This window comes from Lonchura striata, chromosome 20 (assembly GCF_050655825.1).
Source record: "Lonchura striata isolate lonStrDom1 chromosome 20, ASM5065582v1, whole genome shotgun sequence".
Lineage (NCBI taxonomy): Eukaryota > Metazoa > Chordata > Aves > Passeriformes > Estrildidae > Lonchura > Lonchura striata.
The window spans coordinates 1,430,261-1,538,875 of record NC_140722.1 but is presented as its reverse complement, the minus strand read 5'-3'; the positions used below and the strand labels follow the sequence as shown (position 1 = coordinate 1,538,875).

Sequence of the window (108,615 nt, the reverse complement as noted above, 5' to 3'; positions counted from 1 at the left end):
GTCAATATCTGCTGAAACGTAAGGTTTGGTAATGGGGAGGGGGGAAAAATCCCCTCCATCTCCTCAGCCTGTGCTATCCCCTCTCCTGTGTGTTCTTGTCTTCAAAGGGGATGTTTTTCTGTTATTTGTCTCTTAAACCATTGATTTTTTTTAAAAGCATTTCTAAAAAACCAAAGCATTTTGCAGACAGATTTACTTTCAGGCTTTAGAGGAATACACATAAAACAGATTTTAAATATATATTTTTTTATTTCCTGTGATTTTTCTTTATATTAGATTTTTTTTTTCAGTCAAGAGACAGCATTACAACCTAACAACCAAAACCAGGTTACACACACACAGGCGCACTACACAATGTGTCCCAGGCAGTCGACACACGGCAAATGTTTACACAATGTCCTACGAGGAGGAGACACCCCTTCCCTACGAACCCTGCTTACACCAACTGAACACAGAACACACAAGGAGGACGGATTTCGTTTGCTTCGAGTTCCAGACGAGCTCTCAGTCCTACAGCACAGGTGATGTAGAAAACGGGCTGGTTTCTCCCTCTTCTCCCGCTCCCCCGTGGTGGCCGTGCCACGGGTAAGGCAGAGCCCGGGGCAGGAGCTGCTCTGCCCGGGCTGCCCTGGCACAGGCAGAGGGCACGGGAACATTCTCCAGGGCATTTAGAGAAGGCTTAAGGCAACCTTTTCCAACCGTGGAACAGCCATCTGTCCTGGCACTCCTGCGTCCGTTGTGCTGCTCCTGCTCACTCTCCAAACGCAGCCCGGTGAGCAACCCCGGGGTTTAGAGCTTTTCCAAGCTGCCTAAGAGATTTAGTATATCCAAAATGCTAAATGCTTTTTAGCCAAAAAAAAAAAAAAAAAAAAAAAAAAAGCTTTTTGTGGCTATTCGTTCTGTTGGGGTTCTCTTAAAAACCCCAGAGTGACTTTGAAAACAACACAGAAACACAGAAATACCGAAAACTGACTCCCTGGTCACCTCTTGCATAGGACTTGTAACTGCAGTTCAGTGATTTATTCAAGTTCTGCAATTGTGTTAAAAAAAGATGCCAAACCATGAAAAAGGGTGAAGGCACATGTACAGTCAGTCCCGCTCAGGGGTGGGTAATGCGTGGGCAAGTTTCACAAGCAGGTGCCAGGGCTGGATAGATACAGATAGAATATTGCAGTGCTCGGGGGCTCTGTACAAGGACAGTTCTGACACAAGAGAACATTTCACTGGTTTACTGCTACACCTTGCGCTGCTCCCTCATCCCCAAACTTCCAGAAGCACAAAACTGAGGATAAGAATTCAGTGAGACTTGGGCACAGCTGCTCACAGCTCCCCAGTAAGGGTACATGAGGTGAATGTGAAAGAGCAGAGGAGCTTTGAGCTCCCCTGTGCAACCCATTTTTAAGCTACACTTAGAATTTACTGTGCTGTTTTCCCTTCCATTTGCAGAGAATAAAATCTTCCCCCCACCATGCAATGAAATAGGGTCAGAGTGGAAGGCAGAAGGATTTTCAGGAAACAACAACATAGGTTTAGCTGCAACATAGTCAAAGCTTGGCAGCTCATTTCATGCTCTGGAGCATGGGGAAGCATCCCTGTAAGAAATATGGGGTTGGAAAAGCAACACCTTTGCCAACCATGAGCTCAGAATGAGTGACAGGGGACACACTTGGGTGTCACCACTGTGCACAAAACTGAAAAGATGATCACACATAAACGCCACCTTTGCTATTAAATAAAGCTGCTCATCCTCATCATCCTCATTCCTCCAAGGAAAGGCTTATGGGTGTAGTTAATGACAAATGTTTTCAAGAAGCAAAAGAAAGGTTGATAGAACAGGGAGACCTCCGGGCCAAGCGTGTCCAGCTGTCCAGAGCCCATGGCTGGGGAGTGCTCTGGGATCCTGGAGGTGAGGGAGGAGAAGGTGGAATCTCCAGTGGGGCTGAGGACACCTCTCAGCTAAGAAGGAATTCTTCGGGCAGGCAGAGCCCTTCCCACTGCTGCATCCAGCTCCTACAGCCACGTTCAGGCAACTTGTGGCAGCTGCTCCAGTGATGGGACTGGGATGGGGATGGGAGCCCATGAGGACAAGAGGAGGTTACTGACTTTGTATGGAGCAGATCTGAGAGGTGGAGAGCTTCACCGTGAAGAACACAAGCCCTGAGGGGATCAGCCCCTTTTAAGGCCCATTCCTGTCCCCGGGAGGTCTGCTGTGGCAGTCCCCTGGGAAGGGGGGCTGCCAGTGCCATGGATGTCCCTCCTCGAGCTCTGGTCCCTGCCTGCAGCTGTGCTGAGGAGGTCACCACAGTCCAGTGGTGGAGAAGGGCTTGGGGGGGAAGCTCTGAGAAGCTGGGGGGATGCTGGGGTGCTGATGCTTCCCTCCTGCCACCGGCAGCTATTGCAGCAGCAGCGGAGCAGCAGAGGAGGAGCAGCAAACTGGAGGCTGGGAGTGGTGGCAGCTGACAATCCCTGGTGGCTGGAGATCCCAGCTGTGGCACCAGCTGGACATGGATGGCCTCCTGACCCAGAGACTCAGGGAAGACTCAAGGACTGCCAGCAGCCATTCCCGGGGCACTGGGGCTTGCTGCTGCCTTCGGAGATATGCCGAGAACCATTTCTCTCGACTTGAGGCGACTTATGTCTTCTTAGTGTTTCCTAATTATTGTTTCTCAATAAATTCACATTAACTTTAATTTCCACTTTATGCAGGGCAATATAATTGATACTGATCCAGAGGGGCAACTGCAAAGCTATGGGATTCAAGCCTAGAACCTCACTGGAGTATCTATTTTTTTTTTTTCTTACTGGTGTGGTAAGACATCTGAGTGGGTATTTTGCTTCCCATTAAGGCTGAATAGAAGAGGAAGAACTAGTATGATGTAAATATAAAATTATTGATTAGAAACATGCCTAAAGAGAGAAGATTCCCACAGCAGTGATCTTTGGGATGAGCCACACGTTTATGTTCTGCACAATGAGAAGGAAATATGGACTCCCACGGAAAGAATCGTTTTCCAAGCTTTTGCAGCAGAGTTTCTTAGAGCATTGGTGAGTGCAAGTTTCAGAGCAACAGGTGAGAAGGACTTTGCCCCTACTCCCTTGGCATCGCTCCTGCCCTGCAGCGCCAAGCAAGAGTCAGAATTCAGCGTGAGAACTTTGTTGTGGCTGCTGGTGAGGGCTCCTGAGAGTGCCACAGCTTGGCCAGTGCAGCAAGCACAGCCTTGGAGGCTGAGGCCACTGGGGGCCCTGGTGCAGCCCAAGAGGTGGCACTTCTCCAGCAGGGCTGTCCCTCCTGATCCCACCACGCTTTGAGGATTTATCCCTCACGCTGGGATGTGGCAGCCAGAGCAGAACCAGGCAAGCAGGGGCAAATCTTACTTGAAGAAGATCCCTGCACCACGGGCCCTTCAGTGGTGGGAAGATTCTTGCCTCTATAAGGGTCTCACAAGCTCCAGCACTGCTGAGAGCACTGTCCCAGCCTGCCTCAGTGCCCTGCTGCCCCCGAGCCTGCACGGGGCTGGGAAGCTGAGCTGGGGCTGGAGCCCACTCAGGTGTCTGAGCCCAGCACTGACACACTGCCCAGCAAAGCTGGCATTTACTGAACACAGATTTGCCCAGGCCTCTCCACTGGGAATTCTTCCCTTTTTTATGCTTTCATTGCAAGAAATACAAAAATTTCTCTCAGTTGCCTGCATCACCATTTCCCCAGGTGATCACTTCAATGGCTTCCCCATCCTGGTTGTCCCCTGATCCCAGTGCTGTGGTGGATCAGGCCATAACACACAGTCCTGCTGCACTTCCCAAACCCTAGGAGGCTCAGTGCTGAAAATCCATACCTGGTTGTTCACAAGCCAGTCTAAAAAGGGACCAGCCACATTCGGCTGTAAAGGTGAATTTTCAGGTTATGAACAAACGAAGAGGGGCTGCAGCCCAGGAATGATCCCACCACAAATGGCCACAATTTCTTTTTCACACAGGAGTGCCAGAGCACCCTGCAGCTCCTGTCACCGCCACATGATGCCACAGGCCTCATCCCTGCAGCATCCCCAAACCAAACCCCACATTCTAACAGAGAAGCCTGTGGAAAAGACATTTTAAAGACCCTAACAAATAGATTTGTCCCTGAGTCCATGCTGTAGTTTCCCCCTAGACAAGTACAGAAAAGAAAGCAAAATTCACCCCACCTGTCCCAGCAGGACCAGCTCAAGAGCTCCCTGCAAACCAGAATCTTCCCATTGGAAGCACCACACAGTGCATCGCAAATACTGGGTGAAAAAAAAACCCCAACAAACCCCTAGAAAATTCAATCAAAACAAGCTACTGAACACCCACACTGGGCTGTGAAATATCTACACATGCAAATGGATGCAGACACAGGAAGTTCTCAGTTTTTAAGCACCTTTCATTTGTTTTAAATTCGAGGAGACAAAAATCCTCAGTGAAATGGGGTTTTCTTGCTCTGGCAGCACTGGGCAGGAGGCCTGGGACCAGGCCAGGCCCTGTGCTTGCTGCTGGGCAGGAGCAGAACACTGCAGGTATTCTGCACGGGTTGACCAGAGCACAGGGAGGTTGGGTCACACTGGGAGTGACAGGTGCCTTGCAAGGTTTGGCAGGTGAGTGTTAGGTGTTAATACATGGCAAGAGTGCAAACAACAGAGAGGACTTGCAGGAGCTCATTTGCTGTGGTTTGTGCACTCTGCTGACCCTGCAGAGGCTCAGGGTCTGGATTAACTTCTTCATGAAAACATTATTAATAATTTATTAATCCTTTATAAACATACTCTGGATATAAAGTGTAGTAATAGTCCTGCTTCATCTCCTGTGCTGGCTGGGCACAGAGTGATGAAAGACATCTCAGACTGGCACAGAAAGAGTTTGAATTTGCTTCTGAAAACCAGGACAGAGGAAGAAGATCACCTGTTTGAAATGGGCGCTGGGGGCTGGGCGCTGGTGGCAATGCCAGGCTGAGACAAGTCCCCCAGGAACACGGCCAAGGGCTGCTGGCTCACAGCAGATGACAAGGGTGCACGGGAGGATTTCCATAAAGATTTCTCTTGGGGTGCCATCTCCAGCATTTGGGCAGGCACAGGAGAGCCTGGCAGGTGAGACGTGGCGGGATCTGCCTCAGGGCCACTGCTCCCCCAGCCTGTTCCTCTGGGAGCTGCTGAGGCAGCAGTGGGGGTCGCAGCCAGCCTCTGATTCCTGGAGTGCTCCGGAGGGACTGGCAGCAGGACAATTTGTAGTGGAGACCAAGCTGGGGGCCGGACGGTGCTCGGCTTCTCCCCTTCTTGATGTGTACTGGGGCCAGAGAGAAAAGGCTTCCTCCAATCTGCTGCCACAGAGAGGTGCATCCAGCAGGGATGGGAGGGCAGCACCCATCAGACACCCGGCTCAGCCCCTGCCTGCTGCCACAGCACCTGTGCCACTGTCCCTGCACGCGCCCTGCTCCCAGTCCATCCCAGGCATCACTGCAGGGGCAAAAAAGGCATTGAGGGTGAAGCCCGGGAAGCCAAAGGATGGAAACGCTCCCCTGGAGTCAGGAGATGGCAGCCTGTTCACCACCAGGGTGCTCTCGGAGCGGCCGCAGGCCGGCCGAGGGCCAGAGGCGGTGGGGAGGCCCCAGGAGGGCGCAGCCGTGCGAGGGCGCGGAGTTCCACCTCGGGATGCGCCGCAGCTCCTGCTCCTGCTCCAGGGAAGGCCGAGGCAGGGGAGGGAACGGAAATGCTGCAGGTGGGCAGCAGCAGCTGCTACTACAGTCCAGGCTCCCCGGCCCAGAGCTAGGGGCTATTGCAACTAAGAAAGTTCATTTTGGCTTTAATCTTATTAAAAGAATTCATAACTATCAGCTGTTTGGGCTCACCACAATTCCTGCAGCTGATATTAAGAGATGCAACACGGTGAGTGGAAGAACCTCTGGCGAAATCAGAATTTTCTGGAGTGTTGTGGGGGTATTTCTTGTCTCAGAGGGTGGGAATCCAGGCTGTGAGCTGGTCATGAGCAGGATGCTTTCCCAGGGCAGAGGGTGCAAAACCAGTTCCTAAAAGGAGCAAACTGGGGACAGATCAGCAAATTTCTGCTGGATTTGAAGCTGCCTCAGCTGGTGCTGGAGCCAGGGAAAAGCCTGGACCATGTTCTTCCAAAGACAGAAGGAGTCCATCATGGAGACAGGAGGGATTTGCATTAAAAATTAGCATTGCCTAGCAGTGGAATTTGGCCCTTCACAGGAAAGGATGTAATTTTTAGTGGGGAAAGAAGATGCCTCTGTCACAGCTGCTGTTACAGCAATCCTCTCACTCAGGCCCGCCCCATCCCGACCCATTGCAGTGGTTCCCAGATCCATCTTTGTCCTTACTTCAGCCTCTTCACTCCAGCCTCCTCTTCAGCATCTCTTCACCATCACCACGGACGTGCTTTGGCCACCTTGGGGAAGCTGTGCAGATCCTTGCCTCGTCTCCCTTCCTGAGGACTAACACCAGGCAGACAACGACCCTCAGCTTTACAGTGCCTCTTCTGAGTGTACAGGTACAGAGAGGAATATAGAAATATATACACACACGCATACAGGCGCACCCTGTACATGTCCCCTGTATGGGGATACAGTGTGGCTGGCAGCTGACTGACCAAAGAGCTTGCTCAGGTGGGACCACCAGCCACGGTGATGCCACACCAGGCTGGCCACCCCTCCCGGCAAGGGCTCCGGCGCAGCGCTGGGACGGTGCTTTGATTCCTGAGATTCCTTTTAAGGTTGATTTAAAAAAAAAAAACACCGTGAGGCACCAGGAGCTGCCTGGCTGACCCAGCCACGGAGATTCCACCAGCGCTTTTAACCACAAGCCCCTTCAGGACTGGCAGTGGGGCATTATCTTATCATGGTAAAATGTAGCTTAAAAATCAAGGAGGGAGAGGAGCGTTTGCTGGTTTTGCAGGGCAGAAGCATTATTTAGTGTCATTGATGACATTTTCCTAAAAATCCCAAATCTTGTGGCTTCATTGCTCTTGTCACTCCCACTCAATGTCTCTGTGACATCCCAGCCAGGCTGTACATGGAGCGGTGATGTGAGGAAAGGCACTGATGTCACAGGTTTATCAGGACAAACAGGTTTCACCAGGAACGGGTGGATTTCAGGAAGAGGTGATTTCACTGGGAATTCTGATTTCCCACGTGAAGGCTGCCGAGGCGGCCGGGGAGGGGTAGCGTGGTCCTCCACGCCGGCGGCTCCGGGAGCGGTGACCCAGACGGCGTCGAGGGCGAGGGGCACGGTGAGGGTGCAGGAGGGAGATGAGGAGTGCGGGCCAGGCGTGCGGGCGCGGGGCGTGGAGCGAAGCCGCCGCCGCGTCCCCGGTGTCCGTGGGGGCCGCTCCCGGGGCCGGGGCCGGCCGGGGGCAGCCCCTGGGCGGCGGAGCGAGGTCAGTAGTTGCAGTGGCGCTGGCAGGGCTGGTGGACGAAGGCTCCCGGGAGCTGCTTGGCGCGGCGGGGCGGGCGCTGCCGGGCCCTGTTCTGCCGCTGCAGCGCCTTCTGGGCCAGGCGCTGCCGCTCCGCCAGCTGCTTGGCCCGCTGCGCCCGCGGCGCCGGCCCCGCGCGGTCCAGCGCCGCCGCCTTCCCCGCCAGCGCCCGGCCGCGCTGCGCCGCGGGCGGCTCCGGCCGCGCCTCCGGAACGGCCCTGCGGAGACAGCGGCGTCAGCGCCGCCCGGCAGGCGGGGACGGCGGCCACCGGCCTCCGGCACGGCCCTCCCGCCCCGGCAGCCTGCCGAGCGGAGCGATGCTCCAGCGAGGCGGGCTCTGGGACTCCCGAAAAAATCAAGACACCTCCAAGAACTCCACTGTGCCTGCGTCCCTTGAGCCTGGTCTGTCTCCATCCCACTGTGACCCCTTTGGAGCCTTGCTAGTCTCAGGTTCCCTTTAGCCCTTTCTGCCCCCTCCAGCACTGAGGTGCTCCAGAAGCTCTGGACATCAAGCTCTGGCCCTCAGGGAGACTTTGGAAAGAGAGAAGTCCTGAAGGAATGGTGTCACCTAGACAGGAATGGTGTCCACTAGCCAGGACCGGTGTCATCTAACCAGGAATGGTGTTCCGGCCAAGAATAGCAACCCCCAACTAGGAATGCTGTCCTCTAACTAGGAATGCTGTCCCCTAACCAGGAACAGTTCTCCTGGCCTGAAGCAAAGCTCACCCCAAATGTTTGCTCCTCCCCTGCCCCACCAAGGGCTTCAGGGGAGGTGTTGGAGGGCTGGGACTGAGGGGAGAGCAGGGACCCCATGGCACGGTGGCAGCCACGGCAGCAGTCGGGCTGAGCATGGGCATGCTCCGGGTTTTCCTCGGGGGTTGCTGGGCAGGGGACAGCAGCCCTGGGGGGAGGGCAGAGCTCCAGGATGGGGGCCCAGGAATAGGTGTGGAGGGCTCCAGCACACAGGCCTGGGGGGACAAAGGGGCTATTGGGGCATTTCTGTTTAATTTCCCCACTGCTAAGCTGGGGTTTGGGGCAGGGAGAAGTGTCCCACTCCCCACAGCTGTGGGATATCCACCCCCCTGCTGGGCCAGTCTGGGGACAGGCGGGGGGTTGAGGGGGCCTGCAGCACCCTCTTGCCTGAGGGGCACCACTGTGCCCAAAGGCCACCCTGTCCCATGGGCTTGCTTTGCTCAGGCCATGCCTATGCAAAGCCCTGGTGTAAGCCCTGCCTGGCAACACCACCCCGGGGTGGGTGGCATGGTGACAGGTGGCACTGGCACTGGCAGGTGTGGCCTTGACAGAGGTGGCCGTGCCAGGAGACCCTGCTAAGGGCAGGGGAGATGAAGATAGCCCTCTCCCAGGAGAGCCCAGTGCCAAGCTCGTGTCCTGCAGCCCTGGCCATCCGAATTTGCTAATGAGACCCCTTAGCAGAGGATTTTGGGACTTGGGGGCTGCCAGCCATGTGTGGTGCCAGCTGGGGCACCCTGCCAGATATGCAGAGTGTTCCCTGAGGTAGGCATGGTGACACTGATGTCCCCCACTGCCACACTATGCCCATGGGTGAAACATTTCTGGGTGTAGGCAGGGGTTTGGGATGGCAAGACTGACCATGCACCCCTGGTCCCTCAGAGGGTGCTGGGGCTGCTGGCCCCCCAACACCCTCACAGTGCACTCACTCTGCAGCATCGTCCTCGGGACCCTCCCCATCCACCTCGAGGGTGCTGGTGACATAGACGGACATGCTGGGGTGCTCGATGAGCAGGTCCTCCATGGGGCTGCTCCCCACGCCGTCGGGGCCGGGCTCCTCTGCAGTAAAACAGGGGGGAGGGGTGACAAACCAACTCTCGTCCATCAAGCAGGGACCGGCCGGAACCGGGGAAGCAGCCAGCGGCGGCGGCGGGCCGGGGGGCGTCGGGCGGGGTCGCGCCGAGCGCCCGGTGCCGCCAGCAGCCGGGCGGCGGGCGGGGCCGGGGCGGGCACGGCTGCCTGGGGCGGGGGTGCAGAGCCATGCGGGGCGCAGCGGGGACACACACATACCATGTACAGTGGGGAGGGAGGGAGGGGGAGAGAAAGGGGCATCGTTAGTGCGAGACACCCACCGCCAGCACGCCGCTACACGCGGGCCGCGCCGCGCCCCGGCCAGAACCCCCCGCTCCGCTCCGGCATGGAAACGGCTCTGCCCGGACGGGCTGGCCCACAGAGGTGGGACCCCAGCACGGTTTACTGCAGCAATGGGTTCTTTCCTTCTCAAAAGGAGAGAAGGAGTCCAGGCAGTGAAAAACGCTGCTTTCCCTGTTCTGATGGCACCTGAGCCGGGCCGGGCCGAGCCGGGGGAACGCCGACGCGCCGGTGCTCACAAACACCGGCAGCACTCCGCAAACACGGAAACCAAGCACACACAGCAGAAAAACAGTCCACACCTTTTCTCTGGAAGAAATCATGGGAATTAATTCTTCAGCAAAGGTTTTCGCTGTGCCTTCAACTCCAGCCTGTCAGAGGCCAAATTTTGAGTGGCTGATATAGAAGTGACACCCCCCAAGCCTCCCATGCCTTCCCTTCCTCACCTCTACCTGGCAGCAGCACTTGGGCCAGTGCTTTTCTAGGCCGCCAGTGCTTGGAATTTCTGGTGCTGTAATGCGCAGGGAGCATGCACCGAATGTGGGGACGCCCACACCCATTCCCAAGTCATCAGGGGGATTGGAGAGAACTGCTGAGGGGGGAGGCTGTGCAGTATCTACATGGACCCTGCAGCTGGATGAGGGAGCACGAGGAAGCACAGATGAAACAGAGCATGGGGCTGGGTATTCCTGGCTCGGTGCATCCCCAGCTCCTCCTGCAGCTGATGCTCCAGCCCAGGACTCAGGACAGGCCACAGCTGACCTTTTACAAACACAAGAATGTCTTTTGCCAGCTCAAAGGATATCAGCCTATTAATAGCTGTTAACATGCCGGGCTGGAGAGTGTTTGTCAGCCTGGGGACAGCCACCGAGCTCAGCTGGAGCAGCACTCCCACAACAGGGCATAAAAATCATCCTGGGCATCTTGGCCAGGTGGGGTTTAATGTCACAAAGCAGTATTTTGGGATCCTCAAGTACCTCAGTCATACAGCCACATCCTGAGAAATGCTCTTTGCTCTCTCCCTGGGAGCAGGGCCAGGCTAAGCAAGGGGGCAGGAGCAGCATCAGAAACATTCCAGGAAGGCCTGAGTAATTTGGGTGCATTTTGCAACACAGGGGGCAATGACCAGGCTGACAGAGGCTGAATCCAGAGGCTCCTTAGGCTGCCTCTCTGCTGCTGGAGCCAGGCTGGGAGCTGCTGCTGGCCACCACAACTCCAAGGGAAAGGATGGGGCTCTAGGCTTGGTTCTTGGAGTGTTTGCTATACGCAAGCCCCAGAAATAGGGCTGAGAGAAACTGGTCCCTCAGTGCTCAGGGACTGCTGTGGGAACAGACTGCAGCTGAATCAGCAGCGGGGTGCCATTCATAGGCAGACACTGCTGGAAGCCAGCGTGGCACCGAGAGCCGAGGCACTTCACTGGGAAAACATGGGAGCGTTTGGTGCCAGAGTCAAGCTCTGGTCCCCTCTGAGCCATCTGCAGCCTTCACCCAGGGATCAGGGCACAGCATAGCGTTTCTCTGGCTGGGAAGCTCCTGGCTCCTCCTGGCATGCCTTAGGCACGCTGCAGCTGCTGCCAGCTGGCCCTGATATGTGGCAGCTGTGTGCCCACTGCTCCAGGGACCTCCTTGCAACCCCCTGCCATGGCACTGCTGTGACCCGCCCTGGACAGTCACCTGAATGCCCAGAGGACAGGGAAGCCTCCACAACTGCCCTTGCCCACACCACCCATCACCTCCAGCAGCTCTCCAGTTCTCCTACCAGGCATGGGGCTGGCCCTGTCCCCTATCTCAGTCTTGTCCCTGCTCTGGTCCCCTCTCCAGGTCACTGCATATGAGGAAAAAAGCCTAATGAACAATCTGAATAACAAAAACAAGTATGGGGAACAGGCAGGGAACATCTGCTCAGAGACCTGCTGCCTGCAAGAGGGAGGACAAACCCCTCCTCCTAAACCTGCAGGACACATCTGTGGTCCCCTAAGCTGGAGCCTCACAACCAACCAGGGGCTACCAAAGCAGAGCACAGCCATCAGGAGCTCCTGCACAGGCAGGAGGGTTTGTCTCTGACTGCTGCTGGATTTGCAAGGAAAAGGTCATAAAAACATCATTGCAATTGGCTGAGTCATCAATCTACAACAGCAACTCCCAAGGTCTGAACAGAGCTGGAGAATATCTGCACAGGAGGAATTCAGCCTGTCTGGTTGGTGTTACACAGGGCTCGGGATGGCTCTGGGAATGGGGAGCCCTGTGGGCTCTCTAGGTACAGGCACCTGGTGCCAAACATCCCTTGTGCTTGGCATGGACAGTGGGAATAATTTGGGAAGATAATGCCCATGGAGCTGAGATTTACTCTTCTCATGGGACCCAAACATGGCCAGATCTCTGGTGCACATCCCCAGCTGGAACAGGCAGGCAGCACTGCCACCTGCCCTCCCATGGGGACATGCCCCCACCCCGCCAGGACTGGGGCCTCCCAGGGGAACAGGCTCCTGGTTTGCTTTCAGCAGGGGCAGGGCAGGGAGCAGCTAGCAGCTGAGCTTGTCTCCTCCTGGAAAAGTGCTGCTGTCCAGGGCACAGCCCAGGCCATGGCAGTGCCCAGCCTGCCAGGGCTGGACCCCCCACCCCACTGAGCCCCATGGGCAGGATCACCCCAAAACCCTGGGTGAACTCCCTGCCTTACCAAGCTCCCCTCCTGGCATGGAGGCACCTGGAGCCTTCTGGGCAGCAGCAACCCCAGCTGCAGATGCTGATGCTGCTCCCACACTAGCAGAAAGTTGAGAACCACCACTGGGAGAGGAAAGAGGAAAAGGAGCAGCAAGTCAGGGGGCTGCAGTGACCACAGAGCTGGGCACCACGGGCAGAGCATGGAGACCAGGGGAGAAAAAATGAAGGGCAGAGCTGTTCCCTTGTGGTATAAGCTCATCTGCTGATATAAGGGTTTGCCCAGCTCTGGAGAGACAAGGTGCCCCAGAGGCTGTGGGAAGAAGTTCTGTTGCTTTGCTCACCTGCAAGATCAATTATGAGCCAGCCATCCTCCTCCTCCTCTTCCTCAACAAAGGGTTTGGGCTCCTCCAGGCCCTCTGGTGTATTGCTGTCACTGAAGAAGAGGCTGGTGAGACGCTGAAACATGGTGGGGAGCAGTCCAGCAGGATGGACAGGGAGACAGAGCTACTGCTGGGCACCAGCTTCCAGGCACAGACGCAGGAGAGATGGGCAGGGAGGGGAGAAATAGCCCTTGAGGTGTCAGTGACAGAGATGTTTGGCTGCCGGGGAAATCAGAGCTGAGTGGTTTACAGTGCAATTGTGAGGTGCTTCACTTGGCTTCAGTGCAAAGGCCTGGAAAAGGGAGAGAAAAAAGAACAGCACATTAAAACAGGGTGGCAGTGTGGCCCTCCTGCATCCCAGGGGCTCAGATGGGCTCAAGGGGACAGCAAAAAGGTGCCTCTGGCACTGATCTGTGCCATGGGCTGTCCCAGCTGGTGCTGTATCCAAAGCAGCACTGGGTGCCTGTGCCCTGCAGCCCCCACCTGCATCAAGCCCCATTGTGGCCCCATCTTGGTGGGTGGGGTGTCCCAGGAGACCCATCCCCAGGAGCTGGCAGGGATAGAGGAGACACTGTGCCCAAGTCAGACAAACATGCCAAGCTCCTGGCAGCAGGCAGGACGAGGATAGCATTGTTACAGAATCCTAGATTGGTTTGGACAGGGAGGGACCTTGAAGGCCCATCTCATTCCATGCCCTGCCATGGCAGGGACACCTTTCACTATCCCAGGCTGCTCCAAGCCCCATCTAGCATGGCCTTGGACACTTCCAGGTATCCAGGAGCTGCCACAGCTTCTCTGTGCCAGGGCCTCCCCACCCTCACAGTCAAGAATTCCTTCCCAATATCCCATCTAACCCTGCCCTATGCCTGTGGGAAGCCATTCCTTCCTGTCCTGTCACTCCAGTCCCTTTCCAGATCTTTTGGAGCCCCTTTAGGTACTGAAAGAGTGTCCCTGGGTCCTCCTCTCCAGGTGAACACCTCCAGCTCTCCCAGTCTGTCCCAGAGCAGAGGGACTCCAGCCCTTGGAGCATCTTTGTGGCCTCTCTGGACTCACTCCAGCAGCTCCACATCCTTTTGGTGCTGGGTCCCCAGGGCTGGAGGCAGCTCTGCAGGTGGGGTTCACCTGGGTGGGCAGAGGGGCAGAATCTCCCCTCACCTTTGCCCACCCTGTGAGGACAAGCCCAGGATGCTGTTGGCTCTCTGGGCTGCCAACACACACTGTTGTTCACATCCAGCCTCCCATCCCAGCCCTTTGTGGGTCTCTGCTTCACCTCTGCTCAGCTCATCACTGTTTTATCCCTGGGAAAGCAGATTCCCTCCAGTGTGGGGGGAGGTCAGCACTCATTCATTTCATTAATGTCTGCCAAGCTCATGGCAAGGCACAGGAGTGGCAGCCAAAAGGTACATTTGTGTGTTCTTTTGTGTCTCCTGGTCCAGAGACATTAAAAGAGGATGAAAATGCCACAAAATGCCACCAGGATCTCAGTGCAGTTGAGAAGGGACAGCTGGGCGCTGCCGTGCTTGGCACACTGATGTGAGTGCATTGAAAGGGCAAATCCCCATTTCATGGCAACGCCCCAGTTCAGGACCCTGTCAACAATGGGTCCATGGAGCTTGAGTGATGCTCCACCCAGGGAAACTCCACCTGCCCCAGGCAGCAGGGAAGGGTACAGGGGGCACCGTGTGTCCACCCCAGTCCTCCTGCAGGACAAGCTCTAGCTCAGCCCTGCTGCCCCGTGGCTTCCCCAGTCCCAGCATCCTGGGAAGGTGGCTGGCCTGGGCATTGCAGTTCTGGCGCTCAGGCACTCTTTTATTCATCCCTGTGGGATGGAAATGCCTTTTGCAGTCTCTCGGGTGCCTTGGGAGGAACCACATCTGCTCTACAATGCAGAAAATGAGAAACCAAAGGAGCCTTCCCTCAGGATGGGATCCCCTGGAGCTCAGGGGTTCTGATCTCGGACACTTCCAGATGCAGAAGGGAGTGATGGAGCAGGAAGCAGCCCTGCAACAGCCAGCTCTCCCTCCCTGGCACGGCCAGGGCAGCAGTGTGACACCACCTGGCCCCTAGGGCAGGCCCTTGGTGACTTCAGTTGCCACAGAGGCACAAGGCAGACCATGAGCCACAGCCATGCCCTGCTGCAGACAGCAGTGTTCAGGGCTCCAGCCCAGCTTCCCAGCTCTGGGATGGCTCAGCTGAGAGTCTCTCTCTCAGCTGAGTCTCTTGTGGAGACTCTCACCAGGAAGAACAGGAGCTCAGGGAGGACTCTGCTCTGTGTCCTGAGAGGGTCCCTGGCTTCCCCTGGAGACACCGAGCAGGGAAGGGCACTGAGACGAGACAGAGTTGTTTCTCTGACCCCACAACAACCACAGCCATGCTGTTACCCTCCAGTGCTATCAATTAAATCAGCCAGACACCCCCCTCACCTGGATCATTAGAACGTATGAATATAATCCAGGGAAACAACAGGCAGAGGGGCTGGTGGCCAGCTGGGCTCTGAATGCACTCCGGTGTGCTCCACTCCAAGCTCCCTCCCACAGGATGTCCACGTGCCTCCATTCCCACCGAGCAGGGCTGGCAAAGGCCACCCTGGCCAGCCCTGAGGGCTGTGGCACACAGCCACAGTCTCAGCACGCCAGCTCAGCCTGGAAACCTGGCACCTGCCTGAGCACTCGCCTAGGCAGTAAATGCCTTTTAATATGACATGAATATTACTTATTTAAGAAGTTGATTAAATATCTAATTGTGGCAGAAACTCCACAGCTCCCAGGTTCCTGCTGGTGATGTTCCAGAGTCTCCCACTGTTTGCTGCTCTCCAGGTGCTGGGCAGGAGAGCCTGGGGCAGCTCATGGAAGGCACAGGGGACACAGGGGCCAGACCCTTGAGACCACCATGGCCCTGGCTCAGTGTGAGGCCAGGAGTGGGTTCATGTGCTTATTGAGCTGGGGCATTGCCAGGCTGGCAGAAGTGCTGAGCCAAAGCTGACCCCAGTGTCACCAGGCAGGTCCTCAGGATGACACAGTGGGCATGGGGACAGCAGGGTCTCCTGTGCTGTGCCCCAAGCCCAGGACTAGTAGGACACTGCCAATGCTCTTGACCTACCTCGTGCAAATGTCACTTTGTCTGCTGCCCAGATGTCACCCAACAGCAGAACTGGGGACAAGATCTGTCACACTGGGACAGGAGAAGACAGTGGACCCAGTTTGGCTGCCAGGGCAAGGTAACCCAGAAAAGCACCCAAGCAGGCAGAGATTTTTGCTGTTGCCTAAGACAAGTCAGCCTGGAATGTCTTGCTGCAGTGAGTGCTTCCCATGCTCTGCAGCCTTGGCTTTGGGAGCCCCCTGCCAGGGGCTCATCCTCCAGCAAGTTCAAAGCCAAATGACCCCTGACATGGTCAAAACCTTTTCATTTTCCTTTGTTAAATCATGACAAAAGCTTTCACAGGACAGCAGGAAAGCTGTTCCCCCAGGAACAGCTCAGAGCACCTCCCTGCTTAGGGACCAGTCCCCAGAAAATCACAGGAAGGGGAGTAAGGTACCTGGATTCCTCAGGTGTCCACCCCAACCCAGAGGTAATTTGTCTTTTCTGAGGACACAACAGACACTGTTATTTTTGATTGTCCCCTCTCCCAAATGTAACTTCTTAAGTTAAGGCACAGGGGCCCACAGGCAGCTGCCACAGCTCTGGAGAAAGTGGGAGAGAATTAGAAGTTCCCCCAAGAGCAAAACTTGAAATGGATAATTTTAAAGGCTCATTCCCCGAAGAATTTCAAGTAAGTCTCTAGCTGTCACCCTCCCCAAGGAAGGGAACATGGTGTGGCCCTGACCCCTTTCCTGGTGCAAGAGAGACTGTGCCATGGGTGGCAGGACCAGCCCCATGGTGGTGCCCAGGGAGCTGCAGGAGGATCCTGGCAAAGCCTTCAGGATCAAACCAGGAGGGTGAAGGCAGGAGCGAGGCCAAAATGCAGGCAAGGGCCAAAATGAGCATTAATCCTGCCCCTCACTTTGCCCTGTCTCTGAAATACTCAGGTTAAAGCACCAGGATGGAGCTCTGATCTCCAGAACTCTCAGCAGGTTTGTGGATGACACTGAGCTGTGTGGAGCAGCCAGTTCAGCAGATGGAAGGGATGGGTCACCCAGAGGGTCCTGGGCAGCCTGGAGGAGCTCACGTGAACCTCATGGAGTTCAACCAGGCCAAGTGCAAGTTCCTGCACCTGGGTCAGGGCAGCCCGAGCACCAGCACAGGCTGGGGCTGGCTGGGTAGGGAGCAGTCCTGGGAGAAGGACTTGGGGGTGCTGGTGGTGACAAATTGGATGTGACCTTGCCATGGGCACTGACAGCCCAGAAACCAATCCTGCCCTGGGCTGATCGCACAGTGTGGGCAGAGGTGAGGAGGAGATTCTGCCCCTCTGCCCACCCAGGTGAACCCCACCTGCAGAGCTGCCTCCAGCCCTGGGGACCCAACATCAGAAGGATGTGGAGCTGCTGGAGTGAGTCCAGAGAGGCCACAAAGATGCTCCAAGGGCTGGAGCCCCTCTGCTCTGGGACAGGCTGGGAGAGCTGGAGGTGTTCACCTGGAGAAGAGAAGGCTCCAGGGAGACCTTGGAGCCCCTTCCAGTGCCTAAAGAGCTGGAGAACAACTTTGGACAAGGGGTGGAGTGCCAGGACAAGGAGGAATGGCATTGCACTCTCAGAGGGCAGGGTTAGATGGGATATTGGGAAGGAATTCTTGACAGTGAGGGTGGGGAGGCCCTGGCACAGGTGCCCAGAGCAGCTGTGGCTGCCCCATCCCTGGAAGTGTCCAAGGCCATGCTAGATGGGGCTTGGAGCAGCCTGGGATAGTGAAAGGTGTCCCTGCCATGGCAGGGGTGTGGGATGAGATGCTCTGTAAAGGTCCCTTCCAACCCCAGGCAGTCCATGAGTCTGCAATCTCCCACCTCACTAGAAGGGAGCAGCTCCTGGCCTAGGAGACCCTCCAGACCCTCCCCGGCAGCCACCAAGCTCCTCCATCAGTTCATCGTAGTGGGCTTGGGTGACCTGCTCAGCCCTGCACAAGGCAAGAGACTCCTTGGCCAGCTCCTGCCCAGTCAAATGGCCACAGGCCACCTCCATCCCTGCAAGCTCCACCACACACTTCTCTGGCTGGAGCAGCCACTAGCAGATCAAGCTCTGAAGTTTATCCAGGTATTTGAAAAGCCTCTGCTTTCCCTGCAGCAAACATTCTCCCCATTTACACCAGGGCATGGAGGGCTGGCAGCCTCAATGGGAACTGCAGAGCAGGAGGGACCCAAATGTGTCCCTGACAGGGGACTGAGGTCAACCTGTGCCTTGTCACCAGGCAGAGGTGGTGCCCACAGAACCAGTTTGGACCACGAGACATCTTCTCTTCCTCTCAGGTCCCTTCTTCCAGCTTTCTTGCATCTGCAGGTGCCCCACATCCGTGGGGGAGCTGTGTCCCTGCTCAGGACACAAGGGGCTTGCCTATATACCACACCCTGGGGCTGAGCTGCCCCAGAAACCACACACTGACCCCCTGTCCCCTGCCAGAGCTGGGGCCACCACCACAGGACAGCTGCCATCCTTCCCAGGCTTCCACAAACCCCCTGACTCAGCATGTCAACCAGGCACTGCCAGCACAAGGGAACAGCCCACCAGGGACACTCACCTGGGGACAGACAAGTTTCTAAATGAATTACGTCCATCAGATTCCTTCCAGAAAGTCCAACAGCCTTTTACAACAAGCCAAAAGTTATTAAAAATATTAAATTTAAAGTGGAAGTAAGGAAACCACAATGCATCAGAAACCTTGACACAATAATTAGTTTTCTGAGTCACCGTGGCTGCAAATAACCCCAGGAGCTAAGAATAGGGAGCAGGCTGGGCAGAAAAGCCCCGGGATGCACCAGGAACTCATCGGGGCAGAAGCTGCAGCGCCCCAGGACTGGTGGCTCTCACAAGTCACAGTGTGCAAGAAAACAGCAACTCCCCTTGGAAATGGCAACAGGCTCCCTGAAACTTTCCATAAATACTCGGCAGCAGGAGGGATGCTGCCGGCAGGCAGCGGGAGCAGCCCTTCCTCGGCACAGCTAAGAACACCCGCGCAGTCAGCCCAGCAGGAGGCCGAGGTACAAACCAGGTGCCTTCCTCCAACCCACTTGGGAAATGGGATTTTCAACTCGTTCTACCTAAATTAGACGAGCGTTTCAAATGCTCGCTGTGCTGGATGCAGGAAAATCCTAAACCCAGCACAGAAACACAAAACACGGAAGGGGATCCAGCGGCTGGACAGCTCAGGGGAGTTGTGTTCATCACCCCAGAAATGACCAGTGAATCATCCCTGGGCTGTCCCTTACCCCTCCCCATCAAGGAAAGGACCAGAGGTGGCAGGAACCTGCCTGGGACAGTTTGGTGGGGCTGAATTAACGTTGAATTTGGTCCCATGACTGTGCTACAGGTCCAGCTGATCCCGTTGCTCTGCCAGCAGGCCCATGGATGGGATTCCCTTGGGGGAGCCCTGGGAACAGGGGCAGAGCTGCACCCTGAGGTGCTGCCAGCACAGACAGACTGATTCCAGCAAAACAGAGGCTGAAGCTGAGCCAGAGCCTCTTCCATGGCAGATCAGGGGAGTAGAGGGGGGGAAGGCAGAGAGCAGTTTGGAAAATCAAAAAAACTCTTCATCATGAGACTCTTCTTAAAGGCAGACCAAGACAGAAGATGGAAGAGCTTTCCTCAGCCAGTCCAGGGTCTCAGCAGGGACTAGAGTTCCCACATGCTCCTCCAGATCCTGCCTGAAGGAGAGGGACCCTGCAGAATGAGGAGATGTTTTTCCCAGAGTTGGTCTCTGCATGCCCAGCAGCTCTTCTGTTCACTGCTGCACAAAGGTCCTTACCCCAAGGGCAAATGTGACCTCGTGCTGCTTGATATCATCACACACAGTCCTGGCAAATCTGCCAGGGGCTGGCAGAATCTTGGAAATTTTAGATTTGCCATGAGTCATGCTATGAAATTTTAGAACTTTCCTCTCTGGGATGCACTGGGTGAAGCATCCCAAGCAGTGAAGCATCCTGAGGAGCTGCACACTGGGAGGGAGGGGAGCAGCCCAGCCTTACAGCCTCCACAAATCACAGAGGCTGAACAGCAGCTGGTACACTGGACTTGGACACCACAAGGACCCTGAGCTCCCCAGCAGCTCCCTCCAAGCCCACTCAGGGCCCCCCTCACTGGAGAGGATTCGCTGTGCAGTCAGCATTAAAAACCCCTTAGATACACGTTTGTGTCACAGGGTTGTCCAGTCTAATTACAAGCAGGTAATTACCATTACACAAGCAGGTGTTACCATTTTATTACCTGAGGAAAAAAAAACTTTTATATTTTTCCTTTTTTGTTCACCCAGATAAGCAGCAGCTCAACGCAACAGGTTCCCAACAGTGAGCTACAGCAGACAGCTTTTGTCTTTTTTAGTTGTAGGTTTGTTGTTTGAGGGGGGAGAAGGGGAGTATTTAGTGGGGATGAAATATAAAAGGAGAGAAAATATTTATTTTAGAGCAAAACAACACATTTCTTGGCACTCTGTAGATTAAGCCTGGTGGGAAAGGAGGTCCAGCACAGTCCTGTACCAGAGCCCAACACCTGTTTCTGGGAGGGTTTCTGGGATTGTTTCCTTCCACAGCAAAACCTTGGCTGAACAAGCTACAGTACTTGGCACCTGCTCAGCTCTCTTTGGTGCTGCTTCAGCACTGGCCCCAAGGAAGTTTAATCCACTATTTTGGGATGCCGGTCTCTTTGCTCAGGTGCTCTAAACAGGGCTGTAGCTCCCCTATACAAGTATGTGCATAAAATAATTATAAGAGCAAAAATGTCCTTTTAAACCCGTTTCTACACTCCACAAAGTCCGAGTTTTTCCACAATGAGTCCCCCAGATGGGAGAAGCATTAGTTTCCAGGGCTTGACAGGCTCAGCCAAGCTGAGGTGAGAGAAATGAAATCCAGAGGAAAGTTGCCCTTTTAGGACATGACTTATTTGAGCTGTCCCAAAGGAGGCGCCCTTAGAGCAGCAATAGCAGAGGGAGATGCTATGTTTGGTACCTGAGGGACTCCTGGGACGCAGTGGAGTTGCCCCACGGCACAAACCTCAGCTGAGCACTGCCAGAGTCCTCCCCCTCCACGCATGGCCCCTGCCCGGCCAGCACACTAAACTCAACGAAAATATCAAAGCATACATCTGAATTTTATAAAAACAGGTGGAATTTACAAAGGCAATCGAGATCTAAAGACATAAGGATTTAAATCCAAAGCACCAAGGAATTGCTGGAAATAAGTCAAATAGCTAATGCTTTGTGTTAGAGATTTACATCTATTTGTATTCTCTACAAAAATTTATTTGATATAATATACTGTATATGCTGTATTTTATACAGTATATAACATACAGTATAAGAAGGTGTCCCTAGCAGGACACCCCCTGCAGGGGGTCGGAACGAGATGATTTTTAAGGTCACAGCCAAACCGACTCATTCTGTGATTTCTATGACATATTTCATATATTGACACATACTTATATATTTACATTCCTTTTCCAGAACGCCACGTTTCGCACCCACAGCGTCTAAACATCACGGGGGGAGCCACATCCACGTTTCCTGCTGAGAAAAGCCACAGCAGCGACAGGCGCGGGAGGGCCACGGGGGCCACCCACGCGTGCCCAGGGCGGGCGAGTCCCACGTGCCACGATCGCCGCCGCCCCGGGCCGGGGTCATGGCGGGACACGGGGGGAGCGCTGTGACGTCTCAATGTCAAATGCAAATGAGGCGACGTCACCGCAGCGCAGCCAATGGGAGCGGGGAACGAGCGCCAATCTTAATCCGGTGAAGAAGAAACAAACAACAGGCGCGGGGGGGCCGAAACCGAGGGGTCCCGGGCCGCCCCCGCCGGGCGCCCCCCGCCCGGGCTGTGCGGGCCCCAACCCCCGGGCCTGGCCTCGGCGCGGCCCCGACCGCGTCCCGCGGACACTCACCGGCCCTGCGTGTCCCGGGCGGCGGAAGACGCTGAGGTAGTGCCGGTCCCGCTGCGGTGCGGTCCCGGTCCCGGTGCGGACCCCGCGGTTCTGCCGAGCGCGCGCCGCTCCCCCGCACAAATCGGCACCTTCCGACAGCTGATCGTGACGTCACAAAGCGGCCCCGCCCGCCGCCGCCGCAGCCAATGGGAGCGGGCGAGGGCGGGGCCGGGGGCGGGGCCGGGGGCCCGGGAGGGGAGCGGGGCCGGGGCCGGGGGTACGGGGCACGGGAGGGGAGCGGGGCCGGGGCCGGGGGTACGGGGCACGGGAGGGGAGCGGGGCACGGGAGGGGAGCGGGGTACGGGGGCATGGGAGGGGAGCGGGGCACGGGAGGGGAGCGGGGCACGGGGGCATGGGAGGGGAGCGGGGCACGGGAGGGGAGCGGGGCACGGGGCACGGGGGCATGGGAGGGGAGCGGGGCACGGGAGGGGAGCGGGGTACGGGGCACGGGGCACGCCGGAATCCTCCGGGCCGCGGGGCGAGGAGGCGGCAGAGCCCCGGGCAGGCGGCGGCGAGGAGCTGGGGACTCCCGGGGCCGCGGGGGGAAGGGAAAGGCTGGAGCCCCCCCCGAGTGTTGGGGTAGAGGGGAAGGGCTGAGACCCCGGAGGTGCAGGGAAAGAGAGGAGCTCCGGCACCGAGATACAACGGGAACGGGAGGAGGGAGATGGATGGAAATTAAGAGCTGAAGCCACTGAAAAAAAAAAGCGATAAGACGCGGGGGGGACAGGAAGGGTGCGGGGAAATTGGCTGGCGCCTGCCGAAGGGAAGGGACAGAGGCTTGAGGCTTCCCAGACACCCACTCCCTCCTCGCTGCTGCGCTGCAGAGGCCTCATCTAAAGAGAAATTTTGGACAAGAATGAGGGGCGGGAGCCGAAACCCCTGGATGTGCCCCCGACCATTATCCACCTGCGAGGAGGCTCAGGGGCTTCGTGAAGAACGACACCAGGAACGTCCCTGGAGTGTCACAGCCCCTCGGGAGGCTTGGCATCACCAGGTTTGTCTTCATCCTCAGCATGGGCTGACCGTGGCACCAAGGTTTGGTTTGACATGGTGCCAGACATGGCAGGATATTGTCTGTATAAAGATAGAACGTTTATTAAAACAGTCATTAATGGAGCCATTTGGGTGTCTGAGTCATGCATGGAACAGTTAGGACTCATCTGACATCACAGGTGAGAATTCCCCAATGTAAATTCACAAGAGGTAGAATTTAATTGTGTCTTATTCAACACGAGGTCACAAATTAAATAACATTTAGTCTTCTGTAATTGAAGGATCTTGCAGAAGAGTGTAAACCATTTTGTGAAGAGAGCTGCCACCCCACTTTGCCAGGAGGGGAGCAGAAGCCTCTAAAGCTTGAAACAGTCCTAAGCAGAAAATCCACTTGTGGGATGTCCATGGAGGGAATTGTGAGCTGGCCATGGCAGTTTCAGTGAATGCCCAAGGAGCTGAAGTTGCTGAGTGTAGAGGGGGATGATCTTCAGAAGGCATTTACAAGTTACAGCATCACCACACTTGACCCCCAACCTGGTCCATGCCTGAAGCCAAGAGCTCCTGCTGCCCATGGAGGTTTATTTTACTGCTTCTGCTTGGCCTGGTTTCACATGGAGCGATTACAGGATGGCTCCTGCTGGCTGCAGCAGGAGTGCAGAAATTAACCTCTAATCCTGCTGCCACAGAGGAGGGCATAAATAAATGCAGCAAAATGATTCTCATTAGGGTGAAACGTTCCAGGGTAAACTGCCCCATTTGTGCTGGCATACGCCCTAAAGCACAGGTTTAAATGGGATGCCCCTCTCTCCAGTCCTACAGGGATGGGAAATGCTTCAGTCTCTGCTGGACCCTGCCCTGGTCTCTTATTGCCAAGAGAGGGTGGCAGTCCCCTCCCAAGGCAGTGTGTAGCCCCAGTGATTAGTACTGGAAAAGCACAGAGGTGAAGCAGAGGAAGGAGCTTTTCACCAGCCTGAGGCCATCAGCAATGGCTGCCAAGCCCTGCTGTGCCTGGCCAGGGCCTGTGACCAGGGGCTCTAGGGTGGGTGACAGCCGTGCTCGGTGACAGTGGGAAGTGATTTTAATCTTGCTGGCACCAGGAACAGTGGGCAGGAGGCCGTGGTGGCCCAGCCCTTGTATGCCTACAATCCAGCAGTGCTGAGCTGGGATCCACGTCTCTGTGTCTTCTGTCTGTGCATAGCAAGGAGAGACTGGAGGGAGCCCTGCTCTGTCCCCAGGGACAGCAGTGTCTGCTGACACCGAGTTAGGGAATGGAAACCAGAGTGCCTTCCCTGTGGCACCCTGAGGTAGGATGGAGGGACAGAGGGCATGACCTGGTTTTGACTCCTGCATGGCCCTGGCCTTCAGGTCACTGGGAAAGTCACGCTGAGTTGAGCTGCAAGGCCTGAGGTGGCTGTGGCTGGAGAGGATGAGCAAGCAGCTGACTGCACCTCACCTGCCGGCAGGTAATGGGGAGTTAAGTGGGGCCTTGTGTGTCACAGCATGAGCCCACCCCAGCACCTGCCTCAGGCTCTGCTGCTCAGGAGCCTAACTGGAGGCACTCTGTGAATTTGGGTGACTGCTGAAAATAGGAAGGTGATCACACTGTCTTCTGCTTCATCCAGGAGGTTTTGGAAGCATTCACTGAGAGCCTCTGGCAAGGTGCAGGGCCAGCGTGTAATGCATGTGCTTCATTTCACCCAGCAAATGGCATGCAAAGCAGGCAAGGTACTCATCATAGAATGTTTGAGTTGCAAGGGCCCTTAAAGATTGCCTAGCTCCAAGCCCTATTTACCTGTCCTTTATAAAAAAAAAAAAATACGCTTTGTTCAGCTACCCAAAACAACAATAAGAGATCACAGAAATAATAGGATGTTTGGATCTTTGCAAACCTCTCCAGGAACACATCTCCAGCATTTGGCATTGACGGAGAAGGGGCTCCCAGGGCACCCCCCAGCCCCAGCTGCCCGCTCTGGTTTCCCTGCAGGTGCCTGGGGTGATCTTGCTGCATCCCAAGTGCTGCTCCTGGCATCCCTGACATGAATTTTCCTGGAGCCCAGGGAGCTCTGGCCCAGCCACTCCTCCTGGTGATGCTGAAGTCACCAGATAACTGCTGAGCACCTGAAGAAGCATTTCCCAGCCATGTCTTGGGGCTATGGGTCAGCAGCTGGCTCAGTCCTGGCAGCTCCCAGTTGCCCGAAGGCCACAATCTGAGTGTGCCACAGGGCTTGCTGCCACACGTGAGTTGGGTGCTCATTAGCTGGGGCTGGGAAGAGCAGTTAATTAAGAAATACACGTGCAGTGTACAGAGACAATCCTCCAACACTGGCTCTGTGCCAAACAGCAAAAACCAAGGAAATGACTCACAGAATATATTGAGCTGGAAGGGACGCAAAACAATTATCCACCTCTGAAGTGAATGGCCCATACAGGGTCAAGACCTCACTTTGGTGTTATTGGCACCATGCTCTGACCAACTGAGCTAATCTCAGGGTCTTTATGAATGAGCAGAAGCAGCTCGTTCTCCTTCCCCAGGCCATGTCCCAGCCTCCCCCATCCTGCTGAGAGCCCTTTGGGGCACCCATTCCAGGGCCCCAGGGATGTGCCCAGACACCCACCCAGCCCCGGTGAAGCAGACTGGGAGGTGCCACCAATCACCCACTCACACCCCTGGTGTCTGTATGTGCCACACCTCAGGTCCTCAGGTGTCTATTCCCATGCTGCTTGTCCCTTGGGATGGATTTTCCTGGAAGCTCCTGCCTGAAGTTGTTTGTCTTTGTTGTAGATCAAGAAAATGCAACATGCACTCTTCCACATAATTAAAAATCCTCATCGATCTCCTTGGGAGCTCCTCTGATACCTTGAGTAGTGGCACTGGGGACAAGAGGTGTACTCCGTACTTAAACTGGGAAAGACCACCAGTCCCTGAGGAGACTCAGTGTCTTGCTGGGCTTTGGTGGCCAGAGTAAGGTCCATGAGGTACAGGCTCAGCATGGCTTCTCTGCCACTGCCTTGCCCCTCCCAGAGATGCCTGAGACCTCTCTGGCTCAGGTGGTCTCCCTCCCAGGTCCACAGGACTCCACAGCAGTCTCCTCCCTCTTCCCAAAGGGATGCTGGCAGGGAGAAGAAGCTGTGTCCGGCCAGATACACACCCAGCTGAAGGGCTCGGTTCAGCCCCTGCCCGGGGCAGTGCAGTGTGGGTGTGGTGTGGCTCAGGTGGGTGGTAAATGGGGGTTGTTACCAACTTGGGTCACTTGCTGCCTGGTGGCTGGGATGCCACTGCTCCCAGCAGCCCAGTGCTCCCAGCACAGGGCTTTGTATCAGCTCCCAGCCTCCAGTGGGCCCAGAGATCTCTGCCCAGCCCCCTGGCCTGCACTGGAGAAGAGCTGAGAGGCACTCAGGGAACCTGTGGTTATTGCCAGGCTGGGGACAGTTCCTTTCTGGGGCACCTGTGGGACATGGATGTGCTCTGCAGTGGTACCTGCAGAGCACATCCATGCTCTGTGCCCTGTGCTGCACAGCCTGGATGAGAGACAGCAACCTGAGCGAGGTGCAGAGCAGATAGTTGATGATTATATCTATGGGGCAACCACCACCCTCCAGCCCCATAAAACCTCCTTGTGCCACCTGTAGATACCCACAGCCCATGTAGCACCCGAGGGTGGAGGGGAAGAGATGGGGCTTGGTTCCCCAGCTGCTCTGCCATGGGAGAGGGCAGCAGGCCTCATGGTGCACTCCCATCCCAGAGAAACTCCCCAGACCTGAGATGGGCATGGTCCATGAAGAGCCTGGGATTTGCCTGAGGCTCTGAGTGTGGCTTTCCAGCAGTGAAGGAGCATGGAGGAGTTTACCTAGAACAAATACTGTGAATGCCCTCTGGGAATGACAACAGCCAGGAGGTAACCTCACTGGAAAGAAATCTGGGTGTTACATTTGCACTTCTCTAACAAAAAGACCTATTTCCCAAAGATGAACGTGGGACAGAGGTTTTTCATTTGTCGCATAAAAACCAGACTTACTTCTATATTTAGAATTTGGGTCACCAGCAGCTTTCTGCCAGGAGACACCAAAACAACTTTGAAAAACAGGGCTGCAAACCGGCTTTGGGCCAGGCACCCGTGTCCGGCCGGGAAGCTGCCCAGGGGGAGTGATCAGAGGAGAGGCTGGCCGCCTTTGGCAGCAGTGCCGGCCGGGGTGGGGTGTCCCTCCTGGCTGGGGACGCTGCTGAGCCCCTCCACGAGCAGCCCCGTGATCCCAGCCCGGCGGCGCCCTGACTCAGGGCACCCTGGCCTGACACGTCCTTGTTTTTCACGAGCTCCTTGCTTGGCCTGGGGACAGAAGAAAATAGCAGCTGGTGCGATGAGCCCAGTAATTTGACCCAAGGCGATTTTGGGGTGTGCGTCTCAACACGGAGTAACCTTGCCTGTCGGGGCGCAGCAGCCGGGGTCAGTGCCTGTGAGGCGAGAGGATGGCGAGAGGATGGCGAGAGGATGGCGAGAGGATGGCGAGAGGATGGCGAGGGACTGGAAGCACCCTGTCAGCCCCTGCTACTGCCAGAAGCCGGCGGTGGGAGCAGGCAGCCGCCACAAACACGGAGAGCCGGCAAAGCTCCGCACTCTGCCTGCGCTGCAGAGGAGGGAGTGGGGAATGCAGCTGCTGCCCCAGACAGCCACCGGCCAAGGTGGCTCCTGAGGGTCTCCTCCAAAGTGACTGATACCCGCCCCAGCCTTCACACCGTGCCAAGAGGAGGAGCCTGCCCACCCCGCTGCCAGCGCCGGTCGCTCCTGCTCCCTGCCCTTCGCACCCCCCCGGGCTCCTCATTCCCCGGCCCCGGGGTCCCAGCAGCGGCTCTTACCTCCAGGGTCCCCCAGCTTCACCCCAGAGGAGCTCATGCCATAAGCCATAGAGGGGGATGTGCTCCACAGGGGTGGAACGTGCTTCATACGGGAGGGATGTGCTCCATAAGGGTAGTGTGCTCTCCATGGGGAGGGTGTTTCTCCATGGGGGAGTTGTTCTCCACACAGGGAAGTGTGAATTCCATCGAGTGTGCATTAGCCCAGAGGGCACACAATGGTGTGGAGGCAAGAAACAGACCCCAGCTCAAGGCTTGCTCTTCCTCTAGCTCGTCTGACTCCAAGCAGGCTGGACAAGGACCCAGGAGCCCTTGGGAGCCTTGGCACTCAAGAGTCCCCCAAGACTCTGATGCTCCTGAGGGGCTTCAGTGATGGCATGGCTTTGTAGCTTCTATAAGTCAGGACCGTTGAATTTTCCAGAGTTTGGATTACATGTCTCTGGCTCTTCTGCCTACTCCTGGGTTGAAGTGATGCCCTCCAGACAGGTGCCATGAGGTGCCCAGTGTTCTGCCCAGTCAGTGGTGCTTTATTCAAGTGTGTTCCCAAGCCACCCTCAAGTCTGTGTATCCCAAAAGTAAGATGAGCATTTGAATCAGCATCCATGGTCTCTTTAAGGTCAAAGTTAAATCCTGCCCAAACAAACCCCAGGCTAGTAGAAGTCCAAGCCTGCTCATGCCTTTGTCACAGAAGGTGCTGCAGCCCAGTGGGTCAGGGCAGGTCATGCCATGATGCTGCTGGGGCCCTGTGTGTGTCTGGGCTGGATGAACCCTGGAAGCTGCTGCCTTCCACACAACAGCATTTCTGGTTCTTTTGACTCCTGCCACATATTTGTCTTGTGCAACATGAGGTTTTGGCAGTTGGTCCTGCTGCAGAGCAGTGCTCAGCCCTGGGACCCACCCAGGCTGAGGAGGCTCAGCCCTCCATGGCAAGAGTGGAAGAAAAGGTTGGGCTGAAGCTGAAAAGAAAAAAGCAACCATTCAATCACCTGACCAGGCCTCCCACAGTTCAGTGTGGATTTGTTTGAGCCCCAGGAGTCCACACCGTTAATTGTGAGCCTGTCTAGGCTGAGGCACAAGGCAGTGCTGACCATGGAGGACTTAATCCTCATCTTCATGTGTTCATAGTCCCATATGTTTGTATCAATTTTATTTTAAATTCCTCCCTAGGACAGAGGCAGAAACTTCCTACACTCGAATTCAAGGCAGGACAATCATAAACAAACAAAATGAAACCTGGGTCTTCCATTTCAGGGGATGGGCAAATTACAGGGTAGAAAACACTCTTCTGTTGCTGCCCAGCCTTCATTGTTCAGCTAAGGCTTGCTGGAGATTGGTCAAGTTATTGTGTGCCAGGTGAACCAGTTTTCCTGCACTTTGCCAGTGCTATCCAGACATGCTCCTTCTCTTCGGTCCTTGTACTTCATGATCCAGGGTCACACCACACCTTCCCCAGCAGCTGGTGTCTGCAGGGGACACTGCTGCTGGACACCACCATGCTGACATGCTGACCTGGTGACATGGTGACACAGCCCAATTCTGGTGTAGAGACAAAGCTGCTCCATCAGACTTTCCTCTGGATGCTTACGTTCCCACCCAAACCACACAGCCTCACTATCAGTATCCTCATCCAAGACGGTCTGAATAGAGAAGAGGAAAATGAACCCATCACCCCCTGCTGAGGAATTCTGTCCTGAATTTTGTTTTAGTCCTGATGTGGAGGGGCAGGGCTCCTCAGAGCTGGCACGAGAAGCCTTGGGATGGCCAAGCTGTGCTCAGCTTCCCTGGCCAGGTCACCAGCACCAGCTCTGCTCTACTTCCCCTTTCCTAATGAGTGAATTTTCAGCAATCTAAGTTGTTAATGCTGGAGTAGGATCCCCAGGACAAGGACAGGCTCATCCACCACTCAGTGGTATCCTCAGCCTTGGAGGATCTGTTCCAGCTGGACTGATTGTTGTCCTTGTGCTCAGTCACCTTGACTCTTCTCTCCAGACTATGACATGCCACTTAGGAGAGAGACAGCTCCCACCACGGTGTCTGAGCTTTCTGTCCCGAGGTTAGAGGCGGCCAGGAGGGGACCTGCACTCTGCAGCTGCCCTGGCTGAGCAGGGACCTCACTGCTCCTGCAGCCCTGAGCCTCAGCCTTGCCTGGGTCTCCCTGGGGACAGGGACTACCTGCCTGCAGCTTTCTCTATGTGCTTCCCCGGTCTATGATGCTGGGAGGGTTCCTGCCCCACTGGGATGTCCCTGCCCCTTTGTTTATTTGTCTCAGTCTTTCCCTGGAAGGACCCCTGCTTTCAGTACCCATTGAGAATCACTTTATATGCTTCATGGAACAAGATTGTAAAGCCAGGTGTGAAAAAAGGAGATGAGGGAACTGGGGACCTGACGGAGAGCCTGAAGCAAGTTCATCAGTTTCCATATGGCATCTCTCCAACAGAGGGATCTTCTTCCTTGTTGAGCTCCTGTGGATGTGGTAAGGACCAGGCAGAGTCTTTGGAGTCTCATGGCACAGAGGGCACAGCAGTAGTGTGATGCCAGACCAAGAAACCTCCTGTGCCTCACACAGAAATGGGATGGCTCTGAGGGCCATGAGGTGGGTGCTCCAGGTGTCTGGCACCATCACTGTGCTCCCACCTTGCCCAGTGCTGGCCCCAGCCTGTAGGGAGCCTGGGGCTGTGCAGGGCAGCAGGACTCTGCAACCTCCTCTCAGCTGCCTCCAGCAGCACTGGAGTTTACTCCCAGGTGTCACCCCAGAGTGAAACCCAAGTGAGCTCCTGATAAGGGAGGGCAGCTATAAATGTCCTGTCCTGTGGAGGGTTCGCTATATTGAGGGGAGGAAGGGAACACTAAAGTCTCCTCTTAATCCGCAGTCTGGTTTTGTGCTGAGATGAAGGGAACAGATCCCCTGTGACCATGCCCAGGGTGCCTCCCCCCAGTCTCAGTGTCTGCAGACACCGGTGTGTGCACATCCCTGCACGCGGCATGTCCCCAGAACACGCCTCCAAGCCCTGCCCACCACCCACCCCGATGACCTGAAAAATACACCACCACCCAGGTTAAAATTAGCTTGGTGCTATTTCTAGTCAGGCCAGCAACTCTGCTGGGGCAATACCAATGGCATGGATATGTCACGGCCATGGTCCTGGTTGGAGAAGGAGCACAGCTCCCACAGCAGAGCAGTGTAAGATGTGGGACCACTGCTACAGCCAGCCAAGCATGGGGTGGGCATCTGGGGAGAGGGACTGGAATTCAGCTGCAAATGGCCAGGCTCCCTTTTCTACACACCTGGGGGATGTTTGCAGTTTATAGTTATTACCTCAGACTGAGCCACAGCCATAGGCACAGGCCTGGGGAAGCAGCACTCCAGTGCACAGCCACATTTGGGCCATCGTGGAGAAAATTTTCAGCGCACCACTGCGCATCTGGTGCCTGACAGGAGACGAGCTGGTGGATGTCCAGCTGCAGTGCCTGCAGGTCTCAGACAAATCAGGCCAGCAGACTCCTGGTCTCAGCCTGGTTCTGGTTCTCCTGCTGCCCCTCTCCCACAGGCACAAAACCAGACCACTTGTAGCCGTGCTGCCTTGTGCATGACCAGGAGTAGCCCCCCCATACAGAGCTGTGCCTCGTGTGCAGCCAGCTCCTGAAAACCCGGGCACGAGCCCCCTCCACGTGCTGGCAGCCATGGATGGGCAGTGTTAATGGGCATGTTTGCTCTGGGCACTGCCAAGCACCTGCTTGTGCTGGCAGGGCACCCTCCAGCAGCCCAGCACGGAGGCAGGGAGAGGCGTCCTGTCGTGGTGGGGTGCTGGGTGGGCCAGGCTCTGCCATGCTGGTCAGGTCCTGCAGACTGGGGCTGAGGTCACCTGCAGGGCAGATGGGAGTCAACATCTCTGCCCTTCCACGAGCCCTGGGCCGACCTCAGCTGGGTGTATCCAGTCTCACCGTGCCAGGCTGGGTGGAGGTAAACACTGCAGAGCTGGGTGATAGGACTGAGAGCTCTCAAGGTCTCTGTGGCATTTTAAACATCCTCCCCCAGACACCATGAGAGGCAGAGTGCCGCTGTGTATACCTTGGCACCTTGCTGAAGGACCACGTCACCCTCCCCCAGAGACAGCACAGGAATTAGGATTGCAGTGACATTGGAGATGGGACTCCAAATTTGAGGAAAGGACAAAGGGAAGCTTTTTCCTTTGCTCTTCAGGCACCATCCCAAGACCTTTGATACACAGAGGAGTTTTACAGTAGCCACAATCCCTGGTAACTCCGTACCTCTGGGTTACATCATCTGGGTGCTGGGTGCAGGCCGAGTGTGAGTGTGGTGGCAGATGCAGGCAGACACAGCTCTGCAATGCTCGCCCTGCCTGTAGCAGGCTTGGTGGTGGCACTGGTCTGGTGTGACTTGCAGGAGCACTGAGCTGGCTGTGTCCAGCTCCACTCCAGGCTATGGTGGCTCTGCTGCTCAGCACCTCCCCAGGTGGGTGAAGCACCCCTGGCCCTTGTGTCACCACACTGCTCTGTCCCATCATAGCAGTGAGACCTGTCACCCTGGCACAGGGATTCTGGGACATGTGTGCCTGTCACTTTGCTCCTTGGATGGTGGCCTCAGAATGGTGCTTTCCAAGGAGCTGACCTTAAAAAGAGCAAAACACGGGCTGCCTTGAAGGTTCCTGCTCTCAGGCATTTCCATTGGGTCTTGGCAGGCACCCTGGTCGTGCCAGCCAAACTCTCCCACCAGGAGGGTGGCTATCACCAAGCCCAGCCACCACTGCCTTATAAAGATCCTCCACTGAAATTGCCCTTGGATCCTTCTGCTCTCTCCATGTTGCACATGGAGATGAAACCCTCCAGAACCACCAAACCTCCCCAGGCATGAGATGCCTTGCACCTTCTCCCATTCTCTCCCACATGATGCCCAGGCTTTTGCTTCTCTGAAAGTCTCCTCCTCTCTGAAGGAGAGTTAGCAAAGACCTTTCATAGTTTCCAGGCTTAGCTCCTCTACCAAAATGCCTTTAAAACAATTTTCTCACCTTTTTTTTTTTTAATATTAAAGATGAAGGCAAGAAGCTTATTTGCCTGACTTCTCCTTAACCCCCTTCCAAATATTTGAGCACCTGAGGATCCCAGAAATTGAGAGGCTTTGACCTGTGATACAGTTGAGCACAAGAGGAAAAATGGGCCCTAAGTCAGCACATAGCCCAAAAATAGAATGAAGGTTATCTGAAAAATGCACTAAATATAGACAAAAGCATTTCAGCCTCAGCTACATCTGGGCCAGCCCAGCACAAGGCTCAGTGTCACTTGCAGACTTTAAAATTAAAGGTCCGTGGTCCCAGCTGACATGCTCAGAGCAGGTTCATGTTATATCCTGGCTGGTTACAGCCCCACCTTGCTCTGCCTTGGCTCTCAGGACACCCAAAGTGAATGCCCAAGATTCCTATCTCCAGAGGTGCTCCCAGGGGGAGGAGGAGGCAGCAAGCCCAGGTCTTTACAACCCCAGGCACGTGGAACTTCTATAGAAAGTCTGCACTGCCTCTTGGAGGGCACAGGTACAGGTGATCCTGCTGGGTGTGACACCAACCAGAATGTCACAGCCACCAGAACTCTCAAATCACTCAGAACCTCTGACCTTGCTTTCAGTTTAAGCCACAGAGGAAGGTGCAGGCAAGGGCTCCTTTCATCCAAGTCGGGTCATTCAGCTCCATTTGCAGCACAGTGGGAAAACTTCCAGTTTTCTGGCACTTTAGAGCCCTGTAAATGCCTAGTCCTTCCTTCTGCCCTGCCCAATGTGGAACGGTGACCTGCTGCAGAAGCTTTCAGGAAGAGGGGTCCAGGCAGCCCTGGGCCCACCAGCATCTGTCAGCCATGCAACATTGCTGCCTCTGGCACCATGCAGAGGGAATGTCCCCAGTCGGTGTCTCCTTGCCAGAGAGGAGTTTGGGGCACTTAAACCCAGGTCCAGGGGGAATTTTTTCCACCTGTAGCCTGTCAGACCCCTTGACCTGATAGATCCACCTCTTCCCCATCCCACTGAGGTGTGGGAGTGACCATACCATCCTGATGCACACATTCCAAGGACCACAGGCATGGTCAGTGGGAGGAGAGGGCAGCACCAGTGGGCAGCAGGACAGAAGGAAGGGAATTTCACCCGTGCAATCCCAAGGCACTGGAGGACTGCTCTCCCAGGAGATCTCCAGAGCTCCAGGTGGGCACCAAAATGGATCTATCAGCTCTGCATGTTTCTGGGATTTGGTGATTTTTGGTCACCAGCTCCTGGGATTTAAAAAACCTCCCCCTGAGCATAAGGACTGACAAAGGTGGAAAGAAACTCATAAAATGTGTCTTATAGGGCCAAGTTTTGCTATCTTTTTAAAATGAGATAGGAAATTTTCCATTGAAAAGGTCCAAGATCCTTTGAAGTTCTCATGGTTCATTGCCTGCAGCCCAAGTGAGCCCTGGCAGCCTGGCATCTCCTCTGCCAGTGCTGGCAGCAGATCCAAGGAACAGCCTCACCTGCAGCAGTGGGGTATCTTTTGGGAACAAAGCTAAGCCCGGAGCATGAGGCTGCCTTCCTCCCCGAGTGGTCAGAGATGCACTTTATTTGTGGATTTTTAGGTAAATGCACATTTTGCCAGGCAGGTCTGATGCAGCCAGCTCAGAGCAAGGATCACGAGAACTGCTGCTGCTCCCCACTGTGCTGCCCTCAGAGCCAAGGCATTTCTGCTGGGAACTCACATCAGCCCTTCCTGACCTCCAGCTGCAGCCACCCAGTTTCAACCGCCCAGGGAGCCGGTTTTGCAGCACCAGAAACACAAACAGCCTCCAAGACTGTGCCCAGATCTCCTCTGATGCCCTAGACTTTCTGAATAACTTCTTTCATAAAAACAGCGTCATGGCAGGGTGCAGATAAACTCTGACAAACAGCACTAGGCTGTCCTGTCCTCACCTGCCCTTCATGGAACTGTGACACCCCATAATTAGAATTGAGACCAGGAAGAGGCTGGAAGGTGGGGCCAGCAAAAGGAATTGTCCCATGGGGGTGCAGGGCAGGGTGCTGGCTGGTGGGTGAGGAGAACCTGCAACATGGAGGAGAAACAGGATGGGGAAGGGCTGCTGTTGGTAACCCCGGGCGCTCTTGGTCCCTGTGAGGTTTCTCCTTTCCCCTCCTAGGAGCATGGTCACCACTGTAGGAGGGGCACTGGAGACAGTGGAGAAACAGCACTTTGTGGGACTCAGAGCTGAGAGTGCTCCAGCAGGCATGGGGCACCATGCCCACCTGCCCATGACCTGGGCAGGCAGAGGGACAGGGGCAGAGCCTCCCCTGTGTGCCATCCACTTCTCAAAATCATAGGCCTGAATTCTGAGTGAGGGCATCATGACCCACATCCAGCAAAACATGTGCATGGCTGGTGTTCAGAGCCAGCTGGGATGAAGGCAGACAGCACTGAGAATAACTGCTTTCACACCACTCCTCTCCTGCACCACCACCTGGGCAGCAGCTGCAGCACTAGTGTGGGATTGTGCCCGTGTGCGCAGGGTGGGGTTTAATCCTAGGGAAACTTCCCTGTGCACACTAGGGAGGTTGTTATGGCCTGACCCAAAATGAGGGGGATCAAACCATGGATCCAATGGAAAAAATCACCCTCATGTACTTCACCCACCTCCTGTCTCTGCATTAACAACCCCATGTCCCTGCAACACCCTCCTAGGCAGCTCTGCTGCATGCCTTCCCAGGCAGGCATTATTCCCAGGAAATAAAATTCCTGTGAATTTTATTCCAATAAATCTTTTTTCTGGTCTCATCCAAATTAAAGCAATGAGAGCAGAGCAGCAGCAGCAGAAAGACTATGTCCAGGAGCACTGCTGCTTTTCTGACTACAAAGCTCTCACCTGGAGACCCTCACACACCTGAATGAAAAGCTCCTGCAGAACTGCTTCTCCTGTGAACCCCATTTTCCCCCAGTCAGATAATTGGTGTGTTGTGTATAACTTGGGTCATTAAAATATCCCTTTTTACTTCCTGCTCTTCTGCACCCAGAGGCTGCTGTCAAGGTGATGCAAGAGATGTCTGTGATTGCAGCTGGGTGGCACCAGCACCATCCCTGCCCTCCTGCCCTGCTACACAGGGTGTTGCTCACGGGGGATTTAGTGAGCTTGTGTGAAGGTAAAGCTGGAGACAGAGGTTGGGAGTTGGAGAAGATATGGAAAAGCAACAGAGAGACTAGAAACAATTATTTTGGTTACCAAAAAGTATTTCAGATGTGCCTAATTCAGTGTCTCAAACACTGCAAATGGGATGGAGCCAGAACACTGTCATTCCCCCTCCGGGGCTGGCATCAGTGGGGCTGGTTCAAGGAGTGCCCATTATAGAGGAACACTCACAGATGTGTTTCTCTTTAGGAAGATCCTTGCTAAAGGCAACGGGACTCCAACTCCTCCTGTGCCACCCTACAACCAGACACCTAAAGGTGGTGTTTTCATTACCACCTCTTTCTGACAGAAATCTGAAGAAATACAAAGGTGAATCAATTTGACCATCCCATGGAGGGTAGTGCATCCCCTGCTGTGCTGCCCTGGGATCAGGCAGAAGTGGAGAAGAGTGACCAGGTCAGTGCTGGGGCCAGGGTCCCCTTCTATGCCCACCCCCCCAAGCAGGCCCAGTGGGTGGCACTGGCACGGCTGGGGCTGTGCTGGGTCCATGTTGGCAGCGAGGACTGTCGCTGTCGAGGACCGGTCCAGCAGATCTTCCCACTGCTGTGCAGGCAGCTGAGCCTGGGCGGGCACACAAAAGCACCGGCAATCATCCTGGGGACAAAATCTGGGGAAGACTGGCCTGAGCAATCTGGCCAGGCAAGTAGAGCCAGGGATGGCAATAAGCAGGAGAGACAGGTTTGGGAAAAGGACAGCAGCTCCTCAGAGTTCCCTCCAAACAGTCCGGGCGCAGCCTGGACCGATCCTTCCGCGGCCAGATCGCCTGGACGCAAGTCCCTGTTGTGGCCATCAAACCCCCAGTGGCTGCCTGGGGAAAGCAGCAAAGCCAGAGGTTCTGTGGCTGGGAGGCAGAGCAGGGCACCCCCGGGGTCTGTCTGTCCTGCCTCCTGCCACCCCGCCAGCCCTGCCCCGCTGTCGCGGCAGGCGGGTGAGTCTGTGTGCGTGTGGGAGGGCTAGTGCCAGGATGGAGGGGGCAGTGCCCAGTTTGCACTCCCCTTCCCGTGGGCCCTGCAGGGCATCGTGGTTACCATGGCAGGTGTGGGTGGTCTCTAGGACACGACACTGTGCTGGGGTGGCACGTACACACTTTGGAATTATCTTCCACCTGAGGAAGGCTACCAGGCTCCATTCCCCTCCCTGTGTCTCAGAGAGAAAAGGAATGGCCATCGTGGGTGTCATGGTTTGACACTGGCACAATGCCAGCGCCCCCATGAAAATGTAACCTCTCAATTGAATGCTGTGAAATGCGATCGGGAACAGAGCAAAGCAGGCCAAACTTAATAACAAGGGGGAACTTTATTACACTACTACTACTACTGCTACTGTAAAGGAGAAAAAAAAACACACAAAATTTGAAATGAAAACCTTTCAAAACATTCCTCCTCCCCCCACCCAACGCCAATAAATCACAGCAAGACACATTTGGACCCTTAATCCAGTCTTCACCCTTCCACATAATCAATACTGAGTCCATCAGGGGGAGAGGAGTCTCCCTTGCACCATAGACCCCCAGGAAACACAGCTGCCACCTCTTGTGTTTCCATGTCACACGTGGCACCGCCCAGAGAGAATCTGCCAGTGTGACACTCTCCTCTCCATGTCACAGTGCTCTCACCACCGTGCATGGACGGAGACTGCTTATAGGGCCCCTTTAAGGATGCTCTGCCAAGGACCAACAGGAACAACAGTCCAGTGTCTCATTTTGGGACTACAGTCCCCCCATTTCCCTCGGGCTGAGGGTCCAAGAACAGAGATCACCTTCTCTTCTTCTCTGAAGACGGAGGGCATCCTCACACCCTCCTCCGCTGACCTCTGTTCATTCCTGAACTGGTAGTTGCTGAAGAAGTCTCTTGTCTCACCATTGCATCCCCCTAAAATGCAGTCTCTCTTGGAGGAAGGATTGGTTCAGTCTATGGTTATCAAGAAGAGTCCAGCCAACAGCCACTCGATCATTTCCCCCCAACCTTCTTTCCCTAACAACTAAGGTCCCTGGCTGTCTCTCTTTCCTTCAAACTGAGGAGGAGCAATATTTCACAAAGCCTTCATTTCACAGGAAAGGGTAAAAATTCCCAAACTCCCCGGACAGCTGAAATCTCTTGGCCCAGGACGCTGTGCTGTCCCCCATGCTGGGCATCTTCCCCCCCTCCTCCTCATCCTCTGCTGGCAAACTCCCGGGTGTCTGCAGGCTCTCTATGTCTTTTCCCTCTAGGTTGGGGGGGAGGGAACAAAGACATCTCAGATGTTCTCCACCCTTCCATCTGCAGGAACTGGCCCAGCTCGGTTCCAGACCCTTCACCCCCTGGCCTACCTCTGCAGGCCACATGGATTCCCCTTCCCCACCCAGCTCACCGCTGGGCAGGGGAGGTCTGCACCCTCCCATGACCAGAAACAAAGAGAGCGAGTTCTCCTGGGAGTTCTGCTTTTAACCCCTCTGTGTTCTCAGAGGCGTGTCCACCCTCAATTGGTCACCCCAAGTGTCAGTATCCAAACCTGACCCCTGACTGGACTGACCTCTTCCTTCCAAGAAAATTCTTTTCCCTTGTCAAACCACGACAATGGGCCAGGCAGGCAATGGGTCCACCCCAATGAGACAGTGTTCATCCCAGAGAGCCAGGGTGCACACCAACAGCACAGGGTGAACCCCAGTGCTCTTATCCTTCCTAAGGCAGGACACAGGGCAGAGGGTTTGGCCAGGACAGGGCTGCAGCACTGGAGCCCTGGCTGCAGGGATGCTCTGTTGTGGCAGCAACTGGGAGGACATGGTTTTTCATATGTTGGCTATAAGCACCCATTGCTTTCCCAGAGCTCAGATCCTCAATGCCCTGGCCATGGGATAGGGAGAGCATGGGGGTGTGGTTGGCAGCTCAGGTAACGCGTGACAAGCACAAGGGAAGGGTCCCTGGGGCAGCTGACAGCTGAGTAACACACCACGGGACAGGTGGGGTGGGGACTTCAAAGAGCCCGGTCCCACGGGACAAAACAGGTGGGGAGTGACTCCTCTGGCAGAGCCTGTCTGAGGCTGAGCACCCAGCAGCCATCCTGAGCATCCGGAGCAGGGACACTCACAGCCAGGCAGGTCATGCCTCATGGAGGCTTTAAGCATGACCACAAATGGCCCTGGGTTCAGGCACGGGGAAGAAGGACCAGAGGTCACTGGCTAATTCACTGGCAGGTCTGAGCACCACAATCCCCAGCTCCAGCCACCTCCTCAAAGCACTGCCCAGCACCTCCTGCCACACTCCACACTCTTGCACTTTGGCTGAATTTCTGCCCTCTCCCTGAGAATGCCTCTCCCCCTTCTTTTTCTCCTGAGACCCCCACCTGTGCCAGGAGGCTCATCTCCACCAAACTGGTGCTGGGAGACCTCCAGGAGCACTCACAGTTGGGAGGACCTGTGCCCAGGCAGGGTCACCTCACCCTCAGCTCTGGTAGGAGCCCTCAGAGCTCACCTGGCACCAGGAGATGGAGCTGGGAGTCCTCTGCTCCGATGCCACACCTCTGTCCCAGGAACCCTGGCACAGACACGGTGGGTGTCAGGCTGCAGTCCAGGCTGGGCTGAGCTGGACACTCCCAGCTGGTTTGCTCATGGCCACTACCTTGCACCCGGGCTTGAGGAGGGCAGAGATATTTTTATAACCTTAAAAGCCCAGGAGCATCTGGATGAGGCCTTGGGGTGAGGCAGGAATGTCCTGAGCTACATCTGATGCCAGGGAAGAAAACACGTGTCTCTCTGTCCCTGCCCACGGGTCCAGCGGGGTTTCTTAGATGAGACAGATGTTTGCTACTTTGGAGGTTGTGCTGGGGAAGCACAGGGGGGAAGCCCAGCTTGTGCACCCCACAGCAGAAGGAAGGGAGCTCCTTGCAGCCCAGGAGCACCGCACAGACCATGGTGTCCGTGCCCTCAGGATCACCCACCCACCAGGGCCCTGACAGGTCAGGGTGCTGTGGGTAGAGGGAGGGACAACCGCAGCCAGACCCTGAGCTACAAACTTCTCTAATTAAGAAATTCAACATGCTTTCAACCTGGAAGCAGCCCGTCCTCCAGGTGGGAAGAGGCAGAGGGGGCAAGGGAGATGTTTTCAGTGAAGGACCATTTATGTGGGAATATGGTTTTGGGGAGCCTCCCTTGCTCCTCACCCCCACCGAGACAGAAACAGGGCAGACAGTGGGGGTGGCTGTCAGGTGGCCAGCAGTACTTTTGTGCAGGTTCACAGCAGGATGGCCATGCCTGGGGATTTTCAAGGAGTACCCCAGGGGTTCATGTGTCCATGTGGTGCTCCAGCCAATGGCAGAGGAAGATGTTTAGGTTGGATATTAGGAAAAATTTCTTCATGGAAAGGATGGTCAAGAATTGGAACAGACTTCCTAGGGTGGTGGTGGTGGACTCACCATCCCTAGAAGCATTAAAAAAACATGTAGCTGTGGCTCTTGAGGACACAGTTTAGTGGTGGACATGGGTTAACAGTTGAACTGAATAATCTTAAGATGTCTTTTCCAACCTTAATTATTCCATGACTCTGCACTGGACACCGTGATCACCCTGGTGTATTTTTTGTGCAGAGTTCAAGATGTCCTGTGCTCTGGACACATTCTCCCCTTCACACTGGCAGGGAAATCTGTGCTGTGCAGAGTCCCCAGAACCCTGGGGTTGAGGAGGGGATGGCATCATGCAGGGAGGACACTTTGCTGTCCCTGAAGTCCACACATTTTTCCTTTTTCTCCAGGCCAGACCACTGCAAGCTGTGGATTCCTCCATCCTGGATGGACTGAGAGCTGTTGCCAGGCCTCAGGACTCTCATTTTCCACTAACAGACATGACTCAGTCACTCTGCTTGACTTGGTGGCTTTTCCTTTTCTATGACCATCCTCCACTCATCTGTCCCAGAAAATTATCCTTGATTTTAATTATCAGGTCCCAAGCAGAGGGAACCAGGGGATTAGGACACGGGCTGGGATCAAGATCTGAAGATTCATTCACATCAGACTTGTGGCAAGCATCTTCAACTCTCCCTACTTTTGTTTTCCTTTTGGAAAAGAAAACAGACTCTTCCCATTGCCTGTTACAACAGAGCCTTCCTCTTGCCCATGTCAGTGCAATCTCCAGTAGTGCTAAAAATTACTATACTTGTAATGTCACAGATGCTGTACAAAATGCTCACTCAGACCCCATAGCACCCACTAAATGTCATTAATAGAACATTTGGGTTAACTTCAGTTGTAAGACTTTACTAATAAGAGCAATCCCCAGTGGCTCCTTCCAGCTAAAATCATGAATTCACAGCATGGTTTGGGTTGGATTTCAAATCCCATCTCACTCTACTTCCTGCCATGGGCAGGGACACCTTCCACCTTCCACTATCCCCTATCCAATATTCACTGTTACTAAAGGTGCACACAAGGAGGTGTGTTCTGTATTCCTGTTGCCTTTATTTCCAAGCAGAGAATCAAAATTTGCAGTTCAGTGGTTTAAAACAACACTGAGCTTTTGCAGGGCAAAAATATTTGACCTACAAGTACCCACAGGCTCTGACACTCATTTCCCATGGCTCTGCAGCCACCTCTAGCAGCTGTCGGAGCCCATACAACAGGAAAGCTCTGTGCCATCTGCTGAGTACAGTGCTGTAGAACACCTAATGGAAAATAAGGCAGAAGGATAGGACAAACCCTCAGGCACCTCCACTGCAGTGCTCTGGGGCTGGATAGGTCATAGCATAGGTCTGGGGGAGGAGCTGGTGCTCCAGGAGCACTCAGCAGCTGCGAAGGGCTGCTCCAGTGCCCTACAGGACCAATACACACCTCCTGCACAAACTCCTTCTGCACCCAAAGCCCAGCAGCCTGGGAGGCACAGGTTGTTTTTCCACACCTCTACTGGACACTTGAGTGTGCAAGCTGGTCCCTGAGCATGGGAAAGTTCAGCCCAGGAATAGTGCATGAATGATATGCTAAGGCCTGAACAGCAGGCCTAAGCCTGAGGAGACTTATAAGATGAATCTCAAGCATAATGCTATCAACATCATCAAGGTTCTTTAGTTAAAAATAGATGATCAAAACATTTATATTAGTTGTTCTTAATGCCAAACGGGCTGTTGTAGAGATGTTTCTATAACCTTGTGTAGGATATATCAAGAAATTTTCCCTACAGATATCCCTCGAGACTTGTCAGTAGAATATTTAGGCAAAATCCTCCTGGCTGTGTCCTGGGCTTTGGCCAAGCCCTGTCCCCAGCTGGTCAGGAAGTGGGCCATCAGATGTTTTCTGCACAAAAAGATAAACAAGTCATTTGGACTTGTCAATTTGGGCCTAAAAAGCTGGATCTCTTTTTTGGGTGAGCTGGAGAGCTCAGCTGCAGGTGGATGAACCACGTGGGATTTCCCAGTTGCTGGGAAGGGTTCTCCAGGCCCTTGCTGCAGAACAGACCTCCCCAGGCACTGTAGGCTCTGGCTGATGGTGGAGTGTTCAGGCAATTGGTGATGTATCTTCCTCAGCCACTATTCTCCCTCTCCAGCTCATATAGTAATGATTAGATGAAGTACCTTGCTTATTTTTACTTGTTGCTAAAGCCAAGAGAGTAATAAGCTTATTGTTGTACCAAATGTATCCTTTTACTTCCATTTTGCCTCAATATTAATAGCAAAACAAGACCATTCTTCCTATTGGTGTCTGTGTCCAGTCTATTGCCCCTGTTGACTAGCAAAACACGAGCAGGGAAGGGAAGCAGGGAAGGGGCACAGGGAGGGATTCATTGCTCAGAAATGCCCATAGGGCTTCTCTGCCCCTGACTCTTGCCTGAAAACACACACTTGCCTTGAAGACAAAGAAATCTAATGAAACGTTTGAGAATACACTCGGCACTTGCAGTCCCTGCAGCACACAAAGGCAGAGTGCAGCTCAGCAGCTGCCAGCCAAAACCCAGCTTTTTGTTCTTAAAACACAGAGACACTCCCGTGTAACCACACAGGGAAAGGGGGCATCCACATTTGATCCTGTGGCCTTAAACTACTGTCAGCAAAGGCTGAGGCAGAAGCAATGAGCCACATGTGTCAGAATAGAGAGAGAGAGAGAGAGAGAGAGAGGGGTGCCAGGACTGGGCATGGGAGGGTCCCAGGAGGGTGAACGCAGCAGCAGCTCCTGCTCCCAGAGGCACTGAGTGACAAGCAGTGCCCAGGCAGCTGGAAGAAACCTGCCTGGAGAAGCACTTGTCCTTCCCCACTTTCCCTGTCTGGATGTCACCAGCAGCTCCTCTTCAGCTGGGACAGGGCCGAGCTCGGGAATGTGGGGCAGATCCAAGTGGGATTCTCAGATCTGTTCCCTATTGGCTTCCAAGAGAGGAAAACATGGCAAAGAAACAGAGTGTGATACACAGAGCTGCTGTTACCCATGTTGCCTCTCCAGTCTCTCTTTGCTCCAGCTGCTATAGACCCGCCTGGTTTTCTTTCACTTGAAATGGAGGAAGGAAATGGTGCTGCTGGCTGTGAATGCTCAGCAATGTCCTCAGCACACTGGGTTTAGACAGCCCATTTTTTATGCTGCTGTCAAGGTGAGTCATTAAGTCAGTGCCCAAAAGCTGAACAGTGCTGTTTATCAGACCCCTTTGATTCCTCTTGCCTAACTTCAGGTGTGCAGAGTTTTGGTGTTCAGCTGACATCATCAGCTCATCCCTTCACCACCCAGGAGAGATGTCTGAATTGAGTTTGTAGCTCTCTGGACAAGCCCATCTCTCCCTTGTGTAGATGACAAGCTTCCACTAGATGATTAATTGCCTTAACTTAGCTGGCAGGAATTTCATCTTTGGGGATTTTTTTTAAACATTGCCATTTAAAACTCACTCTGAAAAATATTCAAAGCAGAAATACAATCTTTCTGGGTGCTGAGAAAAGTTTATTTGTTTTCTTACAAAAATATCTGTCTTTCATGTAAAGGAAGTTCTGGTACAGTCAAAGAAATCTGAAGTGCAGTTTATTTTCTCCTGTCTCTGAACCCAAAGAAGACTAACTGTTCAGGTTCTGTTTTTGATCCAGACCACTGCTAACCTCCATAAAATACCACAAACCTCATGCTGTCTTCTGTCAGCCAGCAGCAGAAAGACTGGAAGATACCTACAGCAGTGGTACTTCAGACTACTAGGAAAATCTGTTGTTTTCCAAGTTAATGAATAAAAGGCAAGCACCTTTCTCCCAACAATTTCTAAAAACAGCAATACCCTTCAATTTAACAGCAGTTTTTACCCATGAACCCTGAAAAAAAGGAGTAATGAGAGTCATGTAGCCCACAAAAATTAAAGGCATATGAATTTACAGGTATTTTTTCATTGACAAACCCAAAAGTTGTCAGGTGTTCCAGTCAATAAACTCCAACAGAAGACAACTTGAAAAGAGGCAAAAGCAACTCAAATGCTTATTAGTAAAAGACCCCAGTACAGTGAGATAAGAGTATGTAAATGTGACTTTCTCAGGGACACCAAACCCACTGAGAACCGCTAATGACTAAAATGCAACTACTGCTGTGCAAGGTCTGTGGTGGCAAAGACAGAAGGAAACAAAGTGTAACACTGAAGTGGTTGACTATGCAAATAAAACATGACACCTTGGCCAAAATAAATGGTGGGTGAAAATCCCCCCTCTGGGACATGGGATAGGGTGGGATACATCCCATAGGAACAGGAAGCACCCCTGGGATATGTAAGTCACTGTACAGGGCCCTGATGAAATCTCAGAATAACAACAAAGCTGGGGTCTCCCAAATGCAGAAATAAAAAACAAAACTGCACTGGGCTGGAAGAGTGGCCAGGAAGGACTGGAGGGTGCCTCAGTGTTGTGGTGTGTTTTACTTTGAATCCATGTTTGCTCCTTGTTCTCCCTAATCCACTCCCTTTCCCAGTTGCCAATTTTCCCAAGCCCTTCCCTAACCACCTCCCTTCCAAGTTGTCAATCCTCCCTATCCCTACCCCTGTCTCCAGAGAGTTCTGTGTCTGTCTTGTTGCCCTCGACACCCCATTTGTTCCTTTGTATTATCCCCCCACCATTTTCCCTGGTGGGCTTATAAGCTATTTTCCCCACCTTATACTCCTCTCTTACCATATCCTCATTGGTTCACCTTCCTACACCCCTCCTCCTGAGCAGCCACCCAGCACACCCTGCACAGCACCCTGCAACAAATGGTAGCAGAGGATGGTTCCCTCCTTCATCTTTTAAAATAAATGGGCCAATCTGTGGGGGCGCCCGCCTCACTGAAGGAGAAGAAGGGAAAAGAACATCTACGACGAAGAACATCAGTGAGCTCTGCCTTGGACTCCAAGAGAGCTGAGCAGAAGATCTGAGGCTCCAGGACTCTCTCTCTCATCCTTGCTGGTGCTCTCTACCCCAGGCTACCAGGTGCCCCGAGGGGGTGAATTTATCCCAGGAGGAGGAGAGAGGCTTGTTGAATGGCTCACATTAGGTCCTGAACAGGAGGCGAGGTAACATCAGGATCCCTGCAGGGCAAGGCGTTGCACCGAGACCAGCACACCAGGGACTGACAGTGGCCATGCCCAAGGCTCTGGGGATGAGCTTTGAAGCACTGGGAACACCCAGGTCCCTGGAAGTGACCAGCCAAGGAAGATAAAGTCCCCAGTTTATCGTGATTCCACCACAGAAGTCAGCTCCTGAACCGGCTATGGAGAACCACTCCGGGGCCGGCGCCTCCTGTCAAGAAGCTGATCCGAGGGGATCACCACTGGCACTCCCTTGGATCCCCAAGGCGAATGGCCAGAAACGCCTCCACCCGTGCTCTGGGGGTAAGTGAGCCAAAGCAGGGATTTTCCTGGATGGTGGGTTTAGTCTCCAGAAGCTGGTGGCTAAACTTGCAGAGACCACAGGGAACCCTCCTGATCCGAGGGGATCTTCACCGTCACTCCCTTGGATCCTCGCTCTTCCCCAAAAGGTTGGGGCATCCCCTGAGGGTACCCTCCACTTACCAGGAGGGTGCTTTTCTAGTGTCTCTCTTATCCAAATCTGGGCTCTCCCCCAAAGGCTGGGGCATCCCACGAGGGCTGAGAGAGTAGAAAAGACAAGAATAGGGCAAAAATTTTCCATCAAACGACGGCAGGTTCATAAGAATAGGGGAGAATCTAATATTATGCAAGAAGCCCCTGACATCCATGCACCTCGTCTAAATCTAGTTGCGTTGGGCTCCTCCCCTGTAAGTTCTCCTGTGGCTTCTGTGAAGCTCCCTGTACCCTCTGTCCCTCAGACTTCCCAAAACCCTACCCTATCCTCCCTTGGGGATGGTGTTGGCCACAGCACCCCGAGTGCCCCGCCGGACACTGTTCAGAGCTCTCGAGGGAACTGCAGTGCACCCGGCACTCCTTTCCAAGGTGGCGCTGGCCACGACACTTGGAACCCACTTTCCTGCCTTGACCCTTCTTCTCTGGCCCCAAGTTTCCCACCAGCCCCACCCCTTCCACAGAGGCCCCTGCACGAATCAACTGCGGGGGCCAGTGACCTTTGTTGGAAGGTGGGGTTGGACCATCCCCATTCCTTATTCCGGCTCCTTCTCTGGGGGGAGGATCGCCTATGGGGCCTCCCGTCAGGGGACCCTCCTTCTTGGGAGATCACCCTCTTTTATGGAGGGACCTCCTTTGGAGGAAGGTGGAGCTGAAACCCGCACCTGGAATCCTCCATTTTGTCTCTCCCTAGGATGGTGGCGCCCAGGTCCGTCCCCTTACCGATACCTCATAACACTTGTGGCAGTCACCAAAGTAATCAGATTTCTTCTTATGATCTAAATCAATTATGAATTCAATTGGCATTTAATTTTTGGAAGAATCTCCCCAAAGGCCTTGACCCTTTGAAACCTTTGCAGAAACCATTCCAGATCATTAGGTCACATAGGAAAAACTGTCCAAAGTCAAAAAGCTATCATCCAAATAAAAATAAAAATAAAAATAAAAATAAAAATAAAAATAAAAATAAAAATAAAAATAAAAATAAAAATAAAAATAAAAATAAAAAATAAACAATTGAATGAATATAAGAACAAAATTATTCAAGAGTGACTGCCCAAGTTCCCCATCCATTTCCTTAATTATACCCTACCAAGTGTTCCTTTTAATTTCCATATTATTTTAAAGTTTTCACAAAATGTTTTGGGAAAAGAGTTCATTAATTTACCTTTAGACCTTATTCAAACTTAATCATCTTTTGTTGATTTTTGTTTAACCATTTTCCCATGTTTCCAACTAAATTTCTTGACTAAAAAATTGTTCATTATATTCTTGATACTTTAAAATAATCTGCTTGTTAAGTTATATATTATAGAGAGAGGAGTCACTCTGTCCAGTTAATACCCACCATTGCATAAAATAAAATGAGCAAGACCACATCTCCATTCGCTGATCACATCCTACAGGAGGAGTGACCTCCAAAATCACTTTCAAACACCAGAAAGCCAGATTCTGCAGATTCCTTGGTTATTCTTGCTTCAAGCCCAGTCTTACTTCAAGATAATTCCGCTGCAATTCCTACTCCCGACCCCGATTCTGTATATAATGACTTTGTGCATTTTATATTCATTTTCTTACACAAAGAAGATGCTTACCCCATGCGTTATGGTCATGAGTAGTTCATTTTTTTCCTGATAATTTCTGAATTCTTTTCTGTTGCTGTAATAATTTTTCATATGCTAAAATCTGTTCTATGATAGATTGTGGATATGATATGTTATATAACAGATTCATTAATTTATTTTGAACCCCAGAACTCTCCTCTCTTTTGTAAAAAGAAACAGGGAGATGCTGTGGTGTATTTTGCTTTGAAAACATGTTTGCCCCCTGTTCTCCTCCCTAATCCCCTCCCTTACCCAGCTGCCAATTTTCCCAAGCCCTTCCCTAACTTCCTCCCTTCAAGTTGTCAATCCTTCCTATCCCTACCCCTTTCTCCAGAGAGTTTGGTGTCTGTCTTATTGTCCTCGATACCCCACTCCTTACTTTGTGTTATTTCCCTCCCCACCATTTTCCCTGATAGGCTCATAGGCTATTTGCCCCACCTTATACTCCTCTCTTACCATATCCTCACTGGTTCACTTTCCTACGCCCGCCTCCTGAGTTGCTGTATAAAAACTTCTGTTCACCCCCCGCCAGTCTTGTCAGGGAGCCCAGGAATAATCCATCTTGTTCTACACCAAGCCCCGTGTCATGGCTGTCTGTCCCTGCTCTGTCCCTGTGGATAACTGGGAATTGCAGAGCTCGCAGGGGGACGGTCGCGGCCCTGCCGCAGCCGCCCAGCACGCCCCGCACAGCGCGCTGCAACACCTCAGGAATCAGAACACCTAATTTGTACAGTGAGTCAGGAAAAGGAGTGGCTTGTTTACCCCAAAAAAATGTCGCCATTGCATTGCATAATTCCAGCAGGGCACACAAGAAGTGCCCAAACCAGCATCTGTTTGCAGGAACAAAGATGAATCATCCCTGAACTGGCTCAACGCTAAACAGAGTGTTTTATGAAAGTTCTGTGATGCAACATCCCCAGGCTGAATTCATCCATCCCCTGTGCCCTCTGCATGGGTGCCTCGTGTGGGCAGCACGATCAAGGAGCGCAGATCTTCCAGCAGCAGCAACTCTCTATTGTGTGTTTGGCTCCACCAGATCTACTTCTTTTAGTAAGGCAACAACACTTGGAGGCTGTAGGACAGCAGAAGGTCCCCCTGAGAGCTGCATCTGCTGCTGTCTGTGTGGACCAACAACCGTTCCACAGCCCCACTATCACACGTGGCACCACGGAGGAGATCCCAAACTCAGCTCCTCAAACTGCTCCCAGGCCTTAGCACACCCAGCCCTCTCTGCATGTTCCTACCGAATCACTTGCAGAGACAAGGAATTTCAGGAAGAAAGGATAGCCAGTAAATGCCCCAGTAAATGCTGCAAAAACTACCATCAGTTTGGGGTAAATACCAGGACTCAGAAGATCAGGTTTACGCCTCTGGAAAAAAAAAAAAAATTGCTGCACTAACCAAGCAAACCAGAGTTTTCTCAGAGTTTTCTGGTTTGTGTCCTTTCAGCTCCTTGCTGGAAGATCCATTCAGCTCAGTATGAGTCTCTGACAGCCCTGAGTTCTCTCCTCTGTTCTGTATCATCCCTGTCTGCCCCTTCAATGCTGGGGTAGCAGCTGGCCATACCAGCTGACTTGGAGCAGCACAATAACACTGCCAGGTCCCAAACTATTGCCTGTGCAAAGCCCACCCCAGCCTGGGTCTCCTGAAACTTCCCTAGATTTCCATAAGCTGGCAGGAACCCCAAGAGTTTTAAAGGTCTGCTCCTCTGTCTCATTTGGCTGAGAGTGGCTCCAGAAGTTACTGCCAGACAAAAGACAGCACCACAGCATGTGTGTATTTACTGCACCTCCTTGAGGCAGCTCTAACCCCCCAAATTAGTGACCATCAGATAGCAACTGGGTTGAGTCAATCCTCTCATATTTGCCTGATGTATTTGATGCTTTGAGAGGGCTGAATATGTCAATTAGTTTAGGAATTTCCCTCCATTGCTAGCCCTGGGATGTCCTCTTGGAGAAATGCTGGAGCAAACTCATGCTCCAGAAAGAATTACTGCATTTGTCATTAATTATTCTCTGACCTTTCCTTTTTGTTGGCTTTGCAAACCACTTATACACAGAACAACTGTAGTGGCATGATTCCACATCTGATTCTGCTGCTCTTGGGGTTTATCTGAATCTTCCCAGGGCTGCATCAGACACTGCTGGGCAGCACATGGCACAGCTCAGACTGGCAAAATCAGCATCCTGGAGCAGTGCAGCTTTAACCACACTACTGTGTGCCAGTCACTCAGCAAAGCAGCAGTCACAGGCAACAGCTGTCAAGTACTTTGGATCAGAAATGTCATTTAGAGAGAACCAGTGCACAAAAAAGAGCATTTATGATCAGAAAACTCAAGAGACTGTTGTGAACAGCTGCAAAGAAGAATCAGCATTTCTGGCTTCCTATTTACAGATGCTTGCACAAACAAATTAACTTGAATGAATTCACCCTGATTTATTAGAGGATGTGCCAGGCTCGGTCAGTCCTGGGGCCATCAAATCCCAGGGCCAGCCAGAGCCACACTCTCAGAGCAGCTTTACCAGCAAAACCCACACCTTTGTGCCAGAGAGGCTGAGAGCAGAGGAGCTGTCACAAACAGGCTGAGCACTGAAGCTCTCCTTATGGCCTCAGGACCAGCTCTGTTGTCTCATGGCAATGGATGAGAGAAGATCTGTGAAGGAGGCAGCTGAACCCCAGTGAGGCAGTGAGCACAGTAGGAAACAGTCCAGGGACCATCTGAAGGTGGTTTTGTAGCATGAAGGGATTCACGTTCCAAGCAGCCATCCATGGTGCAGAAAGTTTATGTGACTGACCACCTAACCCCACCAGTCTCTCCAGTCCTGGGAACAGTACATGCTGGGTCACCTGGGCCTTTAGGGACCACATCCCAGAACTCAGCCTTTCTCCATTTCTGCAGGCAGGTGCAACTCTAATCTACAGCTCAGAGGCTGAATAAACCCAACCAAAAAAGGTTCTCTTGGATATTATCCAGCTCTTTTCAGTGGCAACACCAGCACATTCAGCAAAGCCTAGTTTTAATTACATGAAAAATTACTGTCTTCATATACCACATGAAATGCCTTTTACACTATCACTAATTTTTAGGAGTTTATAATGTCTTCCTTCCACTTGCCTCCATTCAGATGAAGTGTCATAAAGACTATTTTTGTGTGAGACTGTGTGAATGGGCTGCACATGTGCCCAGGGATGGGGATGGAGGAATGGTTGTTGGAGAACAGGGAAGTCCATGCTGGGAAGGTAGGTGATTGAAAGTCTTCCCAGAGCTCTTAAGCTGTGGAGCTGTTGAAACCACATAGACTGAGAACCCGAGTCAGCCAAGAGCCGTCTGAAACCAGACACGGTCACGAGCGCTCAGCCGTGACCCTCACCATGGCCACAGCAAACGCGCAGGCACATACCATGGGCATCCGTGAAATACCTGAAAAATAAAGCATTGTCTGAGGGGATTTCCAGACAGCTCAGAAGCCACCGACACTCCTCGTCCGAGACCGGCCCAGCCCGCCAGGCCTTGCCCCGGCTGGGCAGAGCTCCCATCCAGAGGCACCTGGCATCCACAGGCGGGAGGGATAGACCGTGGTCAGGCCGATGCCCCTCGAGAACAGACACATCCGTGTCCTCTGGCGGAGGAGCTGCTGTCCCGTGTGGCCGTCCTGGGCAAAGCGGACCCGAACGGGACAGCTCGGAGCGGGACCCCCGCCTGGCCACGCCAAGCGCGCTCCTGCTAATTTGGCCCCCCCGCGGCCGCCGTAGTTGCGAGTGGTGTCGGGAGGGGGCTGTGTGAGGGCTGCCGGGACGTGTAGTCTGCCCGGGCGGGCCGGTTCATTGGCGGCGTGTTCCCCGGCGCCGCCCGGGAACTACAGCCGGCGGCAGCGGCGGACCGCGCGCCGGGATGGCGGCCCCCTTGGTGCTGGTGGTGCTGGCGGCCGTGACGGTGCGCGCCGCGCTCTACCGCTCCAGCCTCGCCGTCTTCATCGCCGAGCGGGTCGAGGTGGCGTCCCCGCTAAACGCCTGGAAGCGAGGTGAGGCCCGGCGAGCCCGGGCCGGGGCGCTGCTGGCCGGGCCGAGCCCCGCGGCGGCGGCGCGGAGGAGCCAGGGCGGCGGGACCCCCCGAGCCGGGCGGGCGGCGGGCTAGCAGCGGCCCCGCGGGGAGAGCGCCCGGCCGCGCCCCGGGCAGGGCAGGGCCGTGCTCTCCCGGCCCGAAGCAGAGCTGCACGAAAGGGCCCTGAGCAGCTGTGCCCGGGAGGAGCCCATGGGAGCCGGTGCTCGGTGGCTCCGGGGCCGGGAAGGCCGGGGCTGGAGCCAGGGCGTCGTGCTCCACGGCTGGCCGGGGACACCGGTGGTGTCACACACGTACACAAACGGGCGTGACCCGCCCAGCACGGAGCGTGAGGCTGCATCGGCCTCGGCCGGGCGCGCTGCGCTGTCCCTGCGCAGGCACCGTGTCGCGGTGAGAATGCCACTGCACGGGCCCCGGCTCACTTCCCTTGCTCAGCTGGTGTCCCCACACATTGTTGGCGATTTACATTCTCTTCTGAAGGCTGAGTAAGGTCCTGGGTTATCGGGGCTTTTCAGTGACGTTCATCTGTGTGCCATCTGAGGCTTAGGAACCTTAGTTTATTTTAAAGATGTCCCTTTGTTATCCAGTTATTATGCAGATAAAATTATTTGCAGTTTTGGGGTGGAAAAGAGTGGCCAGAAGTAATAAAGGTCAAAAGTACAAGTGTATTTGGTGACTTGAGGCTTCTGCTCCACAGTATATAGCACTTCATGCTTCCTGTGCTATTGAATCTTTCTAAATACCACCTTAGAGCATCAAGGTAGGTATCTAGATAGTAAAGGGAAAAGGTGGGATCATCTTGAAAAGTCTGGGCTGTCACCATACAGGAAGTTAATGGCAGCCAGAATCTATTTCTAATAGAAATATTTATGTAACACTGAATTGAGCACCTCTTGTGTTTTCCTGCAGTGTCCTGCCTGTTTCCCTCTGAACAAATGGACCATTTCCCTTAGCTTCTTTTCACTGCATACTGCTCAGTCCCAGGGAACCTCTGTGCTTAGGAGGGTGGAGCTTCCATGGTAAAGCACACACACACATTGCCTAGCAAGCTGTAACTCCATGAGCACAAAGGAGCTGAATTAAGGTTATAAAATGGCAGGAAGTTTCAACGAGAGATAAAGCTTTTAGCTTTGCCTAGCAATATGTGTTCATTTCTGTTCTTCCCTTGTGATTTTGGACGTTTGAGGCCTCTCTACAGCTAATGAGGCAAACCAGTTCAACTTTTATGCTATGTTGTGGCTGTCTTGGAATTAAGTATTTCTCCAGCATATATGCCATATGTCACTTAATAGGTGAGTTAAAAGGAGGAGATACCATGCATGTGATTTATACAGAGTTAAGTGCAAAGGATTTCATTTCCAACATTTTTGGCTGAAACATATAAATAGGTGATGAGTGCCCGTGCAGGAACGTGTGCGGCAGAGCTGGGCTGAATTTCTTCTGGCTGGCTGTTGGCCCTGGGAGGTATGGTGTCATCCATGCTGTGTGAGATTCTTAGAGTGTCAGTATTTTGAAAACTGCAGTTTTATCCTTGTGGGATCTCTCACTTCCCACATTACAGGGTTCTAATGCAGGTATTTTGTCTGTTTCAGTGGTCGAAGGATTAGCCCTGCTGGATTTAGGGGTCTCGCCATACTCTGGAGCTATTTTTCATGAGGTTGGTTGGTTTACATGATGGGTTTTAAATGTGATATTCCAGTGGCAGGGGTCTTAGTGTGGCTGCTCAGGGCCTAGAGAAGGCTGGGGGCCTGCTTTGTCCCAAAGACTGCAGAGAACCTGAAGTTGTGTGGTTTGTCGGAGCAGTGGTTTCTCCAGCACAAGGAAATCCAGATAATCCCACTGAATTCCCTGTGCAGGGGCAGGCAGTGTCATAATTGTTACTGCATAAAGAAACTCTGAGACAAGGGGGACTCTGTAATAAGTCAAATACTCTGTTCACATCCAGCTTTCCTCTCAGCACAAGCTGGAGTAGGGACAATGTCACTGTGAGTCTGATAGGATTTACACAGTATCAGCACCTGGAGTCTCTGCATTTGCAGAAATTCTAATAGTAGCACAAGCATGCAGTTTATTTATTCCTTATCTTGAAAACACCTTGTGCTTACAAAAACACTTAAACACCTGTGAGGTTTTGTGCCCTCGAATACCCTTACTGACATGAAGGTACTTTCATACATGGTGTTGCCTGGGGTAAAGCGAGAACTTGGTATCCTCTGAAAACAGGATTCTTTTTAATACATTCTATTTCTTTAGACATAATTTTTCCCAGACTGTGAAATATTTCCCATGCTTATTTAGACCATCACATTAAAAGGGAAAAGCTCTAGGAGTAAGAGGATGATAGGATTGTAACCCTACAGCTTTATGTTTTTAACATGCTTTTTTCTTTTTGCTTTGTAAAAGACACATCTAAACAGCAGGGGAACCAGCTATATATGAAATCTTTCCAAAGTACCTGCAGACAACCTGAAAAATAGATTTTCTATAAAAAATTACTTTCTAAAGCTGGTCTTTGTATGTTTTCTATTGTAAGTCTACCATTATTGTAATAGAATTGAAAAGTTGGAGTATAACACAATTTTCAGAGTTGATGGTGCCCTTTATAAAGTGCATTGAGGACTTTGCAAGGAAAAAGACCAGTAAGTGTGCTTTGATTAATCACTTTGCTCTGAAATACCAGTGTTGCAGTAAAGGCCAAAGAAAATAACCTTTGGCAGTGTCTAGTAGAACTGCTCAACTCTGGTACTTTGTCTCATCAAACCACTGGTATTTTATCTGGTCAGTATTTGATATGGATTTCCCTTTTGCTCTCTTTCAGACCCCACTGATAATCTATCTCTTTCACTTCTTAATTGAATATGCTGAACTGGTGTTCATGGTAAGTGCTCATGGAAAGCTTCTCCTGAAAGGTCTCATTCAGGGAAACGTTGAATGTGACTTTCTTTTTTCAGTCCTTCAGCCTCCCTGTAGCTCAAATTCTTGCTGAGATCAGTTAATTAGAAAGGCAGCTTTGCCTGCACAAACCCACTTTCAGACTTCTCCCTTCTTGTACATAGTCCTTCTTTTTTGTGAGTTCTTGCTCAGATAAGTATCCCCACACAGGGATAGTAAGGTGTCATTTTATTTCGAATTTCAAACATTATCTCTTACAGGTAACAAAATACTGTGTCCCCCCAGCCTAATGCCCCACTGCTGTTTCTGTCTGCCAAAGCCCAAATGTGCAAGGAGCACAAATGAGTTCATCCCCCAGATGTCTATTGTAAATTGTTATCAGAGTTCTTTTGCACAATTCAGAAGGATAGCAGTCCTGTAGCTGGCTGCACACAGCACCCAGTGGAGCCTCTGTGCCCAGGTCCCTGCCAGGCAGGGCTTGTGCAAAGCCAATGCCACATGCCCTGTGCTGCTGCCTGGGCAGTCAGGGGCAGCTCAAGGCACTGTTATGCTACCCTGGTGGCCAGGTGGGTTCAACCAGCTGGGCACTGCCCAAGTGTTGCTGTGCTCTCACTACACCAGTGATGCTCTCTATTAGTCTCATATACTGCTCTCCATGGACAATTTCTTTCCTCTTAATTCCCCATTCTCTTGTTTTGTGAATATAAATATTTTTGATACAGCTCATGTCTTCAAGGTGAAGTGGTATGTAAGAGCACTGTACAAATCAGCCTTTCAGGATTTTAAAGCTTGTGTTTTGTGAGCTGAGCTGAGTCAGATCAGAGCTGACCAATATATTTTTCTCCATTTGTTTATTTTGCTTACAAGCAGTCTCTCCCTTGCTTTTTTAGATAACTGATGTGCTAACTGCTGTTGCCCTTTACTTGGCAATCCAGGACTTCAACAAAGTTGTGGTAAGCTGACTTCCCAGTGTTGCTGGTCCTCTTCTCCCAGCAAATATAATTATCTTGGGCCAAAGAAAAGATGGCCAGAGGATGCAGTATCAAGTTCTAATTGCAGTAATTCTGGTCATATTTTAATGATAAACAAACAGGACTGAATGTGGCAGACAATTGAGGCATTTTAAATTCTGTTGTGGCACTATTACAGTGTCTGTAGCAACACACTGAGTGGTGATCACAGCAGTGTACAATCTTCTCCAGCCTAGGTGTGATACCTTACAGAGGGTTTATTTGCACATGAGCATGAGGTCATACACAGACTAGAAATGTGTAGAGGAAGGAGTGAAACCTTCCAGTAGTTCTGAGGTGACATAGATCATTCTTGTGAGCATGGTAAAAATCTGACATCAAATACTACTCGTTTCCTTCAAATTATAAAGATGTGTATTTGGAGGTGATTGGTTCCTCCCAGTGCTCAAAGAACATTTTGTGTAAGCAGTGCTGTGCTCTTTGCAGTTCCAGAGGGGTGGGATATCTATATCAACATTAGCAGGGGGCTGCATTTTCTACAGCATCTCTGTGGTCTTCCACCCAGCTATGAGATTGTTCCCTGTCCTCTGACATTGAGGTTAAGGAAATAACCCAGGATAGAACTGCGGCATGTGAGAATTCCACATGTGAGTTACTTTGGTTGTTGAGCATTTACTGTTAGCATCTCTGTCCTTCTGTCTCATCATAACATAATTCAGTCAGTTGAGTTTCAGATTTCTCTTTTGTCTCCATAGAGAGCCTCCAAACAAAAGAAATTTGCCATAGAAATTTCCATCTTTAAAACAGCAAAGACAGCATACGTATGGGGTTTGGGTTTTCAGGGGCTTGTTTGTTGAACAGTGAATTTATAAAGTTAGCTTTTCATTAGAGATCCAGAGAGTTGTTAGGAAGATTGAGTATGGGGCTCCAGTGTGGTGAATTCACTGGTAGCTGTGTCAAGACGTAGACACAGGTAATTAAGGAAGTTTAAATAAGTAGAAATTACCTGCTTGCTCCTAATTCTCACTTCAGCTTTGAAGTATTTGGGAAAAGATAGGGATTTTTTGTTCTCTAGAACTCCTCACATAACATAAGTTCTAACTCACACCAGGGGCTTGAGTGTGCTCCACAGTAATAGAAACCCCAGGTAACTGGCTGAGTAATATGAAATTGAATTACACAAGTAGTACAGAATAATGGCTTTGCTCTTCTGACAGTCTTTGATCATTCTCCCTTGTTCAGTTCAAAAAGCAGAAGCTCCTAATAGAACTGGATAAATATGCACCAGATGTGGCTGAACTCATCCAGACACCCATGGAGATGCACTACATCCCCCTTAAGGTAGCACTATTGTAAGTATTGCTCCTGTAGGCTGCCGTGGGGCTGCTTTGGTTCCTCAGCTCTCTTTGGGTTTTATTTGTCTCATTTGGACCTTCAAAAACTGTCAAAAGTTGGATTTCTTTCCTGCAGAAATTTGGAATTTCCTATTGGTCCTAAATACTCAGTTTGAAAGTGAAAATCAGATGCATTTACATGTGCTTGTTGCCAGCAAGTAAATTCACTCAGGCTCTTTGAGATGGGCTCGGCAGCATAAGGTTATTATCTGGGAAACAAGAATGTTGAGTCAGCATAGATCACATTCCCATTTATGTTGCCTGTATGATTGTTATCAGAATTGATCCTATGCCTTCCAAATGGTGTCTTTTCAGAAAAGTTAGGAGAATTTTTCAGTGGCTGGACAAAATATCTCAATATGTGCTGAATATCACAACTTGAATATCCCAAATTGCCTTATAACAGTTGAAAGATGTTTTCATGTTGTCATTTTATTCATTCCATGTCTCGGTGTTCTTTTGTATATTAAGCATTTTTTAATTTCAGAAGGCTTCCATTAAACTAATACACAAGCAAGGTGCCTACTGGTACAGATTTTTTTAATTGATATTTTGACACAAAGAAATTATCCAAATTGTTCTGTATCAGAGAGAGTTCTCCACTAGATAAATTGCAATTTTTTCTTATTTTCATATGAATTTTTAAAATGGCACAGTTGCCATGGCCAGAAGGGTAAAGTGGGTAAATTGCAGATCTTTTTGCATTACTACAGCAAAGTTGGCATTAAATTGTACCTGTCCTGCTGTATGCTGCCTTCTGGAAACACTGAAAAAGACAGACTGGGACTTAGAGACACAGGAAAATATAAAGAGGGAACTAGGAAATCATCAGCGCTCTCTACTGACTCTGATGAGTAATTTAGTTATTGGCAAGTCTGATCAGTACATCATTATACTTATTGTATTGATAGTCCTCCAAACCTTTTCCTTTGCTCTGAGCCTACTTAAATGAGATTATTGTAATTCTTATTTCCAGAAGGATCTGGCATGCTTGCTACCTAAAGTGTGGCTGAATTCTGTAATGTAAAGTCATTAAGAGTTTTTCTGTAATTCCAGTTAAAATGTGCCAATCTTGCATAGCTGGCTGGTTGTGTGCTCAGATAGTGCCATGGTGAATGTAAAGGCTTGCTCTGCCACAGCAGGAGACTGGTTGGGTTGTGGGAAACTCTGCTTGTCTCAGATTTCTTTCCATCGTGTTTTCTTCTTATTTTTCTTCAGAAGTAGTAGGTGTGAGTAGCAGAAAAAGTTTCCTTTGGACCAAATAATCCTAGATCTGGCTGAATAAATGTATAATGCTTCTGCAAAGCAAGAAACATTTTTGGTAATCATTTTCTAGGCCAAAACTTGCATTTTGGATATCTTCCCAATGTCTCATTTCTGTAGCGGGCTCCCTGTGGCCTCTGTGTCCAAGTGTGCAATCCAGAGGTCTGGTTTTTGCTTCAGATTGAAGAACCTGTTCAGCTGAATTAATTTGCTGATGAGAGGATCCCATCAAATGTAAATAAAAAGAAAAGGCAAAGTGCATATTTTTTTTTCTTTGAACATCTCTTTAATTAGATTTAATTACATCCTTTAAATGTAACCTGACCTTTGCTCTTTTTCAGCTACCTGTTAAACCCCTACACTGTGATGTCTTGTGTGGCAAAGTCCACCTGCGCCATCAACAACTCTGTTATTGCATTCTTCATTTTAGCTACAATAAAAGGTAACACAGTGAAGAAAAAAGGGTTTTTAATGACTTTTTAGAAAGATCAGAAATGTAGCAAAAAATAAATCCAGGGGGAGCTTTACAGATAGGATTGCTACAAAGATCTCAGTGAAGCACGGCGCAAACAGGACTGAAACAAGGTGAAAGTTCTACAGGAATTTGTGACATCAGAAGACTTTATAGTCAAGTGAAACTTTCACCTCAGTGTACCCAAGAGTTTATGCTAAAAACTGACTCCTTTTCCTGGTTGGCTTCAAATAGTTCTCTGTACAGGAAGAAATGTGTCTGTGTGTTGCAGAACAGAAGAGCTCTGTTGCTCTTCTTTTGTATGTGAATATGCACTTAAATGTCATACACAATTTATTTTCAAACTTTATCCTTGAACTTTTATTCAAAAGCAAGCATTTGCCTGCAACTATTATTTGGTTTTCACTCATAGTTGTAAACATGGTTTGAAATGAACTAATTAAGCTTTGGGGAAGCAGAAGCAGCAACCAAAGACTCAAACCAGCCCAGTGGAGTAGATGATGTCACAATCACTGTTTCATTATTTTCTGCATAATGCCAGCTTTCTGTTTCTTTTGACTCCCCAGTGCTAAGATCTTTTAGCCTGTGTGATTTATAATAGTCACCTAAGTTTTAAGGAGTTCTCTGCTGGATCAGAGGAAAGGTCAGTCTGATCCTTTGTCTCCAGCAGGCCCCAGACCCAGGCACTGCAAAAAAAAAAAAAAAAAAAAAATCTGATATAGATAGTTTTTATCTAATTGAGTCAGGAGGTGCTTTAATTTAAAAGCATTTGCAATAGCAAACAAGTGGGGTCTATTTAGTTAAACTGATTTTTAACTGTTCACTGATACCCTGAGACCAAATGTTTGGTCATAGACAAAACTGTAGTGTCTGTCTTGTGGTTTGTCCATGACTGGGAGTGTGGCAGTCTGGGGATTCAGTGGCAAAGAGGGTATCAGTTATGACTGTGATATCTGGGAATCATTTCTTTAGATCTGTGTGGAACTGAACAATGGATAAATACAGGATAGGGAGGTTTCTGTCAGGAGAGTGTAGTTGAAGAGAGGAGAGGCTCATCACCAGGTAACCCTGTATTTTTTCCCTTCAAAGGAGGAAGCAGAGAGGAGCTCTCAAAGTATTTGCTGTCAGCAGAGTCACAGCTGGTTCAGTGCACTGGGTCAGGGCTCTTGCTGTCTGAGCTCTCTTTTTACAGAGGACTTCCATTGAGTCTGGAGCTATAACCAGGCTACTGCACTGGGTGCTTGTATTTTTCTTGTTTAACCTGAGATCTTTTGGACATTATTTCTGTTATTGGTAGTTGAGAAATGTGAGTGCTCAACACTGAGACCTCCAATAAAGCTGCCTCAATAAAGACATTTATACTTATAAAATCACTTGTAAAAACTGCAGTCTTTTCTATGTCTCAGTTTTGGTATCAGTAAAGCAGAGAAATGCTCCTCCACTCCTTCAGTGCAGACTTTGCTTGCTCTCTTGCACACAGCTTTGCTGAGGCTGCAACACATTCTGGTGATGAAGTTATCCATCAAGCCCAGTATGGCAGTTCTTACATACAATTACAACTTAAGTGAATGCATTCCCGTGCATTAATAGCAGCCATCATGGGCTTTATATAGACTGAATTATATTAATCTCTTTCTGTGTGTGAATGACAGGAGATAGAAACCATTCAGTGGTTTGTTCTTATGGAATGAGTCATTCTCCATGCAAAATGTCATTTTTAAGAGGACACCCTGCAGGACACATTCTGCTAAAAACTCCTTTAAGTGGTGTCCTGATATTTGTGAATCCCCTGCAGAGGATTATGAGTTTCTTCCCATTTGGACTTCTGTCTCTATGGCTGTTTATACTAAAAGTTCCTTGAACTTTTTTTTTTTCTTTTGCAGGTAGTGCCTTCCTCAGTGCTGTGTTCTTGGCCTTAGCAACATACCAGTCACTCTACCCTCTCACACTGTTTGCTCCAGCACTGCTTTACCTTCTACAGGTAGGTGATTTCTAACTCTTGGTACCTGTTGTCTTCTTTTAGCTGTGCAGGGACAGTCCTGGAAGGGGAGTCGGACAAGTGCAGAGTTTCAGAAAAAGTTACTCTCCTCAAGCCGTGGCAAGTTTGAACCCTGAATGGGAATGCCTGTGTTTGGAGAGAAGGGAGCAGGAAGTCTACAGAACTGGGTGGTGTTTAGCTTGCCAAAATAAGTGCTGTTCTTTGTGCTGTGTGAGCAGCAGTGAGGCGCTCAGACCCAGAGAAGTTTGAAAATGCTGGTTTGGTGTTTAATGGCAGAAGGCACGTTCTGGAAAGAAGCTGGATGCCCTTTCTCCATTAACAAGACCCTGAGCAGAGGCTCAGCTCACTTCATAGATAGATCACTTTGTGATAATGTTTAGTATTTGAAATTCTTGTAATTCTGAATGCTGCTGCTGTGCATTTCACCAGTCTTTTTTCATTGCTTCTGGCAGTGATGTTTATTTTACTTAACTAGCCTGTTCTCAAATCTCTAAGCTTCCAGAAGGAATGGTAGTCAGTTCTAATTAATTTTCTTGTTCTGACATGAATGTCTCTTACTTTTTTTCAGGAATTTTATAATTATTAGTCTTTACAGGAGAAGAACTGCAGTCAGTGTTGCTTTTTCAGTTTGATGATTTTTAGGAGAATTTATATCTTTAATATTTTGGTGTTTTGTTCTCCTTTAACTTTAGCCAAAGTAAATTGGGAGTGAAATGTAAGCATTGTACTTTGAATTCACAAACAGTAAGTGCTTTGATATGTGGCTGCCTAATTTGCAGCTTTTAAAGGCAATAATACCAGTGTGTGTCCTTTTAAGTAAATTTGTAAATGAACTTTCCTGCTTTCTTCGTACAGAATTAAGTCACTTTTCTCCTGTTCTTTTCAATCTGTCCTGCCAAAATTTTTGGTAATGTTGTTTACATTGTCCCAACAAGTGACATTAAACCCACTCCAACTGAGAAAACCTGCAGAGTCAGAGCAGGTTCTCTGCACGTCTCCTGTCACTGCAAACCCCAGGGCTGAATGGAAAAGCCACATCACTCCCCTGGAGCTGCAGAATGCTGAGCGATTCCCAAAGGTGTTGGGCCCTGTGTGTGTTTGTCTGTACACAGGCAGTCAGGGGAACTGATGGAATGATATGCCTGTCATGTTACGTTAACTTGTGACAAGGACATGTGGCAGTGGCAGGACTTTGAGGAAGCCAGCTTTCAGAGGGGCTCATGTGTGCTTAGGAACTCAGCGGATGTGCTCTTGCCCTGATTTCAGCAGAGCAGGAGTGCCAGGCCAAGTGGTGGTGCCATAATGGGGTGGGAGTTCTGGGGCAGGACTTTCGGTCACCTCTTGTAGTGGGGTCATGCAGGAGAAGACAGGCACCAGTGCAGTATTGCAAATGTCTGAGGTACCAGTGCAGCTGTGGGGGGGGGCTGTAAATCTTACACCTCTGTGTGTGCTCAGATGAGGGACTCCCTGCAAACAGAAATGTCTTGCTACTGTATTTTCAAACACAGCTCTGAGAGTACATGCAATGTGTGTGACTTAATTGGCCAGAGTGAAGAACAAAAGCAAATTGTGCTTGAAAGCTGCTCCTTCAAATGCCATAGTGGCAATGTTTGATGCTTTCTTTCATCAAATGCCATAGTGGCAATGTTTGATGCTTTCTTGTGGTTCTCCCCATGATGAGGTACTTCTGTTTCTCTTTCAGCGCCAGTTCATACCTATCAAATTGAAAAGCAAAAGTTTCTGGCTCTACACCATGCAGTATGCATCCCTGTACCTGTGCAGCCTGGTGGTGATCATCTGCCTTTCCTTCTTCCTGCTCAACTCCTGGGATTTTATCCCATCTGTTTATGGGTTTATGTAAGTATAAGGATTCTTACTGATTGTTTTCTGTCTGGCCCCACCCTGCCCACCCAGATTGTTTCTTGCCCATCACACTCAGGTGTGTGCTTGACCCAGGAAGTGTGTGGTCTGTGATTTACTGGCAATGCAATAAAAGAAAGAATATGTGGAGGAAAGCAGCCATTAGCCAACTCCAACTTCTGTTAAATAAATAATAGCAAAAATTAAAGACAGGAGCTGTTTTCCACTGAGTGAATGGAAATGGGTTTGGTAGTTGAGCTGCCATGGCTATGAAATATTCCTCTATGGATAAATGTCTGCTTAAGAATGGTTTGAGTCCTGCTGTGACATCAGGAAGGATTCCTTAGTAGGATTTCAGCCTGCTCTTCATGTTTTCATCCATTTGGTTTCTCTTTCATGGATTTACAATTTAGGTCCTACATCCAGTAGCACACAATGATCAATTAATGCAACAGAAGCAGGGCAGGGAAAAACAACGATTAAAAAATTTACCATTACTTTCTTTTCAAATTTCAGCCTTTCTGTTCCAGACCTGACACCCAATATTGGCCTTTTCTGGTACTTCTTTGCAGAGATGTTTGAACACTTCAGTCTTTTCTTTGTATGTGTGTTTCAAATCAATGTGTTCTTCTACACCATTCCCTTGGCAATAAAGTTAAAGTAAGTATTGAACATGTTACTCTGCTACTTTTTTTTTAGCTCTTAAGTTATCCAGTGGAAGCTTTTAAGGCTGAAGTTAGATGTCTTGACCTACAAGCCTGAAAAATATTTTTAACAGGGCCTATCCTCCTCATATCCCATAGTTTCAGCTCTGTTCCTGTTAAACAGAGTGGCTTGGGCTCTGCAGTGGAGCTCTGTGTTGCAAGCATCAACAGAGGCAGCAGAAATGGAGGCTGTAGAAGTGCCAGCATAAGGCACTGTAGTCAGAAAGCAAGAACTGGCTGCAACTTCCAGCTCTTTGTTGTCAGAAAAAATGTAGAAACTTGGGGACTTTCCTATCTGGCTTCATTGACTTCTTTGTGATAAAAACACCCTTTAACACGCCTGGATTCTCAGTGAGTCCTTTGGCTTGCAGTGGATAGATCAGGTATACCAGAGGGATAGCTGGTCTTTGGGCTTCTCCAAATTACCATCAGAGGGCATGTGCTAAATGCTTCTGGTGAATAAAGCAGAGCTGGAAAGCACAGTGCAGGTGTAAATGTGTGCTGAGGTTGTTGGGTGAGGGCTGTGGCAGATGTGCCTCCACTGACCCTGCTGCTCTGTAAGGGAGCTCTGTCCATCCCACCTAGCATTCAGAGCCTGGTCTGGAGAGAACAGGGCTGCAGGAGCCTCCTTGAGCCTGTCCTGCAGCATATCTGTGCTCTTCCTGATACTTATTTCCAGTTTCCAGATACCCTACTGCATCCTCTTAGCCTTTGTTTGTTTTCCCTTCCAGGGAACACCCTGTGTTCTTCATGTTTGTCCAGCTCGCCATCATTTCTATCTTCAAGTCCTATCCCACCGTGGGAGATGTTGCACTGTACATGGCCTTCCTTCCAGTCTGGAGCCACCTTTACAGATGTAAGTTCTTTGTGCTTGATTATTATTTATCTGGAATGGAAAAGGGCCTGACAAATAATTAAATTAAATGGTCACCACTAGACCAAACCCAGACCCAAGTTCATAGTCTCTCATGGCCTCCATGGAGTGACTAGAAGAAGGCTGGATTTTGGAGGTTTTTCCCTCTGGTGATACAGTTCCTATCATGTCTTTAGGACATGAAATAGGGTTGAAATTGGTCAAGGAGGGAATTTTCACTTGTACCTCATCTTCCCCCTCTCTCCAACTTGTTGTGAAGATTATCTTTTTTATGAGAACCTTTTGCAGTTCTGCATCCTTCAGATGCTTCACTCCTATTTAAGGCTGTGTAATTTGAATAGTGCTCCAGCATTTGGTGAGTCCTCCACCCTTAAACTGCTGGATCTTGCAGTCGTGCTTTGTTTAGTATCTGCTTGTCTGCTCAGAGTGAAAGTAACTGGATTACTCCAAGCAATTGTCCAGACTTTCTTAAATACTTCAAAAAGACCCTCTTTAACTCCTGAAATCACAGAGAGCTTCCTGTGGATTCTCAGGCTCAGTCTATGGAGCCTGCTTCCACGGGGAGATTTGGAAGTCTTGAGTTTTTCTTGGCGTTTCTTGCTTAAACCAACTGCTTTGACCAACCCTGCCAGGTTGTCCAGGCCTTTCACTGCAGCCTTCTCTAAGCCAGGCCAAGTGTGTTCATGGACAGCTCACCTCCCTGTTGTAGGAGACATAATCAGGAGACCTGGAGACCATCTGCTCTGTGGGTTTCAGACTCAGGAGAGCTGAGGCCAAAGCAGCTGTGATCAAACAGGGCAGGAATGCACAGGCTGGCCCTGAGCACGTCGCAGCTGTAGCAGACAAACTTCTGAAAGTGCTTGCTCAATGTAGTTCAGTTCCACATTCCAAGCATGCAAGGAGAGGGACAGTCATTTGTCACAGGCTCCCATGTGTGAACAGACCTTCTGAACAAGAAATTTAAAATAGGTAGGAAGATGTTTGGATGTGACAATGCTCCCAAGACATCGTGTGCCCCCAGCTGCAGAGTGATGAGCATGGGCTGAGCTGCAGCCAAGCACAGCAGCACAAGTGTCAGGATGGATTACAGCACTGCTCCCAAAGGACAGGCATAAGCACTTAACAGAAAACAAAACCTCTCCTGGCCTGGTAGTTCCCAGCTCATTTAGACAAAGCTGTGCTTGGTTTTCGTCCACCTGACACATACTCAGGCAGACTGCTGGATTCTTGCACCTCCTGATGTCATGTGTCTGTCAGTGCATTTGGCCTGTATGAGTTTCTTCCTTTTATGGTGCTTTCATTTCCTTGCCACCTCCCAATGAAGTATCTTTTCCTATAACCCACAGATTAATTTTTTCCTTTGTCATTAGCTTGATGAGGCAAGGAATTAAAGTGCTCTGCTCTCCAAATTGAGGTGCTGCTGGCAAGGCCCCTTTGCAGATTGCTGATTACTGTAGTGTAGATACCAAAAAGCCAAAGACATCCAAGTGTGTTTGGAAGCCGGATGTAGAGGGAAAGAGCTACGAATGGGGATTTCACACTGCAACACAGGGAGAAGTATTTATTTTGAAGGGAAATATAGTGGATTTCTTATAACCACTATCCAGGAAGTTAGTAAAGCAACCTATGAAGGTTATTGGAGGAAAGTATGTCTTGGCAAGTGCTTCTCACCCCCTGCACACCCTAAATACCATTGCTGGTTGTGTGACCATGACTGCTCAATAATACATCATTTTAACAGCTGATTTTCTTTTACAGTCCTCCGGAACATCTTCATCCTGTCATGTGTGCTCATTTTCTGCTCCTTCCTGTTCCCTGTTCTGTGGCATCTATGGATTTATGCAGGAAGTGCCAACTCCAATTTTTATTATGCCATCACGTTGACTTTCAACATAGGGCAGGTCAGTAGAGTGCGGCAAATGAAGCTGCACTGTGGGCAGGCTGCTGGATGGGGTGGCCTGTCAGCAGCAGTGAATCCTGCAGGATGGAGCTCCTCTCAGCATCCTGCATGGTCCTGCATAGCAGCTTCCTGGCTCTCCTCCTGGATTCTGCCTGTTCCTCAACCCTTGGCACACTAATGGGAGAGAGTTCTTGTGGTGTGAGCTGTGACTTAACAATCCAACAGAGCTGACTGCAGGTTCTGTGCTCTGTTGCTGATGGCCAGGGAAAAGCATCTCAGTATAGCAGGACCAAGCACAAGTAAATGGAGAAGGGGAGCTAAGAGGGGAAATGGAAAAACCTCAGGGCAGTAGCAGTGGGACCAGAAAACACAAATGAGACCTGGCCATGCTCAAGGACATGGCACCAGTTTTTCTGAGACATTGTAGCACGTGCAGTGTCCCAGGGATGTTGGGACTTGTCCTCCCTGCCTTTCCTGAGGCCATTCTGGATACATGACTTCCATTGGCCTTAGGGAAAGCAGAGCGCAGCACGCTTGAAGGGTGGAACTCAGTGTACACAGGTGCTTCAACCTTTTGTAAGTCCTTCCTCTTCTCTGTGCTGCTTGTCATGTACTTGAGCCCTTGGGCAGTTTGACATGTAGGAACGTTCATTTCATGATAAATTTGCCTTTAGTTTGAATGTGCCTCAGCAATTTATGCTTGTCTGCTTCTCCTAAAGCCAGGGGAACACTTTGGCCAGGGGCAGAAAATCACCTACTCTTACCCTTGATTAATGGGGAAACACCCATTTGATAAAACCAAAAGGAGACTGCACAGGTTGAGAGGGAGAATAAAGATTCTGCTAAGAGGGTCTCATAGGAAACTGGGAGTGGTTCATTACAGGTCCTGCTATGGAATGAAAGGAATAGTAAAGATTAATTAGAAATAGCAGGTGTTGATATTCTAAGAAGGTTTTATATCCTACCTGAGAAAGTCATAGCAGATCCTGCAAGGTCTTGTGCTCTATGTAAATGCAGAAATCAGCAAGCCTCTTGTCTGATTTTCTTGTGAGAAAGACTTAGTCCTCATCCCCACTCACCTCAGCTCTTTCTTTTCCCATTTAGATATCTGCAGAGAAGTTTAGTTAAAGGTAAAATCACCTGCACTGGCAGAGCCTGTCAGCAGTTCAGCAAAGCAAGCAAATCATGGCTGTTTCCCTCTCCCTGGGTCTTTTCTCCTTCTCACTTTCTCCCCTGACCTCAGCAGTCTGCAGCCCTGTTTCTCTTTCCCCCACTCTCCACCTGCTCCTCCATCCCCTCCTGTCCTGCCATTGAGCCTCTGCAGCGGCTGCTGTGGTTTTCTGTGCTGTATTGCACAGTAACCCAGGCAGGCTCTGACTCTCCCTCCCTCTGTGCCCTTAGCACTGCCGTGTACTTCAGGTGACATAGTGCCAAAGGGATGCTTTAAGTGGCATCTGCACACTAGGACACAAGGACAATAACTACCAGCTCAGGCTGGCACTGGAAAGGTTTTCCACTCTAGTTAACTGCTTCTGTTTCCAAATGGAGGAGGGCAGCAGTCCTGTAGGAAGGTCACACTGCAAGAGGCTAAGTGACAAACAGCACTACTGAGCCAGCAGGTCCCTGCCACAGCCCAGTTTGCCCCAGCAGTAGCAGCTTCCCCAGGTGGCAGCTTTAGAGAATCCACTGTCAGCCATTCCTGCCATCTCAAGGCCCCCAGGCGTGGGAACAGTCCCACAGTGTGCCTCAAGACAGCCAAAGGTGTCCTGGCTTGGGGCAGAGTGACTGGAAAGGCCACGGAGGTGCTGTCCAGCAGCAGCTGAACAAGAGCCTGGTGTGCCCAGGTGGGCAAGAGGCCAATGACACCTGGCCTGTACCAGCCATGGTGTGGCAGCAGGACCAGGGCAGTGACTGTGCCCCGTGCTGGGCACTGGTGAGACACCTCCAATCCTGGAGACAGTTTTGGGCACCTCTATTCAGGAAGGACATTACAGACCTGGAACATGTCCAGAGAAGGAAACTGAGCCCCAGAAGCAGCTGAGGGAGTTGGGGGGTTTCAGCCTGGAGAAAAGGAGGCTCAGTGGGGACTTTCTCACTCTGCAACTCTGACAAGAGGGTGCAGCTGGGGGGATCAGAGTCTGCTCCCAGGGAACAGGGACAGGATGAGAGGAAAAGGTCTCAAGCTGTGCCAGGGGGCGTTCAGGTTGGATATTAGGAGGAATTTCTTCACAGAAAATATGGGTCAGGCATGGGAAGGGGCTGCCCAGGGAGGTGATGGAGTCCCACCCCTGGGGGTGTCCAAGGAATGCCTGGATGCGTCACTCAGTGCTCTGGGCTGGGTGACATGGTGGGGGATCAGTCAAAGGTTGGACTTGGTCATCTCAGAGGTCTTTTCCAGCTAAAATGACCCTGTGATTGTTGTCTGTGGGACAACACTTGGATAGAAGGAGTCCTGTGGGTGCAGCTGAGATGTCTGTGAAGCTGTGGCACAGCTGGACCTGCCATTGTCATGCATTTTGGCCAGTTTATGGAGCTACTGTTTGTGAATCTCCCTTGGCTTAAGATGGCAAGGGGATGGACAAGGTGTTCCCAAGGTCACAGTGACTCCTCCAGCAGCATGTGCTTAACACCCCAGGAGCTGCTTAACCCCTGAGAGGGTCCCTCTTTATTCCTTGTTCTGAAGCACCACTGATGTGTCTGAACATCTCACTCCACAGATCCTGCTCGTCTCGGATTATTTCTATGCCTTCCTCCGGCGGGAGTACTACCTCACTCACGGGCTCCACCTGACAAGGCAGGACGGGACAGAGGCCATGCTGGTTTTGAAATAAGGACTGGACCGCCATTTCCTGGGACACGGGCCACTCCGAGGAACACGCAAAGCTTGGGGTGCATGGGGTGGGTGGGGAAGGTTCCCTGAATGAGGTCTGACTTTGGGAATGATACCAACTGAAAGAAAGGGCTGAAGTTCTGGGAATAACCCCCTGAGCTGCAGGTTCAGTGCAGACTGTCAGAGCTGCAGTGCCTCCCCCCCTCACCTGTGCTTTTCACTTGGACCTCAGCTATCAGTTGCTCTGGGCAGTCCAGCAGGAGCAGGAGTGTCCGAGCTAAACCCAGGGCTGGAGCTCGGACCATGAACAGTTTTCTACCACTGCTTCTTGGAGATGTTTGCTTCTCTGGGGATCTTCCCTTTCACTGTTTTGACCAGTAACGCTCCTGCTTAGCACGAGGCAGTCTCTGCGTACCTGGTGTCCCAGTCCTGGCTGCAGATTCCATTTCTTGGTGGTTTCTGCTGTTGAGGGATCTGAAGGAATCCCATTGCTCAGTCACAGTGGGTGCTGTGAAAGGGTTGGGTGACCAAGGATGATGACCTTGGATGACAGCTGGAGCTGCTGCCGTACCTGGTAACCTCAGCACTCAAACACAAGTAGGAGCCAGAACTGGGATGGGATCAGGAGCAAGGTGGGTACCAGGTAACTGCTCTATCCCATTGGAGCAACACAGCCATGCCAGGAGCTGCACAGAGGCTGCAGGTCTTCAGAGGGAATACTGCTGAGGAGATGGACTCCCACTGCTCCCAGTTTCTGTTGGGTGACAAAGCCTGGCAGTGCTGGGCTCACACTACTGTGCTACTGTGATGACCTGGGGCAGCAGCTGGGACCAGGAGGTGTCACAATCTCCCTGTAAGGTGCCAGACCAAATCCAGGAGGAGTCTCAGCCACTGCTGTTAAGGAGTTGTTCCACACACTACTGAATGTGCACTTGTCTGTGTCACCCCTGTGCCGGTCAGTGCTGGGCTCAAGGCTGTGCACAGGGGCTCCCTTGAATCAGCTCCCCTGGTCCCCCCCACTCCTCTCTGTACTCAGACCTGCTCACCTTGGAGCTGCTGCTGCCGCCCCCTGAATGTGACACTCTAGGGTGAAGCCACCAGCTCTGGTGGCTGTGTGGTGGCACAGAGATGCAGTGACCAGAATGTGACAGCTGCCTCCAGCATCACCACTGCTCCCACAGGACATCCCAAGTGTTGGGAATGTGACATAGAAACCAAACTGCACCCGGTACCGAGCAGCTGATGGATGTGCCCAGGCAGGTGTGTAAAGAGATCTTTCTTTCTGAACAATTCAAACTTTTGCCTTATTGCACTTCTGTCAGCGCTTTGGGGGTGGAGCTGCGCCCAGGCCCGGCGGGAGCCTCCGGGCTGGAGCACAGCAAGGAGCAAAATAAACTGCGAGTTTTGGACACCTCGTGTGCTCTGACTCTGGCCGGAGGGTGGTGGCAGTGTGGCTGGCTCTGAGAGTCACGGGGAGGGGGTGCGAGGAGATCTAAAAGCAAACACAGCTTGGGGAGGAAACGTGACAAAAAATGGAACAGGTCTGTTTTGGGGACAGACCGAAACAGCCCTGCTTAAGGGAAGGGCAGGCGTGTCCAGGTAACCGGGCTGCGGGCAGGGCCCGTCCTGTGCAGCAGCTGGGTTTGTTCTGGGGCTGGATCTGTCTCGGTATCCTGAAGCAGCAAGTCCCAAATTTGGATTCAGACAGTCCTGAGGAAGGTGGTGGGGTCAGCACTGAGGCAGAGGAGGAGCAGCAAGAGACATGAGCAGGGCCAGGGCCAGGGGAGGGACAAGGAGCAAGGCCAAGGGTAGGGAAAAGGAAAGGGCAGAGTTGGGGGCGAGGGCAGGGACAATGAAGGGTAAAGAAACAGGGCAGGGGCAGGCACGGCACCAAGGACGGGGACAGAATCGGGGTCAGGGGTATGGAAGGGTGGGGCCAGGAGCAGAGATGGGACAGAGACAGAAGCACCGGCAGGATTAGGGGCAGGGACAGGGATTGCCTTGCAAAGGCAGCTCAGGCAGGGACTGGAAGCCCTGTCCTGGCTCCTGATCAGTGTTCCCAGAGGAAGTTTTTGGGGCCACCAGAACTGCCTGGTCCCTACCAAGTGTTGCCAGTGACCAAATGCCAGGCACCAGGAACCCCCAGACTCCCACTACTATCAAAGGCTGGTGGGGACAACACAGCAGACACCCACCAGGCTGCAGTAGGCCTGCTATGGAGACGAGGAACAACCCAAAAATGCCTGCAGTGGGCCCAGGGTTAGGCATTGAGGCCATCGTGCCCCCAGGCAACGCATGCAGCAAGTCCTGAATTGGCATAAATGAAGCACTGATGCACTTGGACCCACAGACTCGCAGCCAGGCTGAGTGGTTTGGGGGTGACATCAGTGATAAGGGGCTGCACTGGAGCATTGCACCTCTTCCCTGGTCTGCAGGGGCTTTTCCAGAGGCACCTGAGGCTGGCAGGTCCCTCAGCCAGCAATTCCTTCCCTCAGCTGCCAGTCCCAAGCTCGCTCCCTCAGAGTGAGGGTCATGTACAGGGCCTCCTATACTGGGTTTGTGTGTCCATGTTTTGGTAGTGGGGTGGCTAGAGGAGAGGCTTCTGTGAGAAGCTGCCAGAAACTTCCCCAGTGTCTGGCAGAGCCATCTCCAGATGGCTCCAGGAAGGACCCACTGCTGGCCAAGGCCCAGCCCAGCACAGATGGTGGTGAAGCCTCAGGGATTAGGGATTTAAGTAGAAGAAAAAAGTTACTGCACAGATGCAATTGCACTTAGAGAAGAGCAGAGGGAAAATACATGAGAGGAACAGTCCTGCACACACCCAGGTCAGGGCAGGAGGAGGGGCTGGAGCTGTTTCAGGAGCTGGAACCGAAATTCCCCTGGGATTCCATGGGGAAGCCCAGGGGGAGGCAACTGTGCCCCTGTAGCCCATGGAGGGCCCAGGGGTGCAGAGTTCCACCTGTAGCCCCTGGAGGAGCCCATGCCAGAGCAGGGGAAGGACTCCAACTCCTTTCCCTGAGCAGCAGCAGAAACAACAGGTGGTGAAGTGATCATAATTTCTATTCCACACCTCCCTGCACTGCAGGAGGAGTGGAGGCAGAGCTGAGAAGGTGGGAGGTGTGGAGAAAGTGCTTTAAGGTCTTATTTAACTTCTCATTATCCTGCTCGGATTTTGTTAGTAATAAATTCAATTAATATCTCTAATTCAAGTTTGTTTTGCCCTGAAAGTATTTGATGAGGGATCTCACCAGTCCTTAACTCATTAATCTTCTGCTGTATTTTCTCAGCCCTGCCCAGCTGTGGAGGGCAGTGAGAGGCTTTGGCAGGTGCCTGGTGTCCAGCCAGGGTCACCCCACCACACAGGTGTTGGCAGTTGCTACAACCATTGCAACAGTCGTGTTGCAAAGAGCAACTCTGCACGACCTGCCCCGGCGCTGCCAAAACAAGGGCAGCCCCTGGTCTCGGGGTTCTCTGCTTGGTTCCAGGTGACAGCCGGACTGCAAAAGAGGTGACAGCCACCGGCCACCACGCTCCTGTCTGGAGGGGGGTGCCTGCCCACGCACCCCAGCGCCGTGCAGGAGGGACACGTTCTGGACCCCCACGAGCCGCGACAGGCCGCTGGCATCCGCAGCCACCCTGCCACGCACCGGTGGCCAGGGAGGGGCCGGCGCGGCTGGACATTAACCCCGGGGCGGTGTCCCGGGCTCCCTGGCGGCGCGGTGCCAGCGCCCCAGAAACAGCTGCAATGAGGGGGCTCCGATACCACTACCAGCTCCTGGTAGGTCCGTCGTGGCAGAGCCGCACGGGATAGCGAGGAATGAGCTCTGGGGCAGCGCTGGGAGGCACCCACCAGGCTGGACACGGGGCTGGACAGACAGAGGGGGGCTGCCCTGGGGAGACCGAGGGGTTGGGGGGTGCGGGGGGTGAAGGGCACACGCGGGACCTATCCTGCAGCCCACTGCCTCCCGAGGATCCTGGCACCTCAGGGGCAGGTCTCCTGTGCCCCCGGGCTGCACTCGCTCGTCCCTCTTGCCCCCCTCAGGGTGGTGGGCAGGGCGGTGCCCTTGGGCATGGGCAGCGCCCGCAGCCGTGCTGAGCGCGTGGCTGGCTGAGACACTTGTCACTAGCGGCCACCAGGATCGCGGCACATCCCAGACCCCTTCTACGCTGCGGGGTCAGCCTGGCCGCGAGCAGAGGGGAAAGGCAAGGCTTCACCCCTTCTACGGGGGTTTCAGCCTTCCTGTAGAAGCCTTCCCTGCCTTCTCTTCCCCCTCCTCCTCCACCGCTTCCTCCTCCTCGGGTGGCCATACACCCTTCAAGTTCCGTGTGCAGCGGTGGAGCGGCCTGGCGGGGTGCCAGCGCATGGCACGGCATGGCACGGCATGGCATGGCACCTGGGCTATCGGGAGCAGCTGGCAGCCGGGAGATGGGCCGTAGGCTCAGCCTGGTGCTCATTCCCGTGGACTTGAGCTCTTCTCCCTGCCCCTGGACAGAGGATGGGAGACACCCCACGCTGGGCGGGTTCGGGAGCTGCTGCTCCCTCAGTGCCCCAGAGATGCTCATCTCCTGCTGCCCGCAGCCCGACCAGGACGAGGAGCTGCCCATGGGATACGAGGACCCAGCTGGAGAGGGGCAGCAGGGCTGGGAGGGAGCCCCGGCAGCAGCCGAGGAGGAGCCGTGCACGCTGGTGCTGAGCACACCCAGCAGCATCCTGCGGGACAGGGAGCTCGAGGAGGTGAGGCACCCCCGGCTGCACAGGGACGCCTCTCTCCCGCTCGTCTGCCCCGTACCCACAGCCGTGACCAGTACCCTACCAGGACTGGTCCAGTGTGAGCCAGATGGGTGACATTCACCTGTGCTTGGGGCCGGTCACCTCAGTCACCTCTTGGGGAAAGGATGCTTGGGGAGCCATCTCAGAAGGGTTTGCAGGGTGAGGACGCTTTGGGAGCGTGTTGTAGGGGAGGGTGCTTGGAACCATCTCTCGGAAGGATGCTCAGGTGGGTGTCCTGAGAGGCTGCTTGGAGGGATGGGGTGTGGGGCCACCTCTCAGGAGAACTCTCGATGAGATCTCAGGTTTGTGCTGGGGCAGGGGAGGATGCTCAGCCAGCCAGCCCCGGCTGAGGCCACTGTGCCCCAGCTGGGCGCCCAGCTGCCCCCGCGGCTGACGCAGCAGCCCTGGCACCTGCTCTACTCCACCGGGCGGGACGGCTTCAGCCTGCGGACGCTGTACCGGAGCGGGGCCCGGCCGGACTCCCCGGCCCTGCTGCTCGTCAGGGACACGGAGGCGCAGGTACGGCCGTGCCCTCCCCAGCCCGGCTGCCCCGTGTCACACGGGGCTCGGGCACCTCCTCGCCCCGTTGGCAGGACGGGGACACATCTCGGCGCTGGGAGCCCCTCTGAACGCCGCCCCGTGAGTCTCCCCCTCTGCTTCCCCAGGCCTTCGGCGCGTTCTCCGCCAGCGCCATTCGCAGCAGCAGCGGCTTCTACGGCACGGGGGAGACCTTCCTCTTCTCCTTCTGCCCCGAGCTGAAGGTGCGGCTACGCGCTGCCAGCCGTGGGGCGCTCCGGGACGGGGCTGGCCATGTCCCGGGTGCCGGCCACGCCCGGGGGTCCCCGCGGTGCTGGGGAAATCTGGGGTGACGGGGCTGCGCTTGGCCGGACGTGGGGACAGCAGCCGGGGACCCTGCTGACAGCAGCCCCCAGGTTTGTCCAGGGCTGGGGGGAGAAGGCGAATCCCAGGCGGTGTGCAGGGAGGGAAGCTCAGGGAAGGGGACCCTGCCCAGCTGGGCGTCACCGGGCTCATTCCACATGGCAGAGCGGTCACAGCCCAGCTCTAGGCTGGCAACACGTCTGGCAGTGCTGGGGGATTGTGTGTGATGGGGCGTTAGTGGTGGCAGCTGTGCCGTGGCAGGGCCCACAGAGCTGTTGGCCACGTCTTCTGGAGATGTGGAACATGGAGGTGCCTGAGCAGAGCAGCTTAGCTCAGCAGCCCCCAGCTGGTCCTTGGAGGACAGCGACAGGAATGGGGACACTGCCGCAGCCCATGGTCCCCTCTGTGTGCTGTCCCCATGCAGGTGTTCAGGTGGACGGGCAGGAACGACTTCTTCGTGAAAGGGGATGTGAATCTGCTGATGGTCGGTGGGGGCAGGTAGGAACGGCGCCGGCAGCTTCAGTGGCTCAGAGGGCCACAAGCCCCGATGGCCATCAGAGCCATCACAGAAACCCAGGCTGCCCTATGGAGCTGGGTCCAAGCATGTGGTGATGGCTTGAACTCCAAAACACTGGCACCAGCAGCACTGGGCCCTTCATTCCCTAGCCCTACTGCCTGCTGGAAGGGCTGCTGCTTCCCAGCCCTCTCCCCACCTGCAGGCACGGTGGCAGAGCTGGGCCAGCTGCTTGTCCTGTCTCATGTCCGTTTTGGGGAACAGAGAGTGAGGATGGGAGGTGGTGCGGGAGGTCTCCAACCATGAAGGAGGCAGGTCGCAGCTGACCGTGCTCTTGGCACATTCGCAGCGGAAGGTTTGGGCTGTGGCTGGATGGAGACCTGCACCATGGGGGCAGCCAGCCCTGCGAGACTTTCGACAATGAGACCCTCTCACACCAGGAGGAGTTCTGCATCCAGGATCTGGAAATGTGGGGTCTGGCCTGACCCCAACAAAGGCACCCAAGGAAAAAGATGTTGGAGAGGGGATTCTTTGGACCGATGTCTCAAGCACAGGTGTTCCCTGACTGTACCCGCAAAGCCTGCAGGATGCTACCAGCCTCAGCCTCTCCTCCTCTCACCTGTTCCCAATAATATCTCGATTTCATGGGGAAAGAACAGCCGCTGGGGGCAGCATGATTGGAATAAACAGCAGCAGCAGGGACTCGGGGCCTGCAGCGCTGCTGCCATGTGGCTGGGGAGTCCAGAGCGTGTGCCACAGTGGCATAGCACAACAAACCCTAAACCTAACTCTACTCCTAGCCCTAAACCTAACCCCAACCCCAACCCCAACCCACCTGGCAGAGCTGCCCTAGGAGGAGGGCACGTGGCAGAGCTGGGCACAGCAGGGCCCCACACGGAGAAGGAAGCTTCAAGAGCAGTGACACCTTAGGACTGAGCGAGCCCAGGCAGCCTCTGCCCCCGGGGCTGGCTCTGGCAGTGCCGGAGACCACAAAGTCACCATGCCTCAATAAACTTCTGGCCTTATCCTTGCCCTGGAAGCGTTGATTTGCTCTGTGAAGGTGTGCAGGACCTGTGGTGGGGAGCAGACCAGGAGCTGTGACAGCCGTGTCTTGGCCCAACCTGGGCTGCATGGACACAGCAAGAGCAGGGAGTCAACCTGGGGCACTGCTTCAGGGACCCATATCCCCTCTGGCACAGTCCACACCCTCTGTCCATCTCCCTGTGAGGACCAGGGCTTCCTCCTCAGGAGGGGATCACAAGAGCCCTTCCCACCCAGAGCTCTATAACCTGTTGCCTCTGACCTGGCTGACAGGGTCTAGCCCCATTTCTGGAGGCTGAGCCAGTTCTCCTCCTCCTCATCCACCACCCCTGTCCAAGGAGCAGAACCAGCCCCACAGGAGGATTCCAGACACGAGTGGTTGATGGGATTCCATTGGAGGGCAGTGGCCTGTCTGGTTTGACCACATTTGATGTATTTATCACGGGAGCACAGCTGGACATCCAGCTAAGTATCACCCCACACCCTCACCTTATGTCAGCTCCTGTCCCTAAATCTGCAATTTTGTGAGGCCTGCATCCCACAGAGCCCCAGTCCGCAGTGCTTTACACCTACCCTCCCAGCCCTGGAGTACCTTGTGCTGAACCTCACCAGCCGTTTCCCTGCTGATTCCATCTCTCATGGCCAACCTGTGCTTATCTCTCCAGCAGCTGGCACTTACCCCTTGCAGCACACATCCACACAAGCTGGGAGATTCATGGAGAAATAGGTGAAAATGCATTTAAGAGGACAGACAGGACACTGAAGGGCTCAGGCAGACACTACACTGACCAGCCCTGTTTTCAACACAACCCTCTCATACCCCTTTCTCTTTACCCTTTCTTATCTCCCTCCTCCACCTACAGAATGCCACTGACCCCCTCCACTGTCCCCAACCCCCAGTGACACACGCCTGGAGCCCCTGCAGCCCTTCAGTGCACCCAACTCAGGGCACCCAGCCCCTGTGCCCTGGTGCCACCCAATACTCCCTGCTGAAAGTGGCTGCACAGCACCCTGTGGACCTCACCCTTGTGTCCACCAGGACTTTTACCTAACCCCAGCACTGCCTCATCCCTCGCCAACACAGAGCCCCTGACTTCAGGCCCATTTCACACTTCTGCCAGTAGCACTGGGGTAGGATCTCCAGCTGGAGGCACCTCTGCAGGTCACCTTGCCCAGCCCCTGCTCCATCAGGGCCACCCAGAGCCAGCTGCCCAGGATGTGTCCAGGTGGCTTTTGAGTGTCTCCAGGGGTGGAGACTCCACCACCTCCCTGGGCACCTGCACCAGTGCTCGGCCACCCTCCCAGTGCAGAAGTGTCTCCTGAGCTCGGAGGGCCCCTCCTGTGTGTCACCTGGTGCCCGAGGCCCCTGGGGCTGTCCCTGGCTCTGTCCCCTCTGCAGCCTCCCCCCGGGTGTTTATCCCCAGGGATGAGATGCCCTGAGCCTGCTCTGCTCCAGGCTGGGCAGTGCCAGCTCCCTCAGCCTCTCCTCATGGCAGAGGTGCTCCAGTCCCTCCATCATCTTCATGGCCCTGAGCTGGACTCTGTCCAGTCTGTCCCTGTCTCCTGTACTGGGCAGCCCAGCTCTGGGCCCAGCACTCCAGGGCTGGCCTCACTGGTGTGGAGCAGAGGGAAAGGGTTCTGTACGTGCTGACACCAGGACACTGCTGGAACACTTGGCTGAAAGAGGAGTTGCACATTTTTTGGCTCATGGGGAACTCCTGGATCCTTTCCTCTACACTTCCTCATGGGTGGGTGGCCTCAACACATCCTGGTGAAGGAAATTTCCCTTCCTGGATGCAGGAGATTCACTTCCTCTTGGTGATCTTCAGAAGGTTCCTGTCAGACCCTTTCTGCAGCCTGTTAAAGACCCCTCTGGATCCCAGCACATCCCTCTGGAATACCAGCCACATCTCCCCATCTGCAAATGTATTGAGGTGAGTAATGGACCTCTGGAACTGGAGCCAGCACCACCCCTAGCACAAGACTTGTGCCACTGACAACCCACACTCTGAACCCAGTCCTCCAGGCAGGCTTTGGTCCAGCCCTGCCTGCTCACCCAAAGCCACTGGGCAGCTCACTGAGGCTGACACCAGCACTGCTGTCCCCCGGCACAGTCATCTCAGCACAGAAGGTGACCAGGTTGGTCAGGCAGGGCTTCACCTTCCCCTCCCCTCCCAGCAGCACCCAAGGCTTCCCTGGCCCCTGGAGATGACTGCCCAGGGTGTGCCAGGGCCAGGTGGCTTCACTGAGCACGAGGAGTGCTGGGACCCTCCCTGAGCCCGGGCCCCACTGCCCACGAGGAGATATGAACCAAGAACCTCTTCAGAGGAAAGCTCTCCCAGACAGCAGGAACACCTTGGCTGCTTGGAATGGCACAGTAAGACTGTTTTCAATAAAGTCCAGACACTGCAATTCTTTAAAAGAATAGTAAATCATTGTTTATAAATTTATTTTTCAGAGAGTCTCAGATGTTGAGAAAATAAATGCTCTCAGAACTTAACATTAAGTATAAACTTTTGGTTTAACATAAAAGATCTTTCCCAAGTATAAAGTGCACAGTTAGAAACAAATTAAAAACAAATCAAGTCAACAAGAACAAAATTATATCAAAATTATACTTGATCTTATGCAGTTAAATGCCTTCGCTCTAAGATATTGTTTCTTGAGGAATAGTGAATTTTTTAAAAGATTTTAAAGAGGTCACAAGCCCTTCTAACCAATTACCTGGTTCACCTGCAGGTCTGAAATACTGTTAGACAGGAGCACCACAGGTTACACCTTCAGACACATGAGCACAGATACATAAGCAGCAGAAGTACATGGCTACTCATTTTCCCTCCCTCTAACAGCACCAGTTCCCAGAATAAAAAGGGCAAAGGAGATATTACAGGGGTTCTGGAGTTCTCTCACAGCACATTCCCACTGGGTTATTTTTCAGGACCTACCCTGGCCACCCACAGCTGAGCCTGAGCCAGAGGTTAAACACCCCTCTCCCCATTCCAGGTATAAAGGCCACAGATTGCTCCAATTCCTGAGCATTACTGAATCTTTTACTTTGTGTTTTTAGTTTTATGGTCAGACTTTTTCGAGCTTTGAGGTTTTATTTATTCCTCTTAGACCTGAGTAAAAGATGAGAGGAAAATGGTCTTCACTTGTCCAGCAGCACAGACATTCAGAACACTCACACCAGTACTACCAGTACAGGAAAACTGTAAGAACCCTCACAGATCTACAAGAGACAGAAAAATAATAGAGGGACAGCCATGAGATCCAGGAGAACAGGGCACAGATACAAGAATGGAGGTATTCCTGATAAGCCTGTCTGCCCAGTACAGTGTAAAGCAGAGCCAAGTGCAGGATGGGCAGAACAGGGCAGAACCCTGCTGGCACTGCCCTCTCTGCACACCTGAGCCCTGGCAAACACCTGGGCAGTTCAGCCTTCCTGCAACCACTCACAGCACTGGCCTTTTGAGCAGTCTTTGCAGGACAGGCAGTAAAAAAGATAACATTCCATGTATCAAAAATACACAGTAAAACAATAAAAGGCTGCATGGCACTTCAATGCATTATTAACTTCAATAAAAATTGTGGTCACTTGCAGCAAGAGGCCTGCACCAGCTTTTTTAAATACCAGAAATTTAATCTTTGATTATCACAAGATTCACCTCTCCCTTCCCATTTTTTTTCCCATGAAATTAATTTTTCTAATTTTGAAGATGCTACCCTTGGTAATTTCTTCTTTACCTCACTGCATTTTCAGAAGCATACTTAATCCCTCTCTTCTTCAGACACTAAGAAAACCCCAACCCTCCCAAAAACCCCATCAAACCTGGGTTGGGATTTTTTCTGCTAAGCCACGCAAGAGCACATTTAAGGAAGGGATCAGGACTAGATGGAGTAGTAAAATCTTGTAATACCAATTAATTGCAATTTTTAAAGTTACTCCTGCTACACAGTGCCAATACATTAAAAAATAAATGAGAACTGAGTTTACTCTGATGTAATAAGTTGTTTCTTAGAAGCCCATCTGGAATATGTACTTTAAGTATCTACATTAAAACATTCTGTATTGCAAAATGCATTCTGCATTTTCTGAGAGTTATTCCAGTCCATCCAATCAGCTTTTAGAAAAGTTGATGCTCAAATTTACTCATCTTCTGAGGAAGCAGACTGAATAGCACCGAAAAGAAGCCTGTTACTCATCAAAAGGAAGCCTTTGTTCGCAGCTGGGTTCTGAGGCTCTCCTGTGTTCATTATCTGTCATCTTATTCCAGGTTTCCTTCATTGGAATTAGATGAGGAGCAACAATATCACCATCCTAGTATTAAAACAGGAAACATTAATTCACTTTTGCTCTCCATTCTAAAACAGAGGAAAAGCAGCTCACTCTCAGGCTGAACTGGAAAAAAATCAATTAAAGGTCCCAGAATCTCTGTAAACCAATAAACACTGGTGACAGTGCATCCCAGGCTGGAAACTGCTGCAGTGAGTGGTGGAGAGACAAAAGTGCCCTGCCTGAGAAAGCATCACCATTGGCAGTCCAGTTCTTCCTAAGTTATTACCAGAAAATCTGGAAGGTCAACTGGCTCTGTCCTGGCCAGTGGTCTACTAACAGAATCATTAGAGTGTTTCCTGTGCCCTCACTACAGCACCTCATTAGCACTGCTGCAATCGACCTGCCCTTGGTGCTGGGATGTGCCTTGCACTGTCTGAAACAAGCAAGGCTGGAGAGCACCTGAGGCAGTGGGGCTCACCCCAGTCACATACAGATGTTAATCTGTGCTTAGGCATTGCCAACACAAACCATCAGCTGCCTAACATCAGAACTGAGCTGATGAGATGCACATTGCTGTGCTCTCCAGCATGCCAGAGCCTGCAAGGTGGATGTGCCTGAACCTGAACAATGTGCTCAGAGGACACAACCACACTCTACAACCAGGGAGAGCTGTTGTTTGATCCATTTGTAAAAAGCCCTTCTAAAATTACCTGCTCTAAAAGACAGATGTCAGAAGAATGACCTTAAGAACGGGCCTTACTTACCCAGTTTTCCATGCCTGCATCCCCACCTAGGAACACTCCTCTCCTGGGTGGCCTCTCGTGTTTGAGGATGCAGGCAGCTCTTTCCCCTACCTGATCTAGTGGAAGGTGTCTCTGCCCATGGCAGGGGTTTGGAACAAGGTGATCTTCAAGGTCCCCTTCCAACCCAAACCATTCTATTATTATCCTGTGGTACTTTCAGGTGTCTCCAGCACTACTTCAGTGAAACCAAAGGACCCCCAGATAGGTGCTGTGATAAAACCAGGGGTTAGGTGAGTGGGTGCCTCTGCCTGAATGGCCAACCTGTTAATGCAAAAGCAAGCTTATGGATGAAGATGATGAGCTCTAAACAAGAAATGGAATAAGTGAATTTGTTACCTGTGGTTTGGTGAAATCATTCTGCATACACCACTGAACAAAGTACTGTTTTGCAGCTGAAATAATATGTGGATCCTGACTTTTGTAATAAACCCGGACAACCTGCTCCATAAATATTCTGGGTAAAAGCTTTGAAACCTTTGAAATAAAACAGAAAAAAAGCTTTATTATCTCTTGGAATACAGAAGGAAAGCAGTAAGAAGCTCCACTACAACCCATGAGTTTTATCCAAAGCAATTGTGATAGTCCAACTCCTAGTGTATTCCAGTTAAATGCTGTTCATATATAAAGACTGGTAGAGTTCCAGATTATCACAGTACAACACACACTGAAGATCTGCAAGGCCATGGATCCCACCACCTCTCCAGAAATCCTGCATGAACAACCACACAGGACTGATCACTTCCATCAGAGGTGGTGAAAATGCTTTTCAGAAGGAAAGTAAAAACCTACCTGCTCTTTACTGATTTTGACTGCCTTGGAAGGATCAGCCTTGCAATAGAAGTGAACCTTATCAATTGGATTCTGTTCCTTCATTCCATAATCCATGCTGATAACCTTGCGTGTAAAACAAAGAAAATGGCATTTGTTAATGTTTGTCTTTAGTTTTCTCACAATAAATACAAAAGGCCAAACACACTCCACTCCTGAAAATTACAGTCATCAAATAAAACAGTAATTAACAAATTATTACTTAAAAAACGAATTTGGTATTTGTATTTTCCATGTTTTCTTCCACCCCCTCTTGCTCTGATGCTACCAGGTGGGTATTCGTATTTACAGTGACCAGATCCCAGCTGTGCTCTGAAACATTCCAGTTTCCAGCACTGGAAGTGGACTGGTCCATTGCCAGCCTGGGCCTCCCTAAAACACACAACCTACAGAGGGTGCAGCAGAGCTTACAGTTATAAACATGAGATTTAGACATTGTTTATATTGCCTTGGTACACCAACATTTCTGTGGTCAGCAGGGACCGCTTTCCTACGATTTCAGTTTGTGGGATGGGAAAACCCCAGGCAAATGCTTTAAAACTCAGTGAACTGCTACACTTTGGCCCATGAAGTGAACCTTCAAGGCAAGGGCGCTGGAGAAGCAGCTCGTGAAGCACTCTGTGGAAAGCCACTCACTCTTCCCAGAATGAACTGAGAACAGGGAGTAAGCTGTGTGATGCCTGCAGACTGCCCCAGCTCTCTCCTCTGTCTCAAGCTCCCTCCCTCCCTCCCTCCCACCACTGCTGGCTGCAGACTGGGCCATGGCAGCAGGTGCTTTGTGCCTGCTAGGCATCAGGAGTGCAACATCTGGAGCCTGGTGGTCACTTTGCCTGTTTTCCTCCCACTGGCCCCACAGGTTTCCAGCCTTCCTGACCCATCCAGTGGTCCCCAGGCTGCTGCCATCTCCACTGCTCCTTGTTGGAGTGAGGACAGTGACAAGAGAGCCCATTTGTCACCAGAAGCAGTGTACAGATGACAGCCCAATGATGCTCCCCGCTGCCTGACCCACACCCTCCCACCACAGCAAACCTTCCATGGGAAACCTGTTGCCCTCAGACCCTCAAACTGAACCAGGCCTAGAGTTACAGACACCCTGTGGGTTTGTTCTTTCACCAGGGTACACAAGACCCTCTGTGATTGAGAAGTTTTTACTTGAACCCGCTCTGAGAGGTGTTTACATCAACTATGAAATTCTCAGCCTTTAGCTCCACATCTGGAGGATCCTTCTCTGGCTTGGAATTAGCAATGCTTTCTGCCAGGCTGTTACTCTGAAAAAAACCAAACCAAAGGATTAACTCAGTAACTCAAATTACCTTTATGCACTCTCAGGTCTAGGTCAAGGCAACACAACACATGACACAATATATTTTTAAACCAAAGCTTTCAATCCTTCACAGCTTGACAAGACTCTTGCAGCAATCTGGTTGTTTGAATTACTGTACACCATAGCCATTAGTACAAACCCCAGTTTTTAGAAACAAACCAAACATATGCAAATGAGAAGACCCAAAATCTACCAGTCTGTGAGGGAGGAGCTTTACACCTGATGATGGGGTGGGGGAGAGCAGGAGTGCACCATCCAGAATGCTGAAGCATGAAAGCAGAAAATAAGTACCTTCAGTCAACTGTTGTACCAATACAAATGTGTTGCAATTAAGTTCTCCAAAGCTGAATACTAGACATTTCCACTGAACTTTTTAAATGAAGGGCTGCAGGATCTTATCCTCTAATAAAGCTTTTATATCTGTACAGTAAACATAAAAAAACCCCACAAGAGACAGACAACCACAGAACAGAAAAAACACAAAAAGTACTTTGCTATAGTACTCCGCTAAAGTACTCCACAAAAGCTGAAACCCACAAAGGGGTTTTATTTGGTTTTGGCCCCAAGGAAATATTCCCTGCTGACACTTAGGCTAACGTAAAGCAGAGGAGCATGGTTAGATGGAGTACAGCTGTCCACTGAAATGTGTGAGTCCTCATTCAAAGGCAGTGGCCTTTTTTCAGGGCTGCTGTGTTCTGGGGAAGATGCAAAATTTGAAGCAGTAAGATTTCCTGGGAGCAACTGAGACTCATGGGAGTGCAGCCCGGAGCAGTCTGGAGACTGTTCAGGAGGGAAGGAATTCCACTAGAAGCAGTTGGGTTGTTTTTTGGTTTGTTTGTTTTTTGCTTTTTTTTTTTTTCTGTTTATTTTTCATTGCAGAGATGCAGAGACAGATGAGCAGAAAATCATACGCATTGCCAAACTGAGGCATGTGTGTGGTTTGTGTTAATTTATTGCCTAACTTTGCTTGCATTGTTTTGAAATCCTCTCTGGTTTGCATTAACTGGAAACTCAACCTGAATTTGAGAACTCTGAAGCTGTTTGGGATTTTCCCCTGGCTCTGGCCAGCTTGAAGATCACAGAATTGCTCAGGGCTGGAGCAGCCAGGTCTAGTGGAAATTGTCCCTGTCCATGGCAGGAAGTTGGACTGGATGACCTTTGGAGGTCCTTTCCAACCCAAACCATTCTGTGGTTCTAAACACAACCTTGTGGTGTGTGAAGGAGCAGAGCAGACACAGCTCTGTCTTGTGCAGCTCCCCTGCAGCGCTGGGAGGAGGCTGAGCCTCTGACATTCCTGCCACAGGCACTACAGCAGGAAACATCCTCCCTCAAGCCCTCAGCTGTGCACCCCGAGCTGCAAAGCAGTGGCTGGATATAATTACAGCACCAACAGTGATCCAGTCTCCCTTCAAAACAACACCCTGGATACCCCAAGATTCAATGCCTCTGGCTGGACTTTCAAAGTGAGAGCTTTCCTCGCATTAACCAAGCTTCTAAAAGGAACTGTTTAAAGGTGGAACTTACAACATTTGCTCTCACACCTGTCTCCTTATTTGTTGGCCCACCTATCCCAACCTCCTCCTCAGAAGGGCAGAAACTTGACAATCCAGGTACAACCATTTCATGTTTGCTTTCACCTATTTCCTCCTGCTTTTGTAATACAGAATCTCTTAACACTTTTTCTTAAACAAAGAACACAAGCAAACTTTCTCTTCAAACAAAAAGATGAACAGCTAGTAGTCCTTTTCTAACCTTATCCTTTAAAAGAGATGAGTTATTTTTATGAAGCCTTTCTAGATACAGACATCCATTTCTGGAAATCAGGAATAGAAAATTTTCACCATTATAGCTGAAATTTGGGGATAAGTAACCGATGATCTGACAACACAGTGTAGCACATTGAAAGAGCTGAACCAGCTGAAGTGAGCTCTAATATATCATTATTCTGAAATAAGACAAGAGGAATTAAACTGCTATCTGCTTTGAAAAGCATTCATGAAAAAGACTGCAAAAAGTACATGTATTCTCATACTTAGTACAGAATTTAACACCAAGAAATTCAGCAGCTATTATTCAGTTTGATATTTATTCTCAAAGCAAAGCACACAAATTACAATTCAAAGCAAACGCATTCCTTATTGTTTTGAAATTTTCATGAGTATCAAATGATGTAATAACCTTTTCAATCAATGGACTGTAAGAGTCTTTTATAAAATTTTCTATTTTTCATAAAAGTTTTCCCTGAAAATAATTCTGCAATAATTCAGCTTCTGAATTTCCACCTGTTGGCATTCTTCTGACTGTTGTAGATAAAACTTTCCCCTATTTCTTATATGTTCCATGGCTCAGCTACTTAAAAGATGGAAGGAAAACTTTTGATTCTATTATTTGAATAGCAAAAAGCAAAAACACCCCAAACCCTGAAACTAAACAAAGCCCACATAGAGATAAATGGATGTTCAGCAACTTCAAGAACATTTTTATGGGGACAGAACATTTTGCTAAGGGACATTACCTTTATAATTTCCTTCTTTGATTCAGGTCGAGTCTCTCCTAAAAACCTGTATAATTCACGTCGTTCTATTTTACGCAAAATTTCTCGTGCCTCCTCCAGTTCTGGATGACTTGAGTGCAGAATTTCCAGGTAGACAGAGTCTGCCAAAGTTGCATTGATTTTTGTTACGTATGTCACAATCCAGTGTCACAGTAAAATGAACAAACAGGGCCAAAGGTTAAAGCAACCAGAAAAACTACTGGTTCAGGAAAAACACTTTCAGGGAATGACAGAACTAAGACTGACAATGAGAAGTCACAATATTATCTTAATTATCATTAGATTCACAATGGTTGTTGGCAGAAAAGCTATCTCAATTCTCACTCTGGCGACATACTTTGTTATTTCCCTAGAAGTTACTTTCTCCTCTTATTTAGCCAGTCTTGTTTAGCAGACTATCCTGAACTCCATCACTAACTAGCTCAGGCCATAGGTAAAGACTCCATCTTGTAAAAAAATAAAGAATGGCCCTTAAGCCTTCAGGTTTTCTCAGGTTTTGGATGCCAGCATCAAAATCCTCCCTCCTGACTCCACATGACAGTGACACATGTAGCAAGATTCCCACCATCAGCTGGAGCAAGACAGGTTTCTTTTGATGTGGCTTCAGAGCAGAGAGGTTATTTTTGGGTGTCCTAGAGACTGCTGTTGACAGGATGATGCTGGCCTGATTTGCACCCTATGACTGCATTCCCTGGCCAGGAACACCTGGGCAGCTTTGACACATGCTGCAAGCACAGCCCTGCAAGAGCTCACCGAGAGCTGCAACCAGCCTGAGGAGCTCCCACAGGGTCCAGAACAATCTCTGAGACATGTACCAAAACACCTTCAACTGATTTAATGGACAAGGTCAACCAAAGCCAGGAACTTCTCCATGAGGAACCACAAACCAGGTCTCTTCAGAAAGATAATGCAGGGAAAATAAGAAGCCCATGAACATCTTCCCTGTGCAAAAGCAGCAGTGACAGGGAATGCTTTGCTGTCTCAGCCTTTACTAGAACTAGGATTTGCTGCCAAATCAGGAGGGAACACATTAAAAAACAGCCATGGTTCTTCACCCACCATGGAAGAAAGCTAGGGAAACTTCTGCTGAAGAACCTCCCAGAGGTTCATAATTTGTAGAGGTCCATAACTGGACAACTACACAGAAGCATCACTCACCAGGGACTGCCGAAACCACCCTTAGGAGTGTCCAGGTTGCAAGCACTTGTCCTGGATTAAAGGACAGGTGTCTGCCAGAGAAGAATTCTCCGTTGGAAGTGAGGATATTACCCCTTCCCTCCTAATTATTGTAACTTTGAAATCACAGGGCTTTCAGGCAAAGATACGGGCAAAGGAATAGCAGTTCGTTCCTAGCGTGTGTGTGCATAGCCAGGCAAACAAACACCAAGCCCGGCAGCGACAGCGAGCAGAGGCAGAGACCCGGCGCCAGCCTTCTCCCACACACCCGTTCTCAGCGAGGTCAGGTGTTGGAAAGGTCCAAGTTCAGCAGCTGCTCTCATGAGCAGAAGCTCACCACCCTCCCCATAAGCAGAAAGCAGCAAAGGGCAGAACTCTGCTGTGGCAGCAAATTCTCCTCACCCAAAATTTCCCGCTATCTGAGAATGGAAGCAAATTGCACCCTTCCCCCTTCTCCTTGGCTACATCTTTTGTCTCTCTTATTTATTCCCATCTCTTAGGAAACAATTGGAAGAAAATTCCCTGATCGAAAGGAAAAAAAAGGAAAAATCTAACCCTTCACAGCACCAGAGGCAGGAAGGAGGTTTAAGAGGAGGCCATACTTGTCCTTCATGCTCCACTGTACATCTGATGCTGGTACATTCCTCCCATCACTCTCCCTTGCTGTTCAGCCCTCCTTGCTGAACAGATGGTCCCAGCAAGCAGCTCCTTGCTGTGGCAGACTGTGAGAGGCTGGGCACAGCCCTGCTGTCCTTGCCTTGAGCCATGCTCCTCACCAGGTACCACAGGTAAGCAGGTGGTTACAGCAGGACCCACCAGGCCAGCCGCCCCCCAGGAACAGGTCCAGCACAGGAACAACTTCACCTCAGCCCTTTCCTTTCTGCCCAGCCTTCCATTGCTCAGCAATGCAACACACGTTCCCCAACTACTGCCCCTCAAAGCCAGCCTCCCTTGTCTTGCCCTGAGCAGAAGCACACAATGACAGAGGAGACTCACAGCTCCTCGCCAGAGCAGGAGAAGTGTGGTCAAACTGCATATGGCTGTGGCATATGAAGGACCGCCAGCAGAAGGCCTTTAGCATGACAAAGGCTAAGGCACGCAGGATTCTCTGCAACAGTGCCCTTCAGGCCCTGTCACTTCATCCATGGACCAAAGATAGAAGTTCTTCAGTCTCTGTGCTCTAGTGATGGAAACTCAGGAGGGTTGGCTTGGAAGTCCTGGTGAGCTGTAGCTGACAGGTGCTGCAAGAGCTGCCAGTGATCAGGAGCAGCTCTGAGCAGGACCTGCAGCACCCCTGCCCTGCACACACAGAGCTAACCACAGAGCCTTGGAGCAGCAGGGCTGCCTGGCCCCACTGCAGCTCTGAACACAACCTGGGGAACACTGGGGCCCCACAGCACAGACCAGGAGAGGCAGGCAAAGCAGGGCAACTTGAGACCCCACAAGAGCTGTTTGGAACCTGCTTTGGGAATAGCTTCACACCACAACACACATCCAGAACTTCACCTGACAGAGCCACCTGTAGTACCACTTAGAGCTCACTCACATCCCACTTGTGACAAGTGCAACAAACTCGGGGCACGGGCAGGACCTTCTAACATTTGTCTCTCTCAACATAAGAGTGTTTTAAACTAGAAGGTCTTTCTCCCCCTTCTAGCAAGATTTCAGAGCATAAGCATTAGACAGCCCAGGTCTGCCCCACCTTCTGTGCACAAAAGCAGTAAAAACAGCACTTTAACAGGTACTCATGCCCTTTTACTTAAAAAAATAATTTTGAGGCCTCATACCAGTTAGTTTAGTGTAGGCTTCCATGTCCTCCATTGCTGTAGAAATCTGATACACTTTTCCTCCAGAACCTCTTATTTCAAAAAATTTGTCTGCTTTTTGAAAGGCTTCTGTTATCCTAGATTGAGACAAAATTACGATTTTGGGATAATATAGTTTTGAAACACCTCACTAGTCAACAGGCAAAATGCAACAAATTAGTATGTTATAAACAGAAGACAACAGATGAAACTGTATCCCCAGCACACAACAGACACTGATCACTGCAACATCTTCTCTCCATGCTGTCACTGCACATTCCAACAGAGATTCACTGAAGACAGGTTCAGAACAGAATGTAACCTTTAGATGAATGAGCAAATTCACTTTGTTCTGCTTTAGACTGGGTTTAGCACTGCTGAGACAATTGCAGAACCCTGCAAAACAGTGACATGGCCCCTCAGCTGCAGCAAGGTTCCCTCATAGATGACCATAACTTTTTACAGACTCCTTGCTTCCCAAGTTAGCTGAGAGGGTACAAAGCATTGTAAATGGAAAGTATCACAAACATAGTATTTTCAGATGGATAAAAAACGACATTCTAAAGATGAGGTTCTTCCAAATTTCCATGTACCTTGCTGTCATTTCCAGCTTGGACACTCTTTTGGAAAGGCTGCTATAATTACAGGAAGCCAGGAACTGAGTTTTTCTAAACTAAAAAATATGTTTGACTTGTCATATGTAGGTACTGTCAAACATGAGCATTTTCAGTCTGAGTTTTAGAGGACCCCTAAATCAGGAGCTGAAGTTTATGAAATTAAAGTAATCCAAATTCGTCTTGTACTTTGTAATCCTTAACATTCCTCTTTACCAAACTCAACAGACAGTTACCCAGCAGACAAGACCCTGAAGAAATAATATTTGGGAATACAAGTATTTCTGATTCTCAAGAAAAGTAAAAATAATAATCTTACAGGGAAAATTCTATAGACATCAACAAGAGAGGTAAAACAGCAGGTAGCCAGTTGAGTTGGTCCTGAGCAAATCTTGCATTACATAAACATAAAGCCAGGCCTCAGCTGAGCTACATAAACCCTTTCATGACTTTGTTAATAATCTTGCTGTAGTAACCAGGCAGTTTGAGCTAAGTGGTCTCTAACTTGCAGATAAGGATTTGACTTCAGCTGTCAGCAGTTTAAATGATTTAAGCACACCCTGGTCCTGTGCTTCTTCAAGCCTTTAGTAATTTTTCTCTAATTTAATTTAACGTGGAAGGATGCTTTTGTCCTCCTCTCTTTCTGTTTTTGTTTGTTTTGTTAACCAAAGCCTCTATGACACTCTAAGCTCTAAGTCTTCTCACAAGAATCAGAGGTAGCTTTTATTCTGTATCACACCTTATTGATTTTCTGAATATTCCAAATGGATATGGATTGTTTCAGGAATTTAAATATAAATTTAAAAGGAAGGAAAGGAAAATATACTTGCATTATTTCAATGATGTTGCCAGTCTTATGCTGGTATGCTCTCCGGTGCAGGCAATTCCGGGTGTGGAACATCTCATACAAATTTCCAACTTCCTGAATCAAAAAAACCCTATCAGCATTTTTACTTTTGCCACTGTCTTACTAAGAGAATTAAAACAATCAATCCATTAATCAAATTAGTTGTCTCCTCCCATTCACAGCCTAAAGCAGAATGATTATTCACAATTTCCAAATTTTGAAACTGGCTCAGGTCACCGCAGGAGAGCAGCATGCTGGTAGTGACCCCAGGCAGCCTGGCAGTGAAAAGCACCCTCATCCCTTTAGCAGCTCCTCACCACAGCCACATTCATGTCCTGCCCAGCAGACCTGGAGCAGGATTACACAGATCTGATGGGTTTGCAGAGTCACCCCTGACAGGACCTGCCACAAATCCTTTCAAACAGTGGTTTGTTCTGTCCCTCCCCCAAACAGCAGCTTCTGAGAAAAACTTTCAGAGTAGCAAATACTTCTCTCCCTTTTGGGCTAAGGGAGCATGCAGCAGGACCCCCAGCACAGGGTGCAGCTCCCCTGTGTGCCCCCGGGTGCTCTGACCCCCCTGGGCTCCCCACACTGCTCACCTTGTCACGGGTGCAGATGTGCTTCTGGTTTTCCACTTCACAGACCCGAGTGAAGACAAGCAATCGCTTATAGTCAAAATTATTTGGGATTCCCAGGTGATGACAATCCCTAGAAAATATTCCACCGAGTGTTTAACGATATGATAATTTTTGTACATACAGCAGCATTTTGTCAATAGGAATTCATAATAAAATGTAAGATTTGTACCTTGCAAAATAATCCCACTTGTCAACATCAATGCCATTTTTTTTATTTGCTACAATCTCATAGAGGAAACTTTTCTCCTTTGGTCGACCACGGTAGGGCCACTGACAGGGGAGAAAGAAAGAAAACCATCAGAAACAACAAGAAATTAAAGTATACCAACAATGTCAGACAGCTTTTTAAAGACAGTGGGAATACACCTTGACTTTGCTTGTGATAAACATCCAACACTGAGGTAAGTGAAGAACACAAAGACAAGGAAAGAACTTCCAGAAGCTATCAGGCATTAGAAATCCAGAACAGGGCCTAAGTGCCTGTCTTCTCAGAATCTCAAGAAGAATAAAACCCATGAACACAAGGCCCAATACTCTACTAAAAGAAAGCCCGCAGCTTTGAAATGAAAAAACAAAAAGAAGGAACATACCAACAAAGAGGGGAAATTTTGCAATTATTTCATTTTCAGGGAACTAAATACACAAATATGTCCTGAAAATCTTCTGTAACCCACAACTTCATAGAACAGTTTAAAAACATGTACCTAGAAGTTTTAAGAAAAACTTTTTGAATATTCAGCTACTTAAAACTTCTGTCTCACAAGGATCAATTCAGCCATAAGGTAAACAGGAAATGAACACTAAAATAGTAAGATACAAGGTGCACATTTTCTTGAAAACATAAAGATCCTTCACCTAAAAAAATGCCACAAAGTGGCCCTGAAATTCTGAAAGTGGAAAGCATTGTATGCAAACATGGCTTCCATGTTACCTGTACTACAGAAATACTAAAACTGATGTGAATAGCAACAGAAACACATGCCAGCAGCAGGATGCAAGCACATAATGGATAAAAATACCATGATCACAAAGCTGTGCTAATGGGACATGTTCAGGACGCTGTTTATGTCTGGTGCCTGAACACCCATTGTCCATGACATGACAGATGCCTGCACCACAGTGCACAGCCTGCCAGTGCAATCTGCTGCCTAACACCAGGAAGATGATGCCATGTATCATGTGTGGCACTCCTCTTCCTGGAATCCTGAAGCAGGCAGTGAGGGAAGACAAGCACACAATCAATATGACTGATAGCAAGCTCTAATTTATTGAAAGATCCAGTCAGCTTATATAGGGTTTTCTACAAGCACAGTCAGCAGCAACCTCTCAATGGTTGTTTTACAAAGGTCTTTGTTTTATTTCTCCTACGTGCAGTGACAGCTGTAGCTAAGTTTCTCAAGCCAAGTTCTCATCTCTAAGTCACGTCTTCTAGTACATCTCATCTTCTCTGGGTATATCTTGTCTTACAGTCTGTTCTTGTACAAGCATATCTTCAAGGATATGCTTGTCGTTATTATCTCATTCCCAGACCTTGTCCAGTGTGCAGTTTCCCAGGCCTAGACACAGAGCCTGTTTCCCAAGCTCTGTTCCCAGGTCAGACACAGCCTGATTCTGGGGTCTTAAACAGATGATTGCTGTAAAGGATATTCCATTGATCCATGGCCCTGTTCCAACAGCCATTCTCCAACAGAATCCTGCTGGAAAACAGGCACAGAATCCAAACAAGGCAAACCAAACGCGGGTAAAGAACCTGGCACAAGATCAATGCTAGTGGCAGGCACCAAGATTCATGTGCAAACAAGCCCAGTGGGATAAAAATCAGCTTGTGGATTTTGTAAATGGATGTCCTCTTTCTATAGAATCTCAGACTCAATTTCACCATGCCAAGGTCCTTGTATTTGCCATGGGATTGCTACCCACTCCTGCAGCAGAAAATAAGAAAATACCAGGCAAGTGTGAACATTTGTGGGTTACTTGTTTGGCACTACCTATAAATTCTGATTAGGACCAGATTGTCCTGACAGATCTCCCACTGACTTCAGCTGCTACCAGTTCTTTATACTGGTAGCAACTGGTGGCAACTGAATGAGTGTCCTGGAAGAGATGACAAAAGCTGTAAAGTGTAAAACGAGGTCTTTCATAGAGTTGCAATGATTAACCACTGCCATCTCTTATTGCTTGCCTCTTGAGGCAACCCATTTCTTCAAATCTTATCCCTGCCTCTATGCTTGCCAGTGCAATAAATCCAAGCATTTTGCTGCTGTTATGAAAGCTGCTGTGGCTCTGGCACTTGGGCCAAGCTTGGATTGCTCACTGCCTTGTTGCTGCCAGTGCCCAGTTTTGTTATCCAGATTGGGGAAGGCCTCCTTTACTCTAGGCCAAGCCCCCATAGATCACCCAGCTGCTCCTCATCATACTTGCGTTCCACACCCTTCCCCAGCTCTACTCCCCTTCTCCATTACACCTCAGCATCTTTCTTCAAGTGAGGAGCCCAAAATGGAATGTAGAGTTTGAGTTGTGGTCTCAGCAGTGCCCAGCACAGGGGCACTGTCACTGTCCTGGTCCTGCTGGACATGCTATGGCTGGTACAGGCCATGTGCCATTGTCCTCTTGCCCACCTGGGCACATCTGGCTCATTTTCAGTCACTGTCAACCAAACTGCACCTCTCTTCTGCCTAGCCAACTTCCAGCTGCCCTGATCCCAGCCTGTAGCAGGACCCAACATCTGGCATTGTGGAACCTCATGCAATTGGCCCAGGCACATTGATCCAACCTGTCCAGATCCCTCCTTCCTGAGGGATCCTTCCCTCCTTCCCTAGAGCCTTCCTGCCCTCCAATTGAGCATGACCTGCATTTCCTAAACCCAGGCTGGCTGGGCCTGGTTCTCTGCTTGTCCTGTACGTGCTGCATGATGGCACTCAGGGTGATCTTCTCTGTGACCTTCCCTAGCACCAAGGTCAGGCTGACAGCCCTGTAGTTCCCTGGATCATCCTGACCCTTGGACATGGAGTCACATTGCTGATTTCCAGTCAACTGGGACCACCCAAGACAGCGGGTAAATGATGAAAAATACCTTGGTGAGCACTTCTTCCAAATCCTTCCATCCAAGTACCCTTGAGTGGATCCCAGTCATCTGTTAGGTTCCCTAAATACAAGTAACTTTCTACAGCTTTCCTCTGATCTAGAGGCTTTAGGGTAAGAATTGTCGGGGAGCTGTAAGCACATTAACATATCTGCCAGCACTGTAAGAAATAAACACAAAACTCCTCCAGCATCAGTTGTGACAAGATTCCCAGAACTTCATGGAGCAAGAAGTAACATTTAGCAGAAGCCAACGTTATCTGTTCTTTCAGTGAAATGAAGACATTTCTTGGGATAACCACAGGAGCAATACACTGACTCACCGATTTCACACAGGCAGTTTCATCTATAGGCCCTCCTATTTGTTCCTTGATGAACAACATATCTTCTTCCAGGTTAAGATCATAGGACTTCATGACTTCTTCTAGTTTATTGGAAGTGATCAAGTGCTCAAACATTTGAACAGAAGAAGTTTCATGCTGTGAAAACAAACCATCCAAATACTATATTACATAGTTTAAGCATCTTTCCTGCAGTTTCACAGCTTTACTCCCAGTCACCAGCACTGCCTAGCAGGGCACATGGGCAGACTGGTGTGAAGTGCAGCAGCTGGGTGCTTTCCTAGTCATTTTCAATTAAACAGAACAGGAAATCACCTGGTCTACAGAGTCCAGAAACACAGAGAGCTGTTAATTCTGTGTGTTGACAAACAGCAGTAAGGCAGTTAAAATACTAAAAGACAAAAAAATCAATTTTGCTGTGTAAAGGATTAACCAGTTTACGCATCTGATTTTGCTAAAAAATTACAAGCAGAGAGAGCCCTGAAAGGGCTGTGTTGCATTTCATTCACAGCAAACAACTGCTGAAACTCTGTTCAAAATTTTGGAAATTTTGAACTCTAAACACTATTTAATATCCTGTCCTTGGACTAAACATAATGGAAAGCAAACTGCCAGTTAGTATTTTGCAAATGCAAAATAAATTCTGTAGAAAGCTCTCAACACGCATTTTAAGGCACAATGCTGGCCAAAATGATCAGTGTGGCCCTAACAAGGATATCATCACAAGATTAGGAAACAACATTCTGGTTGTCATTTAAGCCATCAAAATCATGCAATAATGTAAGGCCAGATGACCACTATAGCCTCACAAGCACTGAGACTCTTTTAAGATTAATTATTATGTCTCTAAAATAATTTCAGGTTTGTCTTTTTATTTTAATAGTGAGAAGCCTACCTTCCAATCCAAATCTGGACGAGTGAGTGGAATAAATCTTCCATCAAACATGTGTGAAAATGGCCCATGACCTTAAATATAAAGATTACACAGCCTGAGACATAGTTGTCAGCAAAAAGTTCTTGAGCAAGCTTAGGATCTGAATTGTCCTGAATTTGACTTTTCTTGACACGTCACAGAATCTGGTTTGGGCTGGAACAGACATTAAAGGTTATCTCATTCAGACTCCTGCCATGGGCAGGGACACCTTCCACTAGCCCAGACTGCTCCAAGTCCTGTCCAACCTGGCCTTGAAGACTTACAGGGATGGGGGGGCCACAGCTTCTTTGGGCAACCTGTGCCAGAGCTTCCCCATTCTCACAGGGAAGAATTTCTTCCCAATATCTCATCCAGCCTGCCTTCTGCCAGTGGGAAGCTATTCCTTCTTGTCCTGTCATGCCAAGCCCTCGTCCAAAGTCCCTCTGAGCTCTCCTGAAACCCATTTTATGTGGTCTAAGGCTTTCCTGGAGCCTTCTCTCCTCCAGGCTGAGCAATCCCAGCCCTCCCAGCCTGGCTCCAGAGCAGAGGGGTTCCAGCCCTTTGAGTGTCTCCAAGGCTTTGGGGCAATTACGGGGTGTATAAGTAGCACCCCATCCTTATGTTGGTGCCCAGGGCTGGTGGCAGCTCTGCAGGTGGGCTGTCACCTGAGCAAGGCAGAGAGGCAGAATCACCCCCCACCTCTGCCCATGCCGGGGATCAGTTCAGCACATGGGGGATTCTGGGCTGCCTCTGGTCCTGTCTTACCCACCAAAGCCCCCAAGTTCTCCTGAGGGCTGCTCTCAATCCACTCTCTGCCCCTCCAGGTCCCTCGGGATGCCCCATCCCCTCCCTCCAGCATGTGACCCCACCTCACAGCTCGGTGCTGCTGGCAAACTGCCCAAGGGTGCAGCAATCCCACTGTCCCCATCACCAACAGAGATATCCAACAGCGCAGGCCCCCCCACTGGGCTCAACCTGGACATCAAGCCTGTAACCACCACTCTGAATGCAACCATCCAGATAATTCCTTCCCTATCATCTGTGAGGTAGACTCGGGTATAATAAGTACACTTTCTTAAGATACTTCAAGTACTACTGCACTTAATAGCCAGTTCCAGCACCTACATCACAGGCAAGTAGTGCAGCAACACTGAGAATATTAAATTACTCTGTGTCAGCTCTGAAGAAAAGAACTAGCTATGAAATAAATGTTACAATTTTTGAAAGGAACACTAATTTTAATTCTGAAATGTTTAAAGAGACCTGAAGAAATCACAGAAGTAAGTGGACACTTCAGCCACTGAGGGCAGAATTCTAAGCACCATTTGGAAATGGGAAAAAACACCAGCTAAGCATGGCTACAGATTCAGGTGGAACTGTCTCCACAGATGTACTCCAGACCAAACAGAACAGATAAAACCTGTCTTGGAATATGGCCATGCACTGAGCAGCCCAAAACATCTCACATGTTCTGACTTCACAGCCAGCTTTTCATCTTGGTTAGCTTTCCAAGAGCAACAACCCATCTCAGATGTTCCTTACCCAAATCGTGACAAAGCCCAGCAATTTCTACACAGAGGATGTCTCGTTGGGTTATATCCAGTTCTGGTTGTCTCTCCTTCAGTGTACGAACCAGACATCCTGCAAGGTAGCCAACCCTGTTACATGAGGAAAAGAAACAAATATAGCATTAGTTTAGGATGAACAGAAGAACAGAAGCTCCCCTGTTCTGCTTTGCTCCATTAAGTCACAGCCCTTGTCTGAGAGGCAGCATACAAGGAATACCCAAACCCTGACATGGGAGAGAATCACAAACTGCTTCCTGTAGCAGAGTTTTAGTCCTTTGAAAGCAAAAAAGCATGGGATACCATGCCCAAAACACAGAGATTCTACAGCATCCTGCAGTTTTTCATAACACGCAACCCCACAGTAGCTTTGTAAGGGAACAGCAGTACACCACTGACAGTGAGAATCTTGTAGTACCTCAGCTTACACTGAATCCTTGAATTCCAGTCAGGGCAAATTGCAAAGATCCACAACAGTCACCAAAGTATTTGGTGCTTTTTCAAGCTGCTGCTTTAATAATAGCTCATGGCAATTATTTCTCTCTTCTCATTCATTTTAAGATTTGAGATTTGATTTAATTGAATAGGCACAAAACCAGCAGGAGCAAATATATGGGACATAGTTCCATAAACTGTGTATTATAACCTCTGCACAAACTTCTTTTTCTATTTGCCACAACAGTTCCCCTTTAGTACAGTTTAAAGCAAGACAAGGCTTTCTATGACAAGGTAATATGTTTCATTAGTCCAAATTTCACCATTTGATGGCTTTTTACTAGACTAATAAGCACATGAAGCTCACTTCTTCTATTTGTAACACTGTAGAAATCTTTGAAATTATATACAAGTGGAGAACAACTATCCTAAATTTAACTCAATAGATCAATGGAACTGTTCAAAAGAAAAGTTGCGGATAGAACTGGAGTTTTCAAACTTCTGTTGTGAAAACTGTTTATTTTCAACCACATTTCTGTCTTTTTGGTTTACCAGATGTAATCAATCCAGGCTGCCTCATTCATCTGACCCTTTTGCAAACAGCCATTTGAATCTCGTTATAAGTAAGATTTACTCCACAATATTTCAGCACCAACAAAAGCAACTTTAGGCTGGCCAGATCACCTGAATAAAAATCACTTACAAGCTTAATTTCACTGCCGCTTGAGATATACCCTTAAAACAAGCTCAAATTTGTCATTCATCAGCTTTCCTGAGGAGTCTGAATGATCTAGCAACATTCTATGAATCCTTGCATCCATCATATTTCTGCTTAATGGAATGACAGCTATCAGCCTGACAACTTGCCACGGATTGCGTGAAGTACATCTACCTACAAAGGCGACCATTATAGATCAAATGGATTTTGGATGTGCTGGATGATGTGTATTATAACCGTTTGGCAGATCCTAAGAGTAGCCCCGGTACACTTACTAAGTTTATGCTTTAAAACTTTTATTTTGGCTGGGGGAACATTAAAGCATTTAGCTTTTAGCTAACATTATTCTTAGAATAATAAAGGATAAGGAACACACTCTAACATTGATCCATCTTGGTTTGTTTATCTGTGTTTATTAAAACAAGTTCAAGGGAACAGCCCACAATCACATGGGATATACAGGAACAGCTGAGACCAGAAACACCCTCCCAGCAGTTTTCACCAATGCTCAGACAGCAGTGCTCCTTAGCTGGCACTACACAGCAGCAGAACCAAATTTGAGGATATCCAGATGCCAAAGATGCGTGTGCCAGAACCACCAGATGTGCCAGAACCACCATCTTACCCCAGAGAGTGTTCAAAGCGGTTGTGAGAGGCTCCTGGAAAAACAAAGTATGTGCCACCCAGCTGTTTGATATACCGGAGGCGCTGGAACTGAGGGGTATCGATGATCCGAACAAGCAGAGGATGCAATTCAATGTGCCCATGAATAGGATCATTAAAAACCTACAGAAGCAAGGAAAAAAAAACAAAAACAAAAACCACAACATTTAAAATTTGACATCAAACAGAAACTGGCACCAAGGTAAAGATTATCTAGAATGGTCAGGTATGTGGTTGAATAGACTGTTCATCTTCTGTAAAACAGACATATTCTGCCAACCCTATATCAAGATTATCACAGAATCATAGGATGGCTGGGGTTGGACGGGACCTTAAAGATCATCTTGTTCCAACATACTATTATGGGCAGGGACACCTTCCACTAGACCAGGGTGCTTCAAGCCCTGTCCAATCTGACCTTGAACACTTCCAGGCATCCTCAACCTCTCTGTGCAACCAAATTTATCTTGGAGAACTACTAAAGCTTGACACCAAAAAGATAAAACTGCCTATTTCACATAGCAGAGGAAGTCAAAATGCCTAAAAATGTTATCTCCAACTGCACAATTCCAAAATATAACATGTGTGAAAACTGCTGTCTTTATTAATCTCCCATTCCAATTAATGCAATGCATGTCTGAGATATCCAATAAAAGTGTTTGGCTTGATACTGTTCAAGCGTTTAAAATCAAATGCAATATTGCTGGGTGGAAATTATACTTTTGATTGATACTTTTGTCTTAAAAAAAAATATAAACCCCTAAGATGACCAAAATATGAAATAAGTACTTCCTGATAAGCACATATTTTTAGAGACATCTCAGTAACTACAGGGACTCAAGTAGAGAAGGTAAACACATTTAATCTTTGCTGTTAAACTGCAGGAAAACCATTCAATCACACACATATCTTGGTTAAATACTGAGACAAATAAGGTTTTCCTGTGCTCTCTACCCTTGGTCACTGAGCTGGGAGGGCTCTAGCAGATATGCAGACTACTACAGAAAATGGACAGTCCTGGTCCCAGTTAAAGCAACACACACCACTGGAAGAAACAGCTGGACACAGGAAACAGTGAAAGCAGGGAGGAGTCTGTTAACTCACATCTGTGGAAAAACTAGTAAAATAAACCAAGGGGAGACTCTACACAGAGGGATGTGAAAGGGAGCTTCTCCAACACATATCAAACAGCTCTTCTGCTCATTTAATCCCTCACAACCTGCCGATGCCCACTGAAAGCTTCCACACAATGATTCTAGTATTTCTTCTAGTTAATGTGGTTTTTCACAGACCACCACTACCCAAGGGCCCAGAGTTTGCTGCTGTGCAAAGGAAAGGCACCAGCTGGCAGGACCAAGCCAAGAGGGGGAAGGCAGACAAGGGGAGCAGAGCCTTGTGCAGGGCTTGGGGCAGGATCTGGCCATGGTGTCCCCACAGCATGAATTACCTTCATCACCTCCATGTGCTGCTGTTGTAGCTGTGTCAGGCACGCCAGCACTTCCAGTCGCTCAGCTGGGCAGCTAGGAAGGAAAAAGAGATGCTAAGAGCAAAGTCTGTAGTGCATGTCCCTTTACAATTTGCAGTACATATAGAATTACTTATGCAAGTTCACATTACTTTGATATTCCTTGACGGAAGAAGACTGCAACTGCAACTTTTCCAGAAAAACACTGAAAGCATTTAGCCTTCTAAAATCAAGTATAGAAGGAAGGAAACAAATAGCTACAGAATATGTCTGTAGAGCAGTGTAAGTGCTTCTGCCACTTACACAGAACTGAGAAATAAAACCACCAAGAAACTGATTAAAAGAATTGTGTAAGCCACACCTGGAGTCCTTTAAACTTATTGAGATGCTGCATATTGCTTTCCCAAAACTGACATTTTTTAAGGATGCAAAACTTCCTTAAACTAAAATGTCAGAGTCCCAACTAATTATTTTTATAAAAATTTCTTGTAGTTAGTCAACTGTCTATTAGAAGTTTAATTTTGTCAAATTAACTTGAATTTTACATAAATTAATTTCAACTATAGCAGCAAAACCACTGCAGTTTTAAAAATGTTCTAATTTTGTTGAGACTGATTCTTCTATTTTGCAAAGATTTTTTGCTGTCATTTTTAATAAATTATTAAAGGTCCCTTTCACAACACACAGCTAAACATCCCGTGCAGATACTCTACTGTAGCCATAGCAGTCTAAGAGCACAGGTGGCACAAGTCCAGAGAGAGGTAATATGCTCTATCACACCTACTTTTACTAACTCTGTCTGCAAACCTTTCCCTTGAGCTAAATGGTTTCAGCCTCACTATGAAAGCAAACACAATAATGAGAAAATACTTTTTCTCCAGCAGTTAACCACCGAGATCAGTTTGATATCAGCCTTTCAACATAAAATTTAACAGAAAATAAGACTATAAAGTGCCAACTATTAGGAAGAAGTACTGCTTGATGCACTGTGTAGTCTCATCCAAATAATTTAATAACCCACAATCCCTAAAATATTAAAGGCATGTGAGGTTTGAGCTGTTGGTGAGCAGTGTTCCTTCTCAGCCACGTGGTATTGCTTTCTCTAACAGGAAGCTCTTGGGCTGTAGCTGCTGCTCAGACTGTCACAAGGCAGTGCTGGAGCATCTCTCCTATGCAGACAGGCTGAGAGAGCTGGGGCTCTTCAGCCTGGAGAAGGGAAGTCTGCAAGGAGCCCTCACTGAAGCCTTTCAATACCTTAAGGAGACCTATAAAAAGGAAGGAGAGGGAATTCTTATAAGAGCAGATACTGTCAGGACAAGGGGCAATGGTTTTAAACTAACAGAGGGCGGGGTCAGATTGGATATTAGGAAAAAACTGTTCCCTGTGAGGGTGCTGAGGTTCTGGTACAGGTTGCCCAGAGCAGCTGGGCACCCTGTCCCTGGAAGTGCCCAAGGCCAGGTTGGACAGGGCTTGGAGCAGCCTGGGATAGCAGAAAGCATCCCTGTCTATGGCAGGGTTCTAAATGGGGTTGATCAATAACCCAAATTTCCTTGTGAAATTAATTTCATTCCACAATTCTAAGATGAAAAGCTCTCTTGCTGATGTGCAGACCGGCATGTGTTCCATGACACAATTCTGAGGGCAATGAAATCAACACTGTGACCAGCAGCTACTAAACTAATATAATGAATGCCTTTAACAACTTATTTTTCACATAGAATCACAGAATTAACCAGGCTGGAAAAGACCTTTGAGATCATCAAGTCCAACCTATGACCTAACATCACCTTATCAACTAAACCATGACACTAAGTGACACATCCAATCTTTTTTTAAATACCTCCATCAATGATGATTCCTCCACCTCCCTCCTGAGTGGCCCATCCCAATGCCCAATCACTCCTTCTGTTAAGGATTTTTTCCTAATGTCTAGCCTAAACTCACCCTGGCGCAGCTTAAGATTGTGTCCTCTTGTCCTGTCACTTGTTGCCTTGTAGAAGGTACCTCCTTTCAGGTAGCTGTAGAGAGTGGTAAGGTCTCCCCGGAGCCTCTTCTCCAGGCCAAACAACCCCAGCTCCCTCAGCTATTCCTCATAAGGTTTGAGTTCCAGACCCTTCACCAGCCTTGCTGCCCATCTCTGGACATTCTCCAGCATCTCAACATCCTTCCTTAAACCGGGGGACCCAGAACTGGTCACAAGACTCAAGGCATGGCCCAACCAGCACAGGGGAAGAATCACTTCCTTAGTTCTGCTGGCCACACTATTTGTATTTTAATATGATCTGTTCAGATATGTCATCTGGCAACCCTTTGTGACCCACACTGGGCTCCAAGGAGGATGGTCATGGATTAATCCCAGACAGGAACTCAGTCTCACACAGCTGCTCACTGCTCTGGTGGGATGGGGAGGAGAATCAGGAAAAGGTTAGACCCTGCATGCTGGATACTGCTGTGACCAATTGCCTGGATGCCCCACCTTCCCTCCTCTTTATCCTCCTTTAGATAGAAAACAACTGCAGGACATTTTTCACCTGAAGTCTAAAAGGCCAGACCCTCCTAAGCAAGACAAATCCTGTTAACAGAGGAAACTGTAGTTTTCCAGGGCTCTACAGACAGATTTACTCCAACAGCCAAAACAGCATTACTGATGGCTGCTTGGAAATGGTGACAACTGGCACTTCCTCATCCACTCCCCTCCCTGCTTTGTCCACACCCTCCTTCAGCCACAGGTCACAAGGACGAGAAAACCCACTCATCATCTGTGTTCAGTACACAGCACTCTGCACACCACATGAAACATCCACTGCCAGCAACATGAGAACTCCTGGGAAACTCACTGCGCTGCCTCCAGGCACCAGTGGCCCAAGCTCTCCCCTCTGAACATCCAGGAACCCAGGGAACTAAAGACATGCATTCATTAGTGGCCTGTCACAGAGAAATGATCAAACTTACTGCAGGACAGTGTGCAGTGGACAGCAAAAGAATTGTTCTTAGTGCAAACTTAGAGATGTTTACTAAAAGCAGAATGCTCGAGCAATTTCTCATGCAACTCTTAACAGTTCAAGCTTAATAAGAACAAGATGTTGGATCTCACAGAAGGAAACTTATACTAAGTTAAGTTGTGGGTTTTCTTTTCTTATAAAAAGAAAACCCACAACCCACCTGTAAACCATCACCATCTGCTCTTGACATCAACTGAGAGCTCTCCACAGCCCTGTGCCCCCATCACCTGTATCCCATGCTGAGGGACCCCTGGCTACCCCATCCTGCTGCCCATGTTCAGCACTGACAGTCTCTGACTCCCCAGACCGGCTGCACATGTCCAGTGTGTCCTGGACACCTGATGCTCCTTCCCTGGTAGAAGCAACCAGCCTCCCGGCAAGTCCTAAATAAAACTAGATACCAGCTCGTCATTTCAGTCAGGCAATTACCTGGTACTTCAGCAATAAACAAAGCTTTCAGCTGCCTTCCATGACATCACAGCATTTCTATCTGCACACTTCAAGCTGCTGCAGTTAAACCCCTCTTCCACAAAAAGAGAAACCAAAAATACCTTAAGGATTCCAGCAGGTCTTACCTTGTCCAAAGGACAGCACTTCTGCCTTGTTCTACTGCGTCACAGCAGGCTTTTATTGTCTTCTAATACTCATGCCAAGATACCCGCCCTTTCCCACTCCTCCTTTGCATGCTGATGTCTCAATAAAACAGTGGAAGAGCCCTTCACCCCCAGTACGAGCCTTCAGCCAAGGAGCCAACACCAAAGTGCTCTAACCCACAGCAGAAAGCACAGCTCTGCACTTGTGTGCACCTGCCAGATCACACACCCCAGCACCATCAACCACAACATCAGCAAGCAGCTGGAGCCAGCACGTGTGTTTTGAAACAAATTTGAAGGAAACGGTATAAACAAGGTAAACAAAGGAATAAAGCAAAGACATTGCAAGATCAAAAACCACCAGGAAGTATGTGGTGAGCAAGCAGGCTCACATCCCAGTAGAGGGGAAGAAGAGAGGATCCCCAGTAGGGCAGAGAAGGGGCAAAAGGGCTTTTCCAACACACAGAATAGCAGGACAGATTCATACTCTCTCTGTCCCAGAAAAGTAAGAAACTATATTCATCACCAGAAAGATAAAAGGGTTTTGGGACCAGTCATCCCACACTGCTGGGAATAATGCTTTATACACTTTAGAACAGCACCCAGTGTCCCTGTATTCGTGGCAGGTGACCACTACCAGCCAGACTGCCTGCTCCGAACTGCTCAGGGTGGTGCGGGCTCACGGCAGCAAGGACTCTCACACACAGGCCCCTATTCTGCCAGGACACACTACAACACTTGTGTTTCCACAGCAGCCCACGCTCCTGTTGGCACAACAGAGAGCCAGGTGCCGGCAGCTGCTGCAAGGCTGACCTGTCCAATGCCCTGGATTTCTCCAAGGGAGACGGGTGACACTCGGCCTCTCCTGAGCAGCACCTCCGCTCTGTCAAACATCGGGGCTGCTGTCGTTCCTGGAGTTGGAGAAGCAGCAAGTTCAGGCAGAAAAGTAAGTTCCCATCACAACCCTTGGAGTTCACTCCTCTGTTCCCAGCAGCACTCCAAAAGCTCACTGTGCTACCCAGTGAATTTTCATTGAACCTTGCTAAAGGATCGAGGATTTTTGCTTATCACGGTTATTTGGGCAGCGAGCGCCCGCGCCGTGGTTGTGCCGGGATCAGCAGGGAATGGGAACTGCTCCGAGGGTCCGGGATGAGCCCATCGAGCCCGTTCCCTCGCGTTCCCCCCGCGCAGTTCCGCTCGAGGCGTTTGGGGCGGCCGCGGCCTAGAGCCGCGCCGAGCCGGGCCATGCGCGTGTACAGCCGCTCCCTGCGGGCCCGGCCGCCGCCGCGGCCCCAGGGCCTCGGCCCCCCTTCCCCGCGGGCGGCGCTCACCAGATGCGGATGAGCTCGGGAGCGCAGGCCGGCAGGTCCAGCAGCATCCTCCCGGTGACCCCGCTCTCTGCGGGAGCAAGAGAAGCGTCAGCGCCGGCGGCCGCGCCACGCGGCCATGGCCCCGGCTCCGGCCCCGACCCCGGCCCCGGCCCGCCGTACCTCGGAAGCGGCGCAGCAGGCTGGGATCGCCCACGCCGCAGCGGGCGAGGTGCTGGCAGAGCCGCTCCGTGTCCCACAGCCGCGGGTCGCCGCCGGCGCCGCGGGGCCCCTCGCACCGCGCGCGCTTGGCGGGCCCGCCCGCCGGGCTGCCCATCCCGCACCGCCACCGCGCAGGCGCCGGCGGCCCGGGGGTCCGGCGCGCGGTGACGTCACGGCCGCGCGGCCCTCAGCCGGGCCCGGCGGGAGCCGCGGCCCGCGGGGCGGCACGGCCCCGCTGCGGCCCGCCGGTGCGCGTGCGCGGCCACCCTGCTCTAGGGGATGCACGCGGACTACCTGGAGCCCTGCGCCGGCACTGCCCGGCCGTCATCCCAAATCCTGGCCATCATCGCAAACACCAGCTGCCACGGACTGCTCCCAAAAGAAGTGCCAGAGCACTGCTGCCTTCAAACAGCAGCGCTGAATCTGAACTCGTTCAAGATCTCATTCGCATGGGCATCATGGGCCATGGGAACAGCCTCACCATAGCTGCCAGGTGCCCCTTTGCTCCCAGCCACGGTAACGGACATCGCAGCCATCCCAGGCAAAGACACATGGGCTGGTTTTTACGTATTTCGTTCTCATGTAATTTCCCAATATCCATGAAAACAGCTCAGCTGCCCAAGGCCTCTTGAGTGCCATGAAGGCCGCAGAAGGGGCCTAAAACTTTGGCTCCCCATTACAGACCCCACAGAGCAAGGCTGGGAATATCTCTGCTGCCTTGATCCACCCCAACAGCCTTCTCAGAGCTGTGCCTGCCACACGTGCAGCTGCACGTGGTGCCCGATGGACGAGATACTCTCAGCAGCACAGCTTCTGGGGAAGCGCACTCACTGCTCCCAGCAACCCCATGGACTAAGGGTGTGCCAGGCACTCCTTGGGAAATACCAGTCACTCCACTGCCATCACCAGCACTGATAAGGGCATCCCAGAGATCCAGACCCCTGGACACCTTCAAGCTCCCTGTGTGAGTCAGCAGTTCTGTGATGGCCAGCACATGCTGTGCTCACTGAGAATGCTGCATGGGCTCCCACGGGGAGCATACATGTGCTGGGTTTACATGGCTACGTTTGGGGAACAAGGAGGGCAGCAGTAGCCTTTGTAGCACAGCTGTAGCTGGGAGGGAGAAGCCAGAAGATGTGAGAGCCACAGCCCTACAACCAAGGCCAGGGAAGGAGGGACAGGAGGTGCTCTGGGCACCAGAGCAGAGACTCACCTGCAGCCCATGGTGCAGGCCATGATGAGGCAGATCCGCTCTGCAGCCCATGGAGAACCCCACACTGAAGCAATTAGACATGCCCTGGAGGAAGCTGCAGCCCACACAGGAGCAGAATCCCAGCAGGAACTTCAGCTGTGGGGAGATCCTGTGCTGCAGCAGGGGCAGAGTGTGAGGTGCAAGGGACAACAGGGACAGAGCATTAACAATTTTCCTTCCCCATCCCCCTGCAACACCTGCAGAGAGGGGAGGTAGGGTAGTCAGCATGAACTTGAGCTTAGGCAAAAGGGCTGAGTGGGGAGAAGGTGGTTTTAGTTTTGAGTTTGTGTCTCATTATCATACTCTATTTTTTATTTGAAATCAATTTATCTTCATCAGTTCCTGTCTTTTGCCCATAATGGTGGCTGGTGAGTGAGCTCTCTGTCTCTATCTCAAAGCTGTTTTGTGGTATTTTCTCCCCACTCTGCTGAGGAGGGGAGGTGAGAGTGTGGCTGAGTGATCTGGCAGCCAAGCACAGCCAAGGCAATGAATATCTGGGGTTGCAACCTCCTCCCCACTTCCTTCTCCCTTTCAGATTTGTAGAGGGGAGAAAACAATAACTGCAGAAATCTCCCATCATCTTAATAATAAATTTATTTTTTTTCTTGAGGTCTCGGTTTCTGAGGGGCAAAGATGACATGTTCTACTGTCATGCTAGAGTAATTTCCTCTTGTAAGCAAATATCCTACTTTCTCACTTCTTGGCTTTAGTTAGAAAAGTACATGCAACATGTTTTCTGTCTGATTTTCATTTGGCTGAGAGTCTTTCTCCATCCCCTCTGGGTGTCTCAGTGCTGATCCATCAGTACTGAAACGAAACTGGCTCAGTCCCACCCCTTTAGAGGAAACTTTATTGGAAGCAACATGTAGAGGCAAAACCAGGCCAGATCCATTAAGGAATGCAACCATGCAAAATTATGTCCCACCTTCTCCATTTCCTCAGTCCTACACAAGTGACACATAAATGTCACAGGTGCTTGGCCTTTTAAGGAATAATTGACCACCAGTCCATTCTTTACTTCTAACCAGAGTCAAAAACTGCCCTATAGCTCTACCTAAAGAAGCTTTTTGGGGAGGAGAAAGAGTTAAAGGACACACATCCTATCCACAGGCCCAATACATCTGGAGAGTTTATTGAAAAAAAAAAAAAAAAAAGTTGAGGGATCTCATTGCAATTGGGGCCTAAAAAACAAGAAGGGAGGGTTACCCTGAAAGAACAGGACATCTGTCTTGCATGCAATCAAAAAGCTGCTAATTTGTAACATGAGATGAACACAAAACATAGCAAGAGGACAGGTATTACTAGTTTCACTCTTGGGAAGCAGGAAGCAAAAAAAATATACTGCAGTAGGGTGTTGTCACAAACAGCACAAATTCCTTCATAATGAAACAAAACACATGAAAAAGAGGAAAGGAGGAAAAAGTTCTTTTTGGACTTGTTTGTGTGCAATGGAGATGACCTGAGTGCATCCCCATCTGTTGCTGCACACACAGGAAACCCAGTAATCTCTGCTCAAGCAACATGGCACATAAACCCAAAATTATGCCAACGAGTGCCTCTGCAATGGCAAACAAAAATCAAAGCACATAGTCAAATTCAGGCAGAAGAGGAATTATTTCTGTTAAGGGCTCTTTATTTTTTCACTGTATATGTTTCTTATAGCACTTTCCTGGTGTTCATGGCTGGGATTGGAAGGGACTTAAAACCTTATCTTGTTCCAACTGCTCCTGCCATGGGCAGGAGAGCCCTCCTCTAAACCAGGTTGCTCAAAGCCCCATCCAACCTCGTCTCATACACTTCCATGTTGTTCTGGTTTGAAAACAAAACCAGTGAGAGACTCCAAGTCAGAAATACAATTTATTAGGAAAAAGGAAAAGAAACAAAATACATACAATAATACAAAAGGAAAACCACTGACAGTCAGAATACAACATGCCACCCTTTTGGCCAGTGTATTGATAACAGTCCAAACTGGAGTGGCTGCAGTCCTCCTGGAGTGGCAGATGTGGTTCTGTCGGAGGAGTGATCCTGTAGAAGGGTGTAGTCTTCCTCTGAAGGTCCAGTGGAAAACCCCAGCTGTTCCTTTTGGGAACCAGTGGAAAGGCTGCCTCTGATGTCCCCAAACCCAGATTATATCCAGTTAGGAATGCTTGGCTTCTCCCTTTGGGTGGAGTATCTCACAATGGGATGCTATAGCTCTTATCAGTCATGCAGTGACATTCAATAGCCCATCATCAGCAGATGTCTCCCCGGAGGGAGAATTGGTTGTGAAAGAGATGAGGAAAACTGCCCACTTAACAGAAGACAACTGCCATACAGATGGCAAGTGGAATACACCTTGCCTTTCAATCTGGCACAGGGTTGGGGCATCCACCACTGGATTGACTTCCCATTGGTGGACTGCATGAAGCAGAGCTACAAATTTGCTATCAAGGAACTGAAAAGTTCACAGCAAAGCCGCCCATGACTTGGCACCAGTTTGGTCTAC

General features: G+C 50.6%; 4 protein-coding genes and 2 long non-coding RNA genes across 11 annotated transcripts; 3 read left to right on the top strand and 3 right to left on the bottom strand.

Annotated features, from left to right (window-relative positions):
* Positions 1 to 225: 225 nt before the first annotated feature.
* On the bottom strand, positions 226 to 21,797 carry TP53INP2 (tumor protein p53 inducible nuclear protein 2). 2 transcript variants are annotated; one of them, XM_021536604.4, is made up of 4 exons: positions 21,610 to 21,797; positions 12,563 to 12,893; positions 9,120 to 9,429; positions 226 to 7,658 (listed from the first exon to the last, which is right to left on the bottom strand). In XM_021536604.4, exons 2-4 carry the CDS (start codon positions 12,684 to 12,686, stop codon positions 7,406 to 7,408), a joined length of 687 nt encoding a protein of 228 aa, XP_021392279.3. In that variant the 5' UTR covers positions 12,687 to 12,893; positions 21,610 to 21,797; the 3' UTR covers positions 226 to 7,405. The 2 variants fall into 2 exon arrangements, with proteins under 2 accessions (XP_021392279.3, XP_077643175.1); XM_077787049.2 differs by having other exon boundaries at positions 9,120 to 9,249.
* Positions 21,798 to 22,037: 240 nt separating this feature from the next.
* LOC146765690 (uncharacterized) lies at positions 22,038 to 23,363 on the top strand. The gene is made up of 2 exons (XR_014949613.1): positions 22,038 to 22,820; positions 22,923 to 23,363. It is a non-coding gene; the product is annotated as an uncharacterized LOC146765690 (long non-coding RNA).
* A 26,918-nt stretch (positions 23,364 to 50,281) lies between these two features.
* LOC146765689 (uncharacterized) lies at positions 50,282 to 51,023 on the bottom strand. The gene is made up of 2 exons (XR_014949611.1): positions 50,829 to 51,023; positions 50,282 to 50,702 (listed from the first exon to the last, which is right to left on the bottom strand). It is a non-coding gene; the product is annotated as an uncharacterized LOC146765689 (long non-coding RNA).
* Positions 51,024 to 51,140: 117 nt separating this feature from the next.
* On the top strand, positions 51,141 to 69,909 carry PIGU (phosphatidylinositol glycan anchor biosynthesis class U). Of its 4 annotated transcripts, none has more exons than XM_021536623.4 (12): positions 51,141 to 51,303; positions 52,934 to 52,998; positions 54,160 to 54,219; positions 55,124 to 55,186; positions 56,447 to 56,556; positions 58,203 to 58,303; positions 60,217 to 60,314; positions 62,035 to 62,189; positions 62,709 to 62,852; positions 63,628 to 63,752; positions 65,529 to 65,671; positions 68,388 to 69,909. In XM_021536623.4, the coding sequence occupies exons 1-12, from the start codon at positions 51,174 to 51,176 to the stop codon at positions 68,499 to 68,501; spliced, it is 1,308 nt and encodes a 435-aa protein (XP_021392298.1). In that variant the 5' UTR covers positions 51,141 to 51,173; the 3' UTR covers positions 68,502 to 69,909. The 4 variants fall into 4 exon arrangements, with proteins under 4 accessions (XP_021392298.1, XP_021392299.1, XP_085413994.1 ...); XM_085557868.1 differs by lacking the exon at positions 51,141 to 51,303 and adding an exon at positions 51,809 to 51,826; XM_085557867.1 differs by lacking the exon at positions 51,141 to 51,303 and adding an exon at positions 52,397 to 52,633.
* Positions 69,910 to 73,512: 3,603 nt separating this feature from the next.
* Positions 73,513 to 75,299, top strand: TLDC2 (TBC/LysM-associated domain containing 2). The gene is made up of 4 exons (XM_021536605.4): positions 73,513 to 73,790; positions 73,937 to 74,032; positions 74,575 to 74,648; positions 75,014 to 75,299. Exons 1-4 carry the CDS (start codon positions 73,596 to 73,598, stop codon positions 75,147 to 75,149), a joined length of 501 nt encoding a protein of 166 aa, XP_021392280.3. The 5' UTR covers positions 73,513 to 73,595; the 3' UTR covers positions 75,150 to 75,299.
* Positions 75,300 to 78,137: 2,838 nt separating this feature from the next.
* On the bottom strand, positions 78,138 to 104,998 carry SAMHD1 (SAM and HD domain containing deoxynucleoside triphosphate triphosphohydrolase 1). Of its 2 annotated transcripts, XM_021536626.3 has the most exons (16): positions 104,837 to 104,998; positions 104,678 to 104,744; positions 99,734 to 99,806; positions 98,249 to 98,409; positions 96,448 to 96,563; positions 94,888 to 94,958; positions 93,975 to 94,130; positions 90,740 to 90,840; positions 90,532 to 90,640; positions 89,916 to 90,007; positions 88,454 to 88,569; positions 85,452 to 85,591; positions 82,791 to 82,880; positions 81,574 to 81,678; positions 81,121 to 81,258; positions 78,138 to 80,023 (listed from the first exon to the last, which is right to left on the bottom strand). In XM_021536626.3, exons 1-16 carry the CDS (start codon positions 104,988 to 104,990, stop codon positions 79,901 to 79,903), a joined length of 1,812 nt encoding a protein of 603 aa, XP_021392301.3. In that variant the 5' UTR covers positions 104,991 to 104,998; the 3' UTR covers positions 78,138 to 79,900. The 2 variants fall into 2 exon arrangements, with proteins under 2 accessions (XP_021392301.3, XP_085413992.1); XM_085557866.1 differs by lacking the exons at positions 104,678 to 104,744; positions 104,837 to 104,998 and adding an exon at positions 103,329 to 103,411.
* Between the last annotated feature and the right edge of the window lie 3,617 nt (positions 104,999 to 108,615).

Coding starts and splice junctions, on each gene's coding strand:
- TP53INP2 (XM_021536604.4), bottom strand. CDS start 12,686: ATGTTTCAGCGTCTCACCAGCCTCTTCTTCAGTGACAGCAATACACCA. Junction 9,430..12,562: donor GCTCATAATTGATCTTGCAG/GTGAGCAAAGCA, acceptor CCCCCGCCCCAG/GCAGCCGTGCCCGCCCCGGC. Junction 7,659..9,119: donor CCCGAGGACGATGCTGCAGA/GTGAGTGCACTG, acceptor CTGTCTCCGCAG/GGCCGTTCCGGAGGCGCGGC.
- PIGU (XM_021536623.4), top strand. CDS start 51,174: ATGGCGGCCCCCTTGGTGCTGGTGGTGCTGGCGGCCGTGACGGTGCGC. Junction 51,304..52,933: donor GCTAAACGCCTGGAAGCGAG/GTGAGGCCCGGC, acceptor TGTCTGTTTCAG/TGGTCGAAGGATTAGCCCTG. Junction 62,853..63,627: donor CCCTTGGCAATAAAGTTAAA/GTAAGTATTGAA, acceptor TTTCCCTTCCAG/GGAACACCCTGTGTTCTTCA.
- TLDC2 (XM_021536605.4), top strand. CDS start 73,596: ATGCTCAGCCAGCCAGCCCCGGCTGAGGCCACTGTGCCCCAGCTGGGC. Junction 74,033..74,574: donor CCTTCTGCCCCGAGCTGAAG/GTGCGGCTACGC, acceptor GTCCCCATGCAG/GTGTTCAGGTGGACGGGCAG. Junction 74,649..75,013: donor CTGATGGTCGGTGGGGGCAG/GTAGGAACGGCG, acceptor GCACATTCGCAG/CGGAAGGTTTGGGCTGTGGC.
- SAMHD1 (XM_021536626.3), bottom strand. CDS start 104,990: ATGGGCAGCCCGGCGGGCGGGCCCGCCAAGCGCGCGCGGTGCGAGGGG. Junction 94,959..96,447: donor TGGGCTTTGTCACGATTTGG/GTAAGGAACATC, acceptor TTTATATTTAAG/GTCATGGGCCATTTTCACAC. Junction 81,679..82,790: donor CTGAGAATTTCATAGTTGAT/GTAAACACCTCT, acceptor TTTACACGCAAG/GTTATCAGCATGGATTATGG.